The sequence below is a fragment of the Chionomys nivalis genome, chromosome 19, assembly GCF_950005125.1.
Source record: "Chionomys nivalis chromosome 19, mChiNiv1.1, whole genome shotgun sequence".
NCBI classification, from domain to species: Eukaryota; Metazoa; Chordata; class Mammalia; order Rodentia; family Cricetidae; genus Chionomys; species Chionomys nivalis.
This window is the reverse complement of record NC_080104.1, coordinates 11,087,228-11,209,123: the sequence shown is the minus strand read 5'-3', so window position 1 is coordinate 11,209,123 and position 121,896 is coordinate 11,087,228. Positions and strand designations below refer to the sequence as shown.

At 46.1% G+C, this 121,896-nt stretch overlaps 3 protein-coding genes across 4 annotated transcripts; 2 read left to right on the top strand and 1 right to left on the bottom strand.

Annotated features, from left to right (window-relative positions):
* The first annotated feature begins 742 nt into the window (after window positions 1–742).
* Tbcc (tubulin folding cofactor C) lies at window positions 743–1,930 on the top strand. Its single transcript, XM_057794288.1, has one exon. It carries the CDS (start codon window positions 776–778, stop codon window positions 1,796–1,798), a length of 1,023 nt encoding a protein of 340 aa, XP_057650271.1. The 5' UTR covers window positions 743–775; the 3' UTR covers window positions 1,799–1,930.
* Window positions 1,931–13,977: 12,047 nt separating this feature from the next.
* On the top strand, window positions 13,978–27,597 carry Prph2 (peripherin 2). The gene is made up of 3 exons (XM_057751947.1): window positions 13,978–14,558; window positions 23,613–23,859; window positions 27,373–27,597. The coding sequence occupies exons 1-3, from the start codon at window positions 13,978–13,980 to the stop codon at window positions 27,583–27,585; spliced, it is 1,041 nt and encodes a 346-aa protein (XP_057607930.1). The 3' UTR covers window positions 27,586–27,597.
* Window positions 27,598–32,735: 5,138 nt separating this feature from the next.
* Window positions 32,736–111,581, bottom strand: Ubr2 (ubiquitin protein ligase E3 component n-recognin 2). Of its 2 annotated transcripts, none has more exons than XM_057794414.1 (47): window positions 111,205–111,581; window positions 102,983–103,242; window positions 97,803–97,881; window positions 95,868–95,981; window positions 93,611–93,741; window positions 91,981–92,119; window positions 90,989–91,051; window positions 88,776–88,896; window positions 87,443–87,550; window positions 86,685–86,773; window positions 85,651–85,749; window positions 80,640–80,803; window positions 80,456–80,555; window positions 78,705–78,833; window positions 77,450–77,633; window positions 74,371–74,432; window positions 73,409–73,519; window positions 72,049–72,114; window positions 70,417–70,539; window positions 70,238–70,301; window positions 69,441–69,565; window positions 68,303–68,355; window positions 67,119–67,221; window positions 65,969–66,017; window positions 64,399–64,553; window positions 63,556–63,658; window positions 62,396–62,505; window positions 62,207–62,287; window positions 61,420–61,592; window positions 60,623–60,822; window positions 56,716–56,809; window positions 55,748–55,909; window positions 53,430–53,533; window positions 51,895–51,973; window positions 48,910–49,058; window positions 47,658–47,713; window positions 47,414–47,510; window positions 47,183–47,250; window positions 45,901–46,036; window positions 45,185–45,275; window positions 43,607–43,737; window positions 42,825–42,933; window positions 41,412–41,468; window positions 38,941–39,018; window positions 37,404–37,574; window positions 36,274–36,375; window positions 32,736–34,814 (listed from the first exon to the last, which is right to left on the bottom strand). In XM_057794414.1, exons 1-47 carry the CDS (start codon window positions 111,280–111,282, stop codon window positions 34,673–34,675), a joined length of 5,262 nt encoding a protein of 1,753 aa, XP_057650397.1. In that variant the 5' UTR covers window positions 111,283–111,581; the 3' UTR covers window positions 32,736–34,672. The 2 variants fall into 2 exon arrangements, with proteins under 2 accessions (XP_057650397.1, XP_057650398.1); XM_057794415.1 differs by lacking the exon at window positions 85,651–85,749 and adding an exon at window positions 85,482–85,580.
* Window positions 111,582–121,896: the final 10,315 nt, after the last annotated feature.

Sequence of the window (121,896 nt, the reverse complement as noted above, 5' to 3'; positions counted from 1 at the left end):
CGCTCCAGCGAGGAACTCAGTCTCTCTCATGGCGGTGTTTCGCGCCAGCTTCCCGCCCCAATAAACTGCCCACGGGGACCCAGGCGCCCCCAGGCCGCGCGGAGCTGCAGTGGTTGGGGGAGGGCAGGAAGGATGAGGGTTACCCGGGCGGCAGGGACCGGCTGAGCAAAGAGGTGATGGAAGGGAAAAAGGGAAGAAGAAAAAAAAAAGAGGAAAAAACCAGAGGCATGCAAGCGGCTCCCTGGCCAGCTGTTCCAGCTGCAGCTTCCTCCGGCGCGGCCCGGGAGGTGCAATAACCCCCCCCCTCCATCTTTCTCGCACTACCTGTCCCCACCACCACGACAAGCACACATTCCTCCCCACCACCCTGGAGCAGATCTCCGGCCTGTTAGGGGGTAGTAGGGAGGAGCTGGGGGGAGGGGGAGGCCTGCGAGTTTCTAACCTTGTTCTTATAAACAAACCCACATGTGCAGCTGCCGCTGCTGCAACTCACCCCACAATCCCGGATATAAGTCCTGCCCCTTTAAGAAGAAAAAAAAAGCTTCACCCGCCTGCCTCCCACCCCACCCATCCACCAGGACCTTTGTCTCCCCACCCCCTCCTGTCAACAGCCCCGCCCTCGTCCCCGCCCCTCCAGCGCGGAGAAACCAATAGGCGAAGAGGATACGGAGGGACCTGACGTCACCGCGGCCGACCAATCACGGGGCGCGTTGGTGGGAGGCCTTGCGGAGTGCGCCGGGAGGAAAGGCGGCGGGTGAGGAAGCCTGGAGTCAAGATGGAGGGTGTGGGCTGCTCCGCGGCTCTGGGCGACGCGGCCGCTGGGTCCCCGCGGGACCTGAGCCTGGTGCCGGAGCGAATTCAGAGGCGCGAGCAGGAGCGGCAGATGGAGGTGGAGAGGCGCAAGCAGAAGCGTCAGGACCAGGAGGTGGAGGAGGAGAAGAGCGGCTTCTTCGCCGCCGCCTTCGCTCGTGAGCGCGCGGCGGCCGAGGAGCTGCTGCGGGGCGAGGCGTCGGCCGAGCGGCTGGAAGAGGCGGCCAACCGACTGCAGGGGCTGCGGAAGCTCCTGAACGACTCGGTTCTCTTCCTGGCGCCCTACGATCTGCGGCAGGGCCAGGCGGCGCTGGCGCAGCTGCAGGCGGCCCTCGCCGAGCGGCGCCAGGAGCTGCAGCCCAAGAAGCGCTTCGCCTTCAAGGCGCGGAAGAAGGATGCTGCTGGGGCCACCCAGGTAGACGCCGCACCCGGCGCTTCGGCGGCCCCTTCGCCGCCCTTGGCCACGGAGGAGGGAGCTCCCGGCCTCAGCTGGGCCTGTGGCTTCTCCAACCTGGAGTCCCAAGATTTGGAGAAGAACGCCGACGAGCTGCACCAGCGCGACATCCTTTTGAGCGGCCTGACCAACTGCACTGTCAGACTGCGTGGCAACCCCAACACCCTGCGGCTGGCAAAGGCCCGCGGCTGCAAGGTCCTCTGCGGCCCGGTGTCCACCTCGGTGTTCCTGGAGGACTGTTGTGATTGCATACTGGTCGTGGCTTGCCAACAGCTCCGCGTACACACCACCAAAGACACGCGTATCTTCCTGCAGGTGACCAGCAGGGCCATCGTGGAGGACTGCAGCGGCATCCAGTTCGCCCCGTACAATTGGAGCTACCAGGGGATCGACAAGGACTTCCAGGACTCCGGTTTAGATAGGGGCAGAAATAACTGGGACCACATAGACGATTTCAACTGGCTGGCCCGAAACGTGGCCTCTCCGAACTGGAGTGTTCTCCCTGAAGAGGATCGGGACATCCAGTGGGACTGAGTACGGGCCACGCTCAGAGAGATCCCGTTCAGTTTACTCAATGTCGTCACATTGTTTATGTTTGCGGTATGAGAGGCTTGAAACAGTTGAACCTCCCCTCCTTGTGAGTTCCATTAAATTCGTGACAGCCGACAGGGGCTCTTGCTACTTCGATGACACTTGCTTGCCTGCCTTTGAGTGTGACGGTTTGAAGGAGGGGAAGAACGGTTGGGCTTTGAGGGATTTGCCGTTCTTATGGTTGACCACAGAGGGTGATAAAGTAGGTCTTCAATAAATAATAGGGGTGTCAGGAGAGCTCCGGTAGGGCACAGTTTGAAATGGAAGTGGCAAGCCGGCACAAGCTCCATTAACAGAGCTGACCTTTTCCCTCGCTGACGGTTTGCCCTGTGTGTTTTTTCCTGCGGGTTTTTAAGACTCCTTCCTGGACTTTGGAATCCAGTGCTGTGCTAGGTCTGAGGTTTTGAATGGACTCCAGGAGGCATATGAACCTTCCGGCTCTAAGACTGAGATAGTCACTATGTGTGCATCCCCACCCCCATCTTCCTTTTTCCTTTCTTTTTGCAGCCCTGGCTGGTGTCGAACTCACTGATTTCCCGTGTTACTGCCTCAGACTCCACATCAAAACTCGCATATTTTTTGTACGCTTATATTACTGAACTCTCACAGTCTACTGTTGGCACCATGTTTTACATGAGAAAGCATGTGATTGGCATAAGATCACAGCTCACATGATAAACTGCTGGAATTTGAGACTAATGTGGACCCCCCTTTTTAAAAAATATTTATTATGTATACAATATTCTGTCTGTGTGTATGCCTGCAGGCCAGAAGAGGGCACCAGACCTCATTACAGATGGTTATGAGCCACCATGTGGTTGCCGGGAATTGAACTCAGGACCTCTGGTAGAGCAGGCAATACTCTTAACCACTGAGCCATCTCGCCAGTCCCAACCCTATATTTTCTTAAAAGCCAGCTCCCATGCTTGCCCTTTATCTGGAACTTACTCTTTAGTCTGGCCTCAGAACATAGGGAGCCTCACACTTCAGTCTCTTCCTTGCTGGGATTTTGGAGTTTGAGACTGTGCTCCCAGTGGGACCCCACTTAACAGCATGCTGACGGTGCATACTGAGCATGGAGTCTGAAGGAAGGCTTCTGAATACAAGCCAAATTCAGTTCTCAGTCCTACGCTGCTAGTGGAGGGAGACATCCTGCCGAGATTTAATTTCCCCACTCACTTTGCTCTAATACCCTCCAGTACAGCCTTGTCTTCTGCTCTAGAAACCACGGCCCAGCATTCTTTGATGTAAAACTTTGGTTGTGTTTTGAGGTCTCACTATGCAGCCCTGGGCCTGGCTCTTGCTGTCCTCACAGATCACCTGCCTGTCTCTCCAGTACACCATCATACTTGGCCTGAAACTTAGTTTTAGGTCATGCTTTTTCGATTTTAACATGCCTTTTATTTTTAAATTTTTATACCTCAGGGATTAAGATACTAGAAATACCTTACACACTTATGTTTAAAGTATGTAAAATGTTCTGTCTTACTTCGAGAGGATTTAAAGTAGATGCTTGGATAAGCAAAATTGGACAGGGCGACAAAAGCCGGGGGACGGAGCATGGGTCGCTCAGGCAGAAGCCAGGTTTTCTTTCTCTCCCACTAGCCTTGCAGTGGGACACAAAGAAGTAACAGATGCCTCATCAAGCTGATACACTGCAGGAAGCACCCCACCAGTAGAGGACACTAATGACCTTACATTTAGAAAAATCCTGGCATTTGGTGAGTCCTTGTGTAGGTCGGATTTGATCTCCATTACTCCACTAGGAAAAGAAAAAGACGAATACACATAAAATATTGGGGCTGGGGAGATGGCTCAGTGGGGAGAGAGCTTGATAAGCAAGCTTGAAGACCTGAATTCAGAACCCTAACCCATGTAAAAGTTAAGTGTCTGTCTAGTCCTTTGCCTTTAACTCCAGTGCTGGGAGGTGGAGACAGGAGGATCAGGGGGCTCCTGGCGCTGATGGCCAGCCAGTCTAGCCACAAAGACCGCAGGTTCTCAAAAACTAGGATGGGAAGGCCTTAACATAGGCAGGCAACCGAGAGCTCACACCAAATCCACTAAATAAATGCCTTGAGATCCCTTAGATCTTAGAAACCTGTCATTTAGTTTTTACCTTATTTTTCCTTCAGACAGGGTTTCATGTGTAACCCAGGCTATCCTGGAACTCCTGATCCCCCTGCCTCAACCTCCTCAACGATGCTATTAGAAGCATCTACCAACACACCTAGCCACAAACCAGCAAGTGTAATAGACCTCAGAATGACAGAGCCGTTAGTGCTGGCTCTCTTGGCTGAGCTGTCCCTGTTCAGGAAGCCCTCCTTGCCTCTCTGACCCCCAGACCTCCTGCCACCTACTCACACCTGACTGCAAACCCCACCAGAATAGTTTGAAAAAAAGCATCTCCAGTATTTCTTCGAGAGTCTGGATCCCCAGCACCCTCAGGGCAGTTTACAACCATCTGTAGCTCCAGTTCTGGGGGGACGGTGGTGTTGGCGCCCTCTTCTGGCTTCCCTGGGCCCTGCCTGCAAGTGTGCGCAGGCTTACATGTAGGCAAACCGCCCATAGACATACAATAAAAGGGGGGGAAGGATTAGTGTAAAATTAATCTCCCTCTGGTTTTTATTTTGTCTATACATTTATAAACATGCTATACTGAATAGCTTTCTCTTCCTGAGTCCCAGTGGAAGTGCGCCCCGGTCTTGTGATGGATACACTGGGAGGTCTCTCGTGACTGTATGGAGTGGGATCTTGTTCTTTAGTGATTATGCAGTGTTTGTTTGCACAGGGAACCCCCCCCCCCCGTTACTTAATCAGTGTCTAATGAACAATAAAGTTTGCCAACAGCGCCACATGCACTACCAAAGACACCCATATCTTGCAGCTGACCAGCAGGGTTACGGTGGCATATGCCTTTAATTCCAGTCCTTGGGGAGCAGAAGCAGGTGGATCTCTGCGTTTGAGGCTACCCTGGTCTACAAAACAAGTTCCAGGACAGCCAGGGCTACACAGAGAAACCCTGTCTTGAAGGAAACAAAAAAGTTGTCAATTAATAGCCTTGTGTAAGAATGACTCAGCAATGTGCCACTCTGTCTGTAGGCTAAGTACCTAGGACGGAAATCACTGCATTAACAGGCTATGAGCATCTAGAATATGACATCAGTAGAATTCCGGGGGTTGTTAATTTCCAGCTGCGCAGCCTGCTACCAGACTTCTGGGTCTTGTAATCTAACTCTAATCGCTCCGCCTCCCTTGTTTAAGTCATTTCGTGCTCCTACCAAATTGGTCTTCTTCAACGATGTCACTTTTCCTAGGCTCCTGTTCTCGCGGGACTCACTCCTGCTTCCTGCATCTTTTCACAGCCTCCTGTTCTTACAGCCTGTGCCATTTCCTCATGCATGATGTGTTCCAGCTTGTCTGAACTAACACCCGTCAGTCACACACTCAACACTCACGCGCAGGCGCGCGCAGCCCCAGCTGGAAGAGCTTCACACAGGAGCAATTACCAAGCTGTAGGCAGAGTTCAGGAAACACAATGAGATGGTGTGGGACCTGCATCTTCCCGAGGGCTGAAGCTGTTATCTGAGGCGGGGAGTGGTAGGGGAGAACAAGAGTTGGAGGTTTCTGTAGGAGAGTGCAGCCTACCAGGGTGCAGGCAGCTGGAGGCTTCCTGGGGACAGGATCTTTTGCTACCTGCCACTGACGGGACCCAATTGGGAATGTCAGAGCAATGACATTTTTTTTTAAGATTTATTTATTATGTATACAGTCTTCTGCCTGCATGTATGCCTGCGGGCCAGAAGAGGGCATCAGATCTCATTACAGATGGTTGAGAGATATGGTTGCCGGGAATTGAACTCAGGACCTCTGGGAGAGCAGCCGGCACTCTTAACGACATAACCATCTCTCAAGCCCTAAATAAACTTTTTTGTTTGGTTGGGTTTTTTTTGTTTTTTATTTTTTTGAGACAAGGTTTCTCTGTAGCTTTGGGGCCTGTCCTGGAACTCGCCCTGTAGACCAGGCTGGTCTCAAACTCACAGAGCTTCCCAAGTGCTGGGATTAAAGATTAAAGGCGTGCACCACCACTGCTCGGTGTTCAATTCTCATTAATCAGCTTCCAGGCCACATGGCAGGTGGGAGAAACGAAGACAGCATCTAGAGGTCAAATGGGAGTTAATTTGGCTACAAAGATTTTCTTCCAAATCACTTAGGCTCTGTTTCATCAAATTCCATTCAGTTTGGGTCTGTGTGCTCTGTATAACTCAAATGTCACTTCCTCTGAGTTGTCCTCAGTCTCTGAAAATGAAGCACAATGTGTACACACACATACACTCTCTGTCTCTTTCACATGCGCGCGCGCACACACACACACACTCTTCATGCGGTACTGGGGATGGAAGCCAGGGTCTTGGCACACACTAGGCATATGCTCTACCACAGAGCTACTTTGCTGATCAAAATGTTTGCTTGCTCTAAAACAGTGTCTGTCTGTTGTCTGTTTAACTCTGATTGGCCTTGAACTTGAGATCTGCCTGCCTCTGTTTCAAGAGTGCTGGGATTAAAGTTGTGTGCCACCATCCCCAGCCAGAATCATATCCTGAGGCATTATTGTAATGAATTATTAAATTAGTAAAAATTGCTGCAGGAGGGGGCTGGAGAGATGGCTCAGAGGTTAAGAACACTGATTGCTCTTCCAGAGGTCCTGAGTTCAATTCCCAGCAACCACATGATGGCTCACAACCATCTGTAATGAGATCTGGCGCCCTTTTCTGGTGTGTGGGAAGCAGAATGTTGTACACATAATAATAAAAAAAAAAGTTTAAAAATAAATTGCTGCAGGATCCCTGGCAGCAGGCAGTAGGCAGGGGGTCCTGAGAGCAGCCAGTCCTAGGCAGGGACTGCGCATGAGACCATGTCGCAGGTCTCTGAAGGTGCTCATGTGGGCGGCAGGTGAGAGACAGACAGGCACACCATGCAGAGTGAGGCTGGATATTTATTGAGTTATGGAAGTATGGAAAGGAAGGGGGAGAAGAACAGAGAGAGAGAGAAAGATAGAAAAGAGAATTTAGGCTGGAAGCTGAAGATCAATCAGCTTGCCTCAGTGGATGGGGGAGGGAGTAGGCGTGGCTTGTCTCTTAAAGAGACAGGACAATCATTACTAACATGAACAAGAAAGGAAAGAGAATGAGCCAGTCTCTGAGGTCAAGTTGTTGGGTTCTCTAGTAGCTACATTAAACAAACAAACAAAAACTCTGAGACAGGATCTCATGTAGTCCAGGCTGGCCTCAAATTTGCTCAGTAGCCAATGTTAATGTTGAACTCCTGATCCCCTGCCTTTACCTCCCTTATGCTGACATGCCACTGTGCCCGGCTGCTGCAGTCCTGGTACTCAAGCCCAGGTTCTTCTGCATGCTGGGTCTTCTACCTACTGAGCTGCATCTCTGGCCCACTTATTTGATTTTTATTTCCTAGAGATAAGTCTCACTGTGTAGGCAGAATGGCTTCCAACTCATGAACCCTCTGTCTGACCGTTCAGAGTGGTGGGGGTATAGATGTGTCACCTGCTCATTTGGCAGGCTTGATTTCAGAGGGGAAAAAATGGAAGAACATGGACAGTGCAGGCCAACTCAGTCAACATTTTCTGGACTCCACGGGCCTCTGAGTCAGATGGACTTGCACATGACTTCAGCAAAGTCAGTGAAGATGAGCCATCACAGAAACACCCCAGAGACACCAAAGCTACAGAGAAACCCTGTCTCAAAAAACCACAAAAAAAAAAAAAAAAAAGAAAAAGAAACACCCCAGAGAAACCAAAGAATGATGGCTACAGGGTGTGGACAGAAATATGGTTCTAGTCTCCGAGGATCACAGGATCACAGAGCGAGGTGTCCTCAAAACATTGTACCCACGAGGGCGAGGTTTCATGAGTTTTGTAACAGAGAAAAGGAAGTTCTGTTACCAGTTCCAGCGAAGCAGAGACTGCTCTGCAGTGGCCCCAGCTGTCTGTCACAGGCGGCTTTGACTGGTGGAGCCAGAGGTCTGTTCGTGCATTGCAAAGGATTTAACTAATGGCCACAAAAGATCGGGAACAGAGGAGAGCACTAAGTGGCTATTAAAGGGGCTAATGATGTCCCACGATAATGTGGCTCTGAACCTGCAACATCCCAGTCGCTCCACGTCGCTGATGTGGTAATGGATCAGCCTTTCAGACACAGCTTCCTTCCAAGGAATCTAGTTCACAGTGTACAGAATAGAGAGAGCCTCCAGTGTTAGCTGTGAGCAAGGAAATGAAAAAGGGGGAGGAACTGCCTCTTCCTAGCCTGGGTTACTGAACCCTTGCGGGGAGGGAAATTTGTTCGTGTCCTACCATAATGAAAATTTCCAAAAGAGAACACAGGACTGTTGACTGTGAACAAGGGACTGCTGACTGTGAACACAGGACTGTTGACTGTGAGAACACGGGACTGTTGACTGTGAACACGGGACTGTTGACTGTGAGAACACGGGACTGTTGACTGTGAACACGGGACTGTTGACTGTGAACACGGGACTGTTGAGTGTGAGAACACAGGACGACTGACTCAGCTTCCAGAGAACTAGGAGTTAGATCCCTCACAGGCAGACAAAGCCACTGCCATGGATAGATAATGGAGATGGCAAACTTCCATTTTCTTCCCTAGCCTCCTGAGACAAATGCCTGGTAGGCTTTTCTTCCTGCCAGCACAGCCCCCCTTCCAATCAACGTTCTAGGCTGGCCAGCTGTGCTCAAGGCTGGCATTGAACAATCTACCCAAAGCTATGCATCTCTCAGCTCCTGATTCTTTGTTTAAGCTGATCAACCCAAAATGAGGAAAAACATTTTCCCCATGCCACCAAAAACAGTCACCGATCTCAGAACTCAGGCAGAGGCAGGTAGATATCTGAAAATTCAAGGGCAGCCTAGTCCACACAGTGTGTTCCAGGTCAGCCAGAGCTACATAGTGAGGTTTGGTCTCAAAAACAAAACTAAACAAGGGTGATGCACAGATATGTTCAGAAAGAAATAAAACCACACAGCTGTCTGGTGTGGTGACCATGCCACAGCACCTGGGAGGCAGAGGCAGCAGATCTCGGTGAGTTGGAAGGTCAGCCTAGTCTACAGAGTGAGTTCAAGGCCAGGCAGGGCTGCATAGTGAGATATGGCCTCAACAACAACACAACAAAAAGCAAAATAAGCAAACAAAATTTAAAAAAATTAAAACCGTAAGCATAAGTTCATCATACAGGAACAGATATTGAGAAAAGCCATATGCCTCCATGGTTCCCGGCACCAAGTTCAGGTACCCAGAATTGTGTATTCAGTGCCTTCACCAGCAGAGCCATTGGGCCAGCTCCATGGTTTTATGTTTTAAATATAACATAGGTAACATTTACCAATATATAATCATAGCATGATATCCTGATGAAAGTGAAACGTTTCCTCTCATGGGTCCATTTCTAGTTTCCTTTTGCTTTCCTTGATAATTTGACCTCCTCAGGGATGCTGGCCTCTCAAGAGCCTAGTGACTTCAGCATCCCTTTCCATCTACTGAAGCCCTTCTCTTATGGCCACCAGGGGGCGCACACAGACGCAACATAGGCTCAGCGATGTCCGGCGCAGTTAATCCATTGTCCCTGCAGCGCCCTCCTGTTTTCTCTCACCCGTCTGCGTCTGCGTGCTTCCCACTGCCCCCTAAATCCTGTTTCAGGACAGCTTCTAGATGCTTGAGCGAGGGAGGCAGTGTCTTTGTTGGGCAAGTCTGTGCTAAAGCTTCGCAACTCCAGCAAGCAAAATTGGTTCTTTCCAATGTCTCTGGTGGCCAGAAGTTCTGAAGTTCCAAAGTTGTGAGAAGCCAAAGTGGGACCCTAGGTAATGTTTTCTTTTTTTTTAAAGATTTATTTATTTATTATGTATACAACATTCTGCCTCGATGTATGCCCGCACGCCTGAGGAGGGCGCCAAATCTCAGCACAGATGGTTGTGAGCCACCATGTGGTCGCTGGGAATTGAACTCAGGACCTCTGGAAGAGCAGCCAGTGCTCTTAACCTCTGAGCCATCTCTCCAGCCCCAAGGACCTTAGGTAATGTATAAAACAAAACTAAAAGGCTTTACCCAAACTGTATAACAACAACTATTCCTATGACTGTTCCTATACGCCCCGAGTCTGCCTCCGGAGATGCCGTGCGCTCACGCTTCGCTCAACGGGGAAACAAGGGTTATTTTCTAAGGTGACTTCGCTGGAGGAAAAACAGCCCTTGTTTAGTGGCTTTGCTTTCATGCCTCCTCTGTGGATTTTGGTTTGATTTTTCTTAAAGACCTGAAAACAAAAATATTGGAGACAGCCTGGCAGTGGTGGCGTATGCCTTTAATCCCAGCACTCGGGAGGCAGAGATGAGCGGATCTCCGTGAGGTCAAGTCCAGCCTGGTCTACAGAGCAAGTTCCAGGACAGGCTGCAAAACTACAGAGAAACCATGTCTCAAAAAAGAAAGCAAAAAAAAAAAAAAAAAAAAAAAAAAAATTGGAGACAGGGTTTGGCTATGTCTGGTCCCAAACTCACAGTCCTCTATAGTACTGGGATTACAGGCATGCAGTAAACGCTTTGGTTACCTGGAAATTAAAACACAAACAAACAAACAAACGTTGTAGTGTGTCCGTCCATCTATTCATGCCACAGCGTGTGAGTAGAAGTCGGAGGACAACTCCTAGGCATTGGCTCTCTCCTTCCAGCACGAGACTCCTGGAGATCCAACGCAGGTTGTTAGGAGTGGCAGGCAGCACCTTTATCTCATGGGCATCTCATTGTCCTTGATCCCAAAGTCTTCTTTTTCTGGAGTGGTGGGTGCAGCAGGGGCATTTTGCAGACAGGGTTTTTCTGTGTAGCCCTGACTGTCTTGGAACTCACTCTGTAGTCCAGGCTGCCTCGACCTCAGAGATCTTCCTGCCTTTGACCCCTGAGTGCTGATCTTAAAGGCACGCGCCACCAGTGCAGTAGAAATGACTTTTTAAGCAGAAGATGATGCTGACTAGTTGAATGTGACAGAGGTGTAGAAAAACCCGGATGGTCATAGGCCATGGTAAACTGGTTGGAAATTGGTTTAACAATGATAGTAAAACACAACTTTGAAATTACAGAGGGTTGTGAGCTGGCATGTGGGTGCTGGGAATTGAACTCAGGACCTCTGGAAGAGCAGCCAGTGCTCTTAAACGCTGAACCATCTCTTCAGCCCCTACACTGTATAGTCTTAAAACTGGTGAAAATTGCTGGGCATAGTGGCACCCAACTTTAATCCCAGAACTCAGGAGGCAGTAAATTCCAGGACAGCCAGGACTACCTAGAGAGATCCTGTCTTAAAATTGGGGCAGGAGAGATGGCCCTTGCTGCCCTTGCAGAGAACTGGAGTTTGGTTCCCAGCAACCTATGTCAGACAGCTCACAACTGCCTGGAACATCAGCCCCAGAGGATCAGATGCCCTCTTCTGGCCTCTGTAGGTACTGCACCCATGTGCACATTTCCCCACATCCACATACACATGTGATTAAAAACACATCTTTTAAAAAATGTACACTCATTTAATCCCAGCACTCAGGAGGCAGAAGCAGGCAGATCTCCGAGCTCAAGGCTAGCCTGGTCTACAGAGTGAGTTCCAGGACAGATAGGACCACACAGAGAAACCCTGTCTTGAAATCCCATAGATGATAGATAGATAGATAGATAGATAGATAGATAGATAGATAGATAGATAGATAGATAAATGTATACTCCAGAAATTGAGGCAGAAAGAGGGATACTTCAAGACTAGCCTTGGCTACCTGGTAAAGTACTATCTCAAACAAAACAGTATAAAATTATAACACAGTCATGTAAGATATTACTGTTTGGGATAGTAACTCTGTATTTCCTTCCTCCCTCTCTTTCTTTCTTTCTTTCTTTCTTTCTTTCTTTCTTTCTTTCTTTCTTTCTTCCTTTTTCTCTCTCTCCTTCTCCCTTCCTTCTCATCCTTTTTGTGGTTTTTCAAGACAGGTTTTCTCTGTGTAACAAATTAAAGGTGTGTACCACTGCACCCAGTTTAACTCTGTAGTTTCCGTTCAAGTTTTTATAAACCTAAAATTGCTTTTAAAATATCTACTAATTAGAAATAACAATAAGTAGCTAGGTAGTGGTGGTGCACACCTTTAATCCCAGCACTTGGGAGGTAGAGGCAGGTGGATCTCTGTGAGTTCTAAGCCAGCTTGGTCTACAAAACAAGTTCCAGGACAGCCAGGGCTGTTACACAAGGAAACCCTGTCTCGAAAAAGCAAAAAAAAAAAAAAAAAGAGGAGGAGGAGGAGGAGGAAGAAGAAGAAGAAGAAGAAGAAGAAGAAGAAGAAGAAGAAGAAGAAGAAGAAGAAGAAGAAGCAGCAGCAGCTGGCTTGGTGGTGATGAGACTAGAAAATCTCTTCAATTTTGAAGCCAGTCTGGGCTGCATAGCAATGTAAGGGCTATAGAGAGTCTGTCTTAACAATGAAAAACAGAAGACAGAAAAACAAACCCCAAGACAGTAACAAAAAACAAGAAATCCTTACAGACTCACTAAGGTCATACTGCTGGGCAGTGGTGGTGCATGCCTTTAATTCCAGCACTCAGGAGGCAGAGACAGGTGGATCTCTGTGAGTTGGAGGTCAGCCTGGTCTACACATCAAGTTCCAGGGCAGGCTCCAAAGCTACAGAGAAACCTTGTCTAGAAAAACAAAACAAACAAACAAAAACAAAAACAAAACTTCCCATTTCTTTTTTTATTTTTGTTTTTTCCAGACAGGGTTTCTTTGTGTACCCCGTCTGTCCTGGAACTTATTCTGTAGACCAGGCTGGCCTTGAACTCGTAGATCCGCCTGCCTCTGCCTCTGCTTCTGGGGTACTGGGATTAAAGGCGTGCACTGCCACTTAAACTTCCCATGTCTATCTTTGTGACCATGGTGACAGATGTTTAATGCAATTGCTGTTTAGGTTGGTTATTTATTTATTGTTTGTTTGTTTGAGATAGGGCCTCATGTAGCTCACACTGGCTTTGAACTTGCTACACGTAACCAAGTGTGTTTCTTTTTTTTTTTAAATATTTATTTATTTATTATGTATACAATATTCTTTCTGTGTGTATATGCCTGAAGGCCAGAAGAGGGCACCAGACCTCATTACAGATGGTTGTGAGCCACCATGTGGTTGCTGGGAATTGAACTCAAGACCTTTGGAAGAGCAGGCAATGCTCTTAACCGCTGAGCCATCTCTCCAGCCCCCAAGTGTGTTTCTTTAATCGTATCTCTGTGTTTGAGGTAGCCTAGTCTACACAGTAAGTTCCAGGCCAGCCAGAGCTACACAGTCTAAGATAAGAACAAAATAAAAAAACCTCCCAACCCTCAAGATGAGGATGGCATCTGGGATTTCTTCTTTGTGATCTCATCACATGTGAGTGGGTGTTTTGCCTGAAGTATGTCTGTGTACCACTTAAATTCTGGCCCATGGAAGCTAGAAGTAGGTGTTGGATCCCTTGGAGTTATAGATGGTTGTGAGCCTCTGTGTGGGTGCTGGGGATCCCGGGTGAGCTCTCTGCAAGGGCAGTGTTCTTAATCACGCAGCCTCTCCAGCCACAAATGCTAAACCTCTCTTCTCTCAGACTCTCACAGACCCGACAACCTCACTGTCCAGCCTGTTCCAGCCAGCTTGAATCCTTTTGGTTCCGGACTTTCGAGCGGAGCTGGATCCGGCAAATACACACACGGGAGCTCCTCCCAGCCGTGTTTTGAATCGGCATGGCTTTCTCTAATGGGATGACCCTGGCTAAAGAGATTAACAACTGCACTGTGGATCCCACTTTTAATCCGCAGTGTTCGGGCTGTCCCTCCTAGGCTTGGAAGGACGCTGCAGAAACGGCGGCCTAGACTAGCTCCTGCTACCATTACTGAGTTAACGAGCATCCTAGGCTAGGGAGGCCCCAAGATGGGCAACTCCCAGCTGCTTGGGCCCAGGGTGCTCTTCCTAAGGCCCTAAGTGGTCTAGCCCCTGACCTCACTAGGGTTAGGAGTGGAAGCTGAACTGTGGGAGGCTGCCTGGACCCCACTTGGTAAGCATGGCGCTGCTCAAAGTCAAGTTTGACCAGAAGAAGCGGGTCAAGTTGGCCCAAGGGCTCTGGCTTATGAACTGGCTGTCTGTGTTGGCCGGCATCATCCTCTTCAGCCTGGGGCTCTTCCTGAAGATTGAGCTCCGCAAGAGGAGCGAAGTGATGAATAACTCCGAAAGTCACTTTGTCCCCAATTCCCTGATAGCGGTGGGGGTGTTGTCCTGTGTCTTCAATTCTCTGGCTGGCAAGATCTGCTACGACGCTCTGGACCCTGCCAAGTATGCCAAGTGGAAGCCCTGGCTGAAGCCGTACCTGGCCGTCTGCGTCCTCTTCAACGGCATCCTTTTCCTCGTGGCTCTTTGCTGCTTCCTGCTGCGGGGCTCCCTGGAGAGCACCCTGGCTTCCGGGCTCAAGAACGGGATGAAGTACTACCGGGACACGGACACTCCAGGTAGATGCTTCATGAAGAAGACCATCGACATGCTTCAGATCGAGTTCAGGTGCTGCGGCAACAACGGCTTCCGGGACTGGTTTGAGATTCAATGGATCAGTAATCGCTACTTGGACTTTTCCTCCAAGGAAGTCAAAGAGTGAGTAGCCGCCGCTCCAGGGTGGGGCACCCAGGGTTTGATTGCCCAGCCTACCCAGGGCATTTTCCTCTCTGTTGGGTATAGAATCGATCGGAGTTTTGAGGTGTGTGTGGGAAGGGAGTTCGGGGGCGTTATGCTGGACCATGTGCAATTGCCAGCATCTGGGCCCATCTGGGCCGTTCCATCTGGCTCAGCCTCGCGTCTGGCCAAGGTGGGGAAAGGTGTGGAGTGAAGATGCTTAGGTGAGCTGGAGTTACTAGGAGGAGAGCCGCAATGTGGAGCCCGTCGCACAGTAAGAATGGGGCCCTCAGAACTCACTTGGACTCAGATAGTTCTTGGTACTTATCCTGTCCCATCGAATTTCCTGTTCGGCACCTTGGTTTGCCAAGTTTTCAGCGCTTGAAAAAGCCAACGTGTCGGCAAAGAGTATGTCCTTGGTTATGGCAGAATTTGAGGTAAACCATGCTCCTGTGACGTTCAGGGAGCAGATCAGCTTGGGACTGTACTTTATTCTCAACTGCTCTGTGACTTCAGGCAGGTTGCACACCCCTGTGCGTCTCTCCCCGTCTTTCTTTCTTTCTTTCTTTCTTTCTTTCTTTCTTTCTTTCTTTCTTTCTTTCTTTTTTTTTTTTGATTTTCGAGACAGGGTTTCTCCATAGCTTCTTGGTTCCTGTCCTGGAACTAGCTCTTGTAGACCAGGCTGGCCTCGAACTCACAGAGATCCGCCTGCCTCTGCCTCCCGAGAGCTGGGATTAAAGGCGTGCGCCACCACCGCCCAGCTCTCCCCATCTTTCAAAGGAAGATACTGGAATATGTGATTTGTCTATGTCTGGTATACAGCAGGGGCCAATGAAATGCCTGCTTGGTCTGTCTTTCTCTCTTCCTTTTTGTTTTGAGTCAGGATCTTACTATGTAGTTTGACTGCCTGGAATTTCTTACATAGACTAGGCTGGTCTTGAACTAAGAGAGATACTTCTATTTTTGCCTTTCAAGGGTATGTGAACCATGCCCAGTGCGTTTTTATCTGTGTGCAGGTGTATCAGTGTAGTGTACGTGCAGAGGGCAGGGGTAACTTCAGGGAGCCGGGTCTTTCTCTCCACTGTGGACCTGGCTCTGGTTGTCAGGTATGGCGAGCGTATGGTGAGTGTGGCAAGTGCTTTTATCCACAGAGTCTTTAGCACGACAGTTTTCCAAAATTTTCTTGTCATGTGTGAAGATGAAGTCCTGTGGGGGTGGGTACTGGCGAGAACAAGCCTTGGCCTTAGCTCTGGCTGCTCGGCCCATGGATGCTCTCCAGGGAGGGGCTGACGTTCCAGGGCAGTGCCTCGCCCAGCTGCCCTTTTCTCTGAGTAACTCTGGCAAATCTCAGGGTGTATTGAACTGATGGGTACCCAGCAGCAGAATGCTCTTGAAGCCCCGAGGTTCCTGGACCGCTGATAGCTTAGACGAGGCTTTGCTTCTCAGGTGGAAGGAAGCCCCCGAGAAGGTCACTGCTTAAGATGTTGTTTTCTCTGTGGAAGGAGATTACAGCCACAAATCCCCAGCCAAGGAGAGGATTGTGACCAGCTCTGCCCTTTCTAGACGACAGGTCTGTGGGGACAGGATTGGAGGGCATGATTTGCATAAGCCGCCTCAGGAGGATGGGTAGCCAGGGGCCAAGCAGAACTCTTGGGACTATGAGAGGCCAATGTAAAACCAGATGAATAAGGCTTTCGTTTATCTCTTTCACGTTTCTTTCTTTTCCTTTTTCTAGTGTGCTCTCTGAATGGAAACCTTTCCTTTTTCCTCCTTTTCGAGTTGACTGAATGTTTCACATGTGTGTAAAGTGTTTTGAGCAGGTCCACTCCCTCCCCTCTGACCCCAGTCCCCACCTTGTTTCCTCCCAATTTCAAGTGTTCTCTCTCTGTGTGTGTCTCTCTCTCTCCTCTCCTGAATAAATGGAGTCCAGTTAGAGCGTGGTGTCTGGCCATCTTCTGGAGTGTGGATAGTTTTTCAGGGCCCACCTCCCTGAGGAAAACTGACCCTCCCTCACCGAGGGCCATCAGTTGCTAATGGCTCCTTAGTTAGAGCTGGGAATTCCTGACTGCTTCTCCATCCATGCTGGGCTCTTTCTGGCTTGATTTTGTGCAGATCTGACGCCTGTGGTCAACAGCTGCTACCATCTTGTGTGCAACTGCCCTGTTGCGCCTGGAAAGCACTGTTTATCTGTAACATTGGCTCGTGAACTGCCCGCTTCTCCCGAGATGACGCCTGCGCATCGGGAGGAGGGCTGTGATACAGGCGACCCATTTGGGGCTGAACAGTCTCTCATTCCCTGCCCGCTGGCCAGTTGTGAGCCTCGGTGTTAATCATCAGCTGCTGTAAAAAGAAGTGTCTCTGGTGGAGAGTGACAGCGCTGTGGACGGTGTAATTAGTCAGGAGGGGCTGTTTGGTACTGCGGCCATTTAGCACAGTAACAGTAAGACCCCTAGGGAACCTTCCCTCTCCCCACTTAGTGCTAGGGATCAGTGTGATGCAGGGCCTTGGGCATGCTAAGCAAGTGCTTGACCACGGGTCCACCTTCTCAACGCCTGCCTGTTGTAATAAGAGCGGCGGGGCTGCGTCCCCAGCACCCAGCCGCCCACATGACTAGCTTATGCCCCGAAATAATTACACGGAAACTGTATTTTTTTAATCACTGTCTGGCCCATTAGTTCCAGCCTCTTATTGGCTAGCTCTTACATATTGATCTAACCCATTTTTAATATTCTGTGTAGTACCACGAGCTGGCTTACCAGGAAGGATCTTAACCTGTGTCTGTCTGAAGTGGGAGAATCATGGCGACTCCTGACTCGGCTTCTTTCTCCCAGCATCCTGTCTGTTTACTCCACCCACCTAAGGGCTGGCCTATAAATGGGCCTAGGCAGTTTCTTTATTATTTAACCAATGACCTTCCTCCATCACCTGCCCATCTGCCTCCCTCCCTCCCTTTACCTGGAGGCAGGTGCTGTCCTTTCAGCTGCCCCCCAAAGCTGGCCTGGAACTCACAGAGATCTTCCTGTCTCTGCTTCCCAAGTGCTGGGATTAAAGGTGTGCGCCACCACCGCCCAGTGGGGTGCAGTTATCTTAATTCCATTGTCCTGGGAAAAGTTCACTATTGCACACACAGGAAATATCATTGGCAATGGCAGGAAGCACGGCAGTAGAAAACCAGGGTATGGCAGTGACTCCAGAGTGTCAAGGCCGGCAGGGTCTATAGACCAAGTCCTAGACAGCCAGGGCGACACAGAGAAACCCCGTCTTGAAAACTCAAATAAATAATTTTATTTTATTTATTTTTATTTTTTTTATTATGTGTACAATATTCTGTCTATGTGTATGTCTGCAGGCCAGAAGAGGGCACCAGACCTCATTACAGATGGTTGTGAGCCACCATGTGGTTGCTGGGAATTGAACTCAGGACCTTTGGAAGAGCAGGCAATGCTCTTAACCACTGAGCCATCTCTCCAGCCCAAATAAATAATTTTTTAAAAAAACAGAAAATATAAAAAAAATTCAAGAAAGACTCTCACCCATAGTTGACAGGTGGCTTTACATTTTCTACATTCTATTCTAGTATTGTTCATATTTTCTTTTATTTTTATTTTTACTTTTTTTGAGACAGGGTTTCTCTGTAGCTTTGGAGCCTGTCCTGGAACTAGCTCTGTAGACCAAGCTGGCCTCGAACTCATGGAGATCTGCCTGCCTCTGCCTCCTGAGTGCTGGGATTAAAGGTGTGCGCCACCACCGCCCAGCTCATGATCTTTTTTAAGCACTGTATACTATTCCCTGAAGAAGGATACACTCTCAGGCAGGCTCCTAGCTGCTCTCACCCCATTACTGTAACCAGAGCAGGCCTCTTTCAGCCCTTTGCCCTTTGTCTGCTCTCTTAGCGCCCCAAGGCCAGGTTTGACTTTTCTGCACAAAGTTGGTATTAAGGTACAACTATATCAGAAGGCAGAGGTAGGCAGGTCTCTGAGTTCGAGGCCAATCTAGTCTACGGAGTTATTTCCAGGACAGTCAGTGCTACACAAAGAAACCCTGTCTCGAAAGACAAAAACAAACAAACAAACGATACAACTGTGGGAATGAAACACCTCTAAGGACCTCATACCATAGTGGGATAGCCTGTGCTACCTTGGGCAGAGCTAGCAGGGGATATCCCACCATCACTTCCCACAGGCGACCAGTACAGAGATCTTTCAGAGTCACATTTGCCTGAGATTGCCGTGTTGGGTCCCAAAGGAAGAATCGAGTTTAACACGGGGGAGGAAGGGCCAAGCTCAAGGTGGAACTTTCCTGGTCCCTCTTGGTCCCTGCCCTCCTTCCAAGCACAGATCAGGGCCCCACTCACCCCACTTGCCTCCTAAGACAGCCAGGTGGCCCAGAGCGCCTTAGGTGCTGAGTTGGCTATTTATATCATCTGTTTCCCAGGTTGTGGAAGTACTCTGCCTGGGGGGAACTGGGTCTTAGGGTTTTAAGGGAAAGCCTGTGTTCTAGGCTAGCTCCCCACAGCCAAGGTGAATCTAGCCTTGTCAGGGCACCCTGCAGACTCTCCTGGAAAACGTGTTATTTGGTGGGTGAATTGATAAACCCATAGGGAAAGACATAAAAGCAGGCAGAGAGGGTCACAGGCATCCCGGCATTGTGACTTCACCCTATTCGGTGCGCAGAGGGACAGCCGGGAAAGGGCCATTCCCTTGACTTCTGAACTTTGGTAACCTACCTAAAAAGCTAGAATCTAAGACACTTTGGTGGAGAGTTGATCCAGGCAGGGGCCTTTAGAGCACGGGGCTTAGGCCAGGACTTAGAGCAAGCTGTCTTTTCCTCTCCTCCCACTTCCTCCCTCATCTCTGATACCTGATGTTTTTGATTCTTTCTTGAGTATGACAGGCACAATTCACGTCAGATGGTGAGGTGTGCTGTCAAGGGGCACCCTGTTAGGGAGACATGGCTACACCTTGTGGACACCTTGCTTACTGAAGTTTAGGAAGAGGAAGCGGGGAGATGAGGACACTCTAGAGTCTCTGCTGGCCTTGACCCCAAGACTGTTGACCTGACCCTAGCGTCAGATGCACTGAGAGCAGGTGTGCAGGCTTCATTCCAGCTGGGAACGCCTGGGGACATCTGGGGTGGTGTGGGGTGTGGTGGTGTGGTGGTGTGGGGTGGAGTGGGGTGTGGTGGTGTGCAGTGTGGTGTGGTGTGGGGTGCGGTGTGGGGTGGTTGATGGCGCGAGGCAGTGGTCCTGAGATACAGAGTAGGTAGAGGATCACCTTTTCTTCCGTTTCTGGTTTTGGTTTTTCGAGACAGGGTTTCTCTGTAACTTTGGAGCCTGTCCTGGAACTAGCTCTGTAGACCAGGCTGGCCTCGAACTCACAGAGATCCACCTGCCTTTCCTCTCCGAGTGCTGGGATTAAAGGCGCGTGCTGGCCGCCATCACCACCCGTTTCTTTCATACTTAAGTCTCCCCAGGTAGAAGCCCCCAGAAGTGGGCTGGGATGGAACTCAGATTATAGAATGTGCACCTAGCCTGGTGGAAGCCTTGGGCTCCTTTCCCGGCTCCACATAAACGGTATGGTTGCTCATGCCTGTAATCTTAGCACTTAGCACTTGGGAGGAAAAGATGAGAATCAGAAATTCAAAGTCATCCTCAGATACTTGGCAAGTTCAAGGCCAGCCAGCCTAGGATAGAGGCCTCCGCTCCCTGGGAAGCAGGTAGATTCCAGGCCAATAGGGAAGTCAGTGGGTAACTGCTGTGGGTTGTTGTTAATTACCTGTGTGGTTTTAGATGAGACGCTGTCCTGCCCAGAACCCCACTTCCTCCTCTCCAGAACAATCTGGTGGTTTCCAAGGTCCTCTTCAAAGGCCTGAGGTGGAGAGAAGCCAAAGGAGCAGTGTACTACTTGTATTGGCCCCTGCCACCGCACACAGGCCTCACAGTGACAAGTGGCCCTGCCATACCCACACTGTCCTTGGGGACATAGAAATGGCTTTGGAGAGTATATGTGCTTGGAGAGAGAGCTCAAGGGGCAGCCTGAGAGTCAGAAGCAGGACGAACGGCACCTAAGTGTGGACGCCCTCAGGTTTGAGTAAAGTCTCTTGACCGTCAGGGGTGCTTGAAGGGAGGAATCATCCCAGAGACTAAATTGTGCTCAGTGTTCCCAGGGCCCCTGGCCTTCAGGAGGGAAAGGGTAGAGAGATGAGGACCTCTGCCGGCCTCAGCCTTAGGACCACTGGTCTGACCCTCATTTCAGATATCCTTGGGGCGTACTTGAGGCAAGTGTTCAGGCTTCACCCCAACTCAGGGACATCTGAAGGTCCTGCCAACACCCCTCCAACCTGTCTTCCTGCCCTACCAAGGGCCCCCCAACCAGCACTGACCCAGCACCGCATAGGACAGGCACTGAGCTCAATTCAAGCTCCAGGAGCTTAGGAGCCAAGGGAGGCCTGGCTCACGCTGTCCCGTGCGCAATGGTGCCGGCAGGCAGATGTCTCCTGTGGCAGCCCGGGGTTATGTAGCCCTCGTCCGTCTCCTCCACGGCAGCGAGCCTTGCTCTGCAGCTGCCCTCAAAGGCCAAGCACCACAGCCACTGGCTCACAAGTGACCGTGTCCCCGTGAGGTCCTCTGGTAGAGGCTCCCCAGGTGTTCAGGAAGGCTCGTGCTTAGTCTCTGCCCAGTGAGGCGCCATTTGTGTGCTCTGCTTTTCCCGTGCGCCACGCCCTCTTTAAGCACACGATCCTCACGTCGCCCCTGTTGTGCGGCTGAGGAAGCGGGTCTGTGCTGGGCAGAAGTCAAAGTCAGTGATCCCCCCTTCCCCGCCTCATGCCCTGGCCACCTAGTGCCATCTATTCTTTAGGCAGTGCACCCTGCCCACGAATAGAGGTCAGGGCTGAAGGACGCGAAGGGTGGAGGTGCGTCATAACTCAGGCCACCGTGTGCAGTCTTCCCACAGCCCTAACCCGCTCGGGTGGAAAGCGGCAGGCGTCTCGCCGAAACGGCCCCACAGCTGTGTCTACACACAAGGGTGCTCAGCTTATCCTGGAAAGAGAAAAATGGAAATTCAGATAAGTTGAAGGTTGCGAGTGAGATTGCTTATCTACTGAGGGGGGCAGGGGAAACCAGCTCCCCCAAGTTGTCCTCTGATCTATCTCCACGTGGCGCCATGATACATGCGTGTCCCCCGATAATAAATGTGAGGGGACCGTGTCCTCTCAAGTAAGATATCGATGAAGTCCCTTAAAACAAAGCAAAACTCAAGACTCCAAGGTGAGAGTTTCCATCCACTGGGTCTGCAGGGAGCAAAGCTTGGACTATCGTGGGCGTGGCTGGGAGGGCGTGGGCGTGGCTGGGAGGGGCAGGTTATCTCCCTTGACTGACTGGAAGCGTGACACAGCTTCTTAAGGGAGAAGGACGACGGGGACAGGGCAGGATCACCCATAGGCACAGGGCACTTCTTCTACAGATTCTCCATCTGTATTCTATACAAACAAACCTATGGACCACATGGTCCATCCCCACATCAGGCTGCCACAGATATAGCTCACTGAAACAAGAAAACAAAACAAAATCCAGGACACTCTCCATCAGCAGATGCAAAAAGACGCCTAAGGCTAGTATGTAAAGCTACCATGTGAACTTTCCATTTCAAAAAACAATTGTTATTATTATTACTGGTGTGTGTGTTGCGTGCATATAGGCACGTGTGTTCTGCGGCATGCCCGTGGAGGTCAGAAGACAACCTGTGGGACTGTTTTTTCCTCCTACTGTGTGCTCCTAGTGATGAGAATCGGCCTTCAAGCATGGCAAGCCCCTTTACCCACTGAGCCATCTTGCCAGCCCCCATGTGGGCTCTGACAGATGGGGTGCTAAGGCAGGCTTGATTTATTTTATGTGTATGAGGGTGCATGGGCTCGTGTGCTCATGCATCTGTGGACACAAGGGCACACGGGTGTGTGGAGGGCCAAGGGTGACCTTAGGTATCCTCAGGTGCTGGTCAAGCAGCTTGCACTGGCTAGCCAGTGACTTCCAGGAATCCATCTGTTTGGTTCCCTAAAGCCCAAGCCCTCAGGGCAGCAGATAGAACTGGGGTCCTTCTGCCTGCGTGGTCAAGCACTTCACCAATCTGAGCTGTCTCTTTAGCCTTTATCTATGTATGCATCTTTGGAGACAGAATCTTATGTAACCTGAGCTGGCCCTGAATGCACTATGTAGCCAAGGATGCCCTTAAACTCCTAATCCTCCTGCCTGTACCTCCCAAGGGCTGGGACCACAGGGTGCCCCACCGTGCCCAGCCAAACACACACACATCAAAGTGTGCTGCGGGAGGAATTTTGTCACCCCTGGTCAGGAGGCACGGATAGCCTATGGGGCTGCGAAGGAATCACCGTGAAAATTCTTTTTGGATTTTGGATCCCTGGGAAGGCACAGCATACCCTAAAGAAACCAGCACAGGCACACAGAGTGGCTGCGAGCCTCGCTTGGCAGTTCGGAGTCAAGGATTCAGTCTTGTTTTTCAAAGCGGGTAGGGAGGTTTCTCTGCTGTGAGGTTAGAGATGGGGGCTGTGTCTGCCCCCCAGTCTTCGTGTCCTGCCTCTGCACAGATCCCGGGCCAGAGTAGGCCTTCCGGAAACATCTTTCTAGAAAGGGCCTTGCTCACGAATGGCCTGTGAAGGGGAAAGATGGCTGCCGAAGGGGTGAGGGGTTAAATTCTATCAGTAGCAGCACTCACCTCAATCCTAGGTCCTTAATTCCTACTGGCCTGGAGTGGATCCAAGGAGTCCCTGCAAGCTGGGGGCCTGCCTGGCAACATAGAGTGGCTGGGTACATTTCTGTGTTCCCTCTGCCTCCATCTTACGGACCATGCACTCCAGGAGGGCAGGGATGGGGGCAGAGCTCACTGCTCTGTCTCTAGCTCCAGCACAGAGGCTGCTATGTGGTGGGTGCTGGTGGGCTGTGAGGACTGAGAAGCGGTTCTCAGTGGGCGGCCCCCCCCCCCATACTGTGAGATGTCCTGAACCAGGCTGCTTCTCTTCCAGTCGCATCAAGAGCAACGTGGATGGGCGGTACTTGGTGGACGGCGTCCCTTTCAGCTGCTGCAACCCCAACTCACCACGGCCCTGCATCCAGTACCAGCTTACCAACAACTCGGCACACTACAGCTATGACCACCAAACCGAGGAGCTCAACCTATGGCTGCAGGGCTGCAGGGCTGCCCTGTTGAGTTACTACAGCAGCCTCATGAACTCCATGGGTGTGGTCACACTCCTCGTCTGGCTCTTTGAGGTAGGCCACAGAGGACAGGGAGAGGGAACCTGCCTGACTTGGCTGTATGTGGTGAAATCAGACCTGGGGAGCAAACCTTCAGGGTCTCATGTAATCTAGGCTGGTCTTGAACTCAATCTATAGCCAAGGCTAGCCCTGAATTCCTTATCCTCTTAGCACTGCCTCCCAAGTGCCAGGAAGCGTGTCCATCACTGTGTCTGACTTCTTTTTGTTGTTGAGACAATCTTACTATGTTGCCCATGCTGGCCTTGAACTTACTTTCTCCTGCCTCAGCCTCCCTGCTAAAGCTGGGACCATAGTCTGTGCCACCATGCCTGGCATCATTGCTTACAAAATTATTTAGGTAAGATCAACATAACATTAACCTTTTCTTCTTTATTTTACTTTCTTTTTTCTTTTTGTTTTTTGTTTTCAAGACAGGGTTTCTCTGTAGCTTTGGAGTCTGTCCTGGAACTAGCTCTTGTAGACCAGGCTGGCTTTGAACTCACAGAGATCTGCCTGCCTCTGCCTTCTGAGTGCTGGGATTAAGGGCGTGCGCCACCACTATCCAGCTCTTCTTTTTTCTTTTTGATATAGGGTTTTTCTCTTTATAGCCCTGACCATTCTGGAACTCTCCATGTAGACCAGGCTGGCCCCAAACTCAGAGATCAGCTTGCTCCTGCTTGCTAAATCCTGGGATTAAGGGTGTGCACAACCATGCCCTGCAAAAATCATGCCATTTAGTGTATTCATAGTAACGCCTGTCTGCCCCCTCAGTCTAGTTCTAAAACACCTCATAGCCCCCCAAGGAAACTCTCAGCACCCCAAGTCTGTGGCAGCTATCCGTCTCTGTGCTGTGTCGGGCCCTTGAACTATGCAACCTTTTATGTTTGGCTTTTCACTTAGATCGACTTGGGGTTCCTCTTGTGCTTCCGCTTTTTGCTCTGAGGTCTTAGATGGTTATAGTGATGTCACGTGGGGACAGCAGCATTACCTCTGGGGACATAGACAGTGACGTCACTGGGCCCTTCAGTCAATAGGGTCTGCGTGGACTTGTGCTTTGTGTGTCGTTGTGTGCAATGTTGGTCTAACTGTCAGCGGGTCCACTTTATGTCATCCGCAATATGTAGTTCCTCTTTCTGAAGCTCTGGAGCCCCATCCCCTCCCCTGTCCAATTCCTCCTTGGAAGGGCATTTGCACCCAGTGCTGGGAGCTGTTCCGGGTGCTGAACAGGCCACAAGGTTCTCAGGTGTGACTCAGGTATGACTCAGGTGTGACTCAGGTGTGACTCAGGGCGCCTGCACTGAGCAATTCTTGCCCCAGAAAACCTAGGCTCCAAAATCCAAATGTATCAAGACAGAAACATTAACTGAGACAGTTTCCTTCTATCAGAGACGATTCCTTGAATCTCTCACGTAGTCCATGGACGAGGACAAGGGGGTATCTACCTAGGTCTAAACCATACGTGAAATGACATCGTGGCTGGACCACATCCAAGGCTTTTGATATCGGGGCAAAGGCAGCACCTCATGGCCATTTATTAGCTGACGATGCTTTGAGGTAGCCTTGGGAATGATGGCTTGAGGGGAGCAGCCTACCCCCAGGGTGACGGTCAGCACTGTTTAAACCCATGACGAGATGCCTGTCTTGAAGACTATAGAGGAGCACCTGGCCTCCTAGGTCACTGCTGCTGGACCCCCGCTCACAGGGACTGGTTCACTGGGAACAGGGAATCTGGACACCCCAACATCTAGTGAGCAGAGCTGCTGGCAGAGTTGTGACCTTGGCCATGACCTTGCATCACAGGTCAGGAGATGAGCAAACGCACGCACAGGGCAGATGCAGAGTCCACGGTGCAGCTCCTTCAGCAGGAGGCTGTCACGGTGCAGCAGGCTGCTGTCAGCAGGAAGTCGCTTTTCCCATTGTAGAACATACAGCAATCCCTAAGATTGGCCAGTCACTATGATTAGATGCTCCTACAGTTAAATCCTCCCCAGTGCACCCACTGGCAGCTGTTCGGTGAGATGCTGACCCACCCTGTGTGGTCTGGGCTGGGGCGCTGGTGTATGGGTGGGGAACACCCCTACTCCTAAGGATCAGCCTGGAGCTGCAGGTTGCCATCACTGAAATCTGGAAGCCAGAAGGTGTAGCCATTGTCTCCTGGTCTCCCAGTCAGGCAAGTACAAGACTGGGCTGCCAATCCAGGCACTTTTGGCTCTAGGGTCCGCTATAGCGGATGCTAGTGCAGAAATGCAAGCAGCCGGTGACAAACATCCATTCATCACCACACGAATGACAATAGATGACCCCACACTGCAGGGTTTGCAGACAAGGAGGTAGCTTTAAATTTTTTCAGATTTATTTTGTGTGTGTGTTGTCTGCACACATGTCTGCGCATCATGTGCATGTATGGTGCCAGTGGAGGTCAGAAGATGGGGTGGGGGGGGGCTGGAGAGATGGCTCAGAACTTAAGAGCACTGACTACTCTTCCAGAGGTCCTGAGTTTAATCCCAGCAACCACATGGTGGCTCACAGCCATCTATAATGAGATCTGGTGCCCTCTTCTGGCATGCAAGCATACATGGAAGGAATGTTGTATACATAATAAATAAATAAATAAATCTTAAAAAAAAGAAGAAGAAGAAGACGGAGTTGGATTCCCTGGATGGTTATGAGCTGCCTGAGGGTGCAGGGAACCAAGCCTGGATCCTCCGCAAGAGCTCTTGACTGCTTAGTCTCTTCCAGGATCGGAAAGGACTTCTTTTGTTTGGTTGGTTGAGACAGGATCTCTCTACACAGTCCTGACTGTTCTGGAGTTTTTTGGTAGACCAGGCTGGCCTTGAACTCCAGAGATCCATCCACTTCTGCCTCCCCAGCGCTGGGATTAAAGGTGTGAGTTACTGAGCCTGACCTAGGAGTAACTTTTTCAAAAATTATATTTGTTTTTTGTACTTTGTGTGTGTATGTTTGAGCATGCGTGCGCCACGGCACACTTGTGGAGGTCAGAGGACATCCTGCGGTAGCCAGTTGTCTCCTTTCACCATGGGGAATTAACCTCAGGTTGATTCTTGGCAGCAAATGTCTACCTGTCAAGCCACCTTGGTTGCCAAACCAGGAGGTGACTTTGTGACCCTATCCACGAAGCTGCTGACATTCTTATGGGCCAAGAAACACACTTAAAGGGTGGGAGGGCTGGTGTGTCCAGCAAGGTGGAGGCAGGAAGAAGGGGAGGGAGGGGGCGGCAGGGCACTCACTCAGGGTTGGCTCTGGATTAACAGGCAGCTGTGGAGAGCCAGGATGATCTAGGCAAAGGATATTACATGTTTTACCAGCTGCAGGGAGTGGGTGGGATGGGGCGCTGGAGAAGGAGGCCAGGGTGGGATGGGCCCGGCCTTTACCAACCCAGGTTTGGTGCCACCGTCAGTTTTAGTACCGCACCTGGGGAGATGTGTGTTGCTGGCGCTCACATTTTCCAAACAGCCCAACCCTTACCTATGCCCCATGTCTGCTCTAAGTCTTGGCTCTCCCCATCAGGTGAGCATTACTGCCGGACTCCGCTATCTGCACACGGCGCTGGAAAGTGTGTCCAACCCCGAGGACCCCGAGTGTGAGAGTGAGGGCTGGCTGCTGGAGAAAAGTGTGCCCGAGACCTGGAAGGCCTTTGTGGAGAGCTTTAAGAAGCTGGGCAAGAGCAATCAGGTGGAGGTCGAAGGCGCAGACGCAGGCCAGGCCCCAGAGGCTGGCTGATGGCTTGGGATCTCTCCCCTCCTCAACACTTAGCGGACTCCAGGAAATGTGGATACCCCCTTGTCCAGCTGAAAGCCCGAATTCCCAAGAAAGCCGGGCACCTACTGACTCCTTGACAGTGGGCTTTGAAGTTCAGGGTCCTTAGGGCATGCGACAAACATTTGTGAAATGGCTGCAGTCAAATGTGCGTGAGTGAACCCTTCCCCATGGACATGCAGTCTCACGGGCTGGCCGGCCCAGGATTCATCTCCGCCCCTGTGAGTCCAGCTCTTCCACAGGTGACTGGCCACACCAAGGCCCCTGCCCTGGTAGTGTCCGCCTCTTCTCAGTTCCAAGTTCTGCATCCAAATCGTCAATCACTTGATACATAAACACAAGGGTGAAAAAAACCCTAAGGGTCATGTTTTTTCTTAAAGACAGGGTTAACAGTCACGTTTTGCTTGTTAGATGATGGGGGAGGGGCAATGGACCCCCCCAGAGGGTTACCTCCACATAGGATTCAGGGATGGTGAAGAAGTGGGGCCTTCCTTCTCTTTAGCCTAATTCCAGCTGGCATATCCCAGCATCCCCTCCACTCACAAAGTGCTGGGTGAGCCACCACCTGCAGCTCGTCTGAGAAAGAACAGAGAGAGCTTGCTGTCCTTCTGTGGAAGAGGAGGAATGACCAAAGGAGGTCATTCCAAGGAGGGTCCACTTGGGGATCAGGTGGCCAGGACAGTCCTGTCCAGAGGAGGGTAAAAGTTTCCAGAGGGAAACTTCTGTTTCTCAGACAGGTTTTCTTCCCACACTAGATTTACCTGCGGAAGTTGCCATGTCTTCTGGGAAAGACAGGCGAGCTCTCGGGGGAAGGGAAGCAAAGCAGAGTTTTGCTGGCACCCAGGCTGGGGGTGGCCAGTTTGGCACAGGAGTGCACTGTGTGGTTCGAACCCCTCTCAGGGGGAAGACCCAGTCAGAGATGCTGATACACCCAACACATTTTGCCCTCAGTGTAGTCTTCTGAGCCCCTCAGAGCAAGGGCTGGCCCAGAGGCTGAGGCAGGCACCTGTGGTGAGGACCCTGCGTTTCCCACCATCCTTCAGGAGGGCTGAGAACCATGGTAAAAGCTGCTTTAGACCCATGTGTAACTATGCTGTCGAGAGCCGTATTAAGAGACATTAAAAGCTATATTGTATGAAACTCACTGTTGTTAAGTGACTGTCTCAGTCCATTCAACAACACGTACCACAGGATGTCCAGTTCTAGCCGGTACCTGTCCAAAAGGTAGAAGCCAGGCCTGGCAGCGCATGCCTATGAGCCTAGCATTTGGAAGGATCAGGAGTTCAACGCCATCTTCTACTCTAAGTTCCAGCCAGGTGGTGGCGGAGGCGCACACCTTTAATCCCAGCACTCAGGAGGTAGAGGCAGGCGAATTTCTGTGAGTTCAAGACCACCCTTATCTACAGAGTTAGTTCCAGGACAGGTCCCAAAGCTACAGAGAAACACTGTTTCTTAAAACCAAAAAAAAAAAAAAAGTTCCAAGGCTAGCCTGGGCTACATGAGACTGTGTCTTATAAATAGGGGAGGGGTTGGAGGCTAGAAAGATTGACTCAGTAATTAAGAGCGCTTGCTATTCTTCCAGAGGACACATGTTCAGTTCCCAGCACCCATAGGTACATACTCACCATAACTCCAGCTCCAGATCGGGTGTCTTTTTCTGGCCTCCATGAACACCCACACACATGGGACCCTCCCACAGATCCATAAATAATAACTTTAAAAAATCAAGTCTTAGCCGGGTGGTGGTGGTGTACACCTTTAATCCCAGCACTTTGGAGGCGGAGGCAGAGGCAGACAGATTTCTGAGTTTGAAGCCAGCCTGGTCTACAGAGTGAGTTTCAGGATGATGGAGGAAGGTCATTGGTTAATTAATAAAGAAAGTAATTATTTCGGGGCATAAGCTAGCCATGCGGGCGGCTGGGTGCCGGGGACGCAGCCCTGCCGCTCATATTACAACATCAGGACAGCCAGGGTTATACAGGGAAACCCTGTTTTGAGCCTCCTCTCTCTAAAAAAGAATCTTTTTTTCCATTCTGGATTTCTTTTAAAACAAACCAACAAGTTTTCCCAAATAGGTAAACATAAACCTCCTTGGGCCAGGTTATGGGCAGGTGTGGTTCGGAGAAGACAGGGTTAACTTGGTGATCTAACAGTGCCCAGTAACACACCAGCACAAGGCTCCTCAAGTTTGTGTAAACTCACAAACAGGTGTGTCAGCTCCGTCTCAGGCAGGGTCACTGGTAATGACAGAACCATGGACTTTCTTCTTCAGTGGTGTGATGGCTTAGACCCCTGTCTTGTGTGTATGAAGGCTTTTACCATTGAGCCACACCCCAGTCCAGAGTTCTGTCTAGACTGTGCCCAAGTTGGTCTAGAACTTGCTATGTAAACCAGGCTAGCCTCAAACCCAGCCTCTTTTAATTTTTTTTATTTATTTATTTATTTATTTATTTATTTATTTATTTATTTTTTCGAGACAGGGTTTCTCTGTGGTTTTGGAGCCTGTCCTGGAACTAGCTCTTGTAGACCAGGCTGGTCTCGAACTCACAGAGATCCGCCTGTCTCTGCCTCCCGAGTGCTGGGATTAAAGGCGTGCGCCACCACCGCCCGGCCTCTTTTTATTTTTTTTTTAAGTTTTTTTTTTTTTAATTTTTATTTACTTATTATGTACATAGTGTTCCACATGCATTTATGTCTACATGCCAGAAGAAAGCACCAGATCTCATTACAGATGGTTGTGAGCCACCATGTGGTTGCTGGGAATTGAACTCGGGATCTCTGGAAGAGCAGCCGGTGCTCTTAACCTCTGAACCACCTCTCCAGCCCCCTTTTTTTAAGTTTTTGGGATGCAGTCTCACTGTGTAATCTTGATTGGCCTGGAACTTTCTATATAGACCAGACTGGCCTTGAACTCACAGAGATCCGCCAGCTTCTGCCTCCTGAGTGCAGGGGTTAAAGGCCTGCATCACTATTATCTTGACCTAGCCTTCTGAAGTAACAGTTGGTGGCTTCTTATGCTGACCGCCCAGAGAGGCAGGACTCCTGGGAATTTGTAGTCTCAGCTCAGGTAAGAGCCCACAACTCCCTTTGGCATGGCTTCAAGCTCAAGACTAAGCCACCAACAAATAAACCCCAAGTAACCTCAATATGGGCTAAGAAGATTAGGGAGCTCCTGCCGGGCAGGCACCTGCGAGGCCAGCAGGTTTGCGGCTTAGCTGGAACAGTGAGGTCCTCTAACCCACAATGTGGCAAGTTCTTGCTGTGTCAGTGGCAGAGATGAACCCCTGGAAGAGACAGTGGGAGAGATGCTTGCCCACTTCTCAGTGGACGTGGATTGGCTGAGGAGGGGGACAGTGTGATGGAAGGAATGCACAGCCAATCAGGAAATAAAAACCTGCGTCCACACAAACCCTACATAGGAGCGTTTGAAAGCACAGGCTGCTCCCCAACAATCACCCAGTCGTTTAGATGGTGACTGCATTAACCTCGGCAGAGTGGAATCCACTAGCAGAGACCTGTGTGACTCTCAAATGTCCGTGCCCTGGCTTGTGAGGCCATGTTAGCTGTGCCCCGCTTCCATGGAAGGCCTCCACAGGCTGGACGTGCCCTGGGGACCCGAGTCACGAAAACTGAGTCCCATTCCATTTCTGGCTTCCCCAAGGCCAGTCTTGCTTTCAATACTTTTATAAACTGTATCTCATATATTGCAGGCCTCAGACTCACTGTGTACCTGAGATGACCTTGAACTCCTGATCCTGCTAAGTGCTGGTGTTGTAGGTTACACGCCACAGCAGTTTTTGTCCTGGGATGAAACTCAGGGCTTCCTGTATTTGCATACAGGCAGCTAACTAAGCTATGTTCTTCGGGTTTAAAATGTATCAGTACGCAAAGCAGCAGGCTGGGGAGGCACCTGACGTGAGGCCAGTCACCTAACATTCTGGAAGGAGTGCAGGACAGAGGAGTGGACCAGCATTCAGGGCAGGGGGAGGAGAGGAGGGGCATGAAGGGACATTTTGAGGAGACAGGAGCGTTCACATTCTTAGTTGTGGTAGTTGTCAAACACTGTACATTTGTCAAAACGTGAACAACAACCCTGTGTTCTAGGAAGGGTTACTTGTGCACTGTTTGTAAAGAAGACCTCAGTAAACACTACTCCCTAAGAGTGGGGATAGAGCAGCTGGGCAGTGGCGACCCACACCTTTAATCTCAGCACTTGGTGGCCAGAGACAGGCGAATCCCTGAGTTCAAGGCCAGCCTGTCCCCGTGGAGAGGCTGACCCCTGACAGTGTCCCGTGGAGAGGCTGACCCCTGACAGTGTCCCGTGGAGAGGCTGACCCCTGACAGTGTCCCGTGGAGAGGCTGACCCCTGACAGTGTCCCGTGGAGAGCCTGCAGCCTGACAGTGTCCCGTGGAGAGGCTGACCCCTGACAGTGTCCCGTGGAGAGGCTGACCCCTGACAGTGTCCCGTGGAGAGCCTGCAGCCTGACAGTGTCCCGTGGAGAGCCTGCAGCCTGACAGTGTCCTGTGGAGAGGCTGACCCCTGACAGTGTCCCGTGGAGAGGCTGACCCCTGACAGTGTCCCGTGGAGAGGCTGACCCCTGACAGTGTCCCCGTGGAGAGCCTGCAGCCTGACAGTGTCCCGTGGAGAGCCTGCAGCCTGACAGTGTCCCGTGGAGAGGCTAACCCCTGACAGTGTCCCCGTGGAGAGCCTGACCTGACAGTGTTGGGGTAAGAGGATTCTGAGAACACAGAACCCTGCTCTGAGTAAGTTCCCTTCTTGTACACATCTCAAGCACCAAGCGTCTGCTGAGTGAACATGGACTGGCAGGAAGGCACACGTGCAAGAGTCCCACACAGACCTGCTTCCTATGGAGCCGAGGTCTGAAATGGCCCTGGAGACTTCTAGAGCTCAGATAGCCAGCAGGAAACCTGATCAGCTGAGATAATGTCCATGCTCCCCGGGAAGGTCAGTGAGGCTTGGGTAGTGGCCATAAATGACACTAATAGTTTAAGCCTCTTAAATTTGAGGCTAATATCAATGTCCCACTTTTACAGCAAGGTGACACGGGGAGCTTTGCTGGGTGCGAAACAACATCAGACAGAAGCAATGGAAGTAATGTCAACACCTAGAGCCTTTATTTGAATATCTTTAAACTGTTTACATATGATACATTCCAAACTTTACAAGTTGTCCACAGATATTAAAATTATAGCCAATTTATTAAACATAAGATATTTCCCTGATATGGAAAGCATGTTATATAAACATTTCTACAACAAAAAACATGCAAAACAAATCAAAAGTCAGATGTGTTGGTAGGAACAAAAAACCATCTTAACATCGCCACAGACAGTGCAGGCTGCAAATGGGTGGGAATTCACTGCCCAGACCCTGCCATCTCAGCAGGGAAAGGCAGGGCCACCCTCTCAGGCCTGACCCGGGAAGTGTCGGGATGACTTAGCTCATGGTCTTTTCTCCTTCCTGGGTTGGTACCAGCATTGAACCCACGACCTTACTCATGCTAGGCAAGCGCTCCGACACTAGGCTCACGCGCAGAGAGGTCTCCGTTTTAAACTGAAGAATGGTGAGCGGAAGGGGAAAAGCTAGAGAAGCCGAACTTAAGTCTGAAGAAACTGCACGTGTCAAAGGTCAAAACAAACATCAGTTACAACATCCACGGCCCATTCAGACCATGTCAGGGAACGGCTAGAGGAAGGGAGAGCATGGAAGAATTTCACTTGGGCTTCCTGCTGCGAACCTCTTAGCTCTTGAGCCTGGGAAGCAAAAGGGTGAAGTGAAGTCCATTCTTTGGAGGGGAGGCAGCTCCTCACATGATCCTGGAGACTGTGCTAGCAATGTGTCTTTTAGCCTCTGGTCTGGGCTTCGGACCCTCCTGGGCATCCTGTGGCATGGATGCAGCTGAGTAGAACAGAACTTGTGGTTGAATTTGAAAGGCTGAGTGATCAGGCTGTTAGAAGGCTTAGAAAAGCCGACAACCTCTTCTGTTCATGTGGTCTCAGCCCACATGGAGATCAGAGTTCATCTCTGTTGCATCTGCTGTCACCGGGTATATGCGAGCTCTCTTCACGTCTGCCGTGTGCAGGGTGCCAGAGTTGTAACTGTGGCACCAAGCGGCCATAGTTCTAGAAAGGCACCTCTTAGATAATACCTAAAAAGAATAGAAGTTTGTGTGCATGCCGCCAGAGGAAGGGCCTAAACCCACTGACAGACAAGCAGCAACACATCTATCCAGGAGATGTGGAGTGGGGCGAGGAGCCTCAGAACACTGGCTCTGTGATTTTGTTTGGTTTGAGACGGTCTCAAGTCATGCTCATAACATAGTTGAAGCTAGCTTTGAACTCCTGGTCTTCCTGCCTCACCCCCAGGCTCGTAGCCTGACACTTCTCACTGAGCTCCAGGCTGCTAGTGTGCAGCACAAGTTATCTGAAACCCTAGGAGGTCCTTTCCATTTCAAAAGCCCTTTAATTGAGTAAGCCAAAAGTCTTGACAAAAATAGATAAAAACCAACCATCTACAGTTGTGAAAAGCCAGCCGCTCTCGCCCTAGGTTCTCCTGTTAACATCCCCAGCCTTCTAGGCCACGCAGAGAAGAGAATCCCAGCTTCAAATTCAACTGCTTTGCTCTTGGAGGTGAGGTTCAGTCCCAGAGGTGAACGGCATCTCAGTGCTGAGGCACCAAGGTGGGACTTGTCATCTGATGGGCCCCAGGGGCTCTGCTCAACAAGTTCAACACCATCAGTGATGTGGAATGGCTCAGGCTACTGGGAAGTGAAGCAGGTAACCTCCAAAGGAGCTCGGCTCTGTCTAGAAAAGGGGCCAGGACACATCTGAGGGACACAGGGATAAAATCTGGCGGAAAATGATTTTTGTCAGTCTCTGGAGCCAGAAACTAGAAAAATAAAACTGGGAAGAAAACCTTAAATAAAGAACTTATTTCAAAATAGATTCAGCTGAACTTATTTTCTGTTGTCTTCCTGGAAAAGCCAGCTGGTAACAAAACTCCAAGTTCAAGTTTTTGGTAGAGGAGTGATTATAAATGCTGCCAGTCAATGCCGACCAGGGTTTGGTTGGCCTCCTGCGCGTGTCCAATTTCCTCCGTGATACTGTGCTGCTGCCACAGCTTCTGGATCTTCTGGAACCGCTCTTGGCATAAATGCAGTGGATTTCCTCGTCTGGAAGGAGACACACGTCACTCACATGCAGTCTGTCCGTCCCTCATGTCCCAACCCTCTGTGCTAGGAAAGGCATGAACTACTTCAGATTCTGCCCTTTCACCCAGTGCGTGAGAATGGCTGCAGATGTGGACACACACATATATACACACACCACACTCTCTCTACAGGGTATCTGGGAACATGTACTGAAGAGAGACGGTACCTCAGTATGTGGTATTTCACCACTGCCCAGCAATATTAACATTTTAAAAGCAGATAATATGAAGGAAAAAATTAGCCAGGTGTGGTGGCGCACGCCTTTAATTCCAGCCCCCAGGAGGCAGAGGCAGGTAGATCTTTGAATTTGAGGCCAGTATGACCTGAAGAATGAGTTCCAGAATACCCAGGACTACATGGAGAAAGGAGAAACCCTGTCTTTTTTTTTTTTTTTTTGTTTTTCGAGACAGGGTTTCTCTGTAGCTTTGGTGCCTGTCCTGGAACTAGCTCTTGTAGACCAGGCTGGCCTCAAACTCACAGAGATCCGCCTGCCTCTGCCTCCCGAGTGCTGGGATTAAAGGCGTGCGCCACCACCGCCCGGCGAGAAACCCTGTCTTGAAAAAAAAAATATTATCGTGTGTGCATGATGTGTATATGTGTGCTATGTAGGTCATCCAGCAGACCTCTACCACACCGAACCATTACCAGCCCTTCTGTTTATCATTAAACATAAATTCCTTTTCAGCATGTGTGGCATACGACTATGTGCATGTGCACATGAATTCAGGAGCACACAGTATGCTCTGCCCGTGGAGGCCTGAAGCTGTCGTTGCAATGTCTTCCTGTCTCCTTCCACCCCATCTCTTGGACAAGGTCTTTCCACTGAGCTCACCATTTTGGCTGTCTGCCTTCTGCACTAGGGTCACGGAGTGCTGGGGAATCTGAATACAAGTTACCTACTGAGCCATCTCCTCAGGCATTTTAAAATACACCAATAAAGTGTGTGGGTGTGTTTGCACCTGTACGCACATGTGTGGGTGTGCTTATACCTGTTTGCACATGCACGCAGAGGCCAGAAGTCACCCTCAGGCATCTTCCTCCTCTGTCACTTGCCAGTTCGATTCTGAGATAGGATCTATCAGTTTTTGCCTGGCACTCATGGACTGGGTGAGGCTTGTTGGCCAGGTAGTCCTAACAGCCCTCCCGTCCCCACCTCCTCAGCACTGGGATCACGAGCAGGTAGCTCCATGCCTAGCTGTCACATGGGTTCACTCTGTCAATGGAGCCATCTCCCTATCGGCCCACAGCATTCTCAGGCTGAGAAATGAACATAGAGCAGGCAGCAGGTGCCCTCCGTGGAAATGAGTTCACAGGTAACAAAGCCACCTCCAGCAGAACCGGTGTCTGCGTATCAGCACGGCTGACTTCAGGACCTCCTGGCTCAGGGTCACCCTCCTTAAGCCCCAGGCTGGGCGCTTACCTGAGTCCCTGGTCCGTCTCCCCGTAGTCATCAAGGTAGGGAGGAGAATAAAAACATCCTTTGGTTTTGCCAGCTAAAAATAGCACCTGACATTCTCGTACTCTGTGGAGAGAGCATTCATCACTGTGAATTTATACAAGGAACCGAGGTGTTGATTAGGCTTCAAATAGAACAAGGCTTTATGTAAGAAAATAAAGAACCAAATGAAATACTACTGATCATTTCATCACAATTACAGAAAAATACTCATTTGGAAAAATATGCATGAGCCAGGAGGTGGTGGCGCACGCCTTTAATCCCAGCACTCGGGAGGCAGAGGCAGGAGGATCTCTATGAGTTTGAGGCCAGCCTGGTCTACAGAGTAAGTTCCAGGATAGGCTCCAAAGCTACAGAGAAACCCTGTCTTGAAAAACAAACAAACAAAAAAAAGGGGGGAAATTCTGCACAATATTTCCTAAGTGTTTTTTTGTTTGAGTACAAACCTGGCAGCAGCCTGTGGCTGTGCATGGAAACTCTAACAGTACCTACTGCAACAGAAGGAAAAGTTGATGCTGTTTCTTAAATAAAGGCTTATTAATTTGTGTTTACACGTATGTGTATGAGCCCACACAGGGCAGAAGGAGGCATCAAATCCCTGGCACTGGAGTTATAGGCAGTTGTGAGCCACCACATGGATGCTGAGACCCAAACCCAGGTTCTGCAAGAGCAGCCAGCGCTCTTGTGCCCTGTGTCCCCAGCCTCTGGAGGGTTTGTTTTTTTTTTGTTTCTTTGAGACAGGGATTCTCAGTAGCTATGGAGCCAGTCCTGGAACTCATGCTATAGACCAGGCTGGCCTCTGGCCTCGAACTCACAGAGATCCGCCTGCCTCTGCCTCCCGAGTGCTGGGATTAAAGGTGTGACCATCACCGCCGGGCTGGAGGGGTTTGGAGAGGACATGGGACAAGGCAGCTTCACATTCATGGTGCCCAAAGGGGAGCAGAGCTGTTGACATCTGGGATCCGGCACTAGTGGAAGAACCTGCAGAGTTAGCAGGAGCCATGTAGAAGCGTGAGAACCTCTTACAGTGGAACAGTGGCTTCAGACCCTGCGGAGCTTTTCCTTGTGCCCGCCCTAGGAGCAGCAGTGCTCACCTTAGGAAGATGCCAGCCCCAGAGCCGCAGGAGTAGGTGTGTGCTGTGCAGGCTCCAACATCCTCCCCTTCCAGCTCAGCTTGGCAGCAGTAGCTCTGAGAGCAGAGGAGAGTTCCACACACGAGGCACAGAGTTGGGGCTCTGCTTTTGTCGCCGCCTGATTTGGGGCACCTCCAAGACAAAGACACAAGAACACATGACTGCTCTGAAGGAACATCATTTTTAATGTGCTAGGACACTGGAACATGCACAAAAGCGCATACCAGCGATACCCAGAGGAGCAAGAGCTGTGTGAAAGGTGAGACTGCTACTGCACAGCCACAAAGCAGTGCGGCGCAGTGAGAAGGACGTGGACTGGTGTGCAGAGCATGCAGACACACAGCTACTCAAGTGAAGATGTGGGAAGTCACAACTGCTGCTTCCAAACACAAGACCGCGTGTTAGCATCTTAGCCACACAGGAAAGGGAGAGCCTGCCTCCAGCAGAGCAGCTCGTGAGCGAGTCTGTGGGGCATTTTTTTTTTTTTTTTTTTTTTTTTTGGTTTTTCGAGACAGGGTTTCTCTGTGGTTTTGGAGCCTGTCCTGGAACTAGCTCTTGTAGACCAGGCTGGTCTCGAACTCACAGAGATCCGCCTGCCTCTGCCTCCCAAGTGCTGGGATTAAAGGCGTGCGCCACCACCGCCCGGCTGTGGGGCATTTTCTTGATTGCTAATTGGTGTGGTAGGGGACACAGCCATGTGGGCACTGCTCTCTGGAGAGTTGAGAAGCCAGTAAGCAGCCTCCTTCCATGGTTTCTGGCTCAGTTCCTGCCTCCAGGTTCCTCCTTTGAGCTCCTGCTCTGATGCCCCTCAGTGATGGAGTGTGAACCAGACAAACCCTTTCTCCTCTCCGCTTTGGTGAGTGTTTTCGTCAGTATTTTATCAACGGAGTAAACTGGGGCAGAGGCTCGACATCACACTCAGAACAATACGGTCTACAGGGCAAGAAGGTGAGGCCCAGACAGGAGATGCCCAAGGTGTCAACTATCCTGGCAATGCTTTATTTCTTATGAAAATCTATCTTTTTTTTAAAAGCAAGATTTATTTATTTAATTTATGTATGAGTGTTCTATCTGCATGTACGCCTTTATACCAAAAGAGGGCATCAGATCCCACTAGAGATGGTTGGAAGCCACCTGGGTTGCTGGGAATTGAACTCAGGACTTCTGGAAGAGCAGCCAGTGCTCTTAACTGCTGAGCCGTCTCATCTAGCCTGAAAGCATACTCATCATGCTGTCTGCACACCAATTGTTTAAAATTTTATTAAGAATCACAAAAGCTCTCATTAAAGCGCAATTATTATTCAGAAACCCTTCGTTCTTGCCACCTTCCACCTCTCGTTCCATGCCCTACTCTGAAACATGGCAAGAGACATTTACTAACCATGCTATGGAAAGGACTGTTGACTTCTCTTCCCCAAACAAAACAAAGAGCCACACTAAACCCATCCGACTGTCTGTGTAAGGAGCTGAGGGGCAAGGCATCAAGAGAAGAACTTACGAGAAATTGGATGCTTGGTTAATGAGGCTGCTGTAGTCCTCTGGAAGGTCGATCAGTTTGTTAGAGCCTCTCGGGTAGCTAAGAAATTAGAAACACGAAGAGCTCAGGAAATTCATGGTCATGTTACAATTATGTGAGGTTAATTCTCGGCTAAGTCAATCAAGGGAGGCTGAACTAAGCAACTAATGGCCGACCACGGTGTAAGTCAGAGAAGACTAAAGATGTTCTCGCCTACTTACTATCCAGCTGCTGGGAGCCCATTTGCCATCAGCAGGCCTGGAGGCTCGGGGATGAACCCTTCCCTTGTAACCAGGGGCTTGGAGGACTAGGGATTTAAACTCAGGACTCTTACTCTACGAAAGCAGACAGAACATTCTGAACCAGAAAGGCCATTAACAGAGAACTAGTTAAACCCCTAAGATTATGCTCTGGCTGGAAACCTTCCAAAGAAGGACACACAATGCACTCTCTGCATTAGTAATCCTAATGGGTCTGCCACTCTTCTTTGCAGCAAAGGCCTACCCAGGGAAACCGTCTGTAGTAGAGACGTTAGAAAGAGTAGACAGCTGCCTAAAATGACTCTTACCCTTGAGAGTGTTCAGTAACTCTATCCAACACTGGTGAGATGGCTCAGTGATGGAGGTGCTTGGTGCCAAGCAGGTGGAAGGGGAGCAGTGATTCCTGCAAGCTGTCCTCTGACCTCCACACATAGGCTGTGGCACGCGTGCACCCACATTCACACACAAATAAAAATGTAAAAAACAAAACAAAATCGCTTGTCCTCTACACTATGCTGTGTGTGTCTTGTCTGGATTCTGTCAATGCAGCCTCTGGGACTGGGGCTGGTGGAGTGACCCAGTGATGGCAATATCCCAGACATGCTCAGCAGGAGTGCTGAGGTCAACAGTGACACCTTATCTGCCCCTTTCCAGCAAAAGTTTGGTGGCCGCAGGAGGAGGGCCTGGGAGGGCACTCACTCTTGGCATCTATCCGTGGGGCACAGCGTGAGAGTGCATCCACACAATTCGGAACTGATGGTGAAGGCGTGTGCTTATGAGGGGTGAGCTGAAGGCACAATAATACTACACCCATCTTCTTTCAGTCACATTGATTCTGGGACTCTAAGGAACTCAGAACGAGTTGAGCTTCAAGCCAAGTCAGTACTCAGGGCCTCTTTCTCAGTGTGCGGCACCCCAGCCTGTGGCTGCTCAGCACAGGAATGTATGGTTATCTACTTGTCTACTCCGTGGACCTCCCGCATGGGGTGCTTGCTAGTCATACCACCATCAACTCCAGTTTTAAGGGAGCACACCTGCCAGAACGCCCATTTCAGAAAACCACATCTGTAAGGAGTGGCTTCCATATTTTGAAAGTCTGCCAATTACTCTGAGGTGTACTTCAAGTTAAGAGGTACTGTGTTACTGGGAATGGTGGTGCATGCCTTTAATCCCAGCATTTGGGAGGCAGAGGCAGGCGGATCTCTGTGAGTTCGAGCACAGCCAGGGTTTCACACAGAGAAATCCTGTCTTGACAAGCAACAACAACAAAGCAGCAGCAACACCACGTCCCACAGGAATGCTGGGGGCTAAGGGCAGAGGTGGGTGATAGGCAACCATTTACAATGTGAAAACTGGAATCACACAGGTTCCAGCTCATCAGACCAGGTGTTCTCGTTCTCACTGAGGCACCCGTGTGATCCAGAGGCTTCACACAACCAGAGCTCAACCAAAGCACAGAGGCAGAGGGAAAAATGGGAGAGACCTGGTCGTGACTGGACAGTCACTAGGGTTGCTATGCTGGTGAGGTGACTTCCTCCCACATTGATGGGGGGCCGCGAGCAGCCTTGAGGAGATAGGTGAGATCATCAGAGGCCCCACCCGAGACCCAGGTGCCACTCCCCAGCTCTCAGCAGCTTTGATCTGGGGGAGGGGAGTCTGGGATTCTGACTCCAGTGACACAGGTCTCCTGAGCAGTTGCCGATGCTGGAGTGGAACTTTTCAGTCACCCTTGCTTGCTCTCAGTAACTCTTTGCCCACATCTTTACAGGTGTCAAGTAATGCCTAAGCTTAGTGGCTGGAACTGTTTCTTTGATCTGTTGATATCTCAGGAGAGACACCCAGCCCATGGAACCTCATACCATCCCTGATATTTGTATAATTTGAAATTCTCCATAATGAAAGACAGGATAAAAAGAAAAGAAAAACAGCTAACAAACCCAGGATGAAGAGTTACACTTCTAAAAGCAGTTTCCCAAAGCACAATCCCCCAGACACAGCTGACTGTTTCTTTTCCCTACCAAGGGCACAGTGCATTTGTGTTCTTGTCTGACTCCCAGCAGGTTGATGCTAGATGCTCTTATCTGTGAAGTCCTGGATCCTGAGGGCCATGGCACTGAAGGAACACAGCACTCATACCCCATGTTGCTTCTCGCCACCCACCCCACACCAAATACCCGAGCTCCTTTAACTTACCTTATTGCGCCTCTTTCACCGTTCAGATAGCTTTTAACTTCACTGTTCTGGCACCAACTTTAAGGCAAACAGAGGAAGGAACTTATTTTGGGAGACAGGGTTTCACTGTGTAGCCTAGCAGGTCTCTGACTGGTTTGTTATGGACTCTGTTTCCACAGCTGTCCATGTTGCTGTGCTGTTCTGTTTGCTCATATGGGGTCCCCCTATAAAGTCCAGGCTGGCCTTAAACTTCAGACCCTCCTGCCCACTAGGATTACAGACATATGACATCATTCCTGGCTTTCCATACATTAAAAAAACGTGATGAAACCCAGATAAGCCCGACCATTTTAATCCTTATGAATTGACAGTTCTCTGGCATCAAGGCATTCAGACTGTTGTACGGCATCATTACCGTCCATCTCCAGACCCGTCTCATCTGCTCTAACCAAAAATCTATCCCATTAAACACTGCCCTGGCCTTGCCCCATAACCTCTACTCAGATTCCTGCAGACACATGCTATTGTCTTGTCTTTATTGTTTGAGACAGGGTCTCAGGATGTGGCCCCAGGCTGGCCTTGAATTTATAGCAAGCCCACAAAGCCTCCCTCACAGGTGCTAGGATTACAGGTGGCTGTCACGACCTTATACTTCAGCTTAAAGATCTATGAAGTTGGACTGGTGTAGGGTGCACACCTGCAGTCCTGGCCCTCAGGAGGCCTACGCAGGAGGGGCTGAAGTTTGAGACCAGCCAGGACCTTATAGGGAGATCCCGTATCAGCAAACAAAGCAACACGGCAACAGACAGCTGTGGAGGCAGTCTGTAACAGCCAGTTCCTCACGAGCTTCCTCTTCCCCTCCAGGCAAACTTTACCTACTAGGTTGGCAGCAATCTTACCCTGCAGCCAAATCCTTAGCTAAGTTCCGCCTTCTTTCTCTTAAACATTCATTTATTTTTCAGACAGAGTCTCACTACGTAGCCCTGGCTAGTATGGAACTTGCTATAAAACCAGGCTGGCCTTACACTCACAGAGATCCACCTCTGCCTCCTGAGTGCTGGGGCTAAAGCTGTGCGCCACCCCATTTGGCAAAACACCCTAATTCTCATAACTTGAATTATGTACTAAATCCTATCAGGATCAGTAGCTTTCCACTGAAGAACTATGAAATGTGAAAAGATAAGGCTTATTTCTTTTTTTTAAGAATATTTATTTATTGTGTATACAATATTCTGTCTGCGTGTATGCCTGAAGGCCAGAAGAGGGCACCAGACCTCATTACAGATGGTTGTGAGCCACCATGTGGTTGCTGGAATTGAACTCAGGACCTTTGGAAGAGCAGGCAATGCTCTTAACCTCTGAGCCATCTCTCCAGCCCCAAGCTTATTTCATAAACTATTAGAGAATGCAGAAAAATGTCCAAACAAACATTACCTTTCAACCAGACAGTTCATGATGTCACTGTTTTCTTGAAAAAGGTGCATGAGGTTGGTTGGTAGGGAAAGGTAGTTACACAAATGTTCAAAATGGCTTGTTCCAGGAACTGTATATGGGGAAGAAAAGAGACACAAACATCCACAGTTGCGTCCCATGCAGAAGTGAAAAGAGCTATTTCTTCCTTTTCTTTTTGAGATAGGGTTTCTCTTTGTAGCCCTGGCTGTCCAGGGGCTCCCTCTGTAGACCAGGCTGGACTCGACCTCCTGCACCTAGTTTATTAGTAACAGATGAACTGAACCATGCTGTGGGAAACAGGCATTTCTGAGACCTAAAGCGCTGTGTAAATGCTCATGCAACAGAGGTTCTCACAGTTAGGAGCTTCTTGGGATTCAGAGGCAGAGCATGTGTGCAAAGCTGTTCACTGGCATTCTACACGTGGATGTTTTCCCAGGCCAGTTACCTATGCTCTTAGTAATCAAGTGTATTTGTTTATTGTTTAGTTTTGTGAGTGTTGGGGATGAAACAGGTCTGAGCGTGCCGAGCAAGCATCACCTCTGAACTCTGTCCCATTTCACATTTTCTAACTTATCTTTGTTCTACTTTTCACTTTATTTTTATTTTATTTTCATCTTTGAGACAGGGTCTCTCTAGGTGGCAATGGCTGTCTTGAACTCACATAGCCACCTGCCTCTGCCCAGTGCTGAGGTCAGAGGGCATCACCATGCCCAGCCTTGGCGTTCTTCTACGTGGCTGGAGCAGGTGACCATGAACTTTCCTACCTTGAAGGTCTGGTGGGGTTGGAACTCCATTTAAGTAATGGAAGAACAAGGCGGAGCACTTGAGGAAAGGCGTGATGGCAGCCCGGACGCTCCGCCACAGGTGCCAGCCAGAGGGCGCGTCTTCCAAGGCACTGAGGAGAGAAAAGAAAGACAGTAAAAAAGATTGCCGCAGCAAAGTGTGGTGTGCAAACAAGACCGGCACTAGGAACTGATGATGCTATGGTTAAGAGGAGTGGGTCAAAGTAATATAGCCACATATACTGAAAAATTATAAAATAAAAACCCAAACTGGGTGTGGTGGCACACTTTCAACCCCAGCACCCGTGAGGCAGAGGCAGATGAATTTCTGTGAATTCGAGGCCAGCCTGGTCTACAAAGCAAACAACAGGACAGCTAGGACTGTTACACAGAGAAACCCTATCTCGAAAAACCACACATATGCAAAATCAAAAACGAACAAAAAGCACGAAGAAAGCCCAGCAGTTGTCCCAGCCTCACACCACCACGTACTATCCTGACACAGTGCTTCCAGCTACTTTCCTACACAGCTGCAGCCACCTGTAGTTTAAGCCACCAGCTATCTACAGCATTCTACAAACTGTAATAATTTTAGCCCAGCCATTGTATTTTAGAAACACCGATCACAAGTGACATCAAACTATGCCCCTCCACAAACATCTGGCTTACTTTCAGCTCCTTGTTGGCTTAAATAACACCAGAATATGTCTGTAAATGCCTGTAAGTTTTTCTTTGTGTTAGATTACCTCATTAGTGTGGATTCTCTGATGGGATAACTCAAAGAACTTTTGTTTAATGTATGTATACATATGTATGGTATGGTCCCTCAGAGGCCAGAAGGGATGTTGGATACATATGTATGGTATGGTCCCTCAGAGGCCAGAAGGGATGTTGGATACATATGTATGGTATGGTCCTTCAGAGGCCAGAAGGGATGTTGGATGCCTGCTCTGTGTCACTCTTCTTTTATTACTTTGAGGCAGGGTCTTTCCCTGAGCCTGGAGTTGTGCTGGAGGCCAGTGAGCACCAGGTATCCTCCTGTATCTGCCACCCACAGGGCGTTTTACACAGTGCTGGGATTCAAACCCAGCCCCTTGAGTTAATGCAGCAAGCAATTCCCCTCATTCCCGTAGGCTCTTGATTCACACTGTAGAGACCCAAGTGAGACTGCTGTTCCACGACACAGCAACACCGTATGTGGTCTTCTACTAACCTCACCGTGTTTCTGCTGCTCCTGGATCATCTGACAAACACATCATGCTAATCTGATTTGCATTTTGAAATTTCTGATAACTTATGTTTTAGGAGAGCATTTTCAGAGTGCATCTGCCCACTAGCTGGCATCTGACTGAGCAAACGAAGGACTCACCACCAAGTAAGCATGAAGCTCCAGACATTATTATCCTTCTCTCACAGACTCAGGTGTATCACTGCTAGATCTTTAATACACGGCACACGGCAACTTCCCCTGGTTAACAAGCCAGTTCCTTTCTCATGCTGACCCCTCCTGACCCATGCTGGCATATGGGAAGTACCACACATTAAAGATTGGGGTCTCACCTTCCAGTACACTGGTGAAGTGTTTTGTGCAAAGAGAGAACAGCTAATTCTTCTTCCCCGCTGGGATTTTCTTGATCCATGCCGTCCTCTTCTGAAAGACAAAGGCAAACTATGGTTTCCACTCCTACTGTGAGCTGAAAGGGCAGCTAAGTGTGCCAGCAAGCACTCACACATACCCACACACTCACATATTACAGGGAATAGTCTTATAAACACACAGGATTTTCATTTTCAAGTGTGCATGCAGCACTGATCTCATCTGACTGTTGGCCAGCACTTCACTATGGGCAGTGTTAACTAGCACACTGGCTTGAAGCCACCGTCCAGTGAGGACTATCAGCAACACATGGTCTTACATGTTTGAAAACAGGATGCCTGAATGGAAACATAGCTTAAGAACATGCTCACTGGGGTGCTAACGGAACACGTGAGGGAAAACAAAACTGGTACTCTCAAACAAAATTCAGCTGTGCTTAATTTACGCTATTCACAGATTAATGAAATAAACGGGGAAAAAAGCAAAACAATGGGATTTTCATAGGAGAAATTTTTTTTTTTTTAGGAGAAAGAAATTTAATTTAAAGCTTTTTATAGGAAGACAAACAGAAATAGTAAGCAACCTGACTGTGATTTATTTACTGCTCTCCCGCAAACACATTTGTTTGAAACCGAGAAACTCAAGTTCATGAAGATGAAAGCGCAGCGCCGGGAGTTACCTGTACATGAGGTAAGTAAGATCTGAACGATGTGTGCCATGGTAACCAGACGGAAGATGTGCAGGTCTCCAGTGCCCAGGCTGCTTCCTGAGAAGTCCTGACACTGCAGAGCCGGGAATGCGAGCACCAGGCCCACCTAGACACCAGACAGAACATCAGCCCAGCCTCTCCTCATGGCCACACACTTCCCTGCTTAGCCCTCCACTTGAACGTAAAAGGGAGGAAGGGCACCGTCTGAAGGCCCAGGAGGACTGCTCAGTGAGCCGACTGGGGCTGAAAGGCCTGAAGGGCCAGTTACTATTGTTTCATTTATCCAGTGGATTCCCCATGAACAGACGGCTGGTAATGATAAAAAATAGAAAAACAGTATTTTCGTTTCTTAACATTTATTGTTTGTGTATGCATCCAAGAGTGTGGAGATCAGAAGACATGACCTCCGTGTTTGAGTTGTGGTGAACACATGCCAAATAAAACATGCGAGGTAGTATTATTCAGTCATTAAGAATGAAGTGACGCCAGGCAGTGGTGCACACCTTTAATCCCAGCACTCGGGAGGCAGAGACAGGTAGATCTCAAGTGAGTTCTAAGCCAGCCTGGTCTACAAAGCGAGTTCCAGGGCAGCCAGTACTACACAGAGAAACCCTGTCTTGAAAAACAAAAACAAACAAACAAAAAGTATGGAGTGATGTCGTGTACAAAGAAAGGGATATACTAAATGAGGTATGTGAGACCAGAAAGAAAAATACAGCATGTGAAGCATGTTTTCTTTCATCTGTGGTATCTAGATTAAATAATAATAATAATAAAAAGGAGAAGAGGGGTCCAGAAAATAGGAGGACAAGAGAGAGAGAGGAGGTGAATATGATCAAAATATGTGATATATATATATATATATTTCATAGGGAAAGCTACTGTTTTATATAAGGAACATACCCTAATTTAAAAAGTACAAAAAGGGAGGGAGGCAGTCTGCCATTGATTATTGTGACTGCAGGGCTATATCTGTTCAGAGTTCCTAAAATGCACAAAACCACTAAATGGATTGTGCATAGATGTCAGCATCACTTACACGGCCATTGTTATTTTTTTACCCCTTAGTGGGTTAAAAGCAGACAGCTGTATTACAGATCTCAGTCACAAAGCCAAATAAGAGAGGAAGCGCACCCAGACACCTGGACCTAGGCTCCTCAAAACCTAACTAGATCCGGATGTACCAACATCCGCAATGACAGCGCCTCCCAAGGGCGGTGAAGAGGACGCAGAGCAAACTGTAATCACCCACCAGTAAATGAAACATGTCGATGTCTAATATGCACGGGAGGTCTTCACAGCTCTCATTAGGCACCAAGGCTAGAGATAGAAGAAGACACATTAGCACACTGCAGACACCAGCATCAGCACAGAACCACGGAGCAAACCCTTCACTGTGATGGAGACATTAGACTCCTACAGATAAAATTCCCAAGGACCAGAAGCTGCTGGAACATAGATGGTCAGACACTGGAATACTCACATGCAAAGAGTTTACAGAAGTGTCCTTGCACCACAGGAAGAGACGCCACTGTCCAATGTGCTGCTGCAAATCGTGTCAGAGACCTGAGACAGTCGTCCTGAAAGAAGGAAGTCTTCACAGTTACCAAAGGAAAGAGCAGACCCTTCTAAACATAGACTATGAAACAAACAAAACGCGAGTCCGCTAGCCCACAAACAAGTTCTCCAGCACCTGTACAGAAACGGGCTTTACTGAGTGCTCTTACCAGTCTACAAGGCAGAGGTCCAAATAGCGGCTTCTCTTCATCACTCAAAATTCTTTCTGAAGATTAAAAATGGTTAAGAAGGTAAATTGAACGCTATGTATATTTTATTTTCTTAAAAGCTACTTTCTTTGCACATTTTTGAATAAATTCTATTATTTCTGAAGAGAATGCAATTTTGTCAGGTTTTAGCATCACCCCCCCCACACCATAGTGTTTCTATGTGTATCCCTGGCTGTACTGGAACTTGCTCTGTAGATCAGGCTGGCCTTGAACGCAGAGATCACCCTGTCTCTACCTCCTGAGTGCTGGGATTAAAGGTACCACTATGCCCAGCAAGATTTTTACCATCTTTAAGTCATTTTGCAAGAATTCACTTTGGATGAAAGAAAAAAAAAACTTGTCCTATAGATCAGGATGGCTTCGAATTCAGAGATCCACTTGCCTCTGCCTCCCGAGTGCTGGGATTAAACCGTGTGCCACCATGCCCATGTACTTGCTGTTCTTGCAGAGGACTTGGGTTTGGTTCCCAGTACCCACTTGGTAGCTCACAACCATCTGTAATTCTAGTTTCAGGGAATCCGATGCCCAATTCTGGCCTTTTCAGGTACTAGGTTCACACACAGGCAAACATTTAAAACCCTATCGGGTCCCTCAACTCATAACCACCACCTCATTTGTTTTCTGCTGCTGTACTTATTTATATTGTCAGACAGACCAGCATTTTGCTGGTTTACAACTCTTTCCTGTTTTCTTTTTATTACTTCTTTGTACTTCTTTACACTAGACATTCATTAAAAATGTCTATGTATTGACTGTTGGCCTGCATGCCTATCTGTGCACCACACTGGTACCTGGTATTCAAAAGGCCAGCTCTTCTAAGCACCGTTCTTTTTGGTTTGTTTGTTCCTCCCTTCTTTCCCTCCTTCCTTTTCTCTCTCTTTTTTTTTTTTTAAAGTCAGGGTTTCTCTGTGTAGCTCTGGTTGTCCTGGAACTTAAACTCACAGAGACTTACCCTGCCTCTGCCTCCTAAGTGCTGAGATTAATGGTGTGCACCACCACTGTCTGGCTGTTTTCGTTTTTTTATAGCAGGGGTTTCACTTTGAAGTCTTGGCTGTCCTGGAACTATATAAACCAGGGTGGCTTCAAACTCACAGAGACCTGCCTACCTCAGCCTTGGGATTAAGGAGCGTGTCACCACATCCAGCTTCTAATCATGTTTCTAAGCCACAGCTCTGTGACTGGCGCGTCTCACCTATGCTCTGGATGGTGTATGCACAGCTACCCCAGCACATGATGGGCACGCGGGGGTCCTCTTCATTGGGATGAACCTTCAGTCCCACCTTGTAAGTAGCTGTTCCAAATGTTGTGAGCATTTCTTTTATGCTATCAGAATACGGGTTCCTGTGTAAACACATAGGTTTAGTTCAAAAGTTGCACACATGGATAGAATGGCTCTCTCTCAGTTGCTCTGTCCTGTGCTGCAATCAAACCAATTAACATATCCAGAGAGGGCTGTATGTTCTGGGCATGAGCAGAGGAAAGGCGCAGGACTGAAGGGGCAAGCAGGTCCATCTGCTGTCTGCACTATGGAACTGCTGACTGAGCCTCAGGCAAGCTCCCGACAGCTGCAGACAACTGGAGTCTTCAGAACTGAACCCTGGAGGAATGCTGTTCTCACACTGATGTCAGTGAGTCCCTGACCTTGCTGTGAGACTCAGCAAGCTCTGACTGGCTCAGCAGGGCTGAGCATCTACGGCTTACTGTTAAATAGCTACCCAAGGCCAAGGCAGATGGAAGGAAAGGTCCTAACACTCACTTAAGTTAGCAAGCAGAAACTAAACTTTTTTTTTTTTTTTTTCGAGACAGGGTTTCTCTGTGGCTTTGGAGCCTGTCCTGGAACTAGCTCTTGTAGACCAGGCTGGTCTCGAACTCACAGAGATCCGCCTGCCTCTGCCTCCCAAGTGCTGGGATTAAAGGCGTGCGCCACCACCGCCCGGCCAGAAACTAAACTTGGACTGGGAGATGGCTTAGTCAGTGTGTGAGCGCAGCTTTGGGTTCAATTCGCAGCATGGATGGGTGGGTGGGTGGGCAGAGGAAGCTGAGACCATGAGGAGAGCTATGAAGGCCGATATAGGTAAATAGAAGGCCACAAAATAGAGGGGCCAAGGGAGACACTCAAGACACCACACAAAGGCCCAGCCTCTGTGAAAGACACAGAAGGAAGGGCTACAAAAACTGCCCAAAGACTAAGAAGTTACATAAAAGGAAGGGATATCAGAAGGACATTTTAAACATCTCAGACAAGGAAAGATGTGGAGAGTTCAAACTAGTGGCAAGGAATAGGAGTTCAAAATGTCATTTTTTCTCAACAGATACACAGAATCCCATTTGGTAGTGCATGGCCACTCCCAAAGGGGAGGTGCCATTATGAGTATGTAACCAGCCAGGGCTACCCAGTGAGACCCCGTCTCAAAAACAAAAAACAAACCAAACCCCCAAAAACAGGGCTGAAAAGATGGCTCAGAGGTTAAGAGTTCTTCCAGAGGTCCTGAGTTCAGTTTCCAGCAACCATAAAGTGGCTCACAACTGTCTAAAATGAGAACTGGTGCCCTTTTCCCTTTTCCGGTCTGCAGGGATAAGTGCAGACAGAACACTGTCTACTTTTTTTTTTTTTTTTTTGGTTTTTCGAGACAGGGTTTCTCTGTGGTTTTGAAGCCTGTCCTGGAACTAGCTCTTGTAGACCATGCTGGTCTCGAACTCACGGAGATCCACCTGCCTCTGCCTCCCAAGTGCTGGGATTAAAGGCGTGCGCCACCACCGCTCGGCTAGAAACTGTCTACTTGATAAACAAAATCTCAAACAACAAAACAAACAAATACACACAGCCAAGGACAACAGCAAGGACTGCTGTGCCCCGCCCTCGCCGGTGCTGAAGACTGAGGGTGTGGGTTGGAGCAAGGCCTCTGGGATAGGTCTGAGGGCATGGAAAAGTAAATGCCAGGCCTGGGTCAGAATCACAGCACCACCCAGAAACAGCCATACTATGCAGGGCAGCAAGCTTAGGAAGATAAGGAGCCACAGCTGCAGGAGAGGCCAGCTGCTACAGGATGGAGGTCCTTCCAACACACAGAGCAGTACTCAACACACAATGCAGAGGCTGACCACTGACTTAACCCTCCCCACATGATCTTATCTGACAATAAGGTATTACTGAATTCAGAACGGGAATAGGGCTGGAGATACAGCTCAGAGGTAGGGCACATGCCTGGTACTCATAGGGCCCTGAGTTCAGTACACAGCACAGGGTCACAGAAAGCGCAGAAGGAAGGTTATGGAGGGTATGGACATCAGTACTGGAAAAGACAAACCCAGGACTCGGGGAAGCACAGCAGCAGAGGCTGAGCCTCTCCACATCAGGCCTTCCGGGTCTGTTTGCTGGGTCACTCGGGACACGACAGGCACAGACCCCCAAAGGCCTTATGTTGTTGTCACCTCGCCCTTACAACCTAAATTCCTCCCGTCAGGGATGAGGGAGTGGGGCACACAGAGGTTAAGGAACTGCTCAGTCACACAGAATGAGCAGTGGCTCCTGGGTACAACAAAGCAGGAGTCTGGGTGACTGAGGGAAAGGGGGGATCAGAAAGAGGCCTAAGCCCTGGTGGAGCTGAGTGGCCTGGGTTAAGATGCCGTGATGATGTCAGGGACACAGCGGCAGTTGACGCTGTGGAGCAGCAGGCGCCGATCAGGGTGAAACCTCTACATCAGAGGCTCTCACCCTTCTTAATGCTGCAGTACTTCAACTCAGTTCCTCACTCTGGGTGACCCCAACCATAAAATTATTTCCTTGCTACTTCATAACTAATTTTGCAACTGTTATGACTCATAATGTAACCCCAATATACAGGATATCTATACTCATCCCCTGTGAAGGGGTCATTTGATTCCGCAAGGGGTCACGTGCAGCTTTGCTAGCTGTTGTTACAATGAACAACACGCAGCACGCAGCACATGAACTTCAGGATTCAACATTCCACCCTCAGGCCTGCCAAGACACACTCGACCAACAGCTCACTTAACTTTCTTTTTTTTTTTTTTTTTTGGTTTTTCGAGACAGGGTTTCTCTGTGGCTTTGGAGCCTGTCCTGGAACTAGCTCTGTAGACCAGGCTGGTCTCGAACTCACAGAGATCACTTAACTTTCAAGGGCTAGACTGAAAGGGAAGGGCATCGTATACTCACTTAGGCTGAAAATCAGGCCTGAAGCCTTCCGGGACCTGTATTTCACTCATGTCTTCTCCATTCTCTGAAGAGGGAGCATCTGCAGAAATAGGCATTTTATATAGTTATTCAGCAGAACACAATCTTTATGCATTTCTGCCATGTAGGCAAACAAACAAAAACCTGAAGGAATTCCAGTGACTACAAACTGCCAGAGCATCCGCACAAAGCACGAGAGCAGCCGTGGCTGACCTGCGTTATCTATAGTTGCTCACACTGATGTCAGAGAACGAAGCCAAGAGGATGGCGTTCTACAAGTGTGAAGACCACCACAGACTCCTGCCCACGACACTTTCCTACAGCAGAGTGCAGAGCAGGGCCTACGAAACGCTGCTCCCGCCAACGGGAACACTGGTCCCTCACCACTCAGTCTGTCAACGGCCGAGAGAGAAGTGCTATTATAAACATGAGCTGTGTGTTCTCAGAGAAAGGGGAGTCACGTGTACTCTACTGCAACACAGACAAGTCGAACAAATCAGGTTACTTATTTTTATTGTTGTCTTGAGCCTGGGTCAGCCATGTAGCCCAGGATAGCCTTTTATAATCTTCCTGTCTCAGTTTCCCCAGTGCCAAGATCACAGATGTGTTACACCATAACTAGCTTACATTAAATTTTAAAATAGGTTTCATTTGTAAATATGTAAAGAGATTTTATTATTTATATACTTTATTTTTGTTTATTTGTGATAGGTTCTCAGTATGTCACTCTGTCCAATCTTAAACTCACAGATCAGCCAGACTCTGCCTCCCCAGTGCTGGAACTGAAGGCATGTGTAACTATGCCCAAGCCTTATTCATATTTTTTAAAACATTTATTTTTATTTTATATGTATGAGTGTTTTGCCTACAAGTAAATTTGTGCACTATGTGTGACATCAGAAGGGTGCGTTAGATTCCCTAGAAATTACAAACAGCCACCATGTAGGTGCAGTTAACCGAACACAGATGTTTTAAGAGAGCAACCAGTGCTCTTAACCACCAAGCCATCTCTTTAGCTGTTATTACATATATTTTTAAGATTTTTATTTTATTTCTCTCTTTGTGTGTCTATGAGTGAAGGCAGATGTGTATGTAGGTACCAGAGGCTAGCAGAGGGTGTTGGAGGCCCTGGAGTTAGAGGCAGCTACAAACCTGTGATGTGGGTGCTGGGAACCGAACTTAGGTCCTTTGCCAGAGCAGCAAGTACTCTGAATCACTGAGCCATTTCTCCAGACTCTAGTTTTAAAAACAATTTTGTTTGGAGACACATTTTCCAACCAAATTATACTTTAGAGGAAAAAGAAAACAGGTCACCAGGGCTGGTAAGAGGGCCCATTGGGTTGGGTCCCTGTAGGCCACATGGTAGGAGAGAATCAACTCTCAAAAGTTTCTTCTGACCTCCATATGTACACCAAGGGGATGGGCATGCGTATGCACGAGCATGAACACACACACACACACACACACACACACACACACACACACACACACACACACACACAGTTTCTAGCACTTACCAGGGGCACTTTCTTCTTTCCTAAGCATCTGTAATGCTTTTATCTGCTGAGATATTGTTCTAATCCACTGTGTCAGATCTGGTTGGTCTGAAAAATTTAACCGCCTAGAAGAGATTACAGAGAGCACTTAATGCTTTATTGATTAGTTTAATTAAGATACAAAAGCTGTCCAGTGGTGGTGGCAGGTGAATCTCAAAAAACAAAGCAAATGAAAGAAAGAAAAAATTTAAAAGCTTTCCTGAATAATATATGCATTTTAGACACTTTTCAAATATTTGAGAGTCAAGCTTATGGGGCAGGTGAGATGGCTCAGGGGTTAATCAAAAGCAGTGGCCGTTCGTCCAGAAGACCTGGGTTTGATTCCCAGCACCCTTATGGTGGCTCACAACTACCCATCATTCCAGAGGACTCGATACTCTCTTCTGGCCTCTGTGGGCACCAAGCTCACCTGGGGTACAAAGACATTACTCATGCAGGCACGACACCCATACACACAAAATAAACCCCAAAAGTTATACCACGGAAAATCTGTTGTATTAAAAACAAAAAAAATCTGGGCCTAGCGAGATGGTTGAGCCAGTAAGGGGCTTGCTGCTAAGCCGACAACCCGAGTTCAACTCCTAGAATCCACAGGGTGACAGACTCCCAAAAGTTGTCCTCTGACTTTCACATGATGACTGGGGATGCCTACACGTGTGAGATTATGGGTTTAATGCGAGCGATGAAAACAAACATTTCAGGAGAGATACTGGCCAACAGAAGTAAAATTATATTTTGATCAGTGATGATAATAACACTGAAAGTGTTGCTTTTTTAAAATATTTATTTATTATGTGTACAGTATTCTGCCTGCAGCACCAGAAGAGGGCCCCAGATCTCACTACAAATGGTTGGGGGTCCCCATGTGGTTGCTGGGAATTGAACTCAGGACCTTTGGAAGAGCAGTCAGTGCTCTTAACCTCTGAGCCATCTCTCCAGCCCAGTGTTGCTTATTTTTAGTATTGGAATATAACAGAATGTCTTAAACCTCACAATTACCAATACCACAAACGTTCATCACATGCTTAGTGACAAACTTAGCAAAGCTCTTACTGTAAGATGCTCATAGCCTCCCCATCTGATCCTCCAAATGCTTCTAGGTATGACTGTGCCCATATTATACACAAGGACACTGAGTTATGCAGCCTGCTAAGGGGGCAGAGCTGACATTTGGACTCAATTGTGTCAGATTCCAAAGACTGTTCTACAACATTCTTCAGTTATGGCTATGCCATCATTAACCTATAAGATAGAAACAAACTTGTCCACCAAAGTCACAGGTAAAACCAACCAATGTAATTTCTCCTCACAGGAAGCTGATACTTTCTCAAACACAGGTATGTTAGCACCATAATGCTCCTCTGTGACCAGAAAGCATAGATTTACCAAGAACCTGACAACAGCTATGAATGTTTTTTATAAAGACAAAGTCAGATTCTGAGTCCCTAAACTAAAGAGAAAGACAATCTCTGCTCTAAACCAAATCCAAAGAAAGAGAAATAGGTAACTTATACTCATAAAACTTATGTTAAACACCTACATAGTTTTTTTAAAAAATATTTATTTATTTTGTATACAATATTCTGTCTGTGTGTATGCCTGCAGGCCAGAAGAAGGCACCAGACCTCATTACAGATGGTTGTGAGCCACCATGTGGTTGCTGGGAATTGAACTCAGGACCTTTGGAAGAGCAGGCAATGCTCTTACCCTCTGAGCCATCTCTCCAGCCCCTACATAGTTATTTTTTTAAGCCTTAAGGCTCAGCCACCTCTCCAGCACTTATTCATTTTTAATTTTATTCCCCGTGTATGGTGTGTGTGCCCTGTAAGCCATGGAAACATATGGAGAGCAGAAGACAGGTTTTTGTTTTTTTAATTTTGGAGACAGAGTCTTATTGTGCAGCCGGGACTAGAACTCAGAGCTCTACCTGCTTCTCAAAAGCTGGGACGAAAGGTGTGCACTACCACACCCAACAATAGACTGAGTGCCTTTGGGAAGAATGAGGGAAGATCTTTAAAGTAAGATTCTAGAAGTAAAGGAGATACTAGGTTTTCAGGAATAAACAAAGTTTACATCTTCTGTAGCACTTATGAGGAAAAAAAGTTCTATTTTGGCTTGTTCCCGTTTACAGCTCACAACCAAGCTCCACAGATCAGCTAGAAGAGATGACTGCACAACATGTTTAGAAGGTTATCTGGGTCGCACTACACCCAGAGCTGAGTCTCCCTCCTCCATACAAAGCCAGTCTCTGATGCAGCACAGTACTGGGAAGAGCTCACCTGCCGAAAGCAGTCCTGGGTGGAAGCAGCAGGGGGATCACGGTGTTGCTCAGGCACTCGCAGAGGGGGCAGAGGAACTCGCCATTCTCTACGTCATAGCTAGTGTGCAAGCGCAGTCGCTGCTGCCTTCGCTGCTCTTTAGCTTGAACGGAATCAAAATACCTTCACAATTAGAGAACAGGGGCGTCAAAATCCATGGGGTTTATGTCAGCAGGAGGTGCAAGCATCAACATCTTAAGTCATTTTTCTCACAAACAATTAAAAATTTGACTGAACTGTCCTAAACACAGATAGTATGACTTCTGAATTACTTTACTCTTCAAGGTGGATTTGGAGTCCTAACACAGAAACATGGTAAACAACAACAAAACCTGACTGATCTAATAAGCATTTCAAGAGAGGGAAGAGTCACTTCCCGTGCTCACTGTCTGGCTGGTGGTCACTGGTCTGGGGCAGCCATACTAAGAGTAAGTACAGTGGTGGAGGGCACATGAAGCACCAGGGCAGAGCAAGGAGAGGGGTCCCCCTCTTGGCAGAGTCGCTACAGCCTCAGGAGCCACAAAGCATGCACTAACACCTGTGGGATTCAGAGCTGTTCACCTTGGACCTGAAGAAAGAATGCATTACTCATATAGCCTATATGATATAGAGTTCACCCTACTGTACCAAATCTTTCTGTCCTTCCATCTTGTTACCTAATGGAGAGCTAGCTGGTCTCTTCTCTGGAGGGATGATGTAGATCTGATACAAAGTTACACTAAAATGTACCCATCATTTTCAAGTTTCTTACTATGCCTTTACATCCATTACAAAGCAAGTACTTATTTATTAGGCAAATACATAGAAGTTTGCTAGTATCTTTAGTTCTTATCCCCACCCCTAGAATGAAATTTCTTTTTAAAAGTTAATTCTGAGCCTTCAGATGGCTTCTCTTGAGTAATATAAGAATATATAAGAATATAAATTACCTTTGCCAACAATGGGCATGCATAACGTGTCCACAGCTACCAGTGTGTGTTCCACAAGACAGATCAGGGTGCATGAATAATGGATCATATTTTTCTGCATTATAAAACAAAGATATAAAAAACAAAACAAAACTCTAAGCATTTAACTTTTCTATGATCAACGTGGACCCTTAGGTTTGTGAAGACCTGGGTGAGGAAGTGCTAATTTACTCTGACTTTAGATAGCACCAATTTAGGCAAGACTCTGGTAACTAAAAATCGAGAATCTTGTAATTCTCAATACCTGTGGAAGACAACAGCCCTGACTGTGACGTGAGGTTGAAAGTGCATTAGATAACTGGCTATCCACACCACAAGCCGTGTCTGTGGTGTCCATAGAAGGCGGACCAAAACGTCCAGGGAACCCTCCACAGGAGCTCACGTACCCTCCTTATGTCTGTCATCTCTCGTTACACAGCATCAAAACTATAATCCAGAGATCAAGTATCTAGAAGATTCACCAAGACTGCATGCAAATCCTATGCATTTGAGCAGGGTTTCCCCTCCTCAGTGCTATGGATGAAAGCCAGACCTGCACTCCCAGCAAGCAAGTGCTCAGCCCCTGAGCTCCCTCCTTAGCACTATGCCATCTTATACAGGGACTTGAGCACCTAGGAGTTTTGATATACACTCCGGGTAATAAAGGATCATGAAGCTTTGGTTGCTGAGAGACTGCAGTTCCCCATCATGCCTCATGCCCTGAGCTCAGAGAAGAAATTCTGAGGGATGTGTTAAGACACAGTCTCATACTATAGCCCTGTCTGGCCTCAGCCTCTGAGTACAGTGATGGAGGAAGGTCATTGGCTAATAAAGAAACTGCCTTGGCCCATCTGATAGGGCAGAATTTAGATAGGCGGAGTAAACAGAATAGAATGCTGGGAGGAAGAGGAAGTGAGCTCAGACTCGACAGCTCTGCTCTCTGGAGCAGACGCCATGCTCCCCTCTCCCCGACAGACCCAGGATGGACGTAGGCTAGAATCTTCCCGGTAAGCGCACCTTGGGGTGCTACATACATGAACAGAAATGGGCCAAGCAGTGTTTAAAAGAATACAGTTTGTGTGTCATTATTTTGGGGCATAAGCTAGCCAGGCAGCCATGAGCCGGGCTGTGGGAAGAGGCCCACAGCCCCTACTACAGATGGCGCCCATGTGGATAACTGCATCCACAGAAAGCCTGAGAAAGCTTGGGAAAGAATAGAGTAAAGCATGTTTTCTTGGTAGCAACAATTTCTCGGGTCTGCTCTGCCTGCTAGAGGCAAGCAAGCTCTCTCATCTAAGAGAGGCTTCCTGACTCAGCTTCAGCTGCAGAACCCTGCAGCTCATTAAGAGGTCCTGCCACGAAACACTTAAAAGGTATTGATAAAAGCTGACTGCATACTTGTTTGTTTTCAGACGTAGCAGGAAAAAAGTTGTGCTGTTTTAAAACTCTGGCATTCTGGTCCATCCTGCCAGGGCAAACTCTGACTGTTTGAGGCAGGAGGGCCAACTACAGAGAGAGGACTTGAGTGTTGTCTGTGGATATAGTAAACATGGCTACAGCCGGTACCTCCGCCATGAGGCTGGAAAGCTAAGGAATGGCCTGGATTTATCTGGCAAAGCCACGGCTTTAATCCTACCCATATTGCTCAGTAATTTAAAGGCTCGTGTGGTCAGAAAAAGAGAGAGATACAGTAAAGAGAGATTCAAAGACAAAGAAAACTTTAAATGATTTACAGTGTGTTTAAAAATATATGCAGGCTGAAAGTTAAAGTTCTTAAAAGTAAAATAAGGAAGAAAGAGAGTAGTTGGGTGTGGTAGTACACACCTTTAATCCCCAACACTTGGAAGGCAGAGGGAGATTGACCTCTGAGACTTCAAGGTGTGGTAGCACACGCCTTTAATCCCACTGCCTGGGAGGCAGAGACAGACAGATCTCTGAATTCAAGGACAGCCTTGTCTAAAGAGTTATTCCAGGACGAAGATATACAGAAAATATAAAGTAAAAGTAAAAGTAAACAAAATAGAGTTAAAATAAAGCTGCACAAAGATGGAAATTACACAGAGAATCTTGATACTGTATGCTATTATGCTCTCTTTGAATTGTTTGAATGCTGAGGAAGGAGCAACAGATGCTAAAAGATATTTGTTTATAAATGCTGCTGAACAAATCCAAGATAGATATTTTCAAAATACCTTGACTTCAGAATTTGGATCTAAGGATATGATACTTTGGAAAAGAGTTTCTTCTTTTGTTTTCACAGAGGATGAGACTCTTTGGATTGCTTCTTCGATCCCAATATGGTATGATAGACCACGTCCTCCTGAAGGGTTGCTGTGAACACCTTCAAAAAATTACTTTGCTCAACTGCCAACTGAGAGGAACCTAGCACACAGGTTATACCATGAAAGACTTGATTAACAGCGCCCCCATTCAGCAGGAAGCAGTTTGGAGAGAAAAAACTGCGCCCATGTTCCCATATATTGTTTATAAATGTTCTTTTACATTTAAAGGGGGAGATGATATAGATGTGAATAATTTGCATTGATATGAATCTTGGTTTACTGATATTAATTTAAGGTCAATTTTATTATATGTGTATGTATTTCTGATATTAATTAAGGTATTGTGATTGTATAGTTTATTTCAAAATGTAATGTATATAGGTTGTTAATGGATAATTATCAGTAATAGTCAAGTTTGTAGTCATGTTAGTTAGATTTTCTAGATGTGCATGCATATATTTCAGATAGGCATTCATCATATCTTTCAAAGGCTAGAGAATATGGTATTTTAAATGTTTTAATAACTTAGGGTTTTTCATGACAATGAGACACTCTGCTCCTGGCAGCACCAATCTACTTCAAGCAGAAGATGGGCATCGAAGAGGCACCTTATGGAGTTTGATAGCCATTTGGGCAAGAAACTGCTCTTGCCTGGACTGTTGCATAAACTGGACACAGAGAACCCACAGAGAGAGGACTACTGAACTTGCCTAAAGGTGAGATGATCTTTCGGGGTTCCTGATTCATGAAGGAGTCTGCGAGACATTCTGCAGGACACAGCAGATAGTGACTGAACTGACTTTGAAATTTCCTGCTTCATGGAAATGTGTGCTGGAAACTATGGGCCTTTAGGCCGAAGATGGATGCCCCAACGGTACAGAGAAACTTTGGGTGACTGTCAAGGCAGCGAGATGTCTCTGTCATTTCTAGAGTTTAGAAGTTGCTTATTTCTTGTTTGCTTAGGTAATATTATATCATTCTGGAATCTTTGATAGAGTTGAAGAATAGATAGATAGTTATAGTTTTCTTTAGTTATGATAAAGATAAAATAGATGTAAATATTGTAACTGTAATTCTTACTTGATAACTGTTTTGCTATATGTAATTTTGCTATGTTAGAGCCTTTCCTTTTTGTTTAAACAGAAAAAGGGGAAATGATGGAGGAAGGTCATTGGCTAATAAAGAAACTGCCTTGGCCCATCTGATAGGGCAGAATTTAGATAGGCGGAGTAAATAGAATAGAATGCTGGGAGGAAGAGGAAGTGAGCTCAGACTCGACAGCTCTGCTCTCTGGAGCAGACGCCATGCTCCCCTCTCCCCGACAGACCCAGGATGGACGTAGGCTAGAATCTTCCCGGTAAGCGCACCTTGGGGTGCTACATACATGAACAGAAATGGGCCAAGCAGTGTTTAAAAGAATACAGTTTGTGTGTCATTATTTTGGGGCATAAGCTAGCCAGGCAGCCATGAGCCGGGCTGTGGGAAGAGGCCCACAGCCCCCACTACAGTACAGGGATCACAGATGTGAATCATGAAGCCTGGCATGGAGGCTCCTTGTATTTGGTCAGTGAAACTGGGTTAAAATAGAATAAAAAGCTAGAACTTACCTGGATCCTGAATGAATTTAGTTCTGTCTTTTGACAGCACAGTTGATCTCTGAACAAATGCTGCCAAGACCATTGCCTTGCTTTCCACAGTAACTTCTTGCTCCTCTTGGCACAATATGCAGGTGACAAACTGTCTCTGTTCAGGAACCTGTGTCTGTGCTGGGCCCAATGCTGTGAGTGCTGTATCTGAAACCAGAGGGCTGCAATAAAAAGGTTATAAGGACACTGAGTGAGTCGAAGCAGTTTCTCTGTAATCATTAGTGATAGATTCCGGAGAGACACATGTTGAACCCATGACTTTTATAACACTAAGGGGTATGAGTCTTTCATGTGCTTCAACATGACCTCTAATCTTAGAGCAATCTGCCTGCAGCACATACCAGTGTTCAATCTTTCATGAACATACTCTAGGTAGATACACACATTACCCAGAGCTAGAGATTTCTTTGTGTGCATATGCATATGTGTGTGGGGGCCACAGGTCAACCCCAGGTGGCAGGACCTCTGACTGGCCTGGGGTTTGCTGACGAGGTTAGGCTGCCTGGCCATCGCCCCCAGGAACAGCCCATCTCTACCTCCCCAGCACTGGGATTACAAAACCATGCGCCAGCTTTAGCTCTGGGAGAAAACTCAGATCCGTGTTTGTTTGGTACACAGTTTACTGGCTGATCTGGGGTTATTTCTATTTCTAGAAGTGAACGTCTTTTAATGGAGACTACCACTTCTACACAATTACAACAGGATTAAAAGCATACGAAACAATTAATGATCAAATGTTAAGTCATTATTTTGTTTACCCGCTGTCAAGAGCGGCAGAGGCAGAGGCGTCCAGCTCTGTGGTCTGCTGGAAGAGCTCTTTGTTCTCGTCAATAAAGTGCCGCTGCATCTCAGACATCTGGGCCATGATCTTCTCCCGGCGCAGTCTAGCAATCTCTGCTTTCCTTTTCCTCTCTGCTTTGTCTCTCGAGCTCTGGAAAGATGCTCAGTTAGTCTGTTAGAGGTTACAGTCTTTCCCCTAAGCAAAGCATCTGTACTGTAGTAAGAGCCACTCCATCATCTTCTTATTTAAATGCAAGAATCAATCTAAGGTACTCAGGGAAAGGACAAACTAGAATATTGCTATAGGTTATAATATATGCATCTTTTGGAATTTAACTTTCATGAGTGGTATCAACTACTGCCTTTCTGCAGAGAAACCTAATTTTTTATACTAATCTGCTAAAGTTTTTTGTATTATTAGTTTATCTTTTTTTTTTTTTTTTTTTGAGACACGGTTTCAATATGTTGCAGCTTTGGCTGGTCTGGAATGAGTTACATAGACTAGAATAGCCTCTAACTCAGAGATTCACCTGCTTCTGCTTCCTGTGTGCTGGGGCTAATGGGATATGCTGGCATGCCTGGCTCTAACTTGCTTTTTTGAGTGTTTTTTTCAAGATTGGGTTTCTCTGCATATCCTTGGTTGTCTTGGAACTGGCTCTGTAGACCAAGCTGGCCTAGAGCTCAGAGATCCACCTGTCTTTGCCTCCCATGTGCTGGGATTAAAGGCGTGCGCCATCACCACCTGGCTTAGCTTCTTTTTACTACCTCTTCCATTATGGTTCCTTCTGTCTCTGCCACAGGACTGGTGGATGAACTCTCTCTTATCTTCTTAATTGCATTAAACATCTGAAAAAAAAAAACAAAACCTCTATTATCCTGAAGTTAAGAGACATTATGACAAATAACAAGTATTTAATGTTTCTCACAAGCCACAAAGCAATGTGGAAATGTTACCTTTAACAACCACCTAATCATGTCTTTGTGGGCTTCCAGGGAGGGAGCATTCTGCAACGTCTCCAGCATAGCTAGGATGCTCGGGGAATTATTTGGTGCATCACCAGGTTCTGAGAAAAAGAAACAGAAGGCACAAAAACTGCTCATACTTCATAGCACTCACTCCTGCAGAAGAGAATGTGACTGCCTACAACACTGCTGCCTATCATTTAATACACTCAGACTGACTATGTATGTGTCTGTGAGTGCACATGGAAGCCAGAGGCCAGCTGCCTTGCTGTTCTTTACCTTATTTTTTGAGACAGGCTCCCATGCTGGGCCTGGAGTTCAGTGATTGGCTAGACTAGCTAGCTACCCAGCCCCTGGGATCCACCCTCTGGAAACTGACACCTTATAGCAATGAGAGAATGAATGGATTCAGAGAGATTTTTTGTGTGGTTATTGGAAAACACAAGCATCACAGCCAAAGGAGGCAGAAGGAAGGGTGTGAACTCGTGGGGAAAATGCCAGTAGACAGGTGCAGAAGGGCTGGCACCTACGAAAGCAAAGCATATGTGCAGTGGGCAGAGGCAGCTTCTTCCTCTGCTCTTACGCATGCATGGGTGCAAAGAAAGAAACCAGACGTGTCATGACAAACAGGACTGGCTGAGCCTTAATCTACTGCTATTTCAGCCAGCAGCTGCGACTCTGAAGCTAACAGGTTTGCTTCTCTCCCAGCTGCTCACGCTGCAGCCTGGTGGGAATTCTGTTCCCATACACAATGGCTCTGATGCTGTCACTAAAGGTAGCTTTAACTAAATCTCTATCATTCTAGTTATAATACAGCTTGAGATTCAAAGGCTGGGATCAAAACCTGATAGCCCAGAGAGGATGAGTAGCAACTGCTAACCTCTCTCCTTGATGGACTCTGCCAAAACAAAAAAGCCACTCCACTCCAAATCCTCCCCCATTACTCCTGGCGCATCTGTCTCTTCCAGATGCCCTCTCATGCTCTAGGATTACTTTCTATCAACTAGTTGATAATTCAGACTCCTGACTTCAGACTCTTTCCACCGGGATCAATACAGTATCATTTCACAGATGGACGAGGCAGCCCCCGACATCTCAATTCAGTACAAGCCACTAGGCGAGCGCAGGGGGAACGGGGCGGCCACACGTACTTGAGATCTTCTGAGTGAAGGTGAACGTCTCCACGTGCCCTTCCACGGCATTCTCCAGGTGCTGCTTTTCCTCTTGGAGGGCCATCCCAATCAGATGCAGCACCTGAAGCACAAATTCTCATGTTTAGAAAATAAAAAGTCCAAAACACAAATATTTAAAAAAGGATAAAAATATTTACTGTCGAAAAATGGCAAATCATACACTAAACATGATAAAAACAAATCTCAATTGTTTATTCAATCAAAGGGGTCAAGTTTGTATCCTAACAGAGAATTCCTGGCAAAGAAAAACAAAATTTCCCATTTCAGCTGGGAAGAGATCAAGTGTGAATTTTTTTTTTTTTTTGAGACAGGGTTTGCCTGTAACTTTTGGAGCCTGTCCTGGAACTAGGTCTTGCAGACCAGGCTGGTCTTGAACTCACAGAGATCCGCCTGCCTCTGCCTCCCAAGTGCTGGGATTAAAGGTGTGCATGAGTAAAGCAACAGCTGCTCCTTGAGCGTGCGTAGGTCTGCTAACTGGAGACTGACATCAAAGCTGGATTCACGCCCCAGTGCCTTTAACTGTGAATTACGGATGCTGACGAGCTAAAGGTTCCTGAAATGAGTAACGTGTGCCAGTGTCTACATGCTGTCGTGTCCCAGACTGTGCAAAAGGTGGGATCAGGAGATTGAGACAGGTTGGCTAATGGGACCCAGTTAACCATAACCACCCGGTATAAAAATACCAGCAGGCACAGAGTTCATCAGAGACAAGAGGAAGGTAATAAACATCACATGGTCCCCATTTTCCTCTCTGAGACGGACTGTTCTTCAGCTACATAAAACTCAAATACATAAACCTACCCTTTGTAGCATAGACTCCGACCAGACAGATCCATGGTGCTCTATAGCCCACCGCAGTATTGTTCCCATGATGTATAACATGACATCAGACTGTAAAAGGTTAACCAGACTTGCAAATAAGGGGCAGAATGGAGGCAAAGCCGGAGGAGGAAGTGCTAGGAACAAAGTAGAACATGTTTAAAGGAACCATTTCTCACAAGGTAGCCCTGGCTGTCCTGGAACTTGCTATGAAGACCAGGCTAGCCTGACACCCAGAGAGTCTCCATGCTTCGGCCTGCTCTGCATGGGACAGAGGTGTGAGCCCCCTGCACCTGGTTTGTTAGGTACTTTTGATGGGCTCCATTATGGGACGTTTACTAGCAAGTATCTTTTAGCTGTATTTTCAACGTTAGCCAAATGCACAAGGATAGCTATATATTAAAAAAAGAAAGAAAAACATAACCCCAGCTGTACACAGAGTTCTCTTATATCCAGCAATGCCTTAAGATCTCCATAAAACCGCTGACTACACAGTGACTTGGCACACACTCCCGTCTCTATTGGTATGTGTGTTTACGTGTGTGGAGGCCAGAGGTTGATGTGGGTTGTTTTCCTTGATTACTTTGTGAAAATGTTATACACCATGGCAGATCTACTGATGTCTGGCTAGTCTAGCTAGATGATTTGCTCTGGGGCATCCCGTCTTTTATGGCCTCCTGCTTGCTGAGATGTAAGGTGGGCCACCAAAATCTACTTCCTATTTATTTATTTATTTGATTTTTCGAGACAGCGTTTCTCCATAGCTTTTTTTGGTTCCTGTCCTGGAACTAGCTCTTCTAGACCAGGCTGGCCTCGAACTCACAGAGATCCGCCTGCCTCTGCCTCCCGAGTGCTGGGATTAAAGGCGTGCGCCACCACCACCCGGCTTTATCTTTTATGTGCATTGGTGTTTTGCTTGTTTGTTTTGCAGGTCTGTGTGAGGGTGTTTGTTGGTTCCTCTGGTTACAGACAGTTGTGAGCTGCCATGTGGGTGCTGGGAATTGAACCAGGGTCCTCTGGAAGAATAGCCAATGTGCTTAACCTCTGAGCCGTCTCTCCAGCCCCATTCCCCCATGTCTATTTTTGTATTCTGGAGATCTGAACTCTGGTCTTCAAGCTTGTGCAGTAAATGCATGGCCTGCTGACCCATGTGCTGTGTTCATGGGTCATCTTTCCTTCCTGTCTGAGATGGCTGGGAGGCAGGAAAGATGGTCAAGGGACTGGACTGAAGAGGGCTGAAAAACTTCCCTACCCTGAAACCCTTCTCAAAACACAAGAAGCACCACGCGGAACAAAAAGGAGTGGAGAGGAAGGACTGAGACGTCTGCAGGCATATGGGGTATACCAGGTCAACTCAGTCATTTTCGGATGTCTGGAGAGGGAGTACCATCTTAACACTACTGCACTCATTCTTCCTCAGAACAGGAGAAAGGTCACATGAAAGTTTATTCTTACATCTCCCTCCCCGCCAAGGGTGATCACTGTGGCCAACAGAAAATAATGTTTTGTTAGTGAGAGACTGATGTGAACTTTTGGAAATAAGATTAAATACCTGTATCTTCCCTGTTTTGCCTTTTCAGTTTCCGTTGGGCTTCTTCCGCCTGATGGAAGACAATGTAATAGGGATAAGAATTAGAATACAGAACATTAGCATCTGTTTTCAAACCCCGTCCCTTGAAGGCTAGGGACCCACAGGCCAAGCTGGACTGAATTCCAGGCAGGAGCTGCTGTGTGCTGACTGGGTAGATGGTTTCTACCTCCCCCACCACTTATGTATACATGGATAACTCTGTCAGTTAAGAGAATCCTCACACGTGTTAAGATGGGGGGAACAGGTACAAACTGGAAACTTAGGCTTGAATGCTATGAACCGTATGAGAACAAAATAAAAACTTCACAGTAATTTTGATTTTTAACACCATTTATTGAAAAAGTATGTTAAAAGAAGACTGCAAGCCAGTTGTGGTGACGCACGCCATGCCAGTAGGATTTGCTGAAGGAGGCGGAGGCAGGAGGACCATGAGTTTGAGTCCAGCCTGGGATACACATTAAAAAAAAAAAAAGTGCAAAAATGTAAGTCTTTGGAATTATTAGAAAAAACTGCGTAAAAGCCAAAATGCCTATCATATAGGACCAAGTGTGAATATGTGTCAAATGGACTAGACGATCCTGATATAAGCTGAAGATCTGTTTTCAGAAGTCAAGAATAATGGACTGGGGATGTACTGCAGTGGTAGAGAGCTTGTTAGCACATGCAAAGTCCTGGGTTTGATACCAGCACAGACAGATAAATAAATAAGCAAATAAAGCCAGGTGTGTATCTGTGCAGTTAATCTTTTTTTTTTTTTTTTTAAATATTTATTTATTTATTATGTATACAATATTCTGTCTGTGTGTATGCCTGCTGGCCAGAAGAGGGCACCAGACCTCATTACAGATGGTTGTCAGCCACCATGTGGTTGCTGGGAATTGAACTCAGGACCTTTGGAAGAGCAGGCAATGCTCTTAACCTCTGAGCCATCTCTCCAGCCCTGTGCAGTTAATCTTACTCACCTACACCCAGACAGCGTGGGGAAGACCCGACCATCTTAGCCTAGTGGCCCTGCTGCTTGTGCCTTTCTAGTGCATGGAAGGCAGCAGAAGCCTGCTGTTTATAAGGAAACTGGACTCAGCACTTCCTACCACACTGAGCTCCCGCCTACCTTGGACTGCTCTGCCCTGGAGAAGTGATAGAAATACAGGTTGAACTCCCTGGCACACTCTGGCTTCAGCTCATACATGCCTCGTCCTGTCAGCCCAGGTTTCCTGTGGGGAAGAATAGTATTAGCAGAGCCACACCTACCGGGAGCCTTAGATGTCCCAGTGAGACTGGAGCTCACACATTTGCTTTGTCAGGGCGTCAAGCTGAAGTTGTTCTGTACCCAGCACCTCCGCTCTGAGCTGGTCCTAGCTACAGAAGTGATGCGATGGAGGCGGCTCAAGTCCAATAGCACAGCCTCTGAACACCACTACGCATGGTGTTAGCTTTTCTGTTTTAACATGCAATATGTTCTAAAAACTTATAGGACAAATTCCATTAAAACACCTGTGTGAAATAACCCTCTACAGGAAGAACACTCAACAGGGAGAAAGTATTTGCCATATATTTAATATAGCGAGAATCAATGTTTCTATCATATATAAAAATGCTAAAACAGTAAGATAGGGATGAATGGCTGGGAAGGAAATTACACAAAGGTGTCACGATCAGTCAAGAAACACAAGATACTCTACCTCACTGGCTGCATAATGTAAATGGAAGCAAGGCAACAAGTCCATCCACTTACTATACAAAATTATAAAAGTGCACCAGGCTGAGGGAGGAGGTAAGCAAGTCCTAAGTTCAGTTCAAAGCAACACCATCTCCCTTCCCCCAACGTAAGCCGGGTGTTGACAAAGTGCAGGAGTGTAAACTGTTCATCAGGACATACACCTTGCTTTCCTTTCTTCAAAGAGATGCTCTGCTCATCAAGATAAAGAAAGATGCCCACGATGCACACTACCTGCTTTGATACTAGGAACATCTGGGCAGTCAAGATCTTAGCAGAGGAGGCAAGGAGACCCCTCTGCTGCTCTACTGGCCGAGTGAGGCCTGATCCTAAGAAACACCAATGAGAAGACTAGTCCAGAATTAAAACTTGAAAAGGCCCGCCACTCTTGAAGTGACAGTTTCACCCTCTGTTTTATCAAAACAAACACATTAAAAAAAGTGATTACAGAGGCTGGAAAGACAGCTCAGCGAGAAAAGGCATTTGCCGCCAAGCCTGACAGCCTGAGTTCCATCCCAGAAAAGTTCTTTGACTATGTTAAATAAAATGAAACTTCATAAAATATGACATAAACTCACTTGAAATGGGCAACAGTCTCAATGACGCTCTCCATGCCAGTCTCCTTGTTTTCCTAAAGAAGCAAGAAACAGCATGCTCAGCAGATGGACAGCAACTGTGGCACTCTGGGCAGTGGGCTAGCCTGGTCCAGCATGAGTCCCTAACACCACCAGGGACCAAAGGTCAGGATGATGTGACTGAACAAGGCCAATCAAATCAATCAGGACCCAAACTGCAGAGCCCTGGGACTGTGTAAAATAAGTTCAAAGGTTTGATCTATTTCAACTCTGGCGGAACACGCTGAGAGGGGGCAAGAGATGGCTCAGCAGTTACGAGCATCTGTTGTTTTCCCAGAGGACCCACGCTAGGTGGTTTACAAGCATCCACCTCTAGTGGATCCAATACCTTCTTCTGGGCTCTTTGGGCACCTGCACTCACAGGTGGACACACCCACACACAGACACACCCATAAAACTTGAAAACAAACAGCAGAGTCAATGAAAATAAAGGCCTCTCAGCTATAGAAGCTGAAAGTCTGAAAAGCCCATGGCTGAAAATTAGGTGGCTGAAGACTAATGGCCCCGGGAGGAAAAACAATTCTAATTCAACCTAGGACTGTCCTTGTCCACATGACTTCAGTCACTTCAGTAAGATGTGGCTCTTCCACCAGGCTGTGGGGACGCACACCTTTAATTCTAGCTCTGCCTCAAAAAACCGAAGTCAGGAAAACAAAACAAAAAAAACCCCAAAAACCAAAAACAAAAGACAAACAACTCTTCTGGGGCCTGAGAAAGAAAAAGCTCTGAGGAACTTGAGTCCACTCAACTCAAGTGAGTGGGGAGCACTCCTCTCTTAATACATCAGTCCATTAGGTGGGAGTATTATGTGTAACCATGGCAAGTTCAGAAAGACCGGAAAATGCCCTGCTCTAGTGGACAAAACAACTTAGCTCTAAGAAGCATATTCTTCAGTGTTCACTCTAACTCTGCTCTGCTTTCTGCTCAGGGTTCCCAATATTTTCCTTTTAAGTTACTTCTAGCAATTCCACTCACTGGAGTTACCCACATCTCAGAACTGTAGCTTGTAGGGCTCTGGGGAAGTGCACACCCCGTGGGTGCGGAAGCTGACTAGCTTTCTTTTAAAAACTGTGGCACTTACATCTTCAGGCAGAGACTTCACCAGTTCGCTGTGAGCCATAGGTTTGATGCTTAGCTGATGGATAATCTCCCGCTTGATTTCATCTGTGGCGCTCACCTGTCCAACCCCAGGACTAAATCTTTCTCCTGTCCAAAACAAAAAGGTAGATGGACACATTTTACAGACCCATGACACTTATGTGATATATGCTTTTAGTTCCTGCAACAGAATACACTCCCCTGTCTGAGTCGCTCTGCTGTGGGAAAGTAACGACTGGTGTGGTGGGGAACGAAGGCGAGAGCAGTTCCCAGCACACTAGAATGTCACGTGACTTGAGGGTTGCTGGCTGCTTTGGAGAAGGATGAGAAAGAGAGAGGGCCTCAGCAGTAGTGAAGGCTTTTGCTCTATGCTTCTCTGGTGGCAAGGAAGGAGCCCCCTTTCTACTTCTGCCTAGGGCCAGGCAAGGTTTCACCTTGAGCCCTCTTTCTTAGCTTCATTCCTGCCAGTTGGATTTGCTGCTTTATGGCCACAGAAGGTCTGAAACAGCAGGTGAACGACAAAGCAGAAGGGATAAAAGAACTGGGAAAATAGGGGAGGGTCCTAGAAACATGGAGTAACTGCAACCTTCGGGGTCTAGAAGCCATTTATACCAAGAACCACAGAGAGAAACAATAAATTAAGATTTAAGCACCAGCAGCTCTGCTTACTACCCAGTTCCTAGATAGCACAGGCCCACCACCCTTCCCCCAATAGTCTTTCAGGTCATTCCACTTCAGCCATTGCATCCTTTCTTCTTCCAGTCCCTTCTCGGAACTCACCGACAAGCATGATGATGAGGTACAGCATCTCTTCTATCAGAGTGTTGTTCTGCTGAACAACATCCTGCAGGAAGGCAAGTTCAGAGGTGAGAACACGAGCACACGATCCCTTGATGATGACCACATCCCGACAGCACAGGCTTCTTTAGCGTGCGGGGTCTTGTGATACAGGTTCTTACCTTATGGGTAACCTCTGAATTGAACCTTTTCCCGTAGTCAGGTGTGCTGAAGATCTGGTAGAGTTCAAAGCGGCTCAGCATGATCATCAGGAAGTGATTTGGATCCATCATGGAGACACCTGTCTTTTTGTTTGTTTGGGAGAAAGGAGAAGAGGAAGGTCAGAAGGGACGTTCACTGTTAGAGGTTTTCGTCTGCACAAGAAAACACAGCTTATTTGGCCGCCAATTCTAAGGAAAGTTGGACGTTTCCTTAGCCATAGACCCTACATGGTGTGGCTGACAAGAGGGGACAGGAATTTAGTTGGTCAAACAATCTACACAAACAATGTGCCCTATAACCTAACCCCCACAACAACTGCATGGGCTATCCCAGTCTCTGTCAGTCACAGGACACTTCTAAAGTTCGGCTGCACTCTCCTATCAGGGCTCACTGCCTGCTAGGAACTGAGAGAAATACCAACTAAGCTTCCAGTTTGTAAATACATATACCATTATTGAGACCTCCTGCTGTGGAATATTCCTTTACACTGTGTGAAGATATGTCACTGTGATTGGATTGATAAGAAGTCAAATGGCCAAGAGCTAGGCAGGAGGTATATAGCAGAGACTTCTGGACAGAGAGAGCTCTGGGAAGAGAAAGGGGAGTCACCAGCTGGTTGCAGAGAGAGAGGAAGACATGCAGGAGAGGTAAAAGCCCACATGGCAACAGGTAGACGATTAGAAATGGGCTAATTTAATTTGTAAGAGCTAGTGGAACAAGCCTAAGCTATAGGACAAGCTTTCATAATTAATAGTGTCTCCAGGTTGTTGAGAGCTGGTGGCCCAAAGAAAAATCCATCTACAATCTCCCACCTTCTCTTTTGTGATAAGCACTCTATTACATAAAACAAAAGCTTTTATATTAATTTAATTTTCTTTCAATGCCATTAAAAAATTCTAAATCAAACTGAAATCTCAATAGCTGAGAACTGAACTAGAGTCCTCTGGAAGAGCAACCAGTGCTGGACCATCTCCACAGCCTCTAACACTCCTGCTGTTGTTGTTACTATCGTTAGTCTTTTTGAGACAAAGTCTCACTATGTAATCAGGCTGGACTTGAATTCACAAGGATCTGCCTGTCTCTGACTCCCAAGCGCTGGGACTAAAGGTATTAGTCACCAAGCCAGTCTATTTTATTAAAAAAAAAAAAAAAAAAAAAAGTTTCTCTGTGTGTCTCTGCCATGTGAGTGTTGTGCCTACAGAGACCAGAGAGATATTAGAAGCAGGTGGTTGTGAGGGGCCTGATCTAGGTGCTGGGGATAGAATCCAGGTTCTTTGGAAGAACAGGAAAAGCTCTTAAGTACTGAGCTGTCTTCCCAGCCAGGGTTTCTGATTTTAGCAACTGGGGAGATTCCCCAAGGCAGTGAGCTTGACAGGCAGGAGGCTACGGAACACATAGGCCATATCTAGCAAGTTAGCCCGACAGCTCTAGAAATCAGGTGCAAACACTGCACAGGTTGGTGGCCTGGTGTGGGAAGTGTTAGGACAGGGCAGGCAGGAGTCAGAAGTATGGGAAGGAGTTATAAGAGACTGTCTCAGTGGAAGCAAGACCAAGACTCACCGTACCCCGCAGTCAGGGTTTTAACTCATTACCTGAAGCATCACTATGTCTTTGTCGAACATCTCCCGTCTGCATTTCACATTATGGTAGTAATAGATCTACAAACAAAAATTATTATAAAATATAATTAATTAATTAATAATTAACTATAAAAGTTAAATAAACTTTGATGGGTATAGCTTCTTGATCACTCCCTCACTCCAAGAGAAAGCATATGGGTTTGTGTAAGCACAAGTGTGTGCCTCTCTGCCTATATGGATCTGGCTGAGTTTTTAGTTATCACTATCTTAGCACAAACAAACTAGAGGTTAGTTTCCTGTCAACCTGACACAAGCTAAGGTCACATGGGAAGAGGGAACCTCAACTAAGAAAATGTCTTGGTAAGTCTGGCCTGTGGACAAGTCTGCGGGTGTTCTCTCCATTATGACTGATGTGGGAAGGCCCGCCCTGTTGGTCACGCGGCTTGGGGTTGTATATCAAGCTAAGCAGTGTTCTCCAGAGTCGCTGATTCAGTTCCCGCCCTGACTTACCCTTCGTGAACTGTAAGATGATGGAGCACCCATCCAAAGCTACTTTGGGTTATGGTGTTTATCGCAGCAGTAAAAAGCAAATTAGGCCAATGTGGATGTCAGGGACTGAACTCCGATCACCAGGTTTGCTGCAAGTGCTCTCACCACTGAGTCTGCCCACATTCTGGGCAGTGGAGCAGTGAAACAGCTTAGTCTTTACTGTTCAGCTTTGCCCTGAAGACTGTTTCTAGTAAACGTTAAGACCACTGCTACTCCCTTCCACTGTCCCTGATGAGATAGAAGACATCTAAGAAACCTTAGCTTACTTTGTATTTTTCTAACAATTTAACACAGATAATACAGATTAAACCCTTTTTTTAAAAACAGACTTAATTTGTGTGTGTGTGGTACATGTGTGGGGTACACTCATAGGTCAAAAGAGGGTGTCAGCGGGCTGGAGAGATGGCTCAGCAGTTAAGAGCATTGCCTGCTCTTCCAAAGGTCCTGAGTTCAATTCCCAGCAACCACATGGTGGCTCACAAGCATCTGTAATGAAGTCTGGTGCCCTCTTCTGGCCTGCAGGGATACAGGCAGGCAGAGTACTGTGTACATAATAAATAAATACAATTAAAAAAAAAAAGAGGGTGTCAGAGCCCTTGGAGCTGTAGTTATGGAGGTGGTGAATAACCTGTCATGGGTGCTGGGGATTGAAGCCAGGTCCTCTGCAAGAGCAACAAGCACTCTTAACTGCTGAACCGTCTCTCTAGACTCCAGAGTCAAAACTTTCAATGTCCATTTAAAACTATACAAGGTTTATCATAAAAGTTAATGAATGGAATCAAAACATCACAGAACTAAAAAAAAAACAACAAAACTCACTTACCTGGTTTACTAATGAGAAGCCATTTCTTCTCCACATCCCAGCATGCACTTGGGCACATAAGACAAGACATCTAAGAGGGTGCTCTATCAACATGGGTGGGCTCAGTTCACTCTGTGTGTTAAAAAAACAAAAACAAAAACGATCCACCTTGTTAAAATTTGCATAAGGAAAGGCGGTTAACAGGAAAGCTTACAAAACACTATGCTATATCTACGCTAAGATGCATCTGTGTGACAATCTTGTGTCAGTTTAGCTCGGTTATTATGGCCAGCCCAATCTAGTAACTGAGAGGCATTCTTTATAGTTTAGTAAAGTCTGAAAATGGGAAATTATCCTCTGAAGTGGATGGGCCCCATCACCTCAGATGGAGGCTGTAGAAAAGGAGAGTTTCCCTGTGGGGGTGTACACGCGTTGTGGTGCATGTGTGGAGGTCAGAGGAAAGCCTCTGGTATCAGTTCTTGCCTACCACCTTGGCTAGGGCAGGCACTCCCGGCTGCTGTGACCTGGGCACGTCCCTGTTTCCTGTCTTTGTATGTGCTGGTGCAGACAGCTTGTCCTCGCTCTGTGCACAGAAGCCATTTCACCCACTGAGCCACCTCCCCAGCCCCAAAAGTGTGCTCTTTGAAGAAGGAATTCTGACTTCACAAAGGACTCTGCACTTGTGACTTCAATGCCAACCATCTTTGGGCTCTCCACTGTGCCAGGATGCTCACTGAGACTCATTTCCAAGTCTATAAATACATGAGGCAAGCCCTTAAAACAGCTCCTTACTCCTGCACGCGTGCGTGCATGTGTACACACACACACACACACACACACACACACACACACACACACACACACACACTTCAATACATCCCTATTGTTTCTCTTCTCTGGAGAACCCACATTAATAAAAGTTTGTTTCAATTTGATTTCAAACACAATAACTAGATGTTCTCATTAATGTCAGAGCCACTTACCAGAGGCAGGAGCTCGGGGAATTTATATGCCACTTCACTTCTGCTTAATAACACATGCAAACCTGCATGGAGAAGAAACAAAAACATATTTCTGTAGTAAAACTAATGTTTACTAGACTCAATGATCACCCAACTTCACTATTTAACTTTTGAAAAAAAAGTTTGGGAATGCATCAGATTGCAAATTAAATTATAAAATATAATGTATCTATAAATAAAGCTTTTCAACAAATCTACATTAGACGCAGTTAGAACTCATCTTCATTAATACTGCTGACATTTTAGAAGTAAATACTGGATGTATAGACACAGCCCAAACAGCTCAACAGCAATCAAAGCAATGATGCACATTATGACAATGTAGAGGTATCTCCTGGGCCATGGGCTTCATTCTTGCTGGAAGCTGAGATCCTTCTGGCAATTGAACAGAGAAACTGGCTCTGACTGACCCATGGTCTGTGCTGACCTTGACCTCAGAATTAAGTTCCTTAGAATTTCCAGTTTAGAGTTGACATGGGATTTCCCTCTGTATGCTGTGAATACTCACTGGTGATTAAAGAACCTGCCTTGGCCTGTTGATAGGGCAGAACTTAGGTAGGTGGGGAAAACTAAACTGAATGCTGGGAGAAAGAAGGGTGGAGTCGGAGAGAAGCCATGTAGTCCTGCTGGAGACAAATGGTAGAACCTTGCCAGTAGGCCACGAACCTCGTGGTAAAATATAAAATAATGGAGATGGGTTAATTCTAGATGTAAGAGCTAGCTAAAAATACGCTTAAGTAATTGGTGAAGCAGTGTTTTAAATAATATAGTTTCTGTGTGATTATTTCGGGGCTAAGGGGTCGGGAACCAACAAGTGACCTCTCTCCCTCTAACATAGAGTCAAAACCAATTTACTTCCTACCCATGAGAAGAACACTTTTAGCTCATAGGCCATTCCAAAGGCTACTGTTTAGACCATTCCCTTGACAGACAGCACTTAATCAGTATTTACCAGTTCCCATTCAAGTCTTTGAGAGCCTTCCTTCACTGCAGGCCATTCCTAGTAACCTGTTAATAGTGACTGCTGAACCACCACCAGCACCGTCTCCACCTTGTCTGGGAACTGTGCTTTGTTTTGTTTGGAGCAGACTCTTGCTCTGTAGCCCCAGCTGGTCTCAGACCTGTGCTTAGTCCTCCTGCCTCTGCCTCTCAAGTGCTGAGGTCACTGGCATGCGCCACCAAGCCAGCTATATGGACTGTTTATTTTACTCTCTATTCTGACTACAAACACCCAGGGCAGACCTCATGTAACACTGGGAGATGAATGCTCCCAGATACAGCACAGTCTTCAGGGAGAGGAAGATATAAGCAGAAATTAGTGTATTTTTGGGGTTTTAGCTTTCTCACTGGGGGTAATTATTACCCTCAGCTTCTACCCAGATACCCAGGTTTTGGAAGGATATGAAGTAGTAAGTCACTGAGCTGAAGGGACCGACATTTTCCCCCTCTTGTCTAAGACTTAACCAAGAGTTCTCAGTTGCAGAAAACAAACCTGGGATAAACAAGTTATAGGAAGGAGAGAAATTTCTCCTACAACCAGAATTTTATCTCCTCTATCCTTCTGTCTCTCTTTATTCATTCTTTCCCTTCTTCCTTCCCTTTCTCTCTCATTACTTTGGGACAGGGTCACTCTGTAGTGCAGGCTAGGTTTGAACTCACTGTAGGCCAGGCTAACCTGGAACTCACGGCAACTCTTCTGCGGAGTCCTGGGATCACAGGTGTCAGCCAGTGTCCATAGCTGCCATACTATTTCACTGGTCAATGTTTACAAATAAAAGCCTCACACGCCTCAGTGTAAGTGATCTCAGCCTACAACCTGATGGCCCTGCCCTAGAGCCTGGCAGGGTGTGGAGGGCTAACAGCCAGAGACGTGCTGATACACTAAGATGCACTCCCAGAACGGAAGGAGTCATCAGTACCTGACCCCATGACATGAACATCATCAATAACTCGACTCATAATTTAATAATTTAGAGGGATGGATACCCTCAACAAGGCCATGATCTATCACAGGAGTTGACTCAGTAATTAAAAACCCCTTCAGCACACATTTAAGGAAGCCATGGTACGGATCCTCCAGTCTTTCTGAAAAGCACAGAAACAAAGTGAAGAGCACCCTCGCATCACAGTAAAATGCTGCCGGGCCACAGTCACTAATCACAGGCTCTGTGATGGGAAGCAGGAAGCCACTATTTTCTGAGTTAAGAATGAACTAAAGGAGGTTGGAGAGATGGATCAGTGGTTAAGAGCACTGGCTGCTCTTTCAGAGGACCCCAGTATCCACATGGCTGCTCACAACTGTTTTTAACTCCAGTTCTAGGGCATCAGGCATTCTCTCACACACACATTTATGCAGGCAAAACACCAATGCACATAAAATAAGAATAAATTATAAAAAAAGAAAAGAATGAGCTAAAGGGAACACAGTTTGAGTAGGATAAGATATCCAGAATCAAGAGATCTCGGAGCAATGTTGTGAGGGTCCCGCCAGGAGAACTAGGTGCATACACAGCCTCTGCATGTTGCAAGGTGTCTGTTTTAGGTAGTGTAGTGACTGTAAGTGGTTTATAAAACAGCCTGACATCAATAAAGGCATACACTTGTAACATTCTGCTTAAAAGGTTATCCATCAATGAGCAAGAAAGAGCTTAGAAAAGCTATGGTGGTTTTGATTTATTAGCAGTGGCTTTGAAGTGAGTGACTGGCGTGATTTGTCAGAACTGTGAGCTTAGTCACTATGATATGGATGTCACAGTGATGTCAGAGTAAGGCCTACCCCGCAGTACAATGTTATGGGATGCGATGCCCAAATACCTCAAAACGCCAGCTTGGCTTCTTGCTTGGACACTAAGGAGTCTTTACGCCTCAGCCCTCCCATCTATGGACCAAGTTTAATAACTTCTGCTTCACAGCAGAATAATCAGATCGGCGAACACATGTAAAACTCTCAGGATAATGCCTAGCACACAATAGGTATTTAGAAACACCACAGTCATTTGAGAGAACTTTAGGGTTCTTTTTTTTAGGGAAGATGCTTTACCTGCAAGCAAGCGAGAAATTGGGAGGTGAATGCTAACTTTTTCTTGGGAAACACAGTATCTGATAGTTTCCACTGAGTGTCCAGAAATACTGAGTGTGATTGGCTGTTCCCCATCAGTAAAACCACCATGACACTGCATCAACACAGCGAGGCATTTCTTGTAAGCTTCAATTAACACTGTTTCCTAAAAAAGAGGGTTTGTAACATAAGTTACCCAAAAGACCGAGTTGCTACAACATTGACTTAGCACCTCAAATTCCATGACAGGTTAAGTATCTCAATATGGACCAAATATAATATGGACCAAACCAAATTCAGTCCTCCCTCCCATAATGGGTCCCTTTCTGCCACTGTCCTCTGCCCAGTGGATGACATCACTTATCAATAAAGCTGTGGAAATCTAGACGTTACAGGTAATGTCCTTTACCTCTGTTCATGCTTTCTAGTCTATTATCAAGGTGACAGCTTTCTCTTCTCAGTTTCTCTCAAAGCTAGCTGCTCTCTCCTTCTCCATTAACTCAAAGACACCGGCAACCATCTCTCTGATAAACTCCCTGCTTCAACTCTTGGTCCATCCATCCATTCTCCACAAAGAGTAATTTTACAGACACAAACTGGACCATGTCACTGTTAGGTACACCCGAACAGCAGCCTCCCACTTCAGCTAGACCACGACCGAGATGACTCCAAGGTCCTGATATCAGGCAGTCCTGCCCATCCCTGTCCCTGTCCCCCCTCCAGCCTCCTGGTAGCTTCTCAAAGCTCCTAGGCCGCTCATCACACAGAATGATACATTCGGCCTCTGAATCAGAAACCCCTTTTCTCTATCCAGCAGGTTTTCATACATTGTTCAAGTCTCATGGATGCTCTCTGACCCTCTGACTTTCACAGGTTCTTACCGATGAGGGAAGACTGAAATTTTAAGTCCACAGGATGTGACTTAATGTGCAAAAGTAAGCTTATTCTTGGATAAATGTATCCACTATTTTATACACTTACTGTCTAGGGAGGATTATGGGGAAAATGAACATAATTACATAAGAGCATAAGAGTGTACACGATTACCTTCCTGACTTTTTTTTTAAACATACACTTCAAAATTTGAGCTTTTGATAGTTATTTAATGTACAGGTAGAAGTGGAAGTGTGCCGTTTCTGAGCTCAGCTGCACAAATATTTCTCCAAATCCCTTATTTTCACTCAAGCACCTGTCTGCCCACTGTTTCTCACAGTTTCTACCACCAGAAGGAACTCACATCCAAAGCACACCAATCCTGCACCATGGAAATCACATGTGTTAGCTTCATTTGCAGCGTGAAGGCGGCTTCCCACTCCGGCTCCATTTCAATGTGCTGTCCTACTTGACGCGTGATTGGATCCATTCCCTTAGAAAGCAGAAAGGGTTTGTAAAAATAAAAACTAGTGTTTTTCTCACAGAGAAACCCAAGGAGCAATGCATAAGAAATATAAATTGATTACAGAGACTATTCAAATAATGTAAGCGTTTAAGCAGGGAGTGTCAAGGAAAAAAAATCTAAGAAATTCAATAAATCTCCTTAAAATTGATTCAATCATTTTTTCATTTATGCTTGAGACAGGGTCTCCTTAAGCAGACTGGCTGGCCTGGAAGACATGATCACTCTGCCCAGCTTCTCAAATGCTGGGATTGTAGCTGTCACCACACCTCTCCAGGATTTACGTGCCAGTGGTGGCTGAACCCAGGGTGCCACATATACTAAGCACTTGCTTAAGCAGAGTTCCATGCTCAGCCCTGGACAGGCTTGTAAAATGTTACTCAGCTCACAACCACACTACACAGCTGTGCGAGAAGACGGGTTGCACACTCACTAATGTGTGGTCAAAGCTCAGAGTGCCAGAATGAAAACAAATAGCCTTTCATACAAGAGTGCAATTTTTTTTTTTTTTTTTAGGAATAGCTAAGCTATCCTGGAGTATAAGAATCACTAACAGAGAATACAGCACACCTCCGACATTTCAAAGGGAGTGCCTTCTCACACAGCTCTCCCCTAAGTGTTTTAGGAGTCTCTTGTCTCTGGATTGCTTCCATGCTCTTTGTCTCTACATCTAGACTCTGATTTGCACACAGGTATGCTTCACAAAGAGACCAGTGAGGAAAACTGTCTGGTCTGTACTGTGTACAGATCCCACTAAGAGGAAAAGCAACTGTAGAAACACTAAAAATAAAACACAGGCCACAGAGATGGCTCAGTGGGCAGCAGTGCCTGGTACTAACCTGAACACCAGAGTCACCTTGAGACCCACATGTAGAAGGAGAACTGACTGCCATGAGCTGTCTGTTGACCTACACAGGGGTGCTATGGCATCCATGCACAGCAAGTACCTCCTCTTTGCAATAGAAAATAAATCAGAGGCTGGGAGTTTATCAAGAGCTAGACTTAGTGGTAGAATGCCTGCCTACTGTCTGGGCACAGGGTCCTGAGTTTGTCACCAAGCATGCAAAAACACTAGTTTTTCAAATGAACTTAAGTACACTAGCAAAATAACCACGGAAAAGGACTTGCAAACTCTCAAAAAGCAGTACTTATGAGAATCCAAACACCTTCTTTTTAAAAAAAATTAAAAATTTCTTTGTGCCTGTTCTGCTTGCACACAGTGGTGCACCATGTGCATGTAGTGCCCAGGGTGACCAGAAGAGGGCACTGGATCCCCTGGAACTAGAGTTTCAGATAGTTTAGAGTTGTCAAGCAGATGGATGGAGGGGACTGACCCTGGTCCTCTGGAAGAGGAGCAGCCAGTGCTCTTAACTGCTGAGCCATCTCTCCAGCCCCAAACAAGACATCTTTTTTAAAAAAAGAAAACAACTTATTTTTGCTGTGGGTTCTGGGGACAGATCTCATGCCCTCTGGCTTCTGCAATAAGCATTCCTCTAAACTGAGCCTCCTCACTGGTCCACTGAAACCGAAATGAGGGATGGGGAAGCATACAGAAATGTGTTCACACAGAAATAAGTTCAGTTTATACATACCTGCATGCATTTCAGTAATTCCAAAAAGGCATCGAACCCTTCTAAGAACTTCTGCCTCAGCTCATCTGACCACTCAGTTGGTTTGCTAATCAATACATACCTACATAGACAACAGTGGCAGTGAACACAGAAATACCGGCATTGTACAAGCTATAATTTGTGTGGAAATGAAAGAAACACTTACTTGAGATCTAAGATAAGGCTCTGAACTCTCCTGAACTTGAAGGCTTGAAGGGCAGTGTAGCGTTCAAATTGGAATCTACCCTGGGCATCTCGTTGTTTCAAATGGTCCATGAAAGCCTTAATGATAACAGTCATCAGGTTCTCTTCCGTGATGAGCATTCGGGCCTAAAACAGTTCATCACAGAGGATGGCAATCAAAACCTGTACCCCAGGGAACCAAGAGCCATTACTAGTTTAGTGCCCACACTTTAAACTTGCTCAACACAAGTAACTCAGCTCAAGTGCACTAGTGGGTCGCTCTGAAGATTCAGCTCTAGTTTATGTGTATGAGCATTTGTCCACATTATGTATGTGCAGCATGGGTGAGTAGTGTCCATCAAGGTCAAAATATGGCATAACAATGTTAACTTTTCTTTAAATGAGACATTTACATACACTATACAATAAGTATGGTTACTTATTGTGGGGTCCAGAGGTTAAAATCACTACCATTGATTGTCTAAAGTTCAGTATGAAACTGTACTTCCTCTCTCTCTTTTTTTTAACCAGTTGACATTTGTTTCTGCTTTTCTGACTTTAGGAAGTGTAAGGTCTCATAGCTCCTGAGTTCTGCCATCCAAACACAAACTGTTAGGAGATTTCTGCATTCTTCCAGAGCTGGTATTTAATACCTACCTACCTACAAGTGTGGATATGCACTAGAAGACTCAGTGTATGTTAAATACATACGTATGGATATATACCACCACAGTTATCTCTTTCCCCCACAGAGAACATACTATCAACTAGCACTCTGCTTTTCAGTTTTCACCTGATACAAACTTTGACACAGATCACCCTGTAGCATCTCATACAGTCTCTTTCTTTTCAACATCATCAGACTCACTCTGCTCTCATTTAGCCAGGTCTGGACTGCTGTCATTTACAGTTTTTTGGTATGTGCTATTAATAAAAGACATCACAAATACCCACTATGTAAAATGGCAAAGTAACTTCCTGCAAGTGGGATCGCCCAGAGGGAGTATAGTCTCAGATTGAGAGCATCACCAACTTCCTCCTAGAAAAGGCTCACCAAGCCCCACGCCCATCTAGTACGTGAGCCTTTTCAGTCGCTCCATTGCTCGCTCCACTACCACCTAGCTAAATTAGCAAATTTTCCTGTTTGTTGTTTGAAACAGGGTTTCTCTGTGTACCTCTACCTGTCCTGGAACTCACTCTGTAGACCAGACTGGCCTCGAACTCACAGAGATCCACCTGCCTTTGCCTCCAGAGTCCTGGAATTAAAGGCATGAACTACCAGTGCAAATTCTTAAGAAAAATCTTATTTTTAAAAAAACAATAATAATAATAATAATGTTAAAAACAATAATAGAATACCTAAATAGCCCTAAACTTATTTAAGAAACGTAACTGATAAAAAATACCTTCATAAAGAAATTTCAAGGCCCAAATGGTACACTAGAGAAATCTTCCAAATACTTAAGATAAAATCCAGGGAAGTGGTGAAACCCGCCCTGAATCTGGAGAGGAGCAGACACAGTGCATCGATGCACAGAGAATGAGCAGAAGTGGCGTTCTGGGCCTGGAGTTCCGACTCTATGTTAAGTATTCTCCAGATATAACTTGGAGGGTACACCAATGCCCACCACACATACACATTCCCGGACTCCCACAGAAACAAGAAAACTAAAGCCAAGAACCACACCAGCTCCTGGCCATGGACCATGACACGGTGTTCTCTGGGTCTGTGCTTGCATGTGTATGCATCCGTTCACTATTTTTACTCTTTAGGGCCTATTTCTCTAACATTCCTGCCTAGCTGCTGAGCCCCTGCCCGCATGTTTCCTCTCCTCCTTCTTTTGGTCTCCCCCCTTGGTGTTTCTGTGCATGGTGTACATGTGTGCACAGGGTCTTTCTGTGCATGGTGTACATGTGTGCACAGGGTGTTTCTGTGCATGGTGTACATGTGTGCACAGGTATGCGGAGGCCAGCGCCCGCGTCCTACACCTTCCCCATCAGTCCCTCAGAACTTGGTCTCCCACTGACCTGGCAGTCACTGTTTTAAGCTAAGCTGGCTAACAAAGCCCAATGATCTTCCTCCCAGCTCCAGCCCGAGCTGGGATACAAACTGGGTCCTACCGCTTTCACAGCAAGCACTTCTATCCAGTGAGCCATCGTCAGCTCCAACGCTCCTGTCAAGTGGTGCCTGAACCTGCCAGGCTGACTCTAAGAAGGCAATTTCTTCAAGTACGGGGACTCTAAATTTCAGAACCTGAATCATGACAGCCCCAGGCTGAGACATGTCTGCCAAGCCAAGGGAGACAGTAGGTCGTGGCTAACCAAATGAAAAAGGTCCACAGATTTGCTCCAGACAACAGCCGGCAGTGGAGGCTGTGGTGAGTCTGAATATCCTATTTATCCACATTTCCCAGTAGCCATCATGGGCTTAATATTGAGTGATGTAGGAGTAAATACACACACCTACATCAAAGATCTGTCTAGAAATTCCACTTAATTACAAGTCATGAAAGCCACCGTCCTTCAGCCAGCTCTCAAAATCCCTACATCCACTGGGAACCTCAGTTCAGCGCATAGTCACCTCTGGGCTGCTGCTTCAACTTCTTTTACTTTAAATATTAATGCATGAATGAGTGTGTGTGTGCTGTGCTCTACCATGTGAACAGGGATTAGTGGACAACCTTCAGAGCTCGAGTCTCTTCTCCTTCCACCTTGTAGCCTCAGGATTGTCCTGAGGTACATACAGGCTTAGCAGCAAACGGTTCTGCCAGCTGCGTCATCCCATTTTACACAGTCTCACTGCATTAAGTTCTAGGTAAGTTCTCCAGATTCGCTTTACTGTCTTCTTTTAATTTATTCCCCATCTTGCAAACAGCAGTCTTTCCAAATCACAAATGCAGGACTGGAGCTATAGCTCAATGGTAGAGTGAGCTCGCCTAGCATGTGTGAGGCGCTGAGGACACTCACACACACGTACTCACATACACACATGCACACGCATGATAAGTGAAAATCCAGTGGTCCAAGTGTCTCTCGTGCTCTAAGATAAGTACACGATCCCTGACTGGGCCTGCAGCAGCGTTCACTAACGAGCAGATCACTGAAGACAGTCTTTGCTAGATACTTTCCTTTCCTTTTGATTTTTTGGAGACATGGCTTCTCTGTGTAACAGTCCTGGATGTTCTAGAACTGGATCTGTAGATCAGGCTGGCCTTTAGTGCACGGAGATCTATCTGCCTGCCTCTACCTCCCGAGTGCTGGGATTAAAGGTGTGCGCCACCACTGCCCAGCTAGCAAATATTTCTTAACAAAAAGAAGTGACTCCCCCAGCCCCACTAGAAAATGTACTTGCTAGGAAAGTGAGTATAAACTGTTCTTTAAACTCCACAGCCTTGCTCTGAGCTCAGAGTACACCGAGCTGCTCCCACGTGCAAACCCTTCCCATGGCGCACTCTGCATACATCCTCCCTTCCAGTCTCCACAGAAGGTACCTGCCTAAGCAAAGCCTCTGGACTCCGGCTAAGGGCCATGGCCTTATTCACTCTTGCAGAAAGCAAATTTAATGTGTATTGCTGCTTATCTTCGTGTATGTGTCCATGTACTGCATTCCAGCCTGGTGCCTGAGGAGGCCAGAAGGCAACATCAGACCCCTGGACTGGAGTCATAGGTGTTTCCAGCCACCATGTGGGTGCCGGGAACTGAACTCAGGGCCTCTGGCAGAACGTTTTCATTACTGATTCCACTCACACCTGTTTCGTTCATCATTTCACTTTTAAAGCCTTGCCTAATAAATGGTAATAAATTTGTTCAATGGAGTACCATCTTTAGTTACCATACATGGTGAAACTTAACTGATGGAGGCTTCAGGACCGTTGTGGCTGGTTTTATGTCAACTTGACACAAGCTGAAGTCATCTGAGAGGAGGGAGTCTCCTAAGATTGGCTACAGGCAAGCCTGTGGGACATTTTCTTAGTGACTGATGTGTGAGGGCCAGCCCATGGTGGGTGCTGCCATCCCTGGGCAGGTGGTTCTGGGTTCTAGAAGGTAGGCTGAACAAGCCAGTGAGCAGTACCCCTCCATGGCCCCTGAATCAGCTCCAGCCTCCAGGTTCCTAAACTGTTTGAGTTCTTGTCTTGATTTCCTCCACTGATGGACTACAATGTCGAAGTGTAAACCAAAGAACCCCTTTCCTCTCTGGGTGCTTTTAGTCCTGGTGTTTCTTCACAGCATTAGTAACCAATATTAGGTCAGAGAGCAACCTGGAGAACATTAGTAAAAGCGAAGCCAAGCAATATGACTCAGTTGCCTTAGCTACTCTTTCCTTATGAGGGGGAGGATTGAGGAGGAAGATTCTTCAAGATCTAAGATGGTATATGGCATGTTATCTGATTCCAATGTCAGGAATATATTTGATAAACTAACCAGCTAAATGTTAATTTTTTAAAATTTTATTTTATTATTTTTTTGAGACAGGGTTTCTCTGTAGTTTTGGAGCTTGTCCTGGAACTAGCTCTTGTAGACCAAGCTGGCCTTGAACTCAGAGATCCACCTGCCTCTGCCTCCCAGTGCTGGGATTAAAGGCGTGCGCCACCACCATTGCCCAATGTTAATTCATCAGTCCAAAACCACTAAGAAATTCAACTCTCCTCCATTATTACTTTGACATTCAAAGATACGTTGTGCGTGCTTGGTGACGTCTGAAACCTGCCTGCCTCCTACACGAAGTACCAGCTTATTGAGGAGTACACAGGTCTTACCTCCAGGATCTGAGGCTTTACTTCTGTTAACGGAAAACAAGAGCATTCTCTAGTCTTTCAGTACTTACAAGTGAAGGAACTGTGAATATCTGAACCGAGAGGTCTGCGACTGAAAACTCTCTGTCGTGGTCATCTGTCACATAATCACTCTGCAAACGCTCATAGTTCTAATAAGAAGGCAAAAAGAGGCAAGGAGTGCCGGCTATGAGTTACAGAGGAGAGGCAGACTCTACTCACCAGAGTAGGTGCGGTGAAGAACTGGACAGATAGAGCAGTCACCGACACTGCTCGCTCGTGATCATCCTCCATAAAATCTCTCTGCAACTGCTGGTAATTCTAAACAACAAGGGGGAAATTCCTCTAGTCCAGTGACCAAACGGTTAAGAGTTATACCGAAAACTCAGTGCTGGGGACGGCAACAGGAAGACACGGGTAGGACATGGAAGCCAAAGGATCACTACCAATTAGATGTTGCGTCGATACTGATTTGCTGCGGAAAGCTGTGCTAATAGGTTCTTCTGGAGCACACTGCTAGTTTAGTAGCCCAAATAGGGAGTCAGACCTCCTAAAACCCTCAGGTGCCATTGTTCACTGGGGGATGAGACACAGCAACATCATACTATCTGCCCCCAAATCAGCCTTTCATTGCTTTGGAATACACATCAGAATCATGTGACTCCTGCAAGGTCAACATCGATAGATTTGGGAATAGGACACAAACATGGATGTTCTGAATGATCTCTCCAAATGACTACCATGTGCTTCCTTTGTTAAATGTTCCTACTGGGGCATACATAAAGTAAGTACTTAGTGTCACCATATGCTTCTGAAAGCAAAACCAACTCTGTCAGCCATCTGGAATTCACCATTCCCAAATCATACCAAGAGAGGCAAATCCCAATCACTGCATATTGATGTTGTTATATTTGGGAGGGATTGAGGCAGGGTTTCTCTGTGTAGCCTGAGCTGTACTAGAACTCACTCTGAAGACCAGGCCGGCCTCGAACTCACAGAGATCCACCCGCCTCTGCCTCCAGAGTGCTGGGATTAAAGGCGTGCGCCACCACCGCCCAGCAATCACTATGTATTTATGTATTATGGGGGGGGGGGTCTTGTTTCTACACCTTTATTGGTAAAAGGTAAGAAGATTCTGAAGTTTCTTAGAATTTCAAATGGATAACACATCTCATTGTTACATTAATAGTTTTGGAGCCCCAAATACTATAGTTATTCCTTAAATAACTAACTGGAAAAATAAAAATCCTACTTACTTTTGCAAATCGAACAGCAAAGAGCTTCTTGTACTTGGGGTCCATGAGTAGGCTGCTCATGAACAACTGGTGATAGACACTCCTAGCGCCTTCGGAGAAGAGCAGAAAGTGAGAGACCAGAACTCCATTTCCATAGCTGCATGCATCTCAAACCACAAGACAAAACTCTATGCTTTGCTCAGAACAAAACACTTTTTTTTAAAAAGGATTTTAATTATCAACATGCGTGTCTGCATATGTGAGTTTGCCCAGGTGACCATGGAGGCGAGAAGTGCCACATTCCTCTGACACCGGAGTTACAGGTGGACGACACCTAATGTGTATGTTGGGAATAGGACTTGGGTCCTCTGCTTGAGCAGTGTATCCTCTTAACTACTGAGCCATCTCTCCCATCCTGTAATGTTTTTAAAAATCAAATGTGTGCAAAATTAATCCCCCTTCCCCTTTGTGCCTAGATTGGTGTTGGACTCCTGAGTGCTGGGAACACAGCACGTGTTTGTTGCCTTGCCTAACTCTACATGTGATATTGTAAGAAGATATAGAAGCTCTTTAATCTAGGTCATAGGCCTCCTATACAATACTTTTTTTTTTTTTTTTAAATAAGGTTACAGTGCTAATGTTTGGTGTGTTTGTTAGGGTCTGAATCTAGCACTACAATTGTAATTTTAAAAAGTATAAATATATTTATTAACATTTCCAAATTAAAAAAAAATACCCAACTTTGCCACACCAACCCTCAGAAGCAATAAGCAAGTCACCTTTCCATAGTTTGGAATCATTAAGCATCAGTCTGTCTACCAGAGAAGAGTTTTCACCATCTGGCCCTTCTTGTAATCCGACCTGACACAAAATCCGGCGAAGGCCATCTTTAAACAGAAGGAAGAACAGTCATGAGACAGGAACGGCAAGCTTTAAATATTAACGGAGATGACACTTCAGTGTGGGCTACAATCAGCGCCACGTCTTAGTGAAGGGTAAACTGGGGAAGAACCTTATTAACTATTTTATTTTTACAAAAAGGAGAAAACATTAGAAACCTCAAATCCCAACTCTACTTGTAGGATGTCAAGGTTGATGTCTGTCAGAAAGGCGAAAGTCTTTTCTGCTCTAATGGATTTAATTGGAAAAAAAGAATCCCCAACTTGCTGATGTAATGCTGTTCTCTAGGTATTTACGCTAAGGGACGCAGGGGTAGTAAAATCAGTCGGAAAGACTATGTGTGAGGTAGTCATAACACAAAACTGCTAACAGAACAATGTGTAACCCTTACACTGCAATATGTATCAATATGGGTTATTAATGCTACATAAAATATTGTCCATCAAACTTAACTACACTACAGCACTGTATGAGAGGCCTGGAAGACAGACTCTCATATCTTCTAGATGCTGCGCTCTAGATAAGCTCTCCCAGCATACAGGCATGTGGTGTATCTCATCTATATTTCCCTCCCCTGAGACAGGGTCTCTCTGTTTAACAGCTCTGGCTGTCCTGAACTCACTCTGTAGACCAAGCTGGCCTTGAACTCACAAGAGATCCGACTGCCTCTGTCTCCCAAATGCTGATATTAAAGGTGTATGCCACCACTGCTCGGTCCCATCTGTGTTTTTAATCATCAGTTCACAGTGTAGTATTTTTCTAACAGCCTTCAATACAAATGTTAAGGGATCTTCCCTATAGTAACATTATGTTTTGCCTATTTATGACAGGTAGCATAAATCTATTCCTAGTTTACCCTTTAGTGAATAGAACCCAACTTGCATTTTTGGCTTTGGACACAAGGTTCATGATTATGGTACATTACAAATTGTCTTCTATGTAAGTCAAGAAAAGAAAAACCTAAGACTGGCAAACATAAATTAGTAGATTCCAATGTACACGATTTCAGATATGCAAAGTACTGGTCATAAAAAGCTGTAAGAGGCCAAACATTTAAATTATTTAAATTAATTTTATTAAATTGTATTATCATTAACATTTAATTACAGCAGCACTTGCAGCTTCATCTGTGAAGGGTTTGACAGGATACGTCACTGAAAACAGTCCCTTCTGTCATGTCATTTAGATACAGTCTTGACATATCAAACCTACCTGAATATCCAATAACACTTCCCAGCCAAGACAGAGCTTTCAAACCAAAATTCTGATGAGCAGCAACGGATGAGTGCATGACTTGAACTTTGAGCGGCTTGGTCTGTCTGCTGGTGTTCCTCTTAAGGAAGCAGGAGGAGAAAAGTCTAACTTAAAACAGCCGTGGAAGAGGCAGAAGGCACTAGCATTCTTAATACAACCACAATACCCACACGACTTTCATGTGTCTATAATAAAGCACTATTTTTTTTAACACACTGACTCAGCTTATTTTCTAGATGGGATCTAAAGATTCAGTGACAACGGTAAGAGGATCCACCTTGTGAGTCACCAGAACCTTTGGTCATATATATGACAATCTGTAGTGACGATTACAAACAGCTTAAATCCTCAAGAAACCTTGTTTTCTGCCTTCAACCTCTTTCTTTTCCTTCTTTTTCTTTGTTATTTATTTAATTTATTCATTCATTCATTCATTCATTCATTCATTTATTTATTATGCACACAGTGTTCAGTTTCCATGCCTGCAGGCCAGAAGAGGGCACCAGACCAGACCCCATTACAGATGGTTGTGAGCCACCATGTGGTTGCTGGGAATTGAACTCAAGACCTCTGGACGAGCAGCCAGTGCTCTTAACCTCTGAGCCATCTTTCCTTCCTTCTTTCCTTCCTTCCTTCCTCCCTCCCTCCTTCCTTTTTCTTTTTCTTTTGTTTGTCAAGATAGGGTTTCTCTGTGTAGCTTTGGTGCCTGTCCTGGAACTAGCTCTCTTGTAGACCAGGCTGGCCTCAAACTCACATAGATCCTCCTGCCTCTGCCTCCTGAGTGCTGGGATTAAAGGCATGCGCCACCACCACCGGCCAAAGTTTTATTTTTAAATTTTACATGTATGGGTGCTTTGCCCAGAAGTATCTCATACTTCGTGCGCACAGTGCCTCTGGAGGCCGATAGAGAGCATCAGATCCCCTTAACTAGCATAATGGACGGTTGTGAGCTGCCATGTGGGTGCTGGGATTTGAAGCTGGGTCGTCTACAACAGTAGCCAGTGCTCTTAAGCCCTGAGCCCTCTATGTCTCCAGTCTGAAGAACGCTTCATTTGGCAAGCTGAAACCTTGCACCCAGTGAACACGTGCCTGTCCCATCCTGAGCTGTCACTCTGCTCTCCCATCCTCACACAGGTGGAATCACACAAGGATTCATCCATTTTTTACTCATTTTACTTAACATCAGTCAAGAGTTACACACAGTGCCACACTTTTAAGTGTGGAGAGACATTCCACTGTACATGTATGCTACATTTTCTCTGTTCTCCTGTCAACAGACACTGGGTCCAATAAACTTCTCATTTACATGCATACCCAGAAACAAAACTCCTGCCTCATATGGTCATTCTATTTTTATTTCTAGGGGAACGGACATGCAGCTTCCCATAGCAGCTCCTGTCCTTTTACATTTCCATCAGCACAACACAAGGGTTTCAATTATCCTATACCGCCGCTGACTATTGTTCTGGATGGAAGTCACCCAGCAGGACTGAGGTATCCCCGTTAGGATGGAGTTCGTGTCTCCATGTTCTTATTGGTTATTTCCCTTTGTTAGAGAAATGTCTACACTTCTGAAACATATAATCTTACTTCCTTTTATTTCTCGTCCTCTCCGTACCCTATGTCCATAACCTACTTTTATACATACATGGCTTTGCGTATTTCCTCTGTAAACACATACACATCTGTGTCAGAAGATTTTTCCAAATCTGCTGTCTGTCTTTTGACTTTAAGTATGTAATATTTTGTTAAAAATTTGATGTGGCCAAAAATGTATGTAATTTCTTCCCTATTAGCAATCTTAAATAGCTTTGAGAGAACCATAATAATAATATGTTAAGAATCATAATCTTGGGGCTGGAGAGATGGCTCAGTGGTTAAGAGCATTGCCTGCCCTTCGAAAGGTCCTGAGTTCAATTCCCAGCAACCACATGGTGGCTCACAACCATCTGTAAAGAGGTCTGGCGCCCTCTTCTGGCCTTCAGGCATACACACAGACAGAACATTGTTTACATAATAAATAAATAAATATTAAAAAAAAGAATCATGATCTTTAAACACAATTTAGGTGACAGTGGGTTTCTAAAGGCAAACAAATGTCTTGATAAATGCTAAATAATAGAGAGTTTTAAGCTAATAAAAAATAACAGATATGTTTTTAAATCACTTACCACAATGACTGATTTCGCCTGATCACAGTACTGGAAGTCTCCGTATCGAACAGACCTACGCCCCTGTAAAGACATTTAAAACTAACTGTGAAGGCATTACATTCAGCGTGAGTAGCTTGTAATCAGTGAATATGCTTGAACATACAACCCGAGTCAGCCTTTAATATTTATGACATCTATTCTAGTCACCAATGGAAAACTAAAATTGTGCCAGGTGGTGGTGATGCATACCTTTAATCCTAGCACTCGGGAGGAAGAGGCAGGCAGATTTCTCTGAGTTCAAGGCCAGCCTGGTCTACAAAACGAGTTCCAGAACAGCCAGATATACACAGAGAAACTTTGTCTTGGAAAAAAAAAAAAAGACAAGACTAAAATTTTTCTTAGCTTGACTATTTGAACTACCAGTGTATGCATACACACACACACACACACACACACACACACACACACACACGGCAACAGAGCACTTATTCTAGCAGGCTTCTCAATTTCCATTCTCATGGTCCAGTGTTTCTAATGACTAAGCAGAACTAGGGCAACTGTACATTTCCTTTGAATGCTCTACCTGGTAATGGCTTAGTTTTAACAATATATATTTGGGCCAATAGTCAAACAAATTTGAAAAACAGCCTAGACACATATACTTTTACTAATTTTTCTATGCTAGTTAGTTTATCTGTAATAAAAGCTCTATTTCTTTAATCCTAGACGTTGGGAAGTAGAGGCATAAAGATCTTTCTAAGTTCAAGGCCAGTCTTGACAAGTTTCAGCAAGTTCCAGCCAGCTTGGACTAGAAAGTAAGACTCCCTTCTCAAAAAAAAAAAAAAAGTTAAATTTCGGGAAGCAGGAAGCAGAGGCAGTGGATCTCTGAGTTCAAGGACAGCCTCATCTACAGAGCTAGTTCCAGGACAGGCTACAAAGAGAAACTCTGTCTCAAAAAATAAATGAAAGAAACCAAAGAAATGTTAACTTTCTCATGATAAATTACTTACATCTCGATCGACTGTAGTTGCAAAGCCAATGGCTTCTTTCTGTGTACAGTTAACAGCTTTCTGAAGAGTATAAATGACTTGTTCATAGGTGTGAACCTCGTCATTAAACAGCATGCAATAGTAGGTGTCACTCTTCTCTCTGGGGAGAGAACGTTGACGTTAATGCAGTGTAAAGAGTGGGCATGAGCAGTAGCAGAAGGGAAACCAGCTCAAGTGCTGGCCAAAGGGCTCTGGAGGATGTAGGCTTGTAGCCAGATGGTAACTGATAAATGGCAAATATTAAAAGAGAAGCCCATCAGACTTCCACGTGTTGGTGGCCCTGGCCAGTTAAATGAAAATAAAGTCAAAACAACAAGAACAAAACCAAGACAAACAAAAGAAAAGCCAGGCGGTGGTGGTGCACACACCTTTAATCCCAGTACTTGGGAGGCAGAGGCAGGCAGATCTCGAGTCCTGGTCTACAAGAGTGAGTTCCAGGACAGCCAGGGCTACACAAAGAAACCCTGTCTTGAAAAACCAAAAACCAATCAACCAAACAAACAAACGAGAGAGAGGGAAGAAGGGAGGGAGGAAGGAAGAAAATCCACCCAATGCATAGCGGACAACCCCAATTATCGGCAACACATTGAAAAAGCAAAGAAGTCACTCTTTGATGATTGATGTCCAATTAGTCTGGTGACCTCCTCATGTCCAGTCTCCAGCCCAGCCACCCTCAGCTATGAACAAAGGTCCAATAAGCAGGGAGTGACATTTCAGAAAAGAGGTGGCTGTGTGAAGTGAGGGGCTAGCAGCCAGTCCTTTAACATAGCTGTGGCTGAATCCAGCTGTCTGCTCGCTAGTTTATGAACTCAACAGTGTAAATAAAAACGGCAGATGGACAATAAGATAGCACAATGCTGAATATATTTTATAATTAGAAGCAAAATGGCTAAAATTGCATTGAGCATTTCATAAAAACCCTAAACCCACTTACATAGAAGAGCTCATCCCCTGGCATCTTTCCAGCTTTATTAGATCATCAAAAGGAGAAGGCTAGTGGGCGTGGTGTGTACACCGTTAGTCCCGGCACTTTGGAGGAGAGGCAGGCAGGTCTCTGAGTTTGAGGGCAGCATGGCTACAAAGTGAGTTCAGGTCAGTCAGAGAAAGATAGCAAAGGACAGAGATGTCAGGGATCGTGTGGGTTCAGGGATAGAACTCATGTTGTCAGACCTGGAGGCAAGGCCCTCACTTGCTGAGCCATCTTGCTAGCTCTGTGTGACCTAACACTGCTACAAACCAATCATCCTAGGAAAACCTTCATTGATCAGCATACAAGCTGCAAAGCTGGAATATCAAAGTCAAGCTTCTGCTAAAATTCAATAATTTTTAAAAAGTTGCTGGGACAGCATGGTGGCCAAGCAGTTTAGGTTACTTGCTGCTCTCTAGCAACCTGAGTTCAGTCTCCAGGATCCACTTGGTAGCTAGAACCGACTCCTGCAGGTTCTCCTCTGACCTTTCAAGGCATATACAAATAAATGGGTGGCTAGATGCAGTAATAATTTTAAAAGAAAAGACTTATGTTCTCTCCTAGCTGTGTGAATGATGTTAAAATTTAGCAGGTCCCATACACACAAGGAACGGCCATACTTACTCCATCTCTAAGTCTGCAGGCAATTCGCTTTCTTTTTCCCAGGTCAGTATATCTACTGCGTATTGAAACATAATAGCAAAAATGTTGTAAGTTCTTGCTATCACATCTTCTGATAGATGCACGAGAGGATCCTTAGGGAGAACAGAAAACACAACTCCCTTAGTGTTTTGTTTTGTTTTTTGTCTTCCAACTCCAACTCTCAAACACAAGAAGGGTGACAGGTTTTGTTACATAACAAATTTAATCCTGTACATGTTACAAAACACAAAATTACAATTCCTAAAACGTTTTCTCCCCATGATCTCAATTTCAAATTAGTTGAGTCGAAACATTCAGACACTCAAATGCCTAATGCATATAACTAAGCATTGTGGAGCAGCACGGGAACACTAAACTCTAACCTCAAACCATCTTTCCAGTGTGTATGGGAAGCTTCAACTTGCAGAACTGAGTGAAGGTATTTGATGTCAATCCCTAGAGAGCCTACACAGTTGATGGAGAAAAACGACCCCTGCAAGGTGCTCTGACTGTCTGTGGTGCGCATGTGTGTGCACGCACATGTGTACAAGCACTCGCACTCTAAACAAATGCAAAAAAAACCATATAAAACAAGGAAAGACAATCAGTCATCCAATTTACATGGGAGAAAACATGTCATTCCCCATTTAAGACCTGGGAGAAGTTTCTTAAATTATCAAAGGAGATGTCACACAGTCTATTGTGGCTCTCAACAAACAGAAGTACCTGAACCCACTACCTTTCTGTTCATTCCTTCTGCCAAAGGGCCATGTGCATTTTTTAAAAAAGATTTATTTATTTATTTACATATTTATACAGTGCTCTGCCAGCATGCCAGAAAAGGGCACTAGATCTCATTATAGATGGTTGTGAACCATCATGTGGTTGCTAGGAATTGAACTTAGGACCTCTGGAAGAGCCAATGCTCTTAACCTCTGAGCCATCTCTCCAGCCCCCATGTGGAATTTTGGTGGGGCTTTTCTTAACTGTCACAGTGATGAGATATGCTAGTGCTGTTTAACACGACATATCCAATTGTCTATATGCCTGCTCAACACATTTTTTCCATAATCAGATAGTACTTGCAACACTGATCTTTTTAAAATTAGTTTTATTTTACTGGTATGATGTTTCGCCTGCAAGTGTTTCTTGCAGCACGTACTTGCCTGTGCTTTTGAGAGGCCAGAAGAGACTGTCAGATTCCCTGGAATGGGAGTTACAAATTGTTGGTAGTTATTATGTGAGTGCTGGGAACTGAACCTGGGTCCTCTAGAAGAGCAGCAAATGCTCTTAGCTGGGAGCTTTCTGCAGCCCTGCAACGGTCAATCTTGACTGGCAAGATGAGGGAATCTGGTATTGTCTAGGAGACATAAGTCTGGGTCTACGTATGAAGTTATTACAGAGCTTTAACTGAGAACGATGATCCACCCTCAAAGTCAGCAGCACCTTCTGACAGGAGCCAGCTGGAAGGAGGTCCCAGGCAGACCTCACTCCTGAGCAAGGATAGCTATAACTGCTGCCATCAAACTCCAGCCTCTGAAAAATTTGGCTTTCCAAAGTGAACTGAGCATTAGTGACTCTCCAGGAACTGCAGGGCTTCGGTGCCAACTGGGAATGCTGAGTCCTCCAGCTCTGTTGGCTGTTCTTAGTCTCTCCAGTGTGCAGATGGCCACCGCTGCACGAGCCGGTTCCTACAGTACAGGCCTAGATTCTAAATAAATTTCCCTTTGTAATGTCTCTGTCTCTGTTTCTACCTAATACAGTATTTATTACTTTTTTCTGTGTTTATGTGTGTGTGGTGTTTACTCTGTGTGCACATGTGTGTGGTGTGTTTATGTGTGTGTGTAGGTGTGATTGACTGCACATATGTACATGTGTAATCGTAGGCAGAAGTTAATCTCAGGTGTCTTTTTCTATCGATTTCTCCTTTGTGTTGAGGTGGGGTCTCTTGTGGAAGCTCAAGCTTAACAACCCTGCTAGTCTGGTTAGCTAGCCTGCCACAGGCAAGAGGGCCTGAGCTGTCCCCAGCATCCCTGTAAAGAGCTGGGCCCGATACAGCATGCACTAGGCAGGGTTCTCTGCAGCAACAGAATCCCTCACTGGAAAGGAGACAGGAGGATTCCCTGGAGCTCAATGGTCAGCTGTTGAGTCTCTGTCTCAAAAAGTAGGGTGGGAAGCAACAGAGCAAGACAACCAACATTAACCTCTGCCTGCACAACAACTCCGGGGGCATCTTTACCTCCTCTTCCACAACTTCAGGGCTGTGAGGCTCATGCTTTGGACAGTGAGGGCCCTCTTTCCACGCTTCGGTGTCGCCACAGTCACAGAAGCCTCCACCTCCCGATGTCGTCATCTTGAAGAAGAAAGACAGTTATCTGGTAAATATTCACTGGATGTCAGGTGATACATAATATCAAGTGCTAGGACAGAAAACTGCTTAAGTGTTCCTTGCTTTGAAGGGAAAAAAATAGCAAATAAAAGGGGCTGTCAATGTTTTCTTGCAAGTAAGCCTGTAGGTTTTTGACCGATTTCTAAAGAAAATGAGCTCCTTTGCTATAGTGGGGAGGGTTCAGGTATTTCAGAGAGGCTGTGTCTGCACACACTGCTTTCTTAATTAGGAGAACAAAGGACTGGGGAGGGTCCCCTGGGGTTCTGCTAGAGTGCTGCTGTCTATACTAATGATGCTGTAACACAGAAGGCTCAAGCAAACAATTTTTCTTCAACAACTCCTAAAATTCCGTTCCTTTAAAGGGTTGGTAAAAAGTGCTCATTGAAACTTCATCATCACCTGGAGGCTTCAGGAAATAGTCACACTTACTTAAGCCGCAGCAACTAGCTACTAAGTCTGGCAAGACAAAACCTACAGGCTAATTAATTGGTATACCAGTAGTAATTTTAAAAAACTACCACAAAAAAAGTTAGGAATGAGTTAATTCAGATACAACAAATTTTCGAATAAATGCAACTCTACTCTACCCAAAGCAAGCATTTGTATGCTCTGTATCAGAGCATAATCAGTGTCGTTCTGCATATTCTATTTATTCCCAGGAGATCAGATATGGGCAAGAAACATGGTAGGCCGCCACTTGGGAAACAGCTTGGTGTACACATGTGCTCGTTACCAAACACCAGACAGAGCAGTTGAAGGGTACCTGGGAGCGTCTCGCCAGCTTACAGAGTGTGTGTGTGTGTGTGTGTATGTGTGTGTGTGTGTGTGTACTGATATTCTATATATCCTTTCTGTTCTCTATTATCAAGACCTGGGCAGAGGGAATACCAACAACCATGGAAGAGCCCTGGTCCACCTGGGCTCTGGGATTAGGAATAGGACTGAAGCTCTTCCTACAGTCTATCCAGGGAGCATGCAAGGTTCCTCAAACAACAGTCCCTTCTCCACTTCCCACGCTCAGCAGAGGACAGGGCAGGTCTGGGGAGAGCCTCAAATAAAATTATCAAGAGTCTTAAGGGCTGGAGGTGGGCCCTGAATGTCAGAGGAATATAGGCCTCTTTAATAATCATTTAAAATACCAGATCAATCTAGCGGACAGCTAGCACAGAAGATCCAGTTTTTATGTTATCTTTCTTAAATCTTTGAGTTCCAAGAAGTGTAGGCTTGTAACTCCTTTCTATACTGAACACCTCTACCCCTCTCCTTCTCCCTCCCCCGGGACGAAACCCAGGGCTTTACCCATGCTTAGCAAAGCCCTTTCTATACTGAACACCTCCCCTTTCCTTCTGGGAATAGAACTCAGGGCTTTGTCTATGCTTGGAAAATACTATACTAACAGCTACATTTCCTAAAAACAAAAACAAAATCCCACAATTTGGAAACCATTCTCTCCCCCCCACCCTTACCTCTAAATCTTTTGGTTTTGAAATGAGAATTGGTTTGGAGGCTCTAGCAAGGGGCTCACTGCTCACATCCCTTCACTGCAGATTGGCCCTGCCCTTGGGCCTGAGCATGCAGCTTTAGGAGGGAGTCCAAGTGGAGCAGTAAGGGAGGAAGGGAATGTCCACGTAGCCAGCCAGGGCAGCAAATCAACCATGGTGAGCAATGGGGTGACAGACATTGTAGCCAGCTTGCCCTCACAGCCATTAGATCTTTAAAATGAGACAAAAGGTACCTAGTATAAAATTCAATACTGTGTGTGGTTGCCATTTGTGCATTACTGACCCTGTATCGATGGTCTCTGTGGATACTTCCCAAAAAGCACTCCATGCATAAAACACAGGTAGGGTCAACTGCACAATCCCTGTCAAGTTAAAGAAAAAGAGAATGAATAAATATGGGTATCAAAAATTAATCCTCTCCCTCAATATCAGAACCATTCTGGAAGTGTCAAAATAGGAGGTGCTAGTCCCCAAATCTGCAGCTCTCTGCTCAATGAAATCATCCATGTTTTCATGCTGGAGTATATGAGGGAGCCTTTCAGCACAGCCTTGACCAGAATTGTCTGTCCACTGCTCCACAGGTTTGGGAAGACTTGATCTAGTGAGCTAATGCACCCTGCAGCCACAGCTTACAACCTTCTATTGAAGTGGCATCTAAAATGAAGGTCGGGCGTGAGTACTGAACTCCTGTTGTTAGACAGTAGCACTTTTCTTTTTGTTTTGAGACAGATTTCACTATGTAGACCAGGCTGGCTTTGAACGCACACAGATCTGCCTGCCTCTGCCTCTGGAGTGCCGGGAATAAACATATGCACCACCATGCCAGGGCAGATGTCTTGCATATTAAGCCAACAACTGCCCTATGACTAACTGGGTTCAAGAGTGAAGTGTCTGAGGCTGCAAAAGCCCAGAATGGGAGAATTGTTGTATGCTTAATCTGAAGAACATTCTCAAAAGGTTGAAAATAAATACCATTGAACAAGAATTGGAAATATACAACTAATAGCAATATTGAAGGAACTTAAAGAGCAGTAAAATGTCACTTTCAACTGTTCCCTGTATTTTGAACAGCAGCACAGGTCTCTGACAGTATATGTTTGAGGCACTAAATAGATAAATATTCCACATCTGCAACTGGGAAACAGCAGCTCATAGAGCAGTCTAACCTGGGATAATGGAGATGTGGGTGCAGGCCAAGTCCATGGTTCTGAGTTACCAACATCTCCTTCTGCAGCCCAAGCACGCTGTCTATGCACTAAACTTCCATGTACTTTGTGGTAACAGAGAGTAGTGCCACAATGCAACTTGATTTTCTACTAAGAGTTAAATTACATGGAGGCTAGCTGCTGATGCAACCTCAGAGCTATGTTGCAGCAGGCCTCCCTTGACTGCTACACACAGCACCGCCCCAAAGAGGCTGGGACCAACATGGTCAGCAGAGACGACTGCTGGCCTTGCTCCAGCAGCACGGCTTCTCCGTACCCTCGGTCTCACAGCACCACTGCTCCCATCACTACCTGACACACCTGAAAACCCCATGTGAGGACAGAGAGTGGACCCATTAGAATAGTTCACCCTAACTGATGAATAATCCTTTCCTCCATTTAGTCTGTCCACACGACAAGCTGTCTAAAACCCCAGCAACACAATTCTCTCTAGAAGCCTGCATGCCCTACTTGTGCTCTGTAATAAATTAATCAAAAGTACTTTGGCCTCAGAATTTTTTTTCTAAGGGGTGACAGAAAACCCAGGACACAGGGTAGAGGTTTTGTTTTGTTTCTCGATCTCAGGGACTCCCTAGCCTTTACCAGGGACGAGTCCCAAAAGCAGCTGCCACATGTCTGAGTTTCAGTGCCCACAAGAAAAGACCATTAAAAAAACAAAAGAATACTCATAAACTTTTATTACCATCAACTCATGTAATATTTATTTATTCACGTGTTTGAGTGCGCATGCCTATGTACCACAATTCTCTCTCTCCTTCCACCACGTGGGTCCTGGGATTTAACTCAGGTATGAGGCTTGCTGAAAAACACCCTTAACTGCTCAGCCATCTTGCCAGCATATCATATGTTTTCAAATATTTATTTTCAGTATTTAACTTTTATGTATTTCTGTGTATGTGCACATGAGTGCAGGTGCCTGCATAGGGCAGAGGTGAGTTAGAACTGCTACAACTGAGGATACCAGTAGCTTCAAGATGACTAACATGGATGCTGGGAACAGAACTTGGGACCTCTGCCGAGCCAATCTCCAGCCACCATCATATATTTTTAACAACAAAGTACAGGTCTAAGCATTTAAATTTAGCTGCATGAAAAAAAAATACAAAAACAGCCCATTTTCCCACATTTTATTATATACGAGTGAAAAACCCCTAACATTCTGGCATGTAAGAATAAAAGAAAGGGCTTTCCAGGCAGAGGCCTGGTGTGACATGACACAGATGCTCTGGCTCGTGCTTCCTAGCGGCTGGAATAACCCTGAGGTGCTCCAGGCCTTAGAAAGCAAACTCCTTCTGACCTTCTGCTGCCTTTCTCTTTCCTTTGCCCTTCTCTAAGTCATGTGACCAGAACTGAACTACTTGTGAGTCACCCCAGCCTTTCTGTCTTGAAGACAGCCATAGAGAAACCCTCACAGAGTAGCTCCTAAGTGGATCCTAATGGAGATTCCAGGAACGGTCCTGCCACAAACCACCAAAAGGAATGCTCAAGGCCAAGAAGAATCCATACAGACAGGTTTTGTGGATTTTCCCAGTCTACTATGAGCATTAGGGCTTACCCTTTTTTTGTCCAATCACATTGCCACATGACTGAGCTTCACCCATGCTCCATAAAAACCAGAAAGGACACAGCATGGAGAGCTTCCAGAATGCTCAACACCTGGGGGGAGCCACACCCAGAGGGCACAGAAGGTTCTCCAAGATCTTGCCCTGTATATTCCTTCATCTGTATCCTTTGCAAAATGCTTTATAGTAGCCCAAGAAATACAATTCCTTGTGGCAAATTAATCAAACCCAAGGAGAGAGTCATAGGAATCCCAATTGCAAATCAACCCATCCTGAAAAATGGGGTTTTCAGAATTGGGTGGGAGGGGTCAGAAAGAACCCTGAGGGGCTGGGCAAGAACTGGAGAAATCACCATAGACCCCAGATATATCTATTTTAGTGCTTGGACAGTGATGGACTACAGACCACAAGAGGGTCTAGAAGTGCTAACACCTCAAAGCAATGAGCACAGCTGCCATCCAGCCGCTATCCTACTGCTAAACACTATTCCTGACTCAGAAAACCATTTCTAGGGAAAACGATTGATCTCAAGGCAGACAGGGAGAAATCTACGATGTCACCGAGTCATCTTTTTTGTTTTTCAGACAGGGTTTCTCTGTGTAGTCTTGACTGTCCTGGAACTCTCTAGACCAGGATTGCCTTGAACTTGCAGAGATCCACCTGCCTTTGTCTCCTGAGTACTGGGATTAAAGGTGTGTTACCAATGCCCAGCAATCTTGTGCCAGAAACTAAGTAAGCCCTCCGAGAACACTAGCAGCATAAAAAAAGAGCAAACAGTGGCAAAAACTCCTATTGTGTGAAATTAGGACACAGTGGCTAAGTGAAAAAAAAACAAAATGGTGCTGGATCAATGGCTCCTTCAATCCCCAGGACCCTTGCAAAGGTGGACGGAGAAAAGAGCCTCCACAAAGCTGGCACTTTAGCCTTGACGTATGTGCCTCAGCTGTTATGGTCATGGATCAATACATCTCAGGTTCAAGTCCTAGCACTGCAAAAATATCAAAACAAAACAAAACAAAACAAAAGACACTCAAAGCTTCAGAGGAAAGGACAGCTAACACCATGAAAGTGCTTTCCCACAGAACTCTTCATTACTTGGGGTGGGAGTGACTTTATAGCAGAAACAGCTTGCGGACAGCACTGTCATCAAGGATCAATGGGACCACAGGCCACACACCAGGCTTGGATTCATCATCTCTGGGGCAATCTGGCCAAAGGTACAAGGTCTATTTACCAGACAAATCCAACTTGAAGGGCATTTCAAAAATAATTAGTTTGTAATCTTCAAAAGTATCAAGATCATAAAAAGAAAATCAAGTAGACTGGGGTAAAATTCAGACTTTAGATTTAAAGACACACAAATGTGTGTATCTTCTGGGTGGAGAACACCGTATCTGTGAATCACAAGGTTGAACTCCATCTACTCCCCAAGCAGCAGCAGCATGCTCAGAGAGGTCTTTATAATGCCAAGAACTCGCTCTACAGCACTTCACTGTACAGTACGATCAGAAGTGATAATCTGACCACACTGATAAGGAAAAACTAACATGGAAAACCAGATTCCTTAATTAGCTTAATTTAAATCTTACAACAAAATGTTTCTTAAAAGTTGAACAACGTCTCTATCGACAGTATATCCACACGACGGCATACTCTTTAGCTGTGTAAACTGAATGGAAAGACGCTAAACTTTTAGAAAATTTAGTTCTGTGTACATACTTGTTTTGAGACAGGGCTCCTCTATGTAGCCATGCCTGTCCTGGAACTCACTCTGTAGACCAGGCTGGCCTCGAACTCACAGAGATCTGCCTGCCTCTGCCTCCCGAGTGCTGGAAGTGTGCATCACCACACCTGACTTACATATTTCTTTTCATTACATTAATTTATTTTGTGTGCATGGTCACATGTATATGGGCTTTTGAGTGGTCTCTGGGATCACACTCTCATCAAGAAGCTTAGCAGAAGCTGCCATTACCAACTGAGCCATCTTGCCAGCCTATGTTTGCACATACGGCTAAGATAGTCTTGTACATCTGTGTATACGCATGCGTGCATGATGCCTAGTATGCACAGAGAATTTCTGGACGGACAGAGTGTTAAGCAGTGATAATCAGCACAGGAAGTGAGAAGGGGTCAGGGCACGTTCTTCTGTCTTCTCTCACAGACTCAATTCCACCAATCTTTTAAGGTCATCTTGTATTAGTGAGCCCATACAGCAAACATACCCTAATTTCCACCACCCCCAATTAAAAAGAACTCCTTGGAGAAATGACAGATTCTCCATATAGGTCACAGCAAATACAGAAAGCTGTGGGCATCTCATCATGCCAGAAAGGGAAGCAGCACCCCAAAGCTAATGAAGGCAGAGGAGAGAAACAAAGGAGCCAGTGTGTGGTTCCACAGTCAACTCCGGAACAATGTGAGCATCAAAAAGAATCATTGTAAGCAAGATGTATCAGGAAGTAACAGGCCAGGACAGAGATGGAAGTTACTCAGGGCCTTCTCCTGTGCTGCTGACAGCCTGGCTCTTGATCTGGAAAACCATTTCATGACTATTTGCTCCTAAATCAGTTAATTAAACTGTATGTATTGGTGGTGCGTACTTTTAAATGTATAGGTTTCATAATTTGGAAATAAAAATCTGAAGGTTTCAGAGAAGAACTGTCGTATTTTACCTGCAAGAGTACGTGGGCTCGCCTACTTTAAACACTCGGCCACAGAGATGAGAAGGCTTGTTCGCCTGTTCAAGCTTCGGAAAGCCCAGGGCAGGGTCCTCACCACAGATGTACCATTCCATTGGCCCCAACAAGATGTGCTGTGCGAGTGTGTCTTCCTTCTGGGGGTAAGGGTTGGGACCCCGGCAGTAGATTTTGGGCACACAGTGGGCTAAATGCTGGTATACTTCTCTGGTGAGGTCAGTTGCTTGTAGCCATTTCTTAAAAAAAAAAAAAAAAAAAAAAAGTTTTAAATAAGGTCAACTGAGTACTAATTCGAGCAATTATACCCAACTTCCTTTTTGGTAAAAATATGATAATAATAACAGTATTTTGTTTATATTGTTATACATTAAAATTTTAATCCGGGTCAGCAAGATGGGTAAAAGTGCTTGCCTGATGACTTCATTTCAATCCCCAGGACCCTCATAAAGGTTCTCGTTCTCTCTCTCTCTTTCTCTCTCTCTCTCTCTCTCTCTCTCTCTCTCTCTCTCTCACACACACACACACACACACACACCTTATTCAAACCACAGCTGTTGTGTTCATTTGACTTCTAATGCTTTGCTCGAAAAATGTTATTCCAATTGTGAGAGGGATTTTCATGTCAGGGATGAACGGATGGATAGACGGTGTGTGTGTGTGTGTAGTCTCTCATGAATATTATCCTACAAGAGCCTGGCCTATTGACTATGGCTTCTTTCTCTGACCAGCTTCTCTCTCTAAATCCTTTCCCCTTAGCTCTCCCTACTAAATCCAAATAGAAAACCAAAAACCAAACACACTTCCCTTTTCTGGGCCCCGACTTTGCTCCCACCTACTCATACACCTGGATATCTCACAAGTTGCCCCAACTGAACCCCTACCTCCCTCCGCCATCCGAATCCGTTACTCCTTTCTCCACGTTTGCTCTGCTCCACTCAACATGGTCACTTTGTCTTCACTGTCACACAGGTACCAAAAACTCTCCTGCACCCACTCATTTCTCTCTAGAGAACCCTCATTCCGTTGCAGGAGCAGCATGGCCATGGACTTCCTGGGGTCCCCACCAGCTTTGTTCCTCTGCAAATTTTTTTTTCTTTTTTGAGACAGGGTTTCTTTGTGGTTTTGGTTCCTGTCCTGGAACTAGCTCTTGTAGACCAGGCTGGTCTTGAACTCACAGAGATCCGCCTGCCTCTGCCTCCCAAGTGCTGGGATTAAAGGCGTGCGCCACCACCGCCCGGCTCCTCTGCAAATTTTTCTAACCTCACTACTGGGGTAATTTTTGACAAATACCCACTTGAACATAAGTCTACAGCTGAACCCACTGAGCCCAGGGTAAGACCCCTGGAAGCACTCCCTCGCCCTTCCTCTCTCCTCCTCTCCTTTCTGGCCTTTCTGCCACACATGCCATCGCTCTCTTAAACTTCTTTGTGCCATATTGGCTCTAAGCCAAGAAAAAGAAACCTCACAACATGAAATAAAGGGACCATTTCTGCTACAATGCAGCTAAGTGAACTGCTAACACAACTCACAAACCCAGGTTTACTTAGGATGCGATCAGAGTCTTGTTAAGAAAGCCTTCTACTTTCCAGTCTTACTTAAAAGCATTTTTCAGTAGGAGACAGTGTTGGACTCTAGAGTCCAACAACAGGACAAGGAAGAACAAATTGTAGCTGGGCAGTGGTAATGCATACCTTTAATCCACTCGAGAGGCAGAGGCAGGCAGATCTCTTTGAGTTCTAGGCCAGCCAGGACTGTTACATAGAGAAACTGTGTCCTGAAAAACCAAATAAATAAATACTCACTTAAAAAATAAATTCAGGGGCTGGAGAGATAGCTGAGAGAGTAAAAACATGTACTGCTCTTCCAGAGGACCAGAGTTTGTCCCCAGCACCCATCTACAACTCGGGATCCAGCATAAGGGATCCAGCACTCTCTTTTGGACATTATGGGTACCTGCACTCATGTGAGCATAGTCTCTTACACACACACATATTTTAAAATAAAGTGAAAATTGGAGGGGGATATCAGGGGCTCACTCTATAGCCCTGGCTAGCCCAGAACTCCCTATGTAGATCAGGAACTCATAGGAATCCACGTGCCTCCACCACCTGAGTGCTGTGATTAAAAGCATGCGGCACCAAATCTGGCCAGAAATGTCCTGAATAAATAGATTTTTCAAAAAAGAGAGGACTGGAGATATAGTTTGGGGTAGAACACTTGCGTAGCATGAGCAAGACCTGCACTTACACTCCACTATGGTCAGAAAGCAAGCACAAGAGAGTGAATGGAAATCCAGCACTTGGAAGGCAGAGGCCAGCAGATCTCTATGAGTTCAAGGCCAGCCTGTCTATAAAGCAAGTTTCAGGACAGCCTGGGATGATAAACCCTGGGGAGACAGAGAAAGAAGAGAGAAAGAGAGAGACAGAGACATAGAGACAGTCAAAAATAGGTTTCTCTGTGTAGCTTTGGAGCTTGTCCTGGAACTTGTTTTCATAGCCCAGGCTGGCCTCGAACCCACAAGAGATCCACCTGCCTCTCCCTCCAAGTGCCTGGATTAAAGGCAGGCGTAGCCACCACCTAGACAAAAACATTAATTAAAAAAAAAAAAAAAGATTAAGTTTAAAATGGTGAAACAGGTGGGGGAATGGGAGCATGCCTGTAATCCCAGCATTTGGGATGTGGAAGCAGGAATATCATAAATTCATGTCATCTTCAGCTACTTTGGGAATGAAAATTAGCTGGAGCCACATGGAATTCTGTTTTAAAAGAATAAAGAAAAAAATTAGTTTTCCGTATTTCATGCTCCCATTTCTCCTAAAGTCTCACTTTTGAAGAATTGTAATCGAGAATAAGGTAGTTCTTAGAAGAAATTATGTAGTATTCATTGTGGCTCCATCAACAGATGGATCAAATCTGCCCATAAAGTTTCTCCAATAAAAAAGAAGCTTCGACTGGAGAAGGTGCAGTAGGGCAGAGTACCTGACTCCAGCCAGTCCCCAGCACTCACCGCAGCTTACAACCACCTGCAATTCTAGATCCAGGGAATCTGATGACCTTTTTGGCCTCGTGAGGGCATCTGCACACATGCGCACAGACCCATGAACACATACATACACACAACTAAAAATTAAAAATAATATTTTTTCTTTTATTTATTTTAGATATTTATTTATTGTGTATACAATATTCTTTCTGCGTGTATGCCTGCAGGCCAGAAGAGGGCACCAGAACTCATATTACAGATGGTTGTGAGCCACTATGTGGTTGCTGGGAATTGAACTCAGGACCTTTGGAAGAGCAGGCAATGCTCTTAACCGCTGAGCCATCTCTCCAGCCCCCTAAAAATAAATCTTAAGGAAAGAAAAAAGTTAAGGCTATTATTCTTACACAAGGCATGTCATTAGTAAAACAAATATCTAATTTTAAGTATCTTTTTATTATGTGCTATTACTTCAAAACCTAGCTAAGAAGGCTGACATATGTTCCCCATCGCTTAGAAGTATACTACCGGGGCTGGCGATGTAGTTCAGTAGTACAGAACTCATAAGGCCCCAGGTACTGATACTGCCGAAATAAGTAAACAAATAAAAAGTTTATTACTGTTGTGTGAAATATTAAAAGCCACCTAAGACATTTGGACTCTATTACAGGCATCTTAATCTGATTAAACTTAACATGTATCATTATATAAAGCAGAAAAAACTTAGGACTGTCTCTCACAATGACTGCTCACATATTTCTCAACAGAATGAAATGAGCAGCTTTTCATACCCATTCTCCCCTGCTAAATGCAGCTGAGTCTTTCATGTGAAACATTGCTGCATTTGACTGTACTTTAATTTGTCCTTATTTCAGAAACATGGACTGGATGGAGCATTTACTATCTTATAAGTAAGTCCCCATCAATAAGTAAAGGAACTGTCCCCTCATTCCACTAAAGTAAACATGCTATGACAACATTTCCAGCTTTCCTGTCATTGAATGTTCAATCTGAGCCTTGAGATTGAGAACATACATAAAACAGAAACACACAAACAAATCCCTAGAGGTTAGCTTCCTTTGCTACTGCATCTAAGTATTCTATAGCCAATTAAAGCTGCATCCTTCAAGCATATCTGATTTGCTTTCGAACAAGGCTATGCAGCAGCAATCCCTACTAGTAAAATGTAGTACAGAATTGGGGGGAAACTACAATAAGCCGGTAGGTAGAAAAATACAGAAATGGGCAAAAGCTCGTGGCAAGTGCTCAGCATCAAGACCACGGAAGAAATGCAAATCCAACTCATGAGAAAGCACTTCATACCTAACACAAGGGCAATGATCAGGAAGACAGACAGTGCTGGCAACTGTGCAGAAAGCTAGGAGCCTCCTGCACTGCTGACAGAATAAAAATGCTGCAGCACTTTGGATACAGGCTGGCAGTTCCTCAAAAGAGTTATTACCATATGACCCAGCAGTTCCACTCCTAGGGACATGGCCAGGAGAAATCAAAGTATGCACACACAAATCTCTACACAAATATTCACAATAGCCCATTCCGGATATCCAAAAAGCATCAAAGCCCAAATATCTAACCATTCATGAATGGATAAAACTATATCCATTCATGTGCTATATCCATCTGTACAAGGGGCTATTGTTTGGTAATGAAAAGGAATGAAGTATCAATGCATTCTACAACACTAATGAACATTTGTGAAAAGAAAAATTGTAAAATATATTGTATGGTCCCATTTATACGAGATGTTCAGAATAAACGAATCTATGGAGACAGAAAATAGATTAGCAATTGTTTACAGTTTGGAGATCTGAGGGGGGGACATATTCCTTTAGGGAATGATGAAAAGATTATAAAAGGGAAGTCATGGTCATACAACTCTAGTGTGCTCTGCCTCCCTCAGACTATTTACAATGCAAAAGCCAGAAATAATCAACGCATCACAAAACTCTACACAAAATCTCTATAATGAGTGCTGGCAAGATGGCCCATTGGTTAAAGGAGCTTGCTTGACAAGTCTGGTAACCTGTGTTTAATTCCCACATAAAGATGGAAGGGGAGAACAGACTCCACATGATGTTCTAGGACGACCTCAAGAGTGCTTGGCATGCACTCTTCGCATACATACACACAAACACAGAAATTCAAGTTCATGAAAGAAACTTTTGAAATTTCTCATTTGCTGTGTGTGCGTGCGTGCACGATGCCTCAGGAGGAGCATCAGAATCCTCCTCAATTTCTCACCGCCTTATTTTAAACAAGACTCAGAATCTGGAGTGCACTGACTCAGCCAGACTAGCTTGCTAGCAAGCCCCAGGCATCCTCTTGTCTCCTGCTCCCCCATGCTGGGATCACAGGCACACACCACTGTGCCTAACTTTCTCTGTGGGTGCTGGTGAGAGAACACAAGCCCTCATGACTGCATGAAGAGTATTTGACTGAATGAGGCATCTACCGAGCTCCAAATTTCCTTTCTTTTTGGAGCCAAGGATCCCCTATATAACATAGGCTGGACTGGCACTTCCAAATGATTCTGCTGTCTCAGTCTCTGAGAGCTGGGAGCGCACCACCCAACACAGCTTAGATTTTTTTTGGGGGGGGAGGAGAAATATGTATACTTCCAAAACGGTAATCTCCCATTAGAACATACTGGAATAATCATGCTTGAATCAATTCTACTGAGAGAAGACTGACACCAGCTGGCTTCTGCGATCCTCTAGCGTCACAAGTGTGGAGTCAGTTTAGCTGAAATGGATGCAGTAGACAATCTTCCTTCTAATACATTGTGTCAACAGTGTTGAAGACTTGGTGGTACTCAGAGGCCAGGTGTGGTGTCACATGCCTGCCATCCAGCATACAGGAGGCTAAGGCAGGGAGATTCTGAGTTCAAGGCTCGCCTGGGACACACAGGAAGCCCATTTCAAAATAACGACACAAAAGGCATCAGTATTTATCAAGTTAAAGTGGGATTGGTCTTGGAATATTATCAATCACAGAGGTCAACATTCTGAAACAATTACTTTAAAAATTTCTTTTTGAGATAGGCTTTTATTTATGGCCCTGACTGGCCTGGAACTCTATTCCAACCAGGCTGTCCTCAAACTGGCATCCACCTGCCTCTGCCTCAGAAGTGCTGGAATTAAAGATGTGCATCACTACACCTGACTAAAATTTACTTTTAACCAAAGAGAAAACGTGCATTGATTTCAGCTGTGGTTAAGGGCCACGCTGGAGCCTGAGGCTGAAAGGACAGTGGTAAGTATTTAGTGTCCTGATTAAAGAGACCCAGGAAGCCCCTCTAGGGGCTGGGGGAGCAGGCATCGCTTCTATGTGCATCTGCTCTGTCTGAAGGGCTTCTCTTGGCCGCCACACTACATTTCCTCAAGTTTAATTTCATAAATCTACCCAAGAAAGCCACTGAAAAGTCAACTTAGCAGAAAGTAGTGTGAGCTCAGGCATGAGATCTTCACAAACTCAAATAAGCACAATAAGGGTCTGTTGGGGCTGGAGATGGCTCAGCAGTTAAGAGCACATACTTCACCCAGCACCCACACTGGGCATTCAATGCCTGCGGCCAGGGTGCAGACATCTACACTCGTATGCACATAGCTGACACAGACATATACAAGTACACATAACTAGAAGTAAATTTTTTAAAAGGTTTGTTGCATTTCCCTTGTTTTAGTCCACTTTATTTGCTTGAAAACTTTACCACTTAAGAGCTGGGAGCAACAGCCTCCACAGAGGTTTTCTAAATGGCTTCCTCAGGAACCTCAACAAACTGAGGATTCTCTCATCAGTTTTAGAACGGGCTAACACAGTGTCATGAGCCAACAGATGCAAAAATTCAGAGGGAGAGAAAAAAAAAAAACCAAACCACCCACTATTCTGACAAACAGATTTGACAACATTAGAAAAGGATACCAAGTCAGTGTTGTTATTTTCCTCTTATAGCAGGGTTTTAATTTTCTTTTCCAAATATCTTTGACAAATCAAAGGCAGATGGGGGCTGAAAATCCTTGGGTTGTGCAATTTCACACAGAAAGTTCATGAAAACAAGCTGCACACCTTAGTCTTACAAAAAAATTTACAAAACTTGGAAAGACAATGTATTTTTAAAAAACTCTCCTCTCTCACTTCCACCTGAACTTCCTTGGTCTCATCAACCCAATTCAAACCCTCAACAGCCTTACATCCCAAATACTGTCCCCAGCATGCAGTGTGCTGATGAAGATTCAGTCCCTATCTTTTTCATCTGGAGGTCTTAGAGACTGGGCTCCAATTGTTTGAGCCATTCGCGGTCACTGTGGACAATCTGTTCCGATAGGTGTCCCCTGCCCTCACTGGCAAAGGACGACACTGAATGTGTTGAAGTCGTTGTCTTTATAATTTTGCTACTTATATCAGCACTGTTCCTATTACATTTCTAGTGCTCACTGAGTTTGAATGGCTTAAGTTTAGGGCCCAAGGGCTGCTGATACACTGTGATCAACTATCATTAATGAGCTTGCATCTGTTAACCAAAGCGGCTTTCTCAAAGTTATATAACCTTTGTTGTTCTCCGTCCAACTTTTCCCAACTTCTAGAAAAATGTTTTTTTTTTTTTTTAAAAAAACCCTCCCAGTCTCAAATGCTCAACAAACGCATCAAGACGGTACCTCGCACAGCAGCACCAGTGTTGCCATATAACTAAATAAACAAGGGCAAAAGAACTAAAAAAAAAAAAAAAAAAGCATTGAGGGGGCCTGTGGGGCTCGCAGCTCCAGCAACAAAGTTGGCGAGGACAACAAGCCTCAGCACAGACACTGATCTGTCTAGCCCAAGAAATGGAATCAGAAGATAAAGTAGGGCTACCGTACGACAACGCTAGGAAGCGGCTCGCTCCCTCCCTCCCATCTTCCAACAGCCGGCAGAAAGGGCAAAGGCCCAAGTGTTGTAGACTTAATGGGTGGATGAGGGTAAAGAGGGATAACGAAAGCGCCTTGGTCGAGTCGCCAGGTACAAGGGGGTCTAGGGACCTCCTAGCACGGAAGGCGCGGAGCAGGCTCGATGGCCTCCTGGGTCTTTTCCCTACAGGACAGGGCCAGCACGGCTGTTACCCGAAGTCAGAGGCGCGCTTCGGGATTTCCAGGACTCTGTTCCACCCCCCGGGCGCGGCCTGCGAGGGCCGGACGTAGCCCTCCCGGGTTCCCGCACTCACCCCTGCGATCTCTTCAGCAGAACATTCCAGCAAACTGCGGTCGATGGCCTGCACCTCGGACTCCAGCTCCGACGCCATCTTCTCTTCTTCTCTCCTCCCCGGGCTCTCTGGCCGCTGTCGCCTCTCCCCGGACCTCAGCTTCGCTTCTGCTCCCGCAGCCGCGACCGTCGCCTCTGTCCCGGGGCGTCAGTCCCGGGGCGTCCTCGCGGCCGCGAGCCGAGCCGCTCAAGGAGCAAAGCGGGACGCGAACCTGCAGCGGGGACGGCGGTCGCTTGCGCGCGCGCCCGGGCTCAGCGCCCAGAAGTCAAGTCGCCGCCTTGCCCGTGACCCGGGGAAGGACACCGAGAACCCCAGGCCTGGCACTCCGGATGGCCACTACCGCGTTCAATGCAAGGAGAGGGGCAAAAACACCCAGGCGGGGGAGGAGAGCATTCTGGGTACTGTAGTCGCTCCCTGCGCGGCCAGGGAGCCGAGTGAAGCCTCTAAAAAAAGGGGCCGCGAGCGAGCATCATGGGAGTTGTAGTACATCCCCCTGGCGGAAGCCTGGCAAACGACAATTTAGAATCCGTGAAAGGGACTTTGACGCCAGAAGAGTGAAATAACGTGTGAACTGTCGTTTTAGTCTCTCAATCCCATTTATTCTTGTCATTTTTAAAAAATCTCCCTAGCACCAAGAACCGTTCCTGGCACGATAGACACTCAGCTGTCTGTCAAAAGCCTGGTGTCTGACAAGCCCTCAATTGTCAAAAGAATGAATGAACCACGCGTTCTATTCCTGAGGTTCTAATGCCTTGTCATCCTTACAGTAGTCAATCGAGGTATATTTAGTACCGAGGTTTTGAAAAGTTTTAAAAAATATTTTTTTAAAACTTCTCAAGCAATTTAATTTATGACCTCTGCTTGAGTTTTTTTTTTTTTTTTTTTTTTTTTTTTTTTTTTTTTCTCCAAATCTTGAAGCAAAAGAAAAGTAGTCTAAAGAGCCCACTGAAAGACCCACTCTCGGGTTCCGGGAGAGGCGCCCTGGGAGTGCGCGCTTACTTCCGCGTCCAACCCGGCTGCGTCCTGAGGCTGCGTGGAGGGAGAGCCGGGGCGTAGAGACGGTACTGCCATTGTTTTTGCAGTTTTTCAAAGGTTGAAGGGGAAAAACAAACCACAACAACAGCAACAAATTTTAAGGTCCAATGGCAGTTCACAAGGCATTAGAAGAGGTACTGGATATTTTCCAGCTGCGTTGCTTTAAGATTATACTGACTGCACCTGAGGGTTTCGCCATCGTTTTTCTCTAAAAGCAGATTGATTAGGGGCGTGTATATACTGAGTACTGTATTTGAATACCTTTTAAATTATCGTCGTGGAGAAGTTAAGGCTCTCACGGATGACCTGACTCTAGTTGCCCTGTAGGAAGAGGCTGATTTTTTTTTTTATTGGAGTTGTTAGGGCTAGCTCTTGGAGCCTGGCAGCACTAACAAGCTAGTCTTGGGTATTTGACTTTAACAGGACAGTTAGAGAGATAGGAAATAGTGAAAAAGCAGAGAAGGAAGATTTTTCGATATAGCCACATTGGGAAGAGTGACCCTATATCCCGCCGACCCCCCCTGCCCACTCTGACATGAGGTTTAGGTGTAAGCAGAGGGCAGTCCTCGTCAACATGTGGTCCCAATCCATCACTGATCCATCATTGTCTTGATCCCAGCCTCTCCTGCAAGGTGGTGCTCTGACAAGTTATAGAAACTGTAAGAAATCTCTTCTGGGAGATAAGCTCTGGTTGATACCAGACTCCTATTCCCTGGGGTCTTTTGTTTTAACAGCCTGAGCGAAAGGGAGGAGCACAAATGCATCATCAGCATCATGACCTCATATGTGCCGGGCCTGAAGAAAATAATGGATGCCTTTGACTGACGCTAGGGAATGAAAAGGCATTAGCCACCTGGGTTGGGCCCTGGAAGAGCAGCTGAGGTGGTCTGAATGAGACCGGCTCCTGGAGGGGCTTATATATTTGAATGCTTGGTCCCCGGTGGGTGGAACTGTTCGGAGGAGGTGTATCATTAGGGTAGGGCTTTCGTTTTTCCAAAGCCCTTGCCATTTCCAGTTAACTTGTATCTCTTCCTGTTGCTTGTGGATCAGATGTAAGCTCTCAGCTACCGCTTCAGTGCTCTGCCTGCCTGCCGCCGTGTTCCCCACCACGATGTGGACTTACCCTCTGAAACCGTGAGCTGCAACAAACGCTTTCTTCTATAAGTGGCCTTGGTCATGATGTCTTATCACAGGAACAGAAGTAACTGAGACAGCATTCATTCTTTAGAAGTCTGCCTTGAATTCTTCACCCTCAATGAAGAGGAAGCTAGCCCAAGTTAGTCAGATTTTTAGCCCCCTCCACAAACACCCATGTCCACAGTCCCAAAATATTACTTTTGAAATAGAGAAAAACCTTTTCACGCATATAAAAAAAATTTGCTCTTGGACAGGGGATGGATTTTGCCTACCATGTACTAGATTTTGGTTTTGATTTCCTACTTAAGACAAAAACAAAGATATTACTGCTGGGCTTGTAAGATGCCTCAGCTGTTGGGGACTATTATTTTCAGGTTTGGGACTTTTATTTACGCTGTATTTGTTTAATTTTGTGATGTTGATTGCAGTCTAAAACACCTTGATGGTCCTAATGAAGAGCTGAATGGCCACAGCAAGGTAGGAGCAAGGCTAGGTATGGCTAGCAGGCAGAGAGTATAAATAGAACAAGAACCACAAACAAGGAGGGAGAACAGGGGAAGGAGGACATCAGGGGCCAGCCACCCAGCCATCCATGGAGAAAGAGTAAATTAAGATAAACAGAAGTAAGAAAAGGAAAAAAACTCGGAGGCAAAAGGTAGTTGAGACAATTTAGGAAAAGCTGGCAAGAAACAAGCCAAGCTAAGACTGGGTATTCATAACTAAGAATAAGTCTCTCTGTGTGATTTATTTGGAAACTGGATGGCGGGCCCCCCAAAAGCCAAAAGAATAAAATGTCATACAACACTCAGTGGGTAAAGGAACTTACCATACAAACTTAACAACTGGAGAATCACCATCCGGGACTGTGGTGAAAGAAGAGAAATAAGGCTCATATCTGTCCTCTGACCTTCATATACGGCATGACGAAAGCACACATTTGCACACATACACGAAGTTATCAATTTTTGATAAAAGAAAACATGAGGGACTAGTGAGATAGTTCAGTGGTTAAGAGTGCTTGTTGCTCTTGCAGAGGACCCAGCTTTGACTCCCAGCACCAATATGGCAGTTCACAACCATCCCTAGCTCCAGTCCCAGGGCATCTGATGCTGCCTTCTTTCCTCGTAAGGCACAACACACACACGGCACATACATATACTAAGCAGAGAAAACAGTTGGGTATCAAACATGCTACAGAATTGTCTGCATGCCTATCTGGCATGCTACTTTATTCCAGAGGAAGGCTTGATTTACATATAGGACACTTCTGAGCAAGACCAAGGTTAGAATGTTTCTGATTTCGTTTTGTTTCTGGTTTTGCCACCTATTATGTTTTCCAAACTCTTAAAAAGATGAAAACATATTGCCAGACTTGACGGTACACACTTCTAATCCCAGTACTCTGTGGACAGCAGGAGAATTTCTGTGATGTTCAAGGACAGATATATATACAGTTCCAGGAGAGCCAGAGCTATATAGTAAAACCTGTGTGGAATATTATTTTAAAGATGTGTTACATTTGTTTATGCTGTGAAACATTTGTTTAATGAGCAAAGATGTGTTGCATTCTATTATGTTGCATTTGTTTAACTCTGTGAAGCCGTGTTACTTTGCCTGTGTAAAACACCTGATGATTGGCCTAATAAAGAGCTGAATGGCCAATAGCAAGGCAGGAGAAAGGATAGGCGGGGCTGGCAGGAGAGAGAATAAATAGAAGGAGAAAAAGAAGATCAAGGACCAAGAAAAGAAGGAGAGAGGACATTAGGGGCCAGTCATCCAGCTACACAACCAGTTATGAAGAAAGAAATAAAGGAAGGTATCCAAAAATAGAGAACAGTAAACACCCAGAGGCAAAAGGTAGATGGGATAATGTAAGTTAAGAAAAGCTGGCTAGAAATAAGCCAAGCTAAGGCCGGGCATTTATAAGTAAAAATGGGACTCTGTGTGGTTTGTTTGGGAGGTAGGGGGCTAGGCCTTCCTAAAGAGCTAAAGAAAAAAGAAAGTACACCCACACCCCCCATGCGCACAGACATGACCACGTACACCCAGGTACACTACATGAAAGCAGAGGGTAAAGGGAGAGGGTTTGGGGAGAGGAAATTTAGGATAAATTTTATTTTTCTTCATACCTATTTTTGTCTATAGTGTACCTTTTATTGAATATATGTCTATATTAATAATGTTTAAGTTTTCCATGATGAAAAATAAATTTTCCTGCAGTAATCTTTAAAGTCTCCAGGAAGAAGATGAGGCCCACAACAACGACTTCACCTGGTTGATATGACGTCATGATGCTGTTTTGAGTACCAGCTGCTCAAGATGGTTTCATCTTGGTTAGCTGAAATGGTGTACCTTCTTGCAACATTCCATCCAGAAATCCAGATAAGAACTTCAGAAAAACCCTGTCGACCACCCAGAGACCATTTGTAGTTATACCAGACAGTAATCTTGAAACTTAGCCATCATTTTACTTTCACAGGATCCCATAGGAAGAAGATCACCGCCCCCCCCCATGATAACTGGAAGTAATTCTAGAAGATGACATCCCTTCTCCAACAAAATTGTTCTCAGGGTTAGGGACATCATTTAGGGGTGATTATAATTGTTAATTTATAATTGTTCTCAGGGTTGGGGTGGAAGTTTTGTAGCCTTAGGGATCTCACTTGAAAAAAAAGAAAACTGAATGAGATAATAGGTAGATTACTGTGAGCTTACTCACACTAATAATAATAGTGATTAATAGAGTGAATACTTGTGAGCTTTTATAGACAATTTACATTGGTATAGATTTTTATATATTGATACAAATTCAAATTATATTTGTTATATTGAATATGCTCCTATTTCTGTTTACAATATTTGTACACCTATGCAAAGTTATTTTGTCAGATTGTATACATGCATGTTTCTACCTCTGTTTAAGACATTTTGTATGTTGATACAATTTTAGGATATATTTATCATATTGCATTATACATTTCTACCTCTGATTAAGATACTTATATATTGTTTACATTCTGAGGTTATTTGCTGCACAGTTGTTTAAAGATCGTCTAATATTCTAATATAAAGTCTTAGTCTTTGAGCTATAGAGGTATTAAGAATTATAGGTCAATAGTCATCCATACTTGTCACACTTATAGTTAGATTATTCAGGTTCTTTAGATACATAGAGATTGTATTCTGCATAAATACGTAATATTCAACCACTTCAAAGAACTGTAGAATATGGCATTTAAATAACTTATGGTCCTGTTGAAGTGAGACACGGTTGCTCCCGGCAGCACCGATCTATTCCTGAGAGTATGTTGAGCACCAAAGACACTCCACTTGGAGTTTGTTTTCTTCTTGGCAAAACTGGCCTTTGGGCAAGGACCTGCCCATGCCTCAATCTCTGACAAGTGCTCAGTGTCCAGACTGGACAAGTAGGATACAAGAGAAAAGACTGCCAAACCTCGCCAAGACAGGGTAAGACAGTTTTGAAAATGTTCCTGCCTCTGAAAATGGTCTGTCGGTTACTGTAGGGCATAGCCAAAGTTGGTTGCTCCAACATTACAAATGAGACTTTGGGTGATTGCCCAGGTAGCAGGTTGTCTCTGTCATCTACTACATATTTTGAAAGCTACTTGATTGCACTTCCTGTCTACTCAAGTAATATTATTTCCCTTCTCAGGTCTTCAATGTTGTAGTTACTTTCCTCTCATGATTTTGCCAAGCCATTTCTAATACAAGACTTATACTCCTTAGGATAGGATAATTATTGAAACATTTAGAATATGTTTCTTGCTTGATATTGTTTATGTTGATTGCAATTCTAATTTTTATACTTGATGACTGTTCTTATTGTATATAGTTTTGTATTGGGTTTGGAACCCTCTTATTTAGACAAAAGGGGGAGGTGATGGGGACCCTCCTTCAGCCAATGGCCTTTGAGAGGCTGGACCAGGCTGGACGTGGCCTTGGGTACCAAAAAGGTGCCCATCTGCCTGCTCACACTCTCTTTCTCTCCCCTATCTTGCTGGATGATGGATTTGATCTTGTTCCCCGTTCGTGCAGAGGATGGTAATCTGTGAGTCCTCTCCCCAAAAAAAGAACCCCCTTATTATACCCAATTCTGAGTTAGTGTGGGATTCCTTTATTCATGTTCTACTTCACTGCACCACTCCAAATCCCTTCCCACTTCTGTCTCTCTCTGTGTCTGTGTCTGTCTGTCTGTCTGTCTGTCTGTCTGTCTCTCTCTCTCGTCTTCCAGATGTGCCCTCTGGTGTTCTATAATTACTTTCTGTCAACTAGTTGCTAGCTTAGCCTCCTGCCCAAGGTTATTTTATTTAATTAATGCAAATTCTAACTTGGGGTTTACAGTGTGATCAAATATCCCCAACAGGGGAACCATATGCACAGAGTACATATGTATGAAAATGCCGTGATGAGGCTGTGGAGTCACTGGTGGGTAAAAGCTCTTGCTGCCAAGCCTGACAACCTGAGTTCAGTTCTCTAGTTTCACATGGTGGAAGGAGAGAGCCAACACCCACATGCTTCCCTCTGACATTTACATGTGTGTTGTGGCACACAAATATAAATAAATAAATGTAAAACTGAAAGATATATATATATATTTCTAAATCATATAAATAATTCTAAATCAATAAGAATACCTTTTGAAAGGAAGATTGAATACACTCATTCCCCTTACTCTAAGTGTCTCTCAAAGACTCCCTTTTGCTCTTCCTGAGCTGTGGTATGTATGGGCTGTCCATAGTGCTTCTTCATGGCCAATTGAACCTGATGTAAAGCCACAACTGGGTCATCTAGAAGCAAAAACAATGTCTCTTCAGGGTCCTAATATCAATTCCGGGCAATTCTGAAGAAATTTTTTGTGGTATTCTTGTTTGTTTTGTTGTTACTTGCTTTTTGAAAAACATTTTTGTTAATTCTTTAATAACTTCATAATATATATTTTGATAATATTCATCCTAATGCCTCCAAGCCATCCCCATTTCCCTATACCCCTAGCTTCAAACCCTTCTTTTTAAATACCTTATTGGCTCCAATTTTATTTCCCACATACTCCCAGGTTGTTTGTTTTAAAACAGGATCTCATTATGTAGTCCAGCCTGGTGTTGGACTCGCGATTTTGTCTGAGTTTCCTGAATGCTGGGACAACAGGCATACACCATCATGCCTAGCAAAATTTTTATCTTTTCATTTTCTTTCTTCCTTGAAACAGGGTCTCACTATGTGGTCCTGACTGTCTTGGAACTCACTATGTAGACCAGGGTGGCCTCGAATTCACAGAGAGCTGTTTGACTCTGCATCCCTGATTAAAGGCATGTGCCACCATCCCCAGCTCCCCCCTTTTCTGTATGTGTTATGTATGTTGCATGTGTTTTGTGCATGCACGGGGAGGCCTGAGGTTACTATTGGGAATCATCCTTATTCCACGAGGTGGAGTGTGTCATTCAAACCCATGGCTGCAGATATGGTAGTCTTGCTGCCTGGCTTGCTCAGGGAATCACTTTTCTCCTTATGGGGGACCACACCCACCTGGCATTTGTGTGGGTTCTGAAGATCTGGATCCTGGTTCTCATGTTTGCAAGACAAGTGCTTTAACCACTGAGCCCTCTCTCCAGCCCTCCAAAATTATCCCTAACACTATAATGTCGTTCTTCCCAATTACTTTGAGATTTCTGATCTCCTGAGTAAATTGGGAGCATGGGGACCTTGGAAAAGGGCTTAAGGAGAGGGGAGAGGCAGGGAGGAGAGCAGAGAAAAATGGAGAACTCAATAAAAATAAAAAAAAAAGAAAGAAAGGCAATCCAGGATTCTCATAGCTTCTGGTATGACTATCAAGAAATCCACAGCTGTTTTGATGTCTGATGTTTTGCTGCTGACCTGGTTTTCTATCTCAGGAAACCTACAGGGTCATCTTTTCCTTTACAGTTCTGGGTTTTCACAGTGATGTGATTCAGTAAGGGTTAATTATATTGGTGCTGGAACTAAGTTGAACCTTCTTCCCTCCACCCTTGTTCCCTCCTTCTCTCCTTCCTTCAGTCTCTCTTTATATATGTACATATATGTGACCTGTGTGTATGTTTGGGGATGAGTGTGCATGTGTGTATGTTTGGGGGTTAGTGTGTATGTTTGGGAGTGAGTGTGCATGTGTGTATGTTTGGGGGTTAGTGTGTATGTTTGGGGGTGAGTGTGCATGTGTGTATGTTTGTATGTTTGGGGGGTGAGTGTGCATGTGTGTATTGGAGGGGTGAATATGCATGTGTGTATGTTTGGGGGTTAGTTTGAATGTGTGTATGGGTGAGTGAGTGTGCATATGTGCATATTTGGGGGTGATTGTACATGTGTGTATGTTGGAAGGGTGAATGTGCATGTGTGTATTGGTTGGTGAGTGTGCATGTGTGTATGTTTGGGGGGTGAGTGTGCATGTGTGTATGGGTGGGTGAGTGTGCATATGTGTATGTTTGGGGGTGAGTGTGCATGTATGTATGTTTGGGGTGAGTGTGCATGCATGTATGTTGGAGGGGTGAATGTGCATGTGTGTATTTGTTGGTGAGTGTGCACGTGTGTATGTTTGGGGGTTAGTGTGCATGTGTGTATGTTGGAAGGGTGAGTGTGCATGTGTGTATGTTGGAAGGGTGAGTGTGCATGTGTGTATGTGTGAGTGAGTGTGCATGTGTTTATGTTGGAAGGGTGAGTGTGCATGTGTTTATGTTTGGGGGTGAGTGTGCATGTGTATGGAGAGACCAGAGGTTCATCTCAAGTGTCTTCCTTGGTCTTCCTCCACTCTGTTTACTGAGACAGGCTCACTAGTGGAGCTAGGAACTCTTAGATTCCACTAATTTCGCCAGGCTCCTTGCACTATGGGTTCCACTATTTCCACATCAGCAGTGTTGGATTACGGGCAGACTGGGGATCCAAATTCTGGTCCTCACATTTGCAAAGCAAGTATTTTATCCACTGAGCTGTCTCCCCAACCCCTATGAACCTTTTCTACCTGAAAATGTATCTTCAAGGTTTGAGAAACAGTAAACGATTAATTTTTTAAAAAAACCAACATTCTCCTTTTTCAGTTATGATTGACATTTCATTCAATCCATTAATTTCTTTTTCCAGTGGCAACAGTAGTCAAACCCTTCTATAGTAGAGTTTAGGTCTGAACTGAATGTCTCTCTCATATGTGTGTGTGTACACTCCCTGAATCTTTTGTGTTCAGTCTGCCTATGACTGACACATGAGAAGTCCCTTTGCTTATGCTTCATACCCCCTCCCACTGGAGGGAATAAAATACCTCATCGTTGAGGGCTGGGCTTTGACCAACTGGAGTGGTCATGAAAGCCTCAGGATGAAGCCAGATGTGGTGGCATGTGCCTTTAATTCTGGCAGTCAGAAGGATTAGGAGCTCATGGTTATCCTTGGCTACATAGTGAGTTTGAAGTCAGCCTGGGCTACATGAGGCCCTGCCAAAGAGAGAGGGGGAGATAAGGAAAAGAAAAGGGAAGAAAAAGGAGAAAGGAAAGGAGGAAGGAGTAGGGAAGAAGGGAGCGGAATGGAGGGGGTGGGAGTAGAGGGGAGGGAAGGGGTAGGGATGGGAGCATGGGATCAGAACAGTCATTCGGGTAGAAGAAAGATGAACCAATTATCTCTTTGTCCTCCCTCCCTCTTCCATGATGTGACTCCCAGAGATGCAGCTCGCTTTTTTCTATCTGCTTACTTTAAAGGAGTTCCCATTTTTACTTTAAGCTCTCTAGTGAATGGTGAAACCACGTTAGTTTCAGATCCAGTGAATTATCCTTAGATCAATTGTGACATTTCATAAAAACCCAAAAGGGGCCTAGAGAGATGGCTTGGTGCGTTGTGCGTTGCTCAGGACTGGAGGTGCATTTTCAGCACCTACAGCTGCTGTAACCCCAGCTCCAGGGGATCCGACGCTCTCTTCTGGTTTCCATGGGCCCCTGCACACAATGGCATATATACATACAGACATATTACACACATGTACAAATGAATAGGAAGATGAGTTAACAAATTAAGTGAAGCCTAAAGATGGAAGTGGTGTCATTGGATTCGCGTGTTTGCCCTCTCAGTTTCTAATTCTCTTCTCACTCCCTGCCCCGGTCTCTGTTTATCAGAGTGGAGTTGAGAATTCCTTACCAGTGTCTATCAGGTCACTTTGTAGGTGGTAGTCCAGATATGCCCAGGGCTTAGCCCACTGGGACACTTTTACCTGGTTCCCGTTATCTGTGCTCATCCTTTGGTCCTGCTGCTGTAGAGTTATGTGGTGAGGGACAATTAGGTACTTTTACATTATGTTTTTGAACTATTGATTTACCTATGGGCGAGGGAGTATTGTGCCACCACACACCACGCTCACGGAGGTCAGAGGAAAACTTGTGGGAGTCAGTTCTCTCCTCCCACCATGTGGGTCCCAAGGATCAAACTCAGTTTCTGGACTTGGCACGAAGCATCCTT

Bases quoted from the DNA above. Each gene is read 5' to 3' on its own strand.
- Prph2 (XM_057751947.1), top strand. From the start codon at position 13,978: ATGGCGCTGCTCAAAGTCAAGTTTGACCAGAAGAAGCGGGTCAAGTTG. The intron at 14,559-23,612 runs GTGAGTAGCCGC...CTTCTCTTCCAG, and splicing joins TCCTCCAAGGAAGTCAAAGA to TCGCATCAAGAGCAACGTGG. The intron at 23,860-27,372 runs GTAGGCCACAGA...TCTCCCCATCAG, and splicing joins TCCTCGTCTGGCTCTTTGAG to GTGAGCATTACTGCCGGACT.
- Ubr2 (XM_057794414.1), bottom strand. From the start codon at position 111,282: ATGGCGTCGGAGCTGGAGTCCGAGGTGCAGGCCATCGACCGCAGTTTG. The intron at 80,556-80,639 runs GTAAGTGTTTCT...TTGTCTATGTAG, and splicing joins AGCCTTATCTTAGATCTCAA to GTATGTATTGATTAGCAAAC. The intron at 78,834-80,455 runs GTATGTATAAAC...CTGCTTTCTAAG, and splicing joins AATTACTGAAATGCATGCAG to GGAATGGATCCAATCACGCG.
- Tbcc (XM_057794288.1), top strand. From the start codon at position 776: ATGGAGGGTGTGGGCTGCTCCGCGGCTCTGGGCGACGCGGCCGCTGGG.